The sequence below is a fragment of the Ochotona curzoniae genome, unplaced genomic scaffold (assembly GCF_017591425.1).
Source record: "Ochotona curzoniae isolate NIBS_2020 unplaced genomic scaffold, NIBS_Ocur_1.0 contig_883, whole genome shotgun sequence".
Classification (NCBI taxonomy): domain Eukaryota; kingdom Metazoa; phylum Chordata; class Mammalia; order Lagomorpha; family Ochotonidae; genus Ochotona; species Ochotona curzoniae.
In genome coordinates, this window is record NW_024466599.1 from 5,434,662 (window position 1) to 5,572,685 (window position 138,024).

The following is a 138,024-nucleotide window of genomic DNA, read 5'->3' on the forward strand; positions in this document are numbered from 1 at the left end:
CACCCTTCCAAACACAAGCCAAACCCCACCATCCTACTTTGTGTCTCACTGAGTGTGTGGTCTGCTCTTCTTAGCAGAGCCTCCTGGACATCTTTTGTAAAAGACTTACTTATTTCTATTTGAAAGTCAGATTACAGATCTTGCATTTGCTGATTCACTCTCCAAATGGTGGCAACAGCTGGAGCTGAGCCAATCTAGAGCTAGGAGCCAGGAGCTTCATCCAGGTCACTCACGTGGGTGCAGAGTCCCAAGGCTTTGGGCCGTCTCCACTGCTTTCCCAGGCCACAAGTAGGGAGCTGGATGGGAAGTGGGGCAGCCAGGACACGAACTGGTGCCCGTATGGGATCCCGGTGCATGCAAGGCGAGGAATTTAGCTGATGGACTACTACACTAGACCCCCTCCTGGACCTTCATTACAATCTGATGCCAGATCCTCTGTGACCTAAACCATGCTCCTTGCTACATAGGTGGAATAGGATTTGGTGTCCTAACTCATGCAGACATTCACACCCAGTCATGGAAACATGGTACAAACAAGGTGCAGGCTTGGACTTGAGCCTGGTGAGAGGCCCTTAAGCTGTTGGGGTTGTGCCCTTGCAACGTAGTTCTTGCCAGCTGAATTTAGCCAGTTGCTTTCTGGCTCTCTGGGGGAATCCTTCCTGTGTACGCATCACACCATCTACTATTTTTACCAGATACCAGGCCAAGGGGCCACCCCACTTTGGACTGCGAACCCAAAAAATATGAGCTGAGATAAATTTCCACCTATACCATGTGGGTGACAAGAACTTGAACCATTACCTGCTCCCAATGGTGCAGGTTTAATTTGCTGATATTCTGTGTGAAAGTTTTGCTTCTCTGCTTCCGAGACATTGGTCTTTACTACTGCCTTTTGTTGACATGTCCGTGTCAGGTCCTGGGGTCACGGCTGTCCTTGTCTCAGGGATGTTGACCAACACGCTCCTCTTCATTATTTGGAGTCTGTAGGAAGGGCCATCATTTTCCCTCTTACCGGCTTGCAGGATGTGACAGCGCTGCCACCTGAGCTGAGGGAATTCTGAGCAGGATTTTCACTTCATGGAGTCAATTGTCCAGTCCCTCTTGTTGCCTTTTGCTAATTTTTTAAAAAGGAATTTGCCCATCTTGTCTGGAGGTGTTCATGATTTTCTCTTTTATCTGTTAAAAATCTATGGGCCCAGTGGCGTGGCCTAGTGGCTAAAGACCTCGCCTTGAATGCACTAGGATCCCATATGGGCGCCGGTTCTAATCCTGGCAACTCCACTTCCCATCCAGCTCCCTGCTTGTGGCCTGGGAAAGCAGTGGAGGATGACCCAAAGCCTTGGGACCCTGCAGCCGTGTGGGAGACCCGGAAAAGTTCCTGGATCCTGGCTTCGGATCAGCATAGCATTGGCTGTTGCGCTCACTTGGGGAGTGAATCAACGGACGGAAGATCTTCTTCTCTGTCTCTCCTCCTCTCTGTATATCTGACTTTGCAATAAAAATAAAATAAATCTTAAAAAAAAACTATGATGTTTACAGAAATGCTTTTTTTTAAAAGTATTTATTTTTATTGGAAAATCAGACATACAGAGAGGAGGAGAGACAGACAGGAAGATTCTATTCCAAGCCAGGAGTCAAGAGGCAGGAACTTCTGGATCCGCCATGTGGGTACCAGAGCCCAAAGCTTTGGGCCATCCTCTACTGCTTTCACAGGTCACCAGCAGGGAGCTGGATGGGAAGTGGGCGCTGGGACATGAACCAGTGCCCATGTGGGGTCCCGGTACGTTCAAGGCGAGGACTTTAGCCACTAGGCTACTGCGCAGGGCCTGAGATACCATTTTTTTTTTTTTATTGTTGCTTACATTGTATTATGTAGTACAGTTTTATAGGCGCTGGGGATTCCCCCCACCCCTCCCATACCCCTCCCCCCATGGTGGATTCCTCCAGAGATACCAGTTTTATCCTTTGCTTTTCACCTTGCTCAATCTCTAGAGTTTATTGAATTAGTCCTTCATATATATATATATATATTTTTTTTTTTTAGTCCTTCATATATATTTTTAAAGATTTATTTTTACTTGAAATACAGATTTACGGAAAGAGGAGAGACACAGAGTGAGAGAGATCTTTCACCTGCAGGTTCAGAGCAGAGCTGATCCAAAGCCAGGGAGCCAGGAGCCTCTTCCACGTCTGCCAGCTGGCTCAGTTCCAAGGCTTTGGCCATCCTCTGCTGCTTTCTGAAGCCACAGCAGGGAGCTGGGTGGGAAGTGGAGCAGCCAGAACAAGAGCCAGGACTATATGGTATACTAGTATTAGACTGTGGAGTCTCTCCATTGAATGCCAGCTTCCTCTTTTAACTTCCTCCCTTTCACTTTAGCACGCATTGCTATTTTCTTTCTTCTTATTCTTCTTATTTTCTCTCTAAAACACAAGTTTCCACGATGGCTGGGATGTTGGTTTACTACATCCAGAGCCGAATCAGGACCAGCATTGTGGAGGACCCAAGGGTACCACCTCATGTTTCTAGAAGGAATCTCTGCCAAAGAAAGCATGAGAACCAGGAGGTGAACCCCAAGTCCAACTCCACATGCCCCGTGGCCCTTTGGTGGGGGGCAGACACGGGCGGCAGGGTCAGCGGCTTCCATCTCCAGCATCCGCAGTCTGCAGGAGCATGTGAGGCTTCCAGGGAAGGACCCTGAGGAGGTCATGACTGTATCCCTCAGCCCGGGTCGGTGTAACGGAGCCAGGCCAGGAAAGCCGCGCAGCAGCAGGGTGCCCGGAATCCAAGGCCAGAGCTGTGTGCGTTTCCGGGCGGACGTTTCCTCCCGGCGCTCCCGGAAGTTGCGCTCACTGCCTGGGTAACGGGGCGTGGCGGCGCTGGCGGTGCTGGCGGCTGCAGGATGGAGCTGGAGGAGGCGGTGAGGAGGCGGTGGGCCTGGTGGACGCTGGCCGCCACGACCCGCGGGGACGGAGGCTGAGGAGGGGCGGCCCGTGCGGGCACTAGCGCGGGCTTGCGTGGGCGGGATGGAGGTCGTCCGTTTTGAGGGGTGGCTCCTCCTCCCCGCCGGATCCCCAGGGATGCTAGGGTGCAGGGATGCTGGGGAGCTGGGGTGTAGGGTGCAGGGATGCTGGGGTGCAGGGTGAAGGGTGAAGGGGTGCTAGGGTGTAGAGTGCAGGGATGCTGGGGTGCAAGGATGCAGGGTGCAGGGGTGTAGGGTGCAGGGATGCTGGGGAGCTGGGTGCAGGGGTGTAGGGTGCAGGGATGCTGGGGTGCAGGGTGCAGGGATACTGGGGAGTTGGGGGCAGAGGGCGGGACTGCAGCCTGAATCCCGGTGCCCCCGGCTAGCCCCTGGGGATCTGCCTGAGAATTGTCACCCCGGGCTGGCGTGAGGATGCCCCACTGGCTTGCAGCCATCACTGCCCTTGCCCACACAGGGGTCCCTGGGATGTGACATGCTTCGTTTTGTTTTTATTTTTTTCTTTTCTAACACATTCCTTCAGCGCTGGGCTGTAGAATGGTTTTAGGGAGTGTCCGGTAATCCAATCAAAGGCAGTGAGGCAGGTAGGGCCACAGAATGGCCCAGTGACTGTCCCTGGAGTGACCGCCCCTCCCCCCCCAGGGTGAATGCCCAGTGCTGATGCTGGCAACCACTGACCGGGTCAGCGTCGCTCAGCTTTGTCCCCACACCTGTGGAAATTCAGCTAATGCTCCTTATGTCAAAAATGCTCATTCCTGGGTCCAGCCTTTGAAAGGCACAGCTGTTTTTTTTATTGGAAAGGCAGATATACAGAGAGGAGAGACAGAGAGGAAGATCTTCCGTCCGATGATTCACTCCCCAAGTGAGCACAACGGCCAATGCTATGCCGATCCGAAGCCAGGAGCCTCTTCCGGGTCTCCCACATGGGTGCAGGGTCCCAAAGCTTTGGGCCATCCTCGACTGCTTTCCCGGGCCACAGGCAGGGAGCTGGAAGGGAAGCCGGGCTGCCGGGATTAGAACTGACGCCCATATGGGATCCCGGGTGTGCAAGGCCAGGACCTTAACCACTGCGCCACCGCTCCGGGCCCGAAAGGCACAGCTGTTACAGCAGTGTCGGGGTGCCTGTTGGTGGGTACTCTGGGGAGGACCACAAAGTGGGAGACCCAGATAAGAGTGTAGGGAGCCTGGTCCAGGTTAACTTCTTTTGGCCATTTGGGCCCTGTTTCAATTTTGTTTCTTTTTAGAGATTGTTTTTATTGGAAAAGCAGATTTACACACAGAAGGAGAAGCAGAAAGATCTTCCATCTGCTGGTTCACTCCGGCTTCAACAGCCGGAGAGCTAAGCTGATCCAAAGCCAGGAACCCAGAGCTTCTTTCCACATCTCCCATGTGGGTGCAGAATCCCAAGGCTTTGGGCCATCCTCCACTGCTTTCCCAGGCCACAGGCAGGGAGCTGGATGGGAAGTGGAGCATCTGGGACACAAACCAGCGTGTGTGGGGAGGATTAACCAGTTGGCTAATCAACGTGCCGGATGTTGAATGTGTTTTCTCAATGACCCCCTTTCCGTCTTGTCCTGCAGAAAGAATTTAAGGAACGCTGCACGCAGTGTGACGCTGTCTCCTGGGGCCTCACGGATGAAGGCAGATACTACTGTACGTCTTGCCACAATGTCACAGAAGTAAGTAGCAGAGGTCATTGGGGAATTCGCCTGTGGATTAAGTCTTACCTTCTCAGCCTGGGGTGTAGCCTAGCTGCCTTAGAACTGATGGGGTTTTATCCCTCAAGCAGTACTCAGATTTCAAAAAGGCAAGAGCGCTGGGGCTTTGTCAGTTACATCAAAGATGAGCTTTTGAAATGATCAGTGAGTTCCAAATTCAAACCGCCGTGATCTGGGGAAGTAATTTAAATGTCCCCAGGAAGGTGGTGCGTTTCTTTCCGTTCCTCAACACCCGAGAATTCCTGTGGCGTCGTGATAGCTTAGGGACTTGAAGATGGAATGTTAGAAAGACTGAAGAGTGTTGGTAGTATTGGAAATGAGCTCTGCTGGCATTTTGTCTGTGTCTGGTGCTTCCTTATCATCTGTCTGGCTTTCTTCTTCTAACATCTGCGGGACACCTGCATGCCTGCTTGTGGATGGACCGAGTAGGGCACCTGCTGAGGGATGAGCGGAAGCATCCAGGCCTGTGTGTGGGGACAGGACCTGAGCTTGCCGCGTCTCACGCCAGTGTTTGAGCCCATGGCTGCTGCTTCTCCCTCCCCTCTTCCTCCTCTTCTGCTGTTATTTCCGGTGTATCGAGGAAGCCGCAGCGCAGGGCTTCTGACGGTCGCTCCTCAGGGCCGGGGTTGGAGCGGCTAGAGGTTCTTTTCATGTTGTGAGGTGCCAGGACACCCTTCAGCTAAGAGTCCAGGGGCATCTCTTGAACCAGACGTGACCTCCTGCTGCCGTGCTGATGTGGGCTGAGGGCGGAGTTCCCTCCTCCGTCCCAGTAGCGTGTCAGTCACGTCAGTCGATTCTCACTGCACTATGCATGTCTCATTTGATTTCTACCTGTGCCTTCCTGAGTTTGTGCCCAACCCAGTGGGGGCATTTCCCAGTCTGCATGAGCCCCACCCTGCCCAGCCTTCCCAGGGCCACCTCCTTTGAGGCATGGTGATTTCCCTTTATATTTGATCCTGGATCACTTTTTTTTTCTTTAATTAAAAATATTTTTATTGGGCCCAGTGCGGTAGCCCAGTGGCTAAAGTCCTTGCCTTGCTTGTGCCAGGATCCCATATGGGTGCCAGTTCATGTCCTGGCTGCTCCACTTCTCATCCAGCTCATGGCCTGAGAAAGCAGTGGAGAACGGCCCAGAGCCTTGGCACCCTGCACCCACATGAGAGACCTGGAAGAAGCTTCTGGCCCCTTGCTTCAGATCAGCTCAGCTCTGGCCATTGTGTCTACATGGGGAGCGTACCAGTGGACAGAAGATCTTTGTCTCTCCTCTTCTCTGTATATTTACCTTTCCAATATAAATAAATAAATCTTTAAAAATGTTGTTTGTTAAAGAGAACAGATTTCATGTGTTTCCAGTGAAGGTGGTCCTACTGAATAAGGCAACGTAGGGTCCTTTTGGGGAGCACGACTTCAGACCAGTACAGCCAAAAGAATGCAGAGCAGCCTGCCTGCTCCTGGACAGGCGGACTGGCCCCTGCTCCTGGGCAGGCGGACTGGTCCCTGCTCCTGGACAGGCGGACTGGTCCCTGCTCCTGGACAGGCGGACTGGCCCCTGCTCCTGGACAGGCGGACTGGCCCCTGCTCCTGGACAGGCGGACTGGCCCCTGCAGAGCCGGGGAGGAAGGGGACCTCCCCGCTCAGGCTCGGGAAGAAAGCTGGGCAATGTGTAGACCTCGCTGGACAAGGTGGGGTGCGGAGCAGCCTTGCCTTCGTAGTTTGGAAGCGCTCCACTTTTTCTCTCTCTCTTTTTTTTTTCAAATGTTGATGATCTTTACATAGTTGATTAGGGCTCAAAGGGTCAAGGGCTGCAGGAACGAGGGTAAGACCACTGTTTCTACATTCTCTTTTTTTACTTCCTGCGTCGGGGGGGAGAGGGAGAGACAAAGGGAGAAGCCACACCCAGCCTTCCAGCCATCCCAGGGTCCCTGGCGTGGGGCATGCTCCGAGGGCACTGCTCAGGTGGTTTCAATAGTTCAGCTGTTCTGAATTGCTGCCGATCTCGCCCTTCAAGCACGTTGAGATCTCTCTAGAAGCCGCTGGCTGACACATTTTACCTTAGCTTCTCCACTTGCCCAGATTTTCACTGCCAACACTTGGCTGTGGTAGTTGATCAATTTATTCTGTCCTTTGTTGTGGTACCAGGTGTCCTCTGCACGCTCCAATGTACTACCACATCCTCCAGGTGCACCTGGCTATGCTGTCCACTGCTCCGTCTGAGCCACTGAGGAGGCTCAGCTTTGACACATGCACTCCACAGTCAGACCATGGACCTGCACTTCTCTTCATGGTTGGGGATCTCAATCTAGCAGTTCAATTGGGGGATCCCCAAAGAAACTTCGTCTGAAGTGATCCCAGACCTGATTCTTATATGTGCTTGCAAGTACAGGATCTGGCACAGTCCATTGCCCCAGTCAGCCTATGCATATGCTGGTGGTTACAATTGCTGGGGTCAGTTCTGTTTCCAGCCCTGTCTTCTACACAAACCAGTGGGTGTTGGAGCCCATGCCAAGCCTGCCCACCACACACTCGCCCCTCACACAAACCAATGGGAGCTGCAGCCCTGTCAGAGTAATCCACAATAACTCCCACCAGGCCCGCCCCCTGTCCTGGTTCCCGTGCTTGCCAGTATGTACAGCTGGCTGGTCCTGTCTGTCCCACATCCCATTCAGCTCTCATATATGCCAGTGGGCATTGAAGCCTGGTTCAACCCAAGCAGCCCCACTTTCCAGCCCACGCACATGCTGGTGGGTACTATTCTGTCTACCCATGCCTGCCCTAGTCCTGGGTCTCATACTCTCCAGTTAGAATGGTTACCCAAGAGGGAGGTGCCCACTATTTCCCTACCGGGCCCTCTCCCACTCCCGAATCATATACTTTCTAGGTGGTTCTGCTGTTTACCTGGACAGAATTAGCCTCTAGTGCCAGCATCTGCCAGTTGATGCTGCAGCAAAGCCCAACCAGCCCTCACCCACTCTGAGTTTTGCTTACACCAGTCGGAACAGTCAGTCCAGCCTGGCTTTTCCCTGCTCTAGCTCACATGAGGCCACCAGATGTTGTAGCCCTGCCTGGTCTGGTCTGCCCCATCCCAGCTCACGCTCTCCAGTGGGAGTGGTGGTCCAGCAGGGGAGCCCTCCACTTCCCCGACCAGCTTTGTCCCCTCCCCGCCCCGATTCTCATGTGTGCTGGTTGGGTGCTGCGGCCCAGTCTGGTATGGCCCGCCTCATCTCACCTCAGCATTTGCCAGTGGGTGCTGTAGGCTGGCCCAGCCCAGTCTACCCCCAATTCCAGCTCATGCTGGTGGGGGTTACAGCCTAGCCCAGCCCAGCTGGCCCCCAGTCCTGGCCCTCATGTATATTGGTATGTGTTGTGACTGAACCCGGTCCGACCCACACGCTATTCTGGTGCTTGGATTCGCCAGCGGGTGATGTGAACTAGTTCAGCCTGGTCCGCCCCCTGACCTGTGACAAATGTATGCCGGTGGGTACCATTCCCTGTTCTCTTCTGGGCTGCTCCCTATTGTGGTTCTTGCATTCACCTGCATGGACTGTGTCCTGACAGAGGAGTTCCCCAGGCTCCTCCATCAGAATTTCTTTCAATGCCAGATCTCGCACACATTGGTGTGTTAATGGACCTAGCCAAGCCTGATCCGCACCCAGACACAGCTCACATATGGCTCAGAAGGGGCAGAGCCCTAACCTAGCCCATCCTACACCTACCTTGGTCCTCCAGAGCACCAATTGGTGCTGCAGTCTAGCTCAGTCCGGAGCACCTAGCCCCAGTCCACACTTGCAGCCATGTGCAGGCCAGAATGCAGCTCCCACTCTGGCCCCTGCACTCACCAGTGGGAGCTCCAACCCAGCCAGGGTGTCTCCTTAGCTTCCCAACCAGGCCTGTTCCTAGCCATAGGTCACGTGCGTGCCAGTGGTTGCTCTGCCCCAGCTTGGCATAGCCCCTCAGTGTCTGGCCTTTGTCTTAGATGCTGTAGCCTGGCCTGGCCCGCTCCCTCCCGACTCTCACTGATGCCTCGCTCCGCATTGGCAGGTGTGTCCGCTCACATGGAGTGACTGTCACAAAGGTGAACAGCATCGTTGTGAAGGCCAAGAGGCCAGCTCAGTGCCTGCTTCTGTACGACAGACCAGGCTGTGTGCGGAGCCGTTCAGCACTTCCCAGGTGTGCTGGTCACATCAAATGTGACAGAGCTGATGCACGCTCGGGTTGTGCAGGAGTGGAGTGGCCAGGTGGACAGCAGTTACGATTCTGAGGAGAGAACCAGGGTTCGGCTTGCCTGGTTTTTCTGTGCCTTTGCTTGCCCTCCGCCTTACTGTGTGGTTCTTCAAGCCCTTGACCTTGCCTGTAGTCTGGGAAAAGCCCTCTGAATTAGTAAAAGAAACTTATACATCTTTCCTGGTATGTTTTAACCCCCTCCTGAAAAAAAGAATTCAAAATTTTAAAACTGCTAATTTAGACAATGAACATTTTTGTTAGTGTTTTTTTGGGCATTTAATAGAAATATAGACTAGAATTGTAAGACTTTAATAGATTTGTATTACTTTAAAAACAATGTGTATCGTAGAGTATTTGAAATTGTGAAAATGAGAGCTGTCACTGGTGTTACTCAGCACGGATTTCCTCTTAGCCTCTCTGTCTCTCCCCAGCTTCCCTGTCGCCCCCTCCCCCTCTCCTCCCCTTCAACTCGCCCCCTCCCCTCCCCCCTCTCCTCCCCTTCAACTCGCCCCCTCCCCCTCTGTTTTGGTTGTGACAGAGCTATGTGTTCTGGTGTTTTCCTGTGCTGTTTGAAGTATTTGCAGTCATTTTTATGACTCAGTAAATATCCCATTTTGTAACCACTCAGCTGTTTGGTTAATTGTAGCTCTAGTTTGGATGTTTGGCATCCTCCAGTGTTTGGTTGTTTTAGATTTTGTCAAGTTCAGATTTTTACGTTTTTTCTTGGCCACTTTGCTGTGTTCTGCCTATCTATGCTGGACGAATGTGTTAGTATTTATTTTGACATGTCTGTTTCTCAACGCGGCAAACCTAGTATACCAGAATTGCTTTGAATATGATTTTTGTCACTAGAGAGATTGCATTCCGAGACTCTTCTTGTTGGCATGTATTCTGTTTTAATGAGAATTGGTAAATTCCACTCAAAATCTCCAACTTAGAGGCCCAGCAACGTAGCCTAGTGGCTAAAGTCCTTAGCTTGCAACCACTGGGATCCCATATGGGCACTGGTTTATATCCTAGGTGCTCCACTTGCCTTCCAGCTCCCTGCTTGTGGGCTAGGAAAGCAGTGGAGGACGGCCCAGAGCCTTGGGACCCTGAACCTGTGTGGGAGACCTGGAAGAAGCTCCTGGCTCCTGGCTGCAGATTGACTCAGCTGTGGCCCTTGTGACCAGTTGAGGGATGAGCCAGCAGATGGAACATCTTTCTCTCTGTCTCCTTCTCTATGTAAATATGATTTTCCAGTTAAAAAAAAAACTTAAACATCTCCAAATGTATAAAAATGTATTATGTCCTTTGTTGGTTAAAACGGTCACTTGTCCTCCAGAATTACGATTCAATGTTTTATTTTGATTGTGAGGATCTCTGCCTTCACCTGAATGTGAAGACTGGAATGAATTATAGTAGCCATTTAGTTGTTGTAAAGTTCTGTAGGTTTGATTAAAAATAAAAATTAGTGGTTTCACAGTTTCAGCATCAAAAGTCGTTTTAGCGCGTCCTTCTAGCACACAGACAGCAAAGTCGGATGAAAGTGACCTTTACGTAGGCTGAGTTACTAGATACAGCTGAGAAATTGTGATAGCAAAGTGTGTTTTACCTAGAAGAAAAAGTGAGTAAATTTGACCTCTTGTTTGGCTTAGTTTGCTTTTAAAGAGTTAGTACTTGATTTTAAAATGCATGTGTTTAATAGACGGGGGCTCCCGTGTTGCAGACACTGTTTTACTGGTACATGTGAGCTGATGGAACAAGATTAGCCAGACTGATAGAGTTTATTTAGTGTTTAGAGGCTGCCGTGGCTAGTCTTGGCACTCAGTTTGCCTGTTAGCGCTTCCCTGCGCGTGCTTAGCGGTCTGGGTGGGGAGAAGGGCAATCCTAAGGCTGTCTCTCTTACAGAGGTCCAAGGAGGTACTGAACACTGAAGCCATCCCCAATACCAAGATCAAAGCTATCAACCGGGGGCTTAAAAGAAAAAGCAAGCTGGGTAAGCTGTTTCTTTATTAACCTTCTCTGCTTGCATCTTTCGCCTTTGTAACTTGTGGTCACAGAATGGAAATTTTAATAGATTCTAGAGAAAATGTCAAGGGTGTTAGTTGCATGATCCACAGTGGAATTGAAGTTGGTAACTACTGGTGATGAAATTGGCAGCGAATGTCACGAAGTCTGCCCCCTTTTATCCTGCTTACTGTCCTTGAGCTGTCTGACCACGGAGCATGAGGCACAAGGAGCAGGAGCGAAGGGCGCTGTGGCCTTTCAGTTCTGCCTCGTGGCTTGTGTCGATGATAAAGACATTGGGAGAGTCTCCTCAGATGACTCACCTGTAGAAATGTCAGGTAAGCAGCCTGAACACTGTGTTCTCCTTTGAGCTATCCAGTTCTCATGCTGGATTCTGAACACACCTTTTAGGATGGGAAGAGTGTGTTCCTTTAAGATAGCCTCAGCATGGGTGTGCTCTGCGAGCTCACCCAGTTCCCTGATCCAGGGAGCACATAGACTGAGCCGTGATTGACAAGAGTCCGAGGTCAAGTCTACCTGGTGCTTTCTGCTTTTCTAACTAGTTATGAAGGACCAGCTTTTCAGGTTTGAAACCAGGCTAATGAGAAGAGTAGACTTGTACGTGAGATAGCTGTGAGGACGCATACGCATGAATTATACATACCTACGCATGTATGTGTACACACGTATCCTCGTGTGAAGTGTATTGATTTGAACTGAAAACTGGTAAAGTTTCTTGAGTCTATCAGGCAGTGCGTTATGGCACAGTGGGTTCGGCTTGTTGGTGCTGCCAGCATAGCGCGTCGGAGTGCTGCTTTGAATCTCGACTGCTCTGCTTCTGACCCAGCCTCTTGTTAATGCGCCTGAGGAGGCAGTGGGGGAGGAGTCAAGTGCTTGGGTCTCTGTCACACCTATAGGTTCAAGTGCCTGGCCCCTGGTTCCAGCCTGGCTGGTCCATAGAGCGTCAGCTCAGCTCAGCCTGGGCCATCACAGCATTGAAGGACAGAACAGCAGCTGAGAGCACGCGCTCTCTGATAAATAAATATAAATTAAAACTATTTTCTAAATGTGTTCTTATTTTATATAACAGTATTACTACTGTCATAAGGAAACTAACGGTCAGCGGATTGATTTTAACATACCTGCCTGGTCCTGGCACGTGGTTCAGTGATTGAATCCTCGCCTTGCAAGCACTGGATCCCATGTGGGCACCAGTTCATGTCCTGGCTGCTCCACTTCCCATCGAGCTCCCTGCTTGTGGCCTAGGAAGACAGCAGAAGATGGCCCAAAGCTTTGAGCGCCTGCACCCACGTGGGAGACCCAGGAGAAGCTCCTGGCTCTTGGATTTGGGTTGGCTCTGCTGTGGCTGTTACAGCCACTTAGGGAGTGAACCAGCCGGGACACAGCTCTTTCTTCTCTCCCTCTGTAAGTCTGCCTTTTCAATAAAAATAAGTGAGTCTTTTAACAAATCTCTAAATTTTTTTTTTATATTTATTGGAAAGGCAGATATACAGAGAGGAGGAGAGACAGAGAAGAAGGTCTTCTGTCTGATGGTTCACTCCCCAAGCGGCTGCAATAGCTGGAGCGGAGCTAATCAAGCCAGGATCCTCTTCTGGGTCTCCCACACGGGTGCAGGGTCCCAAGGCTTTGGGCCGTCCTAACTGCTTTCCCAGGCCACAGGCAGGGAGCTGGATGGGAAGCGGGGCTGCTGGGATTAGAACTGGTGCCCATATGGGATCCTGGCGCGTTCGAGGTGAGGACTTTAGCTGCTATGCTATTGTGCCGGGTCCAAAAAAATAAATCTTTAAAAGAAGTACGAACATCTGAAGTATGTTGTTTGTCATTTAGAAAAAGGCTGGGATTGGTATGTGTGCGAAGGATTCCAGCACATCCTGTGTCAGCAGGCAGAAGCTCTGAAGACCTTAGGCGTCAGCCTGGAGCTCAAGGTGAGTCTGGCTGTGATGAGGTGCCTGCTCGCACGCCTGTTGGGAGAAGCGGTGGACCTGTGGGGGTAGAGCGGGGCCAGCTGAATTAGTGACAGCGAGTTTGACTGCCAGAGCAGTCACTTTTCTCATGTCTCTGCCTGGAACCTTTTCCTAGACCCCCAATTCTCAGAACATTTTGCATAAATAAGCACTACATGCAAAAGAAAGCTTAAGAAAAGACTTATCTTTCAGGGTCCACTGGATAAAACCAGCGACCATGGAGACTGGTGGGGAGAGACGCACTAACCCGTGGCTCTCCACCTTGAGTGAGCGAGCTTGTTAGAGCGTGGGCGGCGAGGCCCCAGTCCCAGTTTCGGGGTCAGCAGGGCCAGGGTGAGGCCCAGGAAAGTTCACTTCCAACCATTTCCTGTGCGCCACTCGGTGCTGGCCCACTTTAATTTTGCTGACTCGCGGGAGTATTCCAGCAGTTGTTTGAAATTTCATATTGTCTCATTCAGCAGAAGCCGCTTTGGGAATTCCTTTTTTCTTTTGTTTTTTTATTATTAATTTTAAATTTGCAACGTAAAAATTGCGAAGGAGCACTTCAGTGAGTTCTCAAGCACTTCTTGCCCACTTTTCCCTGTAGACATTTCTTGTTGATGCATTTGTCATGCTTAATGAACCATGTGCAGCTCCTGACTTTTTGTTAAGGTTTTATGTATGTATTTGAAAGGTAGAGTTAGAGAAAGAACCTACATCCACTGGTTCACTCCCCAGATGGTCTCAGCAGGCAGGGTTGGGTCAAGCCAGTCAGGAGTCCCCTCCAGTTCTGTCACGTGGGTGCCGGGGTACAAGCACTTGGGCTATCCTTGTCACTTTCCCAGGCACATTTGCAGAAAACTGGATGGGAAGTGGAGCAGCCAGGAAACAAACCAACGTCCATTTGGGATGCTGGTGCTACAGGTGGCAGCTTGATACACTATGCCACAGTGCCAGCCTCCTGTTTTTATCGTTATTATTATTTTAATTTTTTAAATGATGTTTACCTAGTTGATCAGGGTAGGAACAATTGAGGGTTGGTGGAAAAGTGGGTGTGTTCATTGTTTCCAAGCTTCCATTTCTTATTCCTGTCTCTGGGGATGGGGAGAATCAAGGAGCTTTCTACCCACCCCAGCACCCGGGGGTGGGGTGCTCTGAGGGTTCTGCCCAAGTGGTTTTGGTAGTTCTGAAAAGTTGTCAGTCTCGCCGATCCAAGGATTAGGGAGCATTTTCAATGTCCGTTGGCTGACCTAGTCCATCTAACAGTCTCCATCCGCCCAGATGTTTGCTGTCATCATTGGGCTGGCGTAGTTGTCCACTTTGTTTTGTTCTTTCTCTGCAGGCCCCAATGGGCTGCATATCCTCTGTGTGGATCTGGGCCAGCCTTCCACTACTCTGTCTTTTCCATTGAGGAGGGCCAGTTCTTGCAGGTGGACCTAAGAGTGCGGGCCAGACAACCCAGGCCCCAACAGGGCCCCCACCCCTGGGGCTCACGGACCCAGAACCCACTGTACCTGGGCCAGGCTACCCACTCCTAGGGCTCATGGACCCGGCACCCACTGCCCCAGACTGGTGTGGCTCACCTTACCTCGGCATCAACCAGTGGGTGTTTTAGCCTGCCCTCAGTTCCAGCTCCTGCTGGTTGGTGCTGCAGTCTATCCTGGCCCTGCCAGCCCCCTCTCCTGGCCCCAGTGTGAACTGGTTGGTGTTGTAGCCCGACCCAGCCCCTCTGCATCCCTTACTGGTCCTCAGATGTGCCAGTGGGTTGTTATAAACTAGCTAAACCCAGTCTACTCCAACCTCCCCCCTCAGGACTGCCCCACATATATGCTGCTGGGTATTGTAGACTGGCCTGGATTGGGCTGTTCCTTGTCTTGGTTCTTGTACTCACCTGCAGGAAGTATGTCCTGCCAAAGGAATTATGGAGGCTCCTCCATCAGGCATCTTGCTGTGGCAGATCTTGTGCATACTGGTGGGTCCTTGGTCCAGGTTGACTTTTTCCACCTTTTGTTTTGGCAGAAACAGTGTCTTTGCCCAGTTGGCCCAAACCCGATCTGGTTTGACTGTTGTGTGTTGCAGCCCAGCCACACCTGGTCCACACACAGACACGGCCCTCATGTGGCTCAGTAGGTGATGAGACCTAACCAAGCATGTTCTATACCCACCATGGTCCTCATGAGTACCAGTGGGTGCCAGAGTCTAGCCCAGTCCATTCCAAGGAACATTGCAACCATGCCCAGTCAGGCCTGCTATCCCCATTATCGCTCTCACGCTCATCAGTGGGAACCCCAACCCAGCCTGATCATCCCCTTACCCCCCCCCCCGAACCAGGTCTGTTCCCATCCATAGATCTTGCACATGCCAGCAGAGAATGCTGTTCCACATGCTCCCCCACAGATTCTGCCCCCAGACCCATTCACTCATGTGCTGATTAGTGTCATGGAAGAGACTCTATTACCCATTCCCTGTTCTGACTTGAATGGGTGGGTTCCATAACCTCGCACTGCGAGTACAGTGGCATCATCTATGGAGGAACCTCGGAAGTTGTTCCTTAAATGGACATGAACTCTCAGTTCCCTGTATGCCCCTACCTGTGTTAGTTCCACACCCCCAAGTCTCCAGAACGAGCTGCTGGGCAGACCCAGGGCTTTCTTTTTTCTTTTTTTTTTTTTTTTATTTATTTTTAACTTGGTGCTTACATTGTCGTATGGAGTACAGTTCCACAGGTACTGGGATTCCCTCCCACCCCTCCCCCCATGGTGGATTCCTCCACCCTGTTGTGAGACCTCAGTTCAAAATCAATTGATACGACCCAGGGCTTTCATTGCACCTTTGGCACACTGGCCAGCAGGCCAGGTTTTAGCCATCCCAGTGGGCTGCAGACGTATCCACATCTGGGGACTAAGGTGGCACCTTTCCTGGTCCCACCGAGCTTTTCCACGGCCCGTTTTTAAGCAACACACCTGGCTGCAGACATGTCCATACTGGGGGACACAGATGGTACCTCTTTGGGTCTCGTGGAGTTTACCCACCGAGCTGACCCGGCCTGGTTTGTGCAGCCCATTGGGCTGCAGACATGTCCACCTTGGGGACACAGATGGTGCCTTTCCGGGTCCTGCCAAGCTTACCCACACCACAGCCCGTTTTTAAACTGCCTGGCTGGCTACAAACATGTGCACCCTCCAGGTCCCGCTGAGCTTACCCGTGGTAGGCTTTTTTTTTTTTTAAAGATTTATTTATTTTTATTTGAAAGGCAGATTATACAGAAAGGAGGAGACAGGAAAATCTTCCGTCCGATGGTTCTCTCCCCAAGCGGCTGCAACAGCCGGAGCTGAGCCAATCAGAAGCCAGGAACCTGGAGCCTCTTCTGGGTCTCCACGTGGGTGCAGGGTCTCAAGGCTTTGGACCATCCATGACTGCTTTCCCAGGCCACAAGCAGGGAGCTGAATAGGAAGCCAGGCCGTCAGGATTGGAACCTGATCCCATGTGGGATCCCGGCATTCAAGGTGAGGACTTTAGCCGGTACGCTATGGTGCTGGCCCGTGTGGCAGGCTTTTCAGCAGCTCAGCAGGCTGAGAGATGTCCACACCTGGATACCTAGATGATGCCCTCTGGGTCTCGCCGAGCTCGCTTGCATGGCTTACCTGTAGCTGGGTTTGAAGTAGGCCAGCGGGCTGTGGGCATGTGTACACCTGGGGACTCAGATCACACCCTCCTGGGCCAGTGGGCTGCAAGTGTGTCTATACCTGGGAACCCAATGACACCTTCTGGGTCCTGCCGAACTTACCAGCACAGCTTACCCATGTCCTGGTTTGAAGCAGCCCAGCAGGCTTGTCCACAGCTGTGTAGATCGCGTCTGTCTGAGTCCCTGCCTCCTATTTTTTTGATCTGAACTTTTTTTTTAAATCCTTGTCCCTGCCTCCTATTTTTTTTATCTACATTTTTTTTTATCTTTCTCACACCGCCCAACCTCTAGTAATAAATATTTTATGTTCAGATTGAGGTATTTTTTGGTTTTGTTTTTCATTCTTAGTTCCCAAATACTAGAAAGAGCATGCAGTATTTGTCTAGTCTTATTTCTGTTAATGTGGTACCTTTTCCTGATATTTTACTGCAAGTGATGAGATTTCATTCATTTTTATAGCTTCGTTGTCTATCACATTGCCCTGTCCTCTGGTGATGGGCCCCTTGGTTCAGGTACAGATGGGCCCCTTCTGTATTTGGGCTGCCATGACAGTGTCGCAGCCGGCGTCTGAAAGCGGTGCTGGCAGCTGTAGCTCCCAGGTGGTCAGAGACCTAAAACTGTGAATTTGTTAGAAGGAAATGCAGGCAAGATATTTCTAAACATTGTTGTAAGTGAGGATTTCTTGTCTAATACCCCAAAAGCACAGGCAAGAAAAACAAAATTAGATAAATGGGATTACGTCAAAGGACACAATGGAGTGAAGAGGTGTTTTAGGAATTCTGGATAAAGCCAGTTACTTAGCCATAAGCAGTTATTGTAACCTTACTTCATGTCCTCATTGGAAACTACATGTTAAGAGACCTGGTTGTACCGGGGAGCGAGCTTGCTGTGTGTGAAATGTGTGTTCTGAAGTGGCACAGTGGTCCACCCACTGTAAGGTCAGGCAGGAAAGAGAAGGGTCGGAGTGAGCTGAAATCACCAAGGGCAGGTTAGGGAGGAGCCTTGGCTCAAACCAAACCCAAGTGACTGCTGGACCAGTGGATGGCTGTGGTGGCCCTGCGGCCACCCTCCAGAGTCCTGTCGGAGTTAGTGTTTTGGGAGCTGCCTCAGACCCTTGCTGCCTTGGGTCAGTTTGCCGACACCAGGAGGCCCTCGCCTGCCTTCTGCTTGCCTGCCTCGGTTTATGTCTGTTGCTGTTTGTTTTCAGCTGTACGGGGCATGCCTCCATGTCACTGTCTACCCACCTTCCTTAGGGATTAATTGGACAGCAGTTTTTTTCTGAAATTAGCCCATGAATGGGACGGTTACAGCTGGCTAGCTGAGTGGTGTAACACTCAGGACACAGGCCCCAGACTCAGAGCTCACCCCAGAACCTGCCCAGGCTTGTCTGCTGACTGGATAAACTCAACAAGTTATTCTGTTTCTGCAGAAAAATAGAGATGACAGCTATCCTGCCATTTTTCTTTTAGAATTTATTTATTTTTATTGGAAAGACACATTTACAGAGGGGAAAAACAGAGAGAAAAATCTTCCATCCATTGGTTCAGCCCCCAAATGGCTAGAGTGGCCAGATTTGAAGCAGTCTGAAGCCAGGAGTTTCTTTCAGGTCTCCCATGTGGGCGCAGGATCCCAGTGCTTTGGGACATTCTCCCTTGCTTTTCTGGGCCATGAGCAGGGAGCTGCACGGGAAGTGGAGGGTACGAAGCAGCACCCATATGGGATCCTCGTGCTTGTAATGGGGAGGATTAGCCAATTGAGCTACCACGCTGGGCCCTATCCTGCATCTTGTATTAGAGCTAACTGGTGGATAATAGACAGTTATAAATGTGTTTTATTTCATATCAGCTTTCTCTTGGGACTGCGTGATACGCCTGACAGCAACTTTGAGCAGAAGTGTAGACCTGTATATGTCTTCTTTTTCTGATGCTTAATTTACTTACTCAAAGAAAAAGATTCAAGTAGGTAGTTTTCAATGTCCTTTCCTTCTGCAAAATCTTCATCCAAGAAGGATTTGTTCATCATTTCTTACATACTGATATTATGGACAACCTTTTACAGGGAAAGTGGCTAAGTATGTGTGCAGATGAAGGCGGTATGTCTGGGCCAAGGGTTCTGAAGTGTAGATGTGCCCATGTATTCTCCATCATAACCTGAATTATACTCACTCCTCTCCCACCCTAGAATGAAGTTTTACATAATTTCTGGAAGCGCTACCTTCAGAAGAGCAAGCAGGCATATTGTAAAAACCCAGTTTACACCAGTGGAAGGAGAGTTACAGTAAGTCTCAATTTTTTTTTTTCCTACATTAAAAAAAATTTCCTTCCTTTCTTCCCCACTCCCTCTCGCCCTTTCTCCCTCCCTCCCTTCCTTCCCTTCCTCCCTCCCTTCCTTTCTTTGAAAGGCTGACTTACAGAGAGATGGAGAGACAGAACCTCCACCTGCTGGTTCACTCCCCCCAAACTGCAGCAGTCCGAGCTGGGCCGGAGAAGAGCCAGGTGCGCCACCCAGTTCCCCGCTGGGTGCTGGAGCCCAAAGGCTCGGGATACCTGCTGCTTTCCCAGGTGCTTCAGCAGGAAGCAGGGTTGAACATAGAGAAGCTGAGACTCAAGCTTGTATCCACATGTGCTGCCAGCACTGCAGGTGACAGCCTTATGCACTACACCACAGCACCAGACCCCCTAAATCTCAGCTTTCCAAGGAGGGACTGGAAGCCGCGTCTTGAGATGTGTAGTGATGAAGACAGGCTTCATGTGCATTTAGGACAGTCCCCCCATTTGCAGACAGGCTCAACTTGAGGACACGTTGAGTGAAATAAACCAGGCCCAGAAAGACAAACACTGTGTGTGGCAGCTGAAATTGTAGAAAGCGAAGAAAAAAGGAACATGTGTCTGTATCAGTGTTGCTGCAAATGTAGGTTTGTAAAAGTTTGTTTTATAACTTTGTCAAACGCTACACCGTGGGGTTGGCATGGTGGCAGAGCAGGATGACCCTTTACCCTGTGGTGTCAGCGTCCCATCTGGGCGGTAGTTCGAGTCCTGGCTGCTCCACTTCTGATCCAGCTCTGTGGCCTGGGAAAACAGCAGAAGGTGGCTCAGGTCCCTGGGATCTTGCACTCGTGTTGGAGACCTGGAAGAAACTCTGGCTCCTGGCTTCGGATCAGCTCAGCTCCATCCATTTTGGTATTGAATCAACAGATCTAAGACCTTCTCTGTCTTCTCTCTGTAAAATCTGCATTTCAAATAAAAACATCTTTAAGAAATTTATTTAAAAAAAATTATACCCTTGTAGTTTTAATGATTGTGGTTACTTTAAAATTTGCTGTAAATGATTGAAAGGGTTGTTTTTTCAGTTTCGTTATTGTTTACAGCCATTATCTGTGTTCCGACTAAGCTAAGATCTTTTTGCTTTAAAAAAAATAGCAATTTCATTAGGACAGAAAGCAAAATAGAAATTACCAAGGGTTATGATGGAATATGGAGAATTACTGTTTAAAGATTACAGTTTCTAGTTGGGGAATGAAAATGTTTTACAAACATGAACAAACAGTGGTATTGGTTCTGTAGTAAATTGAATGCCACTGAATTATGGTGAAAAATAACTCAGATTGCGGGGGAAAAGGAAGAATCACTGTTGTAACATTGGAAAGAATTTTGACTTCTTATTAGACTGTTAGAAACCTAAAGGAATTTCGGGCCCAGCACAATGGCGCAGTGGTTAAGGTCCTCACCTTGCATGCCCGGGATCCCATATGGGTGCCGGTTCTAATCCCGGCAGCCCCGTTTCCCATCCAGCTCCCTGCCTGTGGCCCGGGAAAGCAGTCGAAGATGGGCCAAAGCCTTGGGACTCTGCACCCGCATGGGAGACCCGGAAGAGGCTCCTGGCTTCGGACTGGCTCAGCTCCAGCTGTTGCGGCCACCTGGGGAGTGAATCATCGGATAGAAGATCTTCCTCTCTGTCTCTCCTCTCTGTATATCTGCCTTTCCAATAAAAATAAAATTAAATTTAAAAAAAAACCTAAAGGAATTTGTAGTGGGTAATTTTCTAGAGAAGCTTAAGGAGCTTTTGGCATTGCACTATTAGCCTTCTTCTGCATGTTCATTCCTACCTACACGGCACCTCAAGATTCAACTCAGCTGTCTTCTCTCCTCCTAAACCTGAAGATGCAAAAAACAAAACAAAACCCTGAGGGCCCTGCCGCGCACATCCCCTGAGCAGCCGTGGGTCCTCTGGCAGCCTGTTTGAGCACAGGGACAGTTCCACTGCTGGCAAAGGCAGGTTGAACCCCCACTGAGGACCACTATGGTCCTCTCCAGGGCTGCTCGATGCAGTTTAGTTAAAGCTTGGGAACATAGCCAAGCATTTCTGTTTTGGCTGGGCCCTCCTGGCTTCCATGTGCAGAGTTCAGTGCCCAGGACTGAGAAGCCGAAATCCAGGTGAAAGGACGAGGCGACAGGTGGGCAGAGGCGACAGTGCAGTTTGTCCTGTGGCTGCGCCTAGCGCTGGGCCCTGCGGAAGTGCTCAGTGGGGCCGTCGCCTGTGGGATTTGTGTAGGAAATGACAGTATTTTGTCATTACTGAAGTGTGACTCAGGATCCTTTCTGGGCAAAGGCAGCAGGTGCCTCACGAGAAGAGAAGATGCTTTGTAATTCTTTCTTCCCCCATTAAAAACAGTTTAGTTCCAATCCTCTGTGTAAATGGGCATATACTCAACAAAAATACGTGCATTGCAAGGTGACACTTTGAGAAAGAAAGTAAGTACCCAGACTACTGAGAACTGGATCTTGAGTGTCACAGCTCGGTTATTTGCTGAGTGTATTCGCACACTGGGACTTTGCCCAGCACGTAGAACATACGAATCACAGCCTGGAATTCTCTGGGACATTTTTGTATTTTTAAAGAAAAGTTTTGCTGACTTCAGTAGATACCTGTGTAAAGTTATATTAGTATCACCATACATTATGGTGAATTAGGATTAAGTAAAAAATTTAAGCTGATACCATTGTTGGAAATCTGTTGACTGGAGATCTGCGAAGTTATTCTGTCAGTTCTCTATCTGAATCTGTCTGCTCACTGATAAGGTCTTGATGCCAGTAGCTTTGTATTTTAAACTGGAAAAGGGTGAGCCTTCCAGCCTAGTTCTTATTTTTTTTTTTAAGATTTATTTTTATTGGAAAGTCATATCTACAGAAAGAAGGATAAACAGAGAGAAAGAGAGAGAGCTCTTCTATCCACTGGTTCACTCCCCAAATGCCCTCAGTAGCCAGAGCTAAGCTGATCCAAAGCCACGAGCCTGGAGCTCCCACGCAGGTGCAGGGTCCCAAGATTTTGGGTCATCCTCAACTGCTTTCCTAGACTACAGAGAGCTGGATGGGAAGTGGAAAAGCATGAAGTGGGGTCCATATGGGATCCCTGCATGTGCACGGCAAGGATTTAGCCACTGAGCTGTTGCGCCAGGCCCTCGTTCTTTTTCAAGATATTTTGACTAGTTGGGTCCCTTGCGTGGCTATATGAATTTAGGGTCAAATAATTAATTTCTACAAAAACAGGTAGTTGGAATTTTGAATCTGGAGATTTGGAGAGTATTTCCATCCTGATAATATTAAGTTTTCAACTTGTCAACACAGATGTGTTTCTGCTTGGGCCCTCTTTAATTCAACAGTGCTTTGCAGCCACTCTTCTTTTCTTTTCTTTTCCTTCCTTCTTTCCCTTCTTGGTTTTTAAAGATTTATTTATTCAAAAGCTCGAATTACAGAATCATCTGCTGGTTTACTCCCCAAATGGCCACAACTGTGTCAAACTGAAGCCAGGAGCTTCTCTTCTGTTTTTAATATGGGTGCAGAGGCTCGAGCACTTGGGCCATCTTCTGTGATTTCCCAGACATATTACCTAGGAGCTGGAGTGGAAGTGAAGCAGCCAGGATTCCAAATTGGCACCTGTATGGGATGCTGGTGTTCCTGCACCACAATGCCAGTCTATGTGTACTTCATTTTTTAAAAAAAATAGCTTTTTTTTTTTAAGCTTAAGAATTTTTTTTTAAAGATTTATTTTTATTATTTTTTATTGGAAAGGCGGATGTACAGAGAGGAGAGACAGAGAGGAAGATCTTCCATCCGATGACTCACTCCCCAAGTGAGCGCAATGGGCCGATACTATGCCGATCCGAAGCCAGGAGCCTCTTCTGGGTCTCCCACGCGGGTGCAGGGTCCCAAAGCTTTGGGCCATCCTCGACTGCTTTCCCAGGCCACAGGCAGGGAGCTGGAAGGGAAGCGGGGCTGCTGGGATTAGAACCGGCGCCCATATGGGATCCCAGGCATGCAAGGCAAGGACCTTTAACCACTTGCGCCACCGTGCCGGGCCCAAGAATTTTTTTTAGGATTTATTTTTATTGGGAAGTCAGATATACAGAGAGGAGAGACAGAGAGGAAGATCTTCCATCTGATGGTTCACTCCCCAAGTGACCACCACAGCTGGGGCTGTGCCAGTCTCAAGCCAGGAGCCAGGAACTTCCTCCAGGTCTCCCACATGGTTGCAGGGTTCCAAGGCTTTGGGCCGTCCTCGACTGCTTTCCCAGGCCACAAGCATGGAGCTGGATGGGAATTGGGGCCATTGGGGTTAGAACCAGTGCCCATATGGGATCTTGGTGCATGCAAGGCGAGGAATTTAGCTGCTAGGCTATTGTGTTGGGCCCTGTATACTTCATTTTCAAAGGAAAAAGGAATCATCTTAATTTTAAAGCTTCATTTTTTAAAATGCCCAATAACTGTTTTCCTAGTGCTTTGGCTATAACTGATTTGGAACAGGAGTCTGAATCCTGGTCCTGTTGCTTTTGAGCTTTTCTGGTCTTGGGTGAGATAAATTACTGATGCTTATTTAGAAAAAAGGCACATAAAAAAGCAAATAAGTCAGGGTAAAGGGGGTAGAGAGTGGGATGGCTGGGAGGGGCGTGTCAGAGAGGGCCTTCCTGATGAGGGGTGAGGGGCAAGTGGAGCACCAAGGGGCAAATGCAGAATTCTGAGGCTGAATTTCCATCCTCCCAGAGCTACTAAGTTTAAACCTATATTTTGGTGGATCTCGGAGTGCTTTCTGTAGGTCCGATGGCTTAAGAAGCACTGATCCAAGGGAGAAGTAATGGGGTGACCTGGTCATGGCAGTGAAGATGATACTGGGATTCTAGTAAATTTAAGGACAAACAAACAAAACACTTTTAAAGTAAATTTGATTTCGTTTTATTGGTAAAAGAGAGAGCGAGTGAGAGGGTCTCTTCCATCTGCTGATTCATTCTTCTGATACCTGCAGCAGCCAGGACTGGGACCAGGCCAGACACTTCCGGCTGCATCTCAGTGCTGACTCCCTGGGTGTGCATTAGCAAGAACTGAACTGGAAGAGGAGGAGCTGAGGCTTGAACAGCGATAGGTGCATTTCAGGCAGAACTTGGGTGCACGCCATGCCTGCCACCACTCGCAAACCTTGGCCTGGAGTCAGCAAGGTCACCCGATGAACTGAAGCGGAAGTCAGGATGATGCCAAGGTTTCTGGCCTAACACCTGGATCAAATGACTTGCCATCAGGTGGAGCAGGCAGACTGGTAGCTGCGAATGAATTCAGGTTGAGCGGGTTGTCAGACTCTAGTAGGAAAAGTCGCATGTGCAGTCAGATGTGCACATCCAGCGTTCAGGAGAGAGGCCAGGCTGGACACAAGTACCAGGAAACCGTCACTTTACACTGTGTACATCTAATTGAAAATCTGTTGTTTGGGGCCCGGTGCAGTAGCCTAGTGACTAAAGTCCTCACCTTGAATGTGCCGGGATCCTATATAGGCACTGGTTCTAATCCCATCAGCCCCATTTCCCATCCAGCTCCCCGCTTGTAACCTAGGAAAGCAGTCAAGGAGAGCCAGAAGCCTTGGGACCCTGCACCTGCATGGGAGACCCAGAAAGAAGTTCCAGGCTCCTGGCTTCATATTGGCTCAGCTCTGGCTATTGCAGCCGCTTGGAGAGTGAATCAACGGATGGAAGATTTTTCTCTCTGTCTCTCCTCCTTCTCTGTATATCTGACTTTCCAATAAAAATAAACAAATCTTTAAGAAAAGGAGAAAAAATCTGTTATTTGAAAGACACAGCATTATTTTTTAAAAGATTTATTTTATTTTTATTGGAAAGGCGGACATACAGAGAGGAGGAGAGACAGACAGGAAGATCTTCCGTCCGTTGGTGCAGGGTCCCAAAGCTTTGGGTTGTCCTTGACTGCTTTCCCGGGCCACAAGCAGGGAGCTGGATAGGAAGTGGAGCTACCGGGATTAGAACCGGCGCCCATATGGGATCCTGGGTGTGCAAGGTGAGGACCTTAACCACTGCGCCATCGCACCGGGCCCGACACAGCATTATTTTAAGTACCATCAAGGCAGAAAAGAATACTTCAAATTAAATTGTGATTAGTCGCTGATTGCAAGATATATCCTGGTTTCAGAAATGTTAAAATATAGGAGACTAAGGTGAAGGACTGTAGAATTAAAATATAGTAGCTAGTATTTAAAATCACAAAACCATGGAATGGGTGTTGTGCAGACATGTAAGTCACTGCTTGGGACACCTGCATCAAAGTGCTGGTTCAAGTTCCGGTGCTGGCACTCAGTCCTGCTTCCTGCTAAGCTGCTGTGGCAGGCAGTCCGTGATGGCTCTAGTGCTTGGCTGGTGCGCGTTCTGGGCTCCCGGCTTTGCCCTGGCCCAGCCCCGGCTGTCGAGACCATTTAGGGAGTGAGCCAGTGTACAGAATACACTGCATACTGTACGTGTCTGACTCTGTTGCTGTGTGTTTGAAGTAGATGAAAATAAATATTTAAAGTTAAAAGCTGTGGTGACATCACCAAAGTCAGAGGGCGCTGGGCGTGGCTGAGCGCTGGGCGTGGCTGAGCGCTGGGCGTGGCTGAGTGCTGCGCCTCCCTCGGGCTGAGAAGTTTGCAGACAAGAGGAATGAATGAAGAGCTCTAGGAGCTGGGGCAGAGTGGGAGGCAGTAGAGAGTGGGGTAGCGCTCCAGGTCTGGGGGAGTCATCGACTAGAACTTGGTGTCATCCTGACTCCTACACTTGAGATCCAGTTTATCAGGTCATCTTACTTCCCCAAGGTCAAGTTAGCTGGCCTTTTTAGGGACATAACCACTGGACAGTACACGTGGAAACAAACAGGATTGTGAGCCAACCTATCCCTGTTGTAACCAGCACTGCAGGAGTTTGAGGAAATGATTGAGTGGATTGGAAGGACAGCATGACAGTAAGTAATGAGTTGGAGAGGGAGAACGGACCCTTCAGACAGGCGGCATAGAATTAGAAAAATGCAAAGTAGAAACTCTCCAGGTAGGTCAGTGGTGATGCTGTTTGTGTTGTGAAGATGCTGGTGCTCTGAGATCAGTGCTGTAGGAGAGGTGCTGGGAGAGCTTGTGGCTGTTCCCTGCCGCCGGCTGTGGCTCCTCCGTGAGGCGCATGTTCCGGAAGGGGAGGAGCCTGGGTGGGCGGTAGTGCAGCAGGTGCAGCCGCTGTGTGGGATGGGCATCCATGTTCCAGATGCAGTGCCCGTTTGAGTTCCAGCGCCTGCATTTGCAGTCCAGCACCCTGCTGCTGCAGCCAGGGAAGCAGCAGGTGCCAAGTACTCTGGCTGCTGATACCCAGGTGGCCCCTAGCTGGAAGTGGGGGCTCCCAGGTCTGGTCTGTGCAGCTCTGCTGGTGGAGATATTTGGGGAGTATGCAGTGGAGGGGATCTCTCCCTCTCTCTGTCTCTGCCACTTGGGTTAAAAAAAAACAAAGTGAAGTGAAGAGCTTTCAGGCTTAGAGACTTGGCAGGGGCTACTGTTCTCTGGAGTGGTGCTGGGGTTTTGTTTGTTTTGTCTTGTTTTTGCTGGAATTCAGGACGGTCAGGATTTATGTTCTCAGAAACTGTGTTTACACTGGCTGAATTCATTTTGCTTATATTCTTTCTCAAGCAGGCACTAGAAGACCATCTAGGTCATTCAGACTGGACCAGTGACCCTGAGCTGCTGAGTGACACTAACTGTACTTTTGTTGGAAGTGGGGCCGAGTCTCAGTCTGAGATCCCAGGTCGGAAGCCTTCGCACAGTGCCAAAGCATCACACTCAGGTAAAGCGCGAGCCGAACTGCGCGCTCTCGAAGCTGTCTGGAGGCTCTTGTTACAGCTAAAAAACTGCTTAGTTCAGTCTCCTGATAACCTAGAAAAGGAACTTGGCCCAGCAAGGACGACCACCTGCTGAATGATGCGGTTAAAAGAGAGGAAAACTAAATGGAACCTTAGCCTAATTGTTAAAAAAGCACATTTCCTCAAGGTGTGCATTTTTCTATGATTTTAAAATGGAAACAAAAAGTGAATAGATTTAGAAAAATGGCAATTAGGGGTAAGTGCCATGGCATAGTGGGCTAAGCCTGTGCCTGTGGTGTTGGCATCCTGTATAGGTGCCATTGAGTCCTGGTAACTCCACTTTTGATCCAGCTCCCTGCTAAAGGGTGGGGAAGGCAGAGGCAGCGTGTCCACGTTTTTGAGTCTCTGCACCCAGATGGAGACACAGAAGAAGCTCCTGGCTCCTGGCTTCGGACTGGCACAGCACTGGCTATTGCAGCCGCTTGGGGAGTGAATCATCGGACAGAAGATCTTCCTCTCTGTCTCTCCTCCTCTCTGTATATCTGACTTTCCAATAAAATAAAAAAGAGAGAGAAGGCTTGAACCCATGCCAGGCAAGAGTAGGCTAAGCTTGCACCTGCAGTGCCAGCATACCGTATGAGTACTGGTTTGTGTCCCAGCTACTCTACTTCCATTCCAACTTCCCACTTACAGCCTAGGAAAGCAGTAGAGGTTGTCCCAAGTCCTTGAGACCCTGGGCCCATTGGGGGAAACCTGGAAGGAGCTTCAGACTCATGGCTTAAGAATGGCCCAACTCTGGTGTGGTGACCATTTGGGTCTGAACCAGCAGATGGAAGATCTCTCTGTCTCTCCTCTCTGGAACTCTGCCTTTCCCATACAAAAGATTAATAAACCTTTAAAAGGAGAAGAAGAAGGTGGCTTGAGGAGAGTGGGCTGGGTCTGTCAACCCCCACTTTGTCTTGCTCTCATTCCCACTGGAGCCGAGACTGGCCTGCCCTGTTCTAGAGACCCTTGCTTTTGCTCTCCAGGGAGACACCTGGTTTCTGCTGGGAGTGGGTGGGGCAGCCCATTGCAGTGCGGGGTTCAGGGAGGAACCTGCCATGCCTTCATCAGCCTTCCAAGCAGCTCTCCTGGTGAGGTCTGTCCTGTCTTTGTCCCATTTCCAGGGCTGCCACGTCAACTCTTTCCTGAGTATATTTTAGGGTTCTCCACTGGAACTTACTTTTGGTTTCTGTTACTGTTAACTTTCTCAGGACTGCCAAGGCAATAACCGCCTGTTCCAACTTCTAAATTTTATTGATGGCCTCCATTTCCTATTACTTATGTGTTTTTTTTTAGGATTTATTTATTTTTATTGCAAAGTCAGATATACAGAGACAGGAAGATCTGTCCGTTGATTCACTCCCCAAGCAGCCGCAACAGCTGGATCTTCACCAATCTGAAGCCAGGAACTTGGAGCCTCTTCTGGGTCTCCCACACGGGTGCAGGGTCCTAAGGCTTTAGACCGTCCTTGACTGCTTTCCCAGGCTTCAAGCAGGGAGCTGAATGGGAAATGGGACCACTGGGATTAGAACCGGTGCCCACAGGGGATCCTGGTGTGTGTAAGGGGAGGACTTGAGCTGCTAGGTTAGCACGCCAGGCCCAGTGGGTGTTTCTAACATCTTGATTTCTAATCAAACCTGTTTGTTCTCTTCTTGTTTCAGTAAATGGCATCTCCCCTTTAAAACCAAACAAACAACTCCTAGGCCTCTGTTGCTCCTTACTGTCACATTCTTTAAAGGTTACAGTGATTATCATTTAATTTTCGGTTACATATGTTTTGAGTGTCAGTCTGTTTTCTTTTGCTGTCCTGGATATTGGCGTGTTGTAACATGTTGATGTGTATCCCCCCAGAAGCAGCTTCTGTCTGTTCGGGCTCTCTGGACGGGGTTGAATACTCGCAGCGCAAGGACAAGGGGATCGTGAAGATGACCGTACCCCGGACACTCGCCTTCTGCTGCCTGTCCCTGCTCTGGCAGAGAGAGGCCATTACTCTTTCAGACCTGTTGAGGTGGGTGGAGCCTTTTGTGTGACAGCGTTTTGGTTGAGTATCTGCATGAGCTAATGCAACCTCCTTTATGTAATTTGAATTTTAGAAGAAGGCTTAAATCAAAGAAGGGACTGGGAATGCCGAATAGCTTGGGTTCTGATTCTAAAATGTAATCATCTCTGGACAAGTCATTTTTCTCCATGGTTTTCTTTTTCCTTCTCCTTCTCCTTCCTCTTCCTCCTTCTCCTGAAATTTATGCCTTTACCTTTCTGTTTGCAATGCTTGCTGCTACCTGCAGTGAACTGAAAATGTTTGCGTATTCTTGACATTAGGACAAAAATCATGCGACACTTCACCTCCAGTTCCAAGTAAGGTATCCGCTGGGGATTGTTTTAGATATCCTGTGTCCATGTGCTTGAGGAAGTTTTCTTTTATTCCTAATTTGAAAATTTTTAACATTAGCACATGAACAGTGTTAGATTCTGTCAAGTGCTTTTTCCACATCTATTTAAATTGTCCTATAAATTTTTTCTTTTATCCTATGAATGTGGTGAATTGACTGATTTTCACATCTCATACCAACTTTGCATTACTAAGATAAAGTTCATAATATCGTTTTTTAGGGGCAGGTATTTGGCACAGGGTTGAGGCACTACTTGAACTACCCTGTCTGAGAATGGCTGGGTTCGAGTCCCAGCTGTTTCCAGTTCTGCCCTGGGAGGCAGCAGGCGACGGCGCAGGGAGCTGGGGCCCTGCCACCCGTGGAGGGCACAGGGATTCACCGGACGCAGCCCAGGCTGGTGTGACATTTAAGAAGCAGGCTAGTGCTTCCTAGAGGAAGGGTGCGCTCTAGCAACGAAAACTAAAAAGAAATATCTCCTTTAAAAGGCTGGATTTGATCTGAGGATATCTATCCTAGGGATTTTTTTGCAGTGTCTTTTTGTTGTAATTTTTTACATTTTTAATTAATTTTTAACTGATTTAATGTGTTTTGTAAATAGAGTTTTAAGAGCATAATGATATTCCCATGGTCCCTCCCTTCCTTGGTTTTCTTATTTGTAGGGAGAAATGATGCTTACCTCACATGGGACATTTGAAAAATAATTGTCAGTTGTGAATAACATGCTCTAACGAGAAAAGTCACATTTAAATATTTCAGTAGTATCATTAAGTATTTTTCATTTCTAAGAAGAGGTGAATTGGTTACCTTAACAGTTGCAAAATGCTATTAATAGTTATATAAAATCATGTATTGGAGTTCTAAAAAAATATATAGTTCATGTCTGTTTATAAGGAAAAGGTATGCATTTAGTAAGCGTTTATAATTTTAAAGTGCTCTAGGGATTATATAATTAATGAGGAATTTGTGCGTATGAAATTCTCATTAGCTGTGCCCAAATCATTAATGTGTAAAGGGTTCCCCTTTTCTGATTGCTCTAGATGAGGGTGTTTGGGGTTCATCAGTGTCAGATTTGGAGCCCCAAGTCCTGGTTGGAATGCTAGCTCTGCATTTATTGCTGTATGACCTTGAGTAAGTCATGTAATTTCTTGGCCTCTGCTTCCTCACTGTAAATGGGGCTCCTGATAATGCCCGCCTACAGGGCTGTGACTACTTTGCATAATGAAGACGGCAGGGGTGGCATGGCAGACAGCGCCTGGCCCCAGGAGGAACTTGGACTGGTTGTGCTTCTTTTTTTCTTCATCGTCGTTGCCATCATCATCATTGGCCCTGGGTCCTTTGATTAAATAAAGTGCCTTTGAATCTGGCCACATCAACCAAATAATAAGTCTTTTCTCAGGTGTGACTAACTCTGCATGCAGATAGCCTGTGATTCAATGAATTTTACTCCTGAATAAAAACCTCGTCTTCCTTTGTGCGCCCTGCCGGGTGAGCTCATCCTCTCCCAGGGCTCTAATTACCCTCTATATGCTCAGGACTCCAGCCCAGACTTGTCCACTGAGGGCCAGACGTGTATGTTCATATATGCAACTCACTTCTGGACGCGACTACTTAGATGTCTTTATGGTATCTCAAAATCAGCGTGACTAACAGGAGGTTCGTGGCTGTTCCCAGCGTCCAACTGCTTCTCCAGGTCTCCTCTCTAGGGGACGAGCCACCCAGTGCCCCTGGCCGGGTCCTGGCACTCACTCTCGGCTCTTTCTCTTCATGTGGTCCTACCAGTTATCCTGCCCTGGTTTCTCTCAGAAGCATTCTGCTCACGGTCCCATGTATCACTGTCTGCTTGCACATCCCTGCGTTACTTAATCACTCAGCTGAGCTCTGGGTCTACAATCTTTTGCATTCCTATCTGTTTTCCTCCGGATAACCAGAGGGCTCTTAGAGAAACAAATCTAATTATGTCCTGAGAGCTGGGTCAAGGGGCTAGGCATCTTAGCTGGGATGGTCTCTAAGGGGGTAACAAAGCTCTCCTAGAAATCTGGCAATATGGAGGAAATAATTACTTGAAATTTTTCCCAGAGAGAATATTATATGAAGTTAAAAGAATGGAAGCAAGAATCCAGCCCTGACCTCCCCCTCCGTTTTTGTTCTTTCTATCCTTCTCTCTTTCCTGCTCTTTGTCCATCCAGAGAAATTCTTAGATTCCTCTAAGAAGATTGGATCTAGTTGGCTGGAAGGCTGCACTTTTACGCTGTGGGGTAGATTAGTTTGGGACAGGGCTTGGTTGCTCGAGGCAGTAGGAGAAGAGGCCAGACTGCCTCTGTGGTCTGCTCGCTCTCATTTCTCCCAGGAAGAACCCGAGTCAAAGCTCCCCACGGTGGCCTCCTGGCCAGCGGCTTCAGCATCTCTGAGAACTCACTAGGAATACGCGTTCATGGGCACATTCTAGGTCTTTGGAATCAGAAACTCTGAGAGTAGGGCATGAAGTTCCCTGTTAGAGTAAGCCCTCCAGGAGACTCATAGGATACTGAAACATGAGACCTACTGGCAAACATGGAAAAAAGATGTAACCATGGGCCCGGCGGCATGGCCTAGCAGCTAAAGCCCTCGCCTTGAACGCCTGGGATCCCATATGGGCGCTAGTTCTAATCCCAGTAGCTCCACTTCCCATCCAGCTCCCTGCTTGTGGCCTGGGAAAGGCAGTCGAGGACGGCCCAAAGTTTTGGGACCCTGCACCTGTGTGGGAGACCTGGAAGAAGTTCCTGGATCCTGGCTTCGGATCAGCATAGCATCAGCCCATTGTGACCACTTGGGGAGTGAATCATCGGATGGAAGATCTTCCTCTCTGTCTCTCCTCCTGTCTGTATATCTGCCTTTCCAATAAAAACATAATAAAAAAATAAATCTTAAAAAAAAAAAAGAAAAAAGATGTAACCAATATTGATTTGGAGGGAGTATGTAATTAGCCTGGCCAGTCCACCATCTGCCTTACACTGGTTGTGCAAGTCTCTCCCCTGTCTACACCCTCTAGCACTATCCCCAGTCCTTGGGGTGAGTTAACAGCCTTCCGAATAGCCTCGGGAGGATGTGGCTTATTTAACAACAACAGTACTAAATTAAAATGGCCAAGATTTTGTCATTCCACGAATATTTATTGAGTATCTATTCAGGTGTTGTCCCAGAGTCTAGATCCCTGAAGCACAGTTGTGAACCACATAGGAGAAGTCCCTGCTCTTACCACGTTCACAACTAGAGGAAGACACACACTAGCAGATGTGTAACGGAAGGAGAAGATGCTCAACAGGGCAGTGACACAGAAGACTGAGATAGGATGGTGGGATAGAGCATGAATGACCAGGGCGATCAGGAACAATTTAAGCTACACTGTGCAAACAGACAGCCTATGAGTGTCAGAAGTGCTCGTGTTGCAGGGGTGAGGCTGCTGGAGCCGGGCCCTAAGCAAGAGCAGACAGCCAACGCAGCATGGCCAGAGGGAGAGAAGTTGCTGGAGAAGGGGGAGGATAGGGACAGGGAGCTAGGTGATCAGCAGGCGTAGATGTGCGTCTCTGGGGACCAAGTCAGGAAGGTGGAGTTCGTGAAGTGAGGTATGATTTCTGTATACACGATTTACCCTTGAAGACTGCAGTTCAAGGATCTGCAGTATATTCATGAAGTTTTCTGGCCATCACTTCTGTCCTTTTCTAGGACATGGTCATCAGTGCCAAGAGGAAATCCCATGCCCATTGGAACTTTGGGTTTATGTATGAGAGTAAATTCCTTGAGGGTCACAGCAGAGCGGCATGATGGGATTGATGCTTTTAGAAGGTCATCCAGGTGGCTCAACAGGCTAATCTTCTACCTACAAGCAACAACATCCCATACGAGTACCAGTTTGCATCCTGGCTGCTCAACTTCCCATCCAGTTGCCTGTTTTGGCCTGGGATTGCCCATGTCTTTGGGACCCTGCACTCACATGGGAGACCCAGAGGAAGCTCCTGGCTCCTAGCTTAGGATAGGCTCAGCTCCACCATTGTGGCCATTTGGGAAGTGAACCAGTGGATAGAAGATCTCTCCCTGTGTCTCCTTCTCTCTGTAAATCTGCCTTTTAAATAAAAATAAATAAATCTTTAAAAAAAAAAATCATTATCCAGGTAGCTGTGTGCCAGTGTGTTCTAGGGAGGGAAGGGGGAGCGGAGGGGCACGGGTGGCTTCAGTTACTCTTCAGGTGGGGGCGGGGGGAGGAGGGCTCAGGGTGTACCGAGTGTGGTTGGCGTGGTCCTGCCTAAGGGATGGGGGAGGCAGACTAGGCCTGCACGAATCTCCTCTGGCCTTATGGAGAGGTTCCCAGAGTTTGCTCTGCAGTAGTACGTACGTAGCAGGGATTGCAACTTCTTCTTTTTTTTAAAAACTATAGATTTGTTGAAGAGGACCATATTCCTTATATAAATGCTTTTCAGCATTTTCCAGAAGAGATGAAATTGTATGGGCGGGACAAGGGCATCTTTGCTGTAGAGGTAAGTATTTTTCCTTTGTACTTTACAGACTCTAGTAAGATGCAAGAGCAGCATGCTGATTTATATTCCTTGCCTTACTCTTTGATGTTTAAGTTTTAAAATGACATCTATCCAAACATAGGATGCAAGTCGTAATTTAATGATAAGTAGAATTGTCTTTATTTTCCTTATATGACTACTTCTAATTCTTTAGATTATCCTCACAATACACTTATAGTGTGATGTATGTGCAGTGCAGGTAAGTGTAGTGTTGAGAGTAAACTTTAGAACTTTCTTTGGGCCCTTTAGGTGGGTTCAGTTAAAGGGGCCAGCATTTGACACCACGGTGACGGAACCACAGGCTTGGAGTCCCACTTCTGCTCCCGACTCCAACCTCCTGTGAAATTCTTCCTTGATGATGATTCCAGCATTGAGTCCCTGCCCCACCCTGTGTAGGAGGCCTGGATTGAGTGCCTGGCTCCTGGCTTTGACCCATGAAACCCAGATTTGGCTCAGCTGTGGTAGGCATCTGGGGAGTTAATCAGTGGATAGGAAATCTCTTTCTTCTCTGCCTTTCCAGCTCCTAGCTCTCTCTCTGCAGCTCAATTTTTTTTTTTAATTTTGTCTTTAAAGATTTCTTTTTTTTATTTGAAAGGCAGTACAAAGCAGACACAAACAGATCTTCCATTTGCTGATTCACTCCCTAAATGGCCACAACAGCTGGAGTTGAGCTGACCCAGAGGAGCCTCAAAGGAGCCAGGAGCTTCTGGGTCTCCCACACAGGTGGCAAGGACTGAAGCCCTTGAGCATCACCTGCTGCTCTGTAGGCTCCTCAGCAGGAAGCTAGATGAGAAGCAGAGTAGCCAGGACTTGAACCAGCACTCCAATATGGATGCAGGTGTTGCAAGCCTTAGCTTAACCCACTGTGCCATAAAAGCAATTCCTTTAACAAAAGCCATTTTAAGAGATTTTGGTTGAGTCTCTGCTGGGTACTCATTTAGTAATGTTTGTAGCTGTTTAATAAGAACAGTATTTTATAATGGTAAAACTGGGGCTCAAAAAAAGTTAAGGAACTTGCCCGTGGTCATGTAATTGCCAAATCATGAAACCCAGATTTGGGCCCAAGAATTTCCACTGAGAAAAGTCCTACCGTTTCCTCTCTGATGCCAACTCCGGTCAGGAGGGGGTGGGATTCCTGCAGACGGTAAGCGGCGTGTGAATCCTCACACACATAGCCCTCCAGTCCCTGGAAACTGACCACAGGCAGGCCTGCCACCCCTTCCTCCCAACAGGGGTGGTGAGCGAAGGTGCTGCCCGGCAGCTTCAGTGCCAGAGGGGCTGCCTTGGCCAGAGTAGAGGGCATGAAAGGAAACACTGTAGGACACGGCCGAGGGAGGGCCACACCCCCCTGCTGGGGATGGAGATGCAGCCGGGGAATCCTGCAAGTCCGCGGTGACTGGAGTGGCTTTGAGGACCCAGGGCCTGTGTCCCTGCCGGTCAGCATCCACCTGGAGAGGACTGTGCTTTGTTCTCAGCAGTGACGGCTCAGAGTACACCTGTGGCAACTTACTTGTGTGTAACAACTTTGAATACTGATTGTTTTTCAGTCCCTAAAAGGGAAGCACATATTCTTCTTTAGAAATAGAGTTTCAGGATTTAAAAATACAAATAATGGGAAGGTGAGATCATCTAAAATGCCTTGTTATTCAAGCCAAGATAGTTGTCAGCTTGCTAAGTGTGCTAGAAAGTACTTGGTCTTCGCTGTCTTACAGGGGAACAAGTTGCTTACGTCGTTTGCTGCCTGACAGTACACAGTGGGTGGTTCCCTCTTTGTCAGTGTTGATATTGCTTAAAAGATTTGCTCTGCAACAGAAGTGATATGAGATACTTAACAGTGGTCTGACCTTACAGACAATTGATGTCTGTTCAAATATGGTGTGATGTTCAAGTTGATACTGATATTTATTACTTCCCAACATGTCTGAGTTAATATTGTGCTGATGTAAAGTGAAATTTCAAAGTTTTCAGGAGTTAAGGCATTTTATTAATTGTTTGAAATTAGTGTAGGAAAGCTTCTTCCAAATCTATTGTCAAAGGATCTGAAAGAATTAAAACATAATAACCCCTTATTACATTTCATTTGTTGCAGTTTCAGTTACCTATGGTCAACTGCAGTTTAAACTGTTCACTGGAAAATTCTAGAAATAGCAGTTCCTAAGTTTCAGATTAGATGCAGCTTTGAGAAGCTGATAGAAGTCGCTTAAGTTCCGTTCGGTTCCGCCTGGAACGTGAGTCATTGCTTTGTCCAGCAGATCCGTGTTGTGTGTGGGTGTCTGCCCTGTTGCTCAGTAGCTGTCCTGATCATCAGACTGACCGTGGTGATACCACAGTGCTAGGTTCAGGTCACCTTATCTTGCTGAAAAATGGCCCCAAAATACAAAAATAGTGAATCTTATTTAACAATTTAAATAAACAAAGAGTGAAGTGAAAATGTGGAGAAGTACAAGCTATTCACATCACTTTTATCACAGTGTATTATTATATATTCTATTTTGCTATTATCTACTCTCTCATTAAACCTAATTTATAATTAAACTTTATCACAGGTATTTATGTATAAGAACAAAGTAGGGTTGAGCACCCTCCCAGGCCTGCGGCCTCCTCGGGGGTCTTGGGAGCTGGCCCCTGGAGAGGGCAGAAGGGCAGGCCCGGAGCCCCTTCCTGCCGTGAGGGGAGCATTGCAGGCGCTGCAGGGCGAGTTTGGAAGGAAGTGCTGGCAGTGGCCCTGGTAAACCTGGGAGTAAAGTGATTCTCTTTGTCATTATGCTGTTAAGTCCAAAGCAATGGGAAACGTGCCATGTTGTCTTATTGTGTGATTTGGCTAGAAAATAGATACTGATAGATACTAACGATTAGTGTCTAATAGATACTAACGATTCATTCTTTGTTATGAGAACTTAGATAAAAGGTAAACTCTATGTATGTGCTTCTAATTTTGTTCCTGAAATTGAAGTTGCAATTAAAACCTTTTTCACTGTTTGCCAATCAATAAAATTTTGATCTTCTTTTAAAAATAGATTCACTTTGAAACCAGACTTACTGGTTTGAGTTATCTTTGGATAATAATGACAAGATAGGTTAAGAATACAATGTTTCTATGAAAATGGCAGTCTTATATTTTGAGATAATCTGGATGTTTCATTTAAATGAAGATGCTTTACTAAATCATTTCTATTTTTGAAATTTTACCCCCTGTTTTTATTTTTCAGGAATTTTAAATTGTTCTTTTGTCTAATTTTCTCACAGTGCAGCCTTTGTATTTATTGCTAATAAAATGCATATTGTTTATGAGGTATACTTTTGCACAGGGAGGGAACAGAGCATTCAAGTTTGTAGGGTTTGGTTTTATAGAACAGATGCTTTACTGAAAGGCCTAATGTAAATAATTGAATTATATCTTTGTTTACATTTATTATGAAATTAGAGACCTCAGTCTGTTGTAAAAATACAGTCAAGAACTAGAGTGTGATTCTGAATTATGTATTTCAGTCACTTTTTTCTTTTTAAAGATTATTATTTTTATTGAAAGATTTACAGAGAGAAGGAGAGACAGAGAAAAGAAACCTTCCATCTGCTGGTTCACTCTCCAAGTAGATGCAATGACCGGTTGACCTAAAAGTTGATCCAAAGGCGGAAGCCAAGAGCTTCTACTGGGTCTCCCACGCGGGTGCAGGGTCCCAGGGCGTTGGGCCATCCTGGACTGCTTTCCCAGGCCACAAGCAGGGAGCTGGATGGGAAATAGAGTAGCTGGGACATGAACCAGCATCCATGTGGGATCCTAGTGCTTGCATGGGGAAGATTAGTCCACTGAGCTATGGTGCTGGTCCCATGAATTTTGTTTGTTTGTTTTTAAAGATTCATTTATTTTTGTTGGAAAGTCAGACAGACTGAGAGGAGAAGAGACAGAGAGGAAGATCTTCCATCTGATGATTCACTCCCCAAGTGAGTGTAATGGCTGGTGCTGCACCAGTCTGAAGCCAGGAATCAGGAACTTTCCTGGGTCTCCCACGCGGGTGCAGGGTCCCAAGGCTTTGGGCTGTCCTTGACTGCTTTCCCAGGCCACAAGCAGGGAGCTGGATGGGAAGTGGAGCTGCCAGGATTAGAACTGGTGTCCATATGGGATCCTGGTGCATTCAAGGCGAGGACCTTAACCAATACGCTATTGCGCTGGGCCCAAAACTGGCTTCTTGTCTGTATCTCCCAGAGTAAAATTCTGGTTTGAGATTTCAAGCTCTCAGTGATTTCTCCCCAGAAACTTCATCCAGTGTGTGAACCCTTGTTGATGAGGACGTTAGTGGCACTGGACACTTGGCTTAGAGACATTTATTGAGTCTTTGATGAAGAGATCTGTTTTCCCTTGTACTGGTCCCAGCAGGTGGTCCTCACGACAGCTCCACATTGGTAACCGTCAGTGACCGTCACGGGCTTACAAAGGAGCAAATCCCCTGGGGAGACAGAGGGCGATGGTCTCACACCTGAGCGACAGTGTGTTAGAACTTTAGTTTCTTTGGCTGCTACTCTGCCCTTCTCATTTCCCTGCTTGTTCAAGACACCTAGACAGGTTCTGTGATGGGACCGGCGCTGTGGCGTAGCAGGCTAAGGGCCATCCCGTATGTGTGTTGGTTCAAGTCCTGGCGGCTCCGCTTCCAGTCCAGCTCCCTGTTAGTGGCCTAGGAAGGCAGCAAAGGAGAGCCCGAGTTCACAGTAGATCTCTTTCTCCTTTTCTCTCTGTAACTCTGCCTTCCAAAGAAAAATAAAATAAATCTTAAAAACATGGACTCTATGAGGCTGTAACAATGGAGTCTTCAAAAAGTTTGTGGAAAATTTGTGTTGTGACAGAGCTGTACATGGATTTCGAAAGTTTTTCACATTAAAGAAAAGTTGTCTTTCAATTTTGTTTTTGTTCCCTTTTAAATTTTTGATATTTTTTACGTAGTGGAAAGGGATGCACACCCATGTGGGTCTCCTGTTAGGATGGGGAGGGTCGAGATAGGAAAATGGATGGGACAAATGTTTTCCATTTTTTTTCCTCCTGTGTGGGCAGGGAGCAATGGGAGGGAGCCACTCCTTGCTGGCAAGCTACATCTGCACCCATGGAGGGGACGGTCATTTGCTGATGTCTTAGAGATCCTGATAGGGAAAGAGTGTTCTGGGGGTGTTACTTGAGTGGTTTTGATAGTGTTGAGACATTGCTGCTTCATTGCTCCAGGGTTGAGGAAATTCTTGCAAGTTCTGTTGGCTGACAAGTCTACCTTAGTGTGTCCACAGGCCCAGGGACGTCAGACTTGTCTTTTAACTCCATTTTTTTTCTGTCAACTTTTAAAGTTAGCCACGTAGGAGTTTATTACAGCATACTCTAATAAAATACTGATTTTGAAGTATTAAACTAGAAAGAAGTGGGTGAGTAGCCATGCAGTTCGAGGAGCAGGCAGTGTGCCGCGGGCATTGGTATCAGCAGTACTTCGCACCGAGTTGGTGTGTGGGTCCTGTGAGTGACTCATACAGAACGTTAGGTTTGCTAAGCAGGAATCAGCTGCATTGTCAGGATAACCCGTGAGACAGCTGTTCTGGTAGCGCTGGAAGGGAGCTGAAGGCCAGCTGGGGGAGGGGGCGAGGGGGCCCTGTCTGGAGCCTACCTGTGGGCAGCCTTTGGCCTTTCAGATTACGGTCCTGTGCTGCCTGTTGTCCAATGCCCGAAGCTGTTCTTTCACATACTTGTTGTAATTCTCTGTGGTTTGTGGTGGGAGATCAGTTCCCATAGCAGTAAATCCTCAATAGACAGAAGCAGAGGTGTTCCAGACTTTTAGGCATTTTGAAAGAATCAGTACTGAGATGCTTTTTAGGGAGGAGGTTACCTATTACCTAAGGAATTCTATGTTGAATACCTAAAGAATCTCTTTCTTCAATTTTTTAAAGATTTATTTATTTTTATTAGAAATGATTTTTTGCTCCTCAGTTGGCCACAACAGCTGGAGCTGAGCTGATCTGAAACCAGGAGCCAGGAGCCTCTTCTGGATCTCCCACATGAGTACAGAACTCGAAGGCTTTGGCCCATCCTCCATTGCTTTCCCAGTCCACAAGCAGGAGCTGGATGGGAAATGGAGTAGCCACAAGACAAACTTGTACCCATATAGAATTTCAGCACTTACAAGGGGAGGATTAGCAAATTGAGCCATTCACTGGGCCCCAACCTTTAGAGTTGTGTGTGTGTGGTGTTTTTTTTGGTTTTTTTTTTTTTTTTTGAGGTTTAGTTTATTTTTTATTGGAAAGTCAGACACAGAGAAGGAGATGCAGAGAGAAGAGTCTTCCATCTGCTGGTTTACTCCTCAAGTGACTGCAGCACCAAAGTTCAGTTGATCCAAAGCCAGGAGCCAGGAGCTTCTTCTGGATCTCCCACACGTGTTCAGAGTCCCAAAGCTTTGGGTCATCCTTGACTGCTTTCCCAGTCCACAAGCAGGGAGCTGGATGGGAAGTGGAGTAGCGAGGATGTGAACCGGTTCCCATATGGGATCCATCGGTTACAGGGTGAGGACTTTAGCCACTAGGCTACCACAATGGTCCCCAGGCTTTAGTTTTAAAAAGTATATTGTAATCTCTTCATGAATATTGTCAATAATCTGAACTTCAGTGTTCCCCCAGATGGTCTTATTGGAAGACCATGGTTTTGTTTATACAAATTGCTTGTCCTAGTTTAATCGCTTTTCTTGATTTTTTCTTTATTGATATTATTTTCAGTTATATGCCATAATTATATACAGCTATGAAATATAATATAAAACTGTATCACATAATACAATGTTAATAATAATTTTAAAAATATGATAAAAAAAAGAAATATAATGTTCTGATATGTGTGTGTGTGTGGGATGATCAATTTGCACTAACATAACCATTATTTCATTTTTATGGTAAGACATTTGGAATTTTTTTTTCCTATTTATACTATTGACCAAGAATTCAGCTTTTTTATTTTTTAATGTCAGTTGTTTAATATTTAAGGTGAGAGGATGGTGATTGTAGACCCTGCCTGCTACAGGTAGAGATGGAGGGGATGGGATGGTGCTGAGAGAGATGTATCCACACCTGGGGGGTGAGGAAGGTGCACCGTTCTTTGTTCCCGACTGCATCGGTGCTGGGGGACGGAGCTGCACTCCTGCTGCCTCAGGGGCCTCCATGGGGGAACGTGACCTGGCAGTATGGCTTGAGTGGGCATAGTATCACATGTAACATTTCTATCTGTCCTCATAGGAGCTGTTCCTTATTCTGTGTAAATTCTAAGGCCTGTTGGTTGTCCGTGTCTGCTTCAGATTGTCCATTGGGCTGGAAGCTTTCCATAGAACGTGGCCTGAAGTATTGTGCCACTTGCCATCCTTTCTATCCTTTAAAGAGATACTTGAGGGTTAGAAGATCTGGTTGTCCTGCCTTTCATGTGCATCCTTGCTCCCCGGTCAGCAGTGGTCCAGTCTTGTAGCATGTGCTCTGTGGTTGAACTGTATCTCTGGAATGTTCCCTGAAATCGGGGAGCCTGTTAGTCACCCTACCTGGCCTGCCCTCAGCCCCAGTTCTCATGCTCCTTGTTGGGTGCTATAGCCTGGTCTGGACTGCTCCCTGCCCTGTCTTTATGTATCTGACCAGGGGGCCTCTCCAGAACCCCTCTCAGGTTGGCCCTTAGACCCAGATCCTGCAAAAACAGGTGGGCTCAGTGGCCTTACCCAGCTCACCCCCAGTCCCAGCTCTCACATGCACTGGCAGGTACAGTTCAAGGAGACCCCTTGAATCCCTATTGGTCCATTCCCTGGACCTTGCTGTCATGTGCTCTGGCAGGTGTGGCAGCCTGGCCTGCTTACCCCAAACCTCCCTTTGTTGCTTTGAGATATATGTTATTATCAACTGTAGTCAGCAGGCTACATAATAGATCTGAAAGCTTATTTCTTCTGTGTGTCTGACATCCTGCGCTCTTTGACTACACATGCCCATTTCCTCCCTTGTCCAGCCTCCAGCCGCGGCGTTCTACTCTCTACTTCAAGACTCAATAGTCTTCAGTTGTGGCTTTGTATATATCCATCCACTGTTGCTGGACAGTTAGTTGGTTCCATATTTTACCTGTTGTAAATAATGCTGCAGTGAGCATGGAGTACATGTATCTTTTCAATGCATTTGTTTCGATCCCTTTGGCTACTAGCCTAGTGATGAGATTTCTGGACCGTATGGCAGTTTTGTTTTTAGTGTTGTACTAGTAGTTTACAGCCCCACTAACAATGTCTAAAAGTCCATTTTCCTCTGCTGTCTTGCCAATACTAGTTGCATCTCTTCATCTTACTCTTAAGTGAAGGGACAGGGTAAACCAGCAGAGAGATTTCTTTCGTGGGTTTTTGGTGTCACATGAGAGCATGAAGAATAACCTGAGACTGTGGCTTGATAACAGCCATAACACTTTGCTCTTTTCAGTTACATCTTAGAGGGCTTTTCCAAAAATTAACTTTTATTTCAGAATAATTTTGTATTTATAGAAAAGTTGGACAACTTCAAGTTGTAGAAAAAGCATAAATGTGGGCCTGGCGCAATAGCATAGTGGCTAAAGTCCTTTCCTTGAACACACTGGACTCCCATATGGGCGCCAGTTCTGATCCCGGCAACCCCACTTCCCATCCAGCTCCCTGCCTGTGACCTGGGAAGGCAGTTGAGGACAGCCCAAAAAGGCTCCTGGCTTCAGATTGGCTCAGCTCCAGTCATTGTGGCTGCTTGGGGAGTGAACCATCGGACAGATATTCCTCTCTGTCCCTTCTCCTCTCTGTATATCTGCCTTTCCAATAAAAATAAATAGATCTTGGGCCCGGCGGCGTGGCCTAGCAGCTAAAGTCCTTGCTTTGAATACACCAGGATCCCATATGAGCGCTGGTTCTAATCCTGGCAGCCCCACTTCCCATCCAGTTCCCTGCTTGTGGCCTGGGAAAGCAGTCGAGGACAGCCCAAAGCTTTGGGACCCTGCACCCGCATGGGAGACCCGGAAGCAGCTCCTGGCTCCTGGCTTCGGACTGGTGCAGCATCAGTCATTGTGGCCACTTGGCGAGTGAACCATCGGAGAGAAGATCTTCCTTTCTGTCTCTCCTCCTCTCTGTATACCTGCCTTTCCAATAAAAATAAATAAACCTTTTAAAAAAATGCAGGCAAGCAAAATGAAGGAAATGGTTTAAAAAAGTGTTTAAAAAAAGCATCAATGCATAAATAGCCTTTATCTAATATCAGCATGTTCACATTCTATCCCATTTGTTTCATTTTTTTTTTTCTGTTCTTCCTGTCTGTCTGTGTAGTCCTGTGATTCAGTTTCTGAGCCTCTGAGAGTATTTCATCACATCCATCATGGCTGCTGTGCCTAAGTACGCTCTTGTATTTGCTTGGAAGTAGGGGTATTCTCATACATAATGGCGATTTATTGATGTAGAATTGATGCTAGAGCTGCATAGACAGATGCCCCCGTGTTTAACTCCTTCACTATCAAGAGTTTTGTGTTCAAGAAGAAAAGATTAAAGAAGGCAGCCAGGAAGTGAAAAAAACAAAACTAGGAGTAGTCCAAAAGCCTGTGAAGTGGAACCTCGGCGACCTGTGGTACATTCGTGGAATGATTTATTAACCACATGAGAAGAATGCACTGCGGGTACAAACGCGTTATGGAGTCTAAGCACACTGGGTGTGAACGTGGGACTCGTGGGACTCTGTCTTGATGGATGTCATCGGTGGAGAGCAAGATTCCCGACCAGTGGAGGTGGGCAGAGGGTTAGGCAGGAGACGGCTGCGCCGACAGATCCAGCAATGCCATGGTAGCTGGTTCCTAAGTTGGGGAGGGTGCCCGTGGGTGTTCGCTTTGTTGTCATGTTTCATGGTTTACAAATGTATCAGTGTATTCCTTTGTGGTTTTCAAAGTTTGGAAGACAACTAGAGGATGTTGTCTAAACAGAAGCTGAGGACGAGAGGAGTGGAACGCGTCACGTGTGGCTGTGGGTCTCCACTCCTGACCAAGACGTGTACACTCACCGAGAGAGCAGCCATGTTTATTGCTTTTATTTTATAATCCATGACTTCATGTAATTTTATATACACAGTAAGGGCTCGGTTGGTATTTGCTGAATAAATGATTGAAATGCATTATTATAAAACAATATTTTAAAATATTTTCCAGAGATCTCAGATTGATCTGCTAAGACTTTCCACAAAAGAAAAAAATCTCCAGACTTTTTCTGATGTATTTGTTATATATTGGCAGCTGTTAAATAATATTTGTTTGTTTTAAAGCATTCTTTTGAATTTTAATGAGAAGTGTGTAAGGGATATAGCTTCAGCTTATCACCAGGGACATTTAAAAATGAGAGTTGTGCATATGTCCATTCCACTCGTGAACCTGCTCGTGTAATAATCCCACCAGGTGATGCGTGCTTTCCGTCAGAACACTGATCCCTGCCATGAATTACTCGGTTTAGAAACTACATCTGTGAGACCCCACTGGTATTTCTTTGAAGAGAACCATGTGCCCGGATTTGCTAAGGGAAGACCATGATTTCAGGTGGCTTATCAGGTTCAGGTTGATGCTGCCCGGGACCGAGCCCAGCACGCTCAGCCCACAGCTCTCTCCCCTGCACTTCCCAGACAAGAACGGGCACTGCTCTTACACCGCGTGGGAGGAGGGTGAGCTGCCGCTGGGACAGTCACCTTCCCAAGGCAGATGGAAACTCTGGCCGGTGTCATCTGTCCGTCTCCCTCAGCACACTGTGACGCTGTCTCACAACTGTGGGCAGAGCATTTGGGGAACACACGGGATTTAAGGGAGGCTTTCCCAGCTCTGACCCTGGGGCAGAACAAGTCCCTGACCCTGTGCAGTCTAGGCTGCAAGCAGCCTGTGTCCGCGTGAGCAGGCCAGCTGTATGTTTCTGAAAAGGCCCCAGTCATCCTCTGCGCCAGCACTGTGGTTCCCAGAATGTGACACGGTCACCACAGACTTCCGGGGACCTGGAATGTTGAGAAAAGTGTTGCCTGTATGTGGCAGACTAACAGCCTTTAAGATGATTCTAGCAGAGTGAAGATACGAGGTGGACTGTTTGACGAGTCATAAGGCATGAAGAATGCATGACACTCCTGTGTTGTTGCTTCGGATAGTTTTACTGCTAATTTTCCTTTGTAATGCAGTCTTGTAATAAGTTCGGATTAACAGGTGCATGTAGCATTAGCTTGTTCTCAGCCGAGTCTTTGCTTCACAACAATAAGAGTGAGTACGGGTGAGGCGCTGCTCCCCTTTCCACCAGCTGAGCAGGAAGTTGGCTCCGACAGGTACTGTGATCTGGGTGATCACAGGAGCCTGCTCTTGTGTAACAGAAACTCTAGCTTGTCCTTACCTGTCTCTAAGCATTGCTTCATGAAGGAAAACAAACTCCCTGGAATATTTGTGACATTCAATAAAATGCTTTCCCAAGCGCTCCGTTTGTAATGCATGCTGGGACAATTTAAGGTCTTTTGAAAAATATTAAACTTGTGACTTCTTTCTATTGTAATTAAGTGGACCTGTATCACTCCAGAAGCCCTGTGTGCCATATTTAATATCCCTTCGAGCTGAACGCAGTGTTAGTCGCCAGGCTCTCTCTCCTTCCCCCTCTTTTTTCAAGAAAAGGGGGGAGGTTTGGGATGTCTTCCAATGACTGTTTAATCGACAGGCAGCTTTTCTTCATTGTGTGTTTTGTGTTTGCTCACAAAAGTGCATTCACTATTCTATAGTATGTTGAAACTTTTAAATGGAAACGGCTTTTTGTGAACAAAGGCAGCATTTTCCTCCCCTGCCATGCCTTTGCTTTCTTTGCTAAGTCTTGGCTTCTGCAGCAGCTGTACGTCTACCAGAAATGACAAAAGGTACAATTGTGCTCCGAGATGGCCGTGAAGATAATGCCGGTGGAGTTTTGTGTGTGTGGGCTGCTGGGGACTGTTTCTCTTCTGTGTTTGGTTGGGTTTTATTTTTGTTATTCCAGAAAGTAGAAACACCTTAAAAACAAACCCCGAGAAAAGGAAGATGGCCACACAAATCCTCACCTGATGCCTGCTGCGTCCTCCCCGAGTTGTTTTAGGGGGGATTGAAGAAGGCCCCTCTGTCCCCACAGCAGCAAATCGGCCACAGGGCAGCCTCCGCAGAGGGGGTGGAAGCCCAGACGCAGCGTCCCGAGCCGGCTGCTTTCCCTATCCGAGCAGGCCAGCACACTGTCCTCCTGCCAGTGCCTGACCCAGGAGCAGAGCGAGAGGGCCGGGGGCTCACAGACCCGGGCTGCTGTTGGCATTTATCAACAGGCTCCTCTTTGTCCCAGCTGCACCCTCTCGCTGCTTCCCTTGCCTCTGGGTCTCTGAGTGGGGTGCTGAGTGGAGCGCCGGTTACTTCCAGCAGGACTCCTCCAGCTCACCTGGTAGAATAAAAGAAAGCCTAGTCCCCTCCCAGCCTTCCAGACAAGCAGTGTCGGACCCGGACGCGGGTCTCTCTGGGCGCCATTTGTTCAGCCAGCGACTTCAGGACGGCTGCTGCTTTTCTGCCATGGTCGTCTTTGACTATTTTAAAGCCCCCGGACCGGTTTGTAAGTAGGCACTGTGCAGGCTACCTGTTACTCTGCCACGCTCTTGGCAGCGCCCGTAAAGCCCATCCAGACCGTCATTTCGTCATCACTAGCTCGGGAAGAAAGGATAAAAAGGAAACTGGAAAGTCTCCCTGAGCGCGTCCGTCCCCAGTATTTTGAGTGTTGACAAACAACATTCTCGTCTTCTCTCTGAATGAGTAAAAAGAAAAGATGTAATGCTGCCTCAGCCAAACCCACTGGGTGGCACCGTGCCAGGGTGATTCATTTTGCCTGGAGCTGTCTCACGCCTTTTGTGAAACTGGGTCCCTTTTCGTTGAGGGAAGAAAGCAACTCCTCCAGAGCTGTCATCGGCTCTCGGCGCCTCCGGACGGAGATCTTCCGGATTGGGTCTTCGTACGCCCTGGGTCTCCCAACTTCACCCCAGATCACTTCACCCTCTTGCCGGGGAAGCCTTACATACCCCTTGGGATTGTTTGTGCTATCTTTGTTGGAATAATAACCTGACAGTTTAAAATCCACCCGAGGGAAATTAAGCTGAGCATCATGATAACAGGCATTCTCAGGCCCTAGCGTTCCCACTCCTCCCTGCTAGAATTCCGGGCAGACTGCATGAGGAGCTGACGGCTTCTGTACCCAGTCCCTGCCCCCCAACAATATTCTGACCATCCTTGGAATGTGTGTGCGCACCTGCCATTCCCTGCCCTGGAGTAAAGGCCTCGGCTTACTCCTTCCTTACTTCCTGCAGTCTGTGAGGAAAATCATGGGCAGAAATGACCAGCGCCTTCTGTTTTCCACTCCCCACAGCTGGCCTGTCCTGTTGAGGGACTCCCAGCCTTGGCATCTGCCTCTGCATTGTCAGACGTCCGTCTGCAGATTCTGGGGCCAGTGTTGACCAGGAAGGCTGCTGGAGAAGGTGTGCCTTAATAAGCACCTTGCAGGTGCAGTTGAATCTTCTCTGATCTGCCTCAGTCTTCCCTTGATTGTGTCGCCTTGTTCTACGGAAGACTGGAGGCAGGGTTAAAGTTGCTAGCCAGCAAGCAAAGGGCGAATGTAGAAGTGCTGTTATTCCTCAGTAAACATGTCATGTTTCACACAGGCTTTAAGTCTCTTATTCTACTTCACGCCTCAGAGACTCCACTCGCCTAGGGAAATTCAGGGCCAATATGACAGACACCTCGCAGTTACCATGAGACTCATTGGATGTGTTCTACAAATGAGCACATTTCCTCCTTTTCTTTTTTCAAGATTTATTTGCTTTCTTTGGAAGACAGTGACAGAGGAGAAGAGAGGGAGGGAGAGAGCACTCTGCATCAATTGGTTGACTCTCCAAGTGGCTGCAGTGGCAGGGATGAGCCAGGAACCCCAACTCCATCCAGCTGTCCTGGCTCGGAGCAGGGGCCGAAAGGTTTGGGCCGTTTGCTGTTGCTCCCCCAGGCACAATGGTGGAGAGCAGCAGGGACTTAAACCAGCACTCTGCTTTGGGATGCTGGTGTCACTGGCACCGGTGAACCACTGACCCACAACACCAGTGCAAGTGTGCTTTGTACAAACTGAAATAAGAAAGAGTGCTTCATTATGATACATAGTTATCCGTGTTTTAGAATTTTGTCTCCTTTTTCTGGGTCATGGACAGTGAGACACACACTGGAATGTTCCATTGCCTCTTCCTCTGCTAAGACCGTGTTGGGTTCTGCCAGATGTCAGGGGATTGGCTGAGCTAGGATGATGATGGTAATAGAAGACAGACTAAAACAATAACTGCAGTGCTATCTCTTATTGAGTGCTGCTCTAAGGGAAGCATTCTGTATTCTAGCGTTTTCCTTAGGGATACAGACGCTTACATCTCCTACCTGCATTATTTAAAATACTGGGGTTGCAGAAATGTTGTCAGAAGTGTGAAAATCATCCTAACTTGAAAAGTCAAATTCCAGGTAGAATGAAGCAGAGTTCTTTTTTTATCATTTATTTTTTTACTTTTTTTTAAAGATTTATTTATTGTGTTGGAAAGGCAGGTATACAGAGAGGAAGATCTTTCATCTGATGATTCACTCCATAAGTGGCCGCAACAGCCGGTGCTGCGCCAGTCCGAAGCCAGAAGCCAGGAGCTTCTTACCGGGTATCCCACATGGGTGCAGGGTCCCAAGGCTTTGGGCTGTCCTTGACTGCTTTCCCAGGCCACAAGCATGGAGCTGGATGGGAAGTGGAGCTGCCAGGATTAGAACCGGCACCCATATGGGATCCTGGTGTGTGCAAGACGAGGACCTTAGCCATTACGCTATTGTGCTGGGCCCAAAGCACAGTTCTAAATGAAATTATTCTATAAAGGAGAAAGATGAGGCCCCATACAATGGCTCAATGGCTAAATCCACACCTTGCAAGCATTGGGATCCCTTATGGGTACCACTCCATGTCCTGGCTGCTGCACTTCCCATCCAGCTTCTTGCTTGTGGCCTGAGAAAGTAGTAGAGGATGGCCCAAAGCCTTGGGACCCTGCATGCATGCAGGAGACCTGGAAGAAGCTCCTGGCTCCAGATTGGCTCAGCACCTGCTGTTGTGCCCATTTGGGGAGTGAATTAGCAGATGGAAGATCTTTCTGTCTTCACTTCTCCATAAAACCTGTTCTATCCTTCCAATAAAAATTAATACCTCTTTAAATAAAAGAAGAGGAGAAGGAAGACTTTTTTCTTTCTAGAAGTCACTGAAAACTTAGCTTTTCATTTTTTAAGTGTATGTATTAGGCCAGCATTTCCTTGTTCAAGTTGGATTACTGAGTGTCACCATTAGAAAAGATGTGGATGTGTGCTCCGTCCCCTGAGCCTTTGGGAAGCATTTCCTATGCCTTGCTGTTGCACGCGAGCTGCGTTGAATGGGGTGAAATTTCAGAGAATCAAACATTCTCCCGACCAATTCCCCAATGCCCTCACGTCGTACGAGGGGCAGACATGGTTGGTAAGCAGCATTCTCCTAAGGACCTCAGACTTCCGTGCGTGTGCATTGGAAGACAGGCTTCAGCATAGGTTAAGGAAAAGCTTTCTAACAAGTAGATGCCTTAAGAATAGGATGCCTGCCTTCTGGGAAGGTGTTGGATTCCTGCTACTGGAAGTTTCCAAGAAGGACCGGTCATCTTCCTGCCAGGAAGTTTGTAGGGTTGGACCATGCACTGCTTAAGGCTGTCCCGGCTCTGCCTGCGCCTGTAACCTTGTTTCCCCCGGAGCTGCTCTGTTACAGAGTAGTGTGCTTTGCTGCGATTCTCTATCCACTATTTTCTTTTTCTTTAACCTCTCATGTAGGCACATGACAGTTCAGGAGAAGTGCACATGTTGTAGTATGTACAGCAGGATGGAGTCTCACTGTGTGATGTAGCCTCGGCCCAGCTGTGTGCCGAGAGGTGTTGCCGGTCCCCTCTCATCTCCCCCATCGTTGGCATAAGTGCTGTCCTGACTTGGGCCAGTACAGATTTGGACCAACCTGGCACATTTTGTCCTTTTTTTGCACAAAGATGTTGTGGGCTGCAGTCTCTTGGAAGGTTCTGTTTCAAGGATTCACTCATACCACCACATGTGGCTCACTCATTGAAATCGGTGCATTCATTGCTGCCTGGCGTTCCATTGTGACAGTATGGAAAATTCTGTAGCTGTGCCTTATCTTTGATCGATGTTCTGGTAGCTTCCAGCTTGACGCTTATATGAATAACATTATTATGAACCTTTTAGGATGTATCTGGTATGTATAGACAGGCATACACGTTTCTGTTTCATTTATGTAGGTGGGATTAAACAGTTTGGTTGCAGAATGTGCATGTGCTCAACTTGCCCTGTGGGTCTACAACATGATTTTTTTTTTTAATTTTATTGGGCATATTTTTTTTTGAAGATTTATTTTTATGATTATTTTCTTATTGGAAAGGCGGATAGACAGAGAGGAAGATCCTCCATCCGATGATTCACTCCCCAAGTGAGCGCAACGGGTCGATACTATGCCAATCCCAAGCCAGGAGCCTCTTCTGGGTCTCCCACGCGGGTGCAGGTTCCCAAAGCTTTGGGCCGTCCTCGACTGCTTTCCCAGGCCACAGGCAGGGAGCTGGAAGGGAAGCGGGGCTGCCGGGATTAGAACCGGCGCCTATATGGGATCCCGGGCGTGCAAGGCGAGGACCTTTAACCACTGCGCCACTGCGTCGGGCCCTACAACGTGATTTTAAGGCCAGTTTTAACTGAAGCTTCTAGCACCAGGAATGGTCGTTTTACCGCAATGCCGGGCTTTTGTGCATGTCCTCCTTGTGGGGCCTCCTAGGCTGCAGCTGCTTGTCTACACCTCCTGTCAGTGTCCTCCTAGGCTGTGAGCTCCTTCGGGGATTGTCTCATTCATCTTTACATTTTCCCGAAGTACTTTGCAGAAAATAGGCTCTCAACCTAAGTGGATAAATAAATGAGGCCAAAATGCAAATACTATTAGAAATGCCTATAAATTACAGAAATATAAATAGTATATGTAAAAACACACACAAAAGCAATCTCAGTAAATTGATTGTATAAGTAAATGTATGTATGTAATTGTGTGTGTGTGTGTGTGTATTCAGTAACAACAGGCTTTTAAGAGTCTTACATCCTTGGGCCGGCACCATGGCCTGGTGGCTAAAGTCATCGCCTTGAATGCACCGGGATCCCATATGGGTACCGGTTCTAATCCTGGCAGCTCCACTTCCCATCCATCCCACTCCCTGCTAGTGGCCTGGGAGAGCAGTCGAGGATGGCCCAAAGCCTTGGGACCCTGCACCCCTGTGGGAGACTCAGAAGAGGATCTGGGCTCCTGGCTTCAGATCGGCGCAACACCAGCCATTGTGATCACTTGGGGAGTGAATCATTGGATGGAAGATATTTCTGTCTCTCCTCCTCTCTGTGTATATCTGACTTTGCAATAAAAAATAAATAAATCTTTTATAACAAAAGTCTTACATCCTTTATGAGATAAGCTGATTTTTAGTAGCCGGATTGAAAGCCTAACATTGTCTCTCATAGAGATACATGTGCTGCTGCATGCCGTGCCCTTCAGGTCATGACTGGGCACCAGGGCACCGGGGGTGGCGGGGAGGAGGGAGAAGCTGGTCAGGGGAGCAGCTGTGATGATGGTTGAAGTGTCTCAGCCTCTTCCCTTCCTCCAGATTCTTGTAAGAAATGATGAGACTGTTCTGTCTCATGGGTGAGGCCAGTAAACCTTCTGTGAGTCAAATGGAATTCTACAATTCGTTTTTGAATGAGTATTGTTACAGTTTAAAGTGGCTAAGTTATTATAGTCAGGGCATACAGATGTTTCCCCCCTTTATATTTTTCCTGCATTACAGGTTGAATATGTATTATTTGTAAAATGAGAGAAAATATTTAAAAATAACTTCGGTTGCCTGAATCATTGCCCTGATTTCATCTTTTCTTTCAGTCCTGGCCTGACTATGAAGATATCTATCAAAAAATGATCGAAATGGCCATATTTTTAGATTTGCCTCGTTTTCCGGACATTACTGAAGACTGCTTCCTCCACCCCAACATCTTGTGTATGAAATACTTGATGGAGGTCAACCTCCCCGGTGAGTGTGTGGCGCGGTGAGGACGTGTTAGCCTCCAGGACCGCAGTGGGCCACGGCCTGGCAGCGCGCACACTGTGACCAGGAGCCACCTGAAGCTTCATTTCCAAGTCCTTGCTTAAAGGAATTGAGGTGATGTTCAGAAACGCAAATCTTTAGTGAGCAAGAGCTGTTTGCTTGAGAAGGTGATTTGGTTTTTGTAGCAAATGTGCTGAGGGCAAAGAGAGTGGCAGATAGTTTGGCAGGTGCTGGCAGGCACCTCCCCACCCACCCTAAACTAAGCAGGGCTTCTTGATTTGCAATATTACTATACGATGGATTTGGAGAGAAAGAAAATCCTTGGTGCTAATCTGACCACGCTGTTGCTGTGGTGGCACCCACCGCCTTTCCAGTCCCTGAAGCCGCCGGAGAGGAAGGCCTGGTCGTGCTCCACGGTGGCAGCTCAGGTCGTCCTCCCTCTGCGTCAGGGCACAGGTAACGCCGATGGAATCTGTCGATGGAATCCAGTCCTGAATTTCTTGCTGGACTAGAAAGGTGAGAAATTCAGGACTTTTATTCTTAGGTGAAAACACAAACAAGGTATGACTGTATCATTATTTAAGCAATACCAAAAACATGATTGAATGCATTTTAACAGCAGAGGAAAGACAAACTCGTGTGGAAAAAGCAGTATACAAAATTATATATACAGTAACTATAGCAGCAAACAAATTTATAGTAACATGTAAGTAGAAATATCAAATATAATTCTCAAATAATTTTTTAAATACAACAATAATAGAATTTTCAAATCATTTAGAAAAAAAGTATGACTTTTGAGGTTCTAGAAGTCAGTAAGATTCCAAAATTTGGAAAAATTCTTCCATATTTTATGCATTGATTAGACCAGAACCAACTGTTTTACATATTTTTTAAATGTGCTGTTTTGATGGTTCTTTCGAGTGTGGGATGCCCTGTATTGTATCATCTGTGCCAAGTTGTGGAAGGAGTGCCAAGTATCGCCGCGGTGTGACTGACGGCTGATAATGAGCGGATGTGCTGTGAGGCAGGGGTGATGTCATTTTCTAGACCGTGTGTAGCAAAACATGTCGTGACATTACTGAGTGTTTCTTTCCCACTTCCATGTCAGAGGAATGAGTAGAATTAAATCTGTTATAATATAGAAGACCCTGTATTTGTTATGAGACGTTTTGGAGACAGTATTATAAAAAACCAGTGTGGAGAACTGTCACTTCTTACAATGTGTGAAGTAGAAATCATTTGAAATGTATTTGTAAATATTGTTGGTCTCTGTATTTGTAGCACTGGGAAAATCAAACAAATTTCTAACAGAAAGACAATAACTCTGCAAAGCAGTAATATGTATATTCAGTACAGTATTATGTAGCTGTTAAAACAGTATTTATGAAGAATTCATAACAACATGGAAAATACTTATTGTGAAATATGAAACAAGCGTATTATAAAATCATAGCATTACCATAGCTACATAAAAAAAGAAAATATTCATAAAAATCTTACCTAATGCTAAAGTGACTGTTTCTCAGTTATGGTAATATGTGATATTTTTCCTTTTTCCACCTTTATGTGTCTTATAAATGTCCTATATTGTGTGATTACTGATAGGGGAATGGAATAAACTTTTTTTTTTTTAACAAACTAGACTTACTAATTAAGGTGTGATCTATCTTTCCTCTTAGGATTGAGTCTTGCAAGCCGCTGGTCCCTGAGCGGTGGGAACAGGGGATCTGTGATCCAGTCCTGCTCCCGGTCCAGGGTCCTTACTGTGTTAGGCCCCTCCGGGACCCCAGCTCTCTCAGCTCCCTGCCTCCTGATTCCTCCCATTTGTTCTTTGTTACTCTGTGCCTGTGGTATAAGAGGACTTACAAAGTAGATGCTTCAAAAGAAAGGAGAAACTTTTCCAGAAATGTCATTCTTCATAATAATATAATTTTGATTTTTAAATGACCTGAAAAAGGACTATCATGACTGACCAAGTACAAGTAAGAGGGAAATTTTTTTTTAACAATTTATTTATTTTTATTGTAAAGTCAGATATGCAGAGAGGAGGAGAGACAGAAAGTAAGATCTTCCATCCAGTGATTCACTCCTCAAGTGGCCACAATGGCCAGAGCTGAGTCAATCTGAGGCTAGGAACCAGGAGCTTCTTCCAGGGTCCCATGCAGGTGCAGGATCCTAAGGCTTTGGGCCATCCTTTTCTGCTTTCCCAGACCACCAGCAGGAAGCTGGATGGAAAGTTGGACCTCCAGGATATGAACTGGCGCCCATATGGGATCCTGGTGGTTGCAGGGCGAAGACTTTAACCACTAGGCTATCGTGGCTGCCCTGTAAGAGGACATTTTGGTGAATCTATTTTACAGTTTATGTTTTCTGGTTTCCTCCATTATCAAACAGTTGGCACTTGATAAATGCTGGTTGCATGGAATTACTTTGCATCTTCTGCTATCCATGTGTTGAGTGGAGCCTGACCTGGATCAGAAGTGAAAACTGTCAGACACCCTTTAGGAAGGTTCTGACTGCCGGTTTGCATGCAGTTGGGCCATTGACATCTCCCTGAGTGTAGTCCTCAGCTTCGTGGCAAGGCTCGTCCTGGGCCTTCTTGGCTCTGTGTGGGGACACCTCGAGGATGTCTGTCATCCCAGCACAAGCCAGGCCAGTCTGCTCTGTCGCCTTGCTGGTGGGTGTGCTGCTGGAGCAGCACTTATGCCACGTTCTGCTGTCTGTACCCACAGCACCCAGAGCCGGGGAGCTGCTCAGCAAATGTTTGCTGAGGAGTGAGTCCAAGCCAGCAGAAACGCCTGCTGTCAGCAGGTGCAGGTAGACATAGGAGAGCTTGTGAGGCCAGATTTTAAGTGATCGTGGTTATATAGAGAGTGAGAAATTATTAAACATTTCAGAGAAATTCATTTTGTCCCTTTTTTGTTCTTTACTGTAAACATGTGATTTGCTGCAGTTGTGTCTGGAAGCTGTGCTAGGGAGACAAGTAGAACGAGGCTGAGATGTTCTCAGGCAAAGGGCAGTCATGGGGGGCGCACTGCCGGGACGTGGAGCTGCCGGAGCAGTCAGAGACCTGAGCCCAAGAGTGGACAGAACCAAGAAGACGTGCTTGATGGAAGCCAATCCGAGATGGGTGGCAACCAGCTCAGCAAAGCTCGAGTGAGGAAGGGAGACAGTTGGCTTTCTGGCCAGGAGTTATGTGCAAAGCAAGAAGGCAGTGAGCACCTGGCTGAGGAACTGGGTAGAGAGGTCTGCCAGGGCTGGGAGGTAAAGTTGTAGTGAGTTCAGGAGAGCATGGCAGTGAGATGATTGGCCACGGAAAGATAAGACGAGGGGATGGCGGTGGACTAGGAGTACAAGCCAGGAGCAGCCATGGACAGCGCACAGCACTGACGCCCTTGCTGTAGGCGTGGGGCTGTTGGTCCCCTTAAGATTTACAGTGTCTATCATAGAGGTAGGTGCTATTAATCTTGTTTCATACAAGATGGGAAAAGAAAAGCAAAATGGAGGTACAGAAAGGTCACCTAGCTTGTCCAACATCGCAGAACCAGTAAGTGATGCAGCAGGGGCTGCAGTCTAGGCAGTGTGGGTCCCTAGGGTGCTCCTTTTTCTTTTTTAATCATTTGTGTATTTGGAAGGCAAAGTGATGCAACACACACATACACACACGCGGTGGGGGATGAGCAGGGGTAAGAGAGAGTTGAGAGATGAAAGAAAGGCATCTCCCACTCACAGGTTCACTCGCAGTGGTCACAGGGCCATGTCCGGCTGCAGCCGCGAGCCCGGCTTCCATCTAGAGCCGCCATGAGGGCGGGTGGCAGGCGTCATTCACGCTTCCCAGGTGCATCGGGTTGGAAGCAGAGTAGCCAGTCCCTGACCTGGCACTCCAGGAAGGGCGGCAGGCATTCCCAGCTGGGGCTTAACCTGAGCCATGATGTCAGCTCCTCCGAGCCTCCTCTGACCACTGTGCTCCCTGCTCCATGGAGGGGATGGAATTGATGGAGCCTGGGGACTGAGCACATGCACTGTGTTGAGTTCGTTGGTGAGCAATGGCTGGTATTCTAGGAATTAACTAAAGATAACTAGAGGAGGATATGGTACACCTTCAATGCTTAGACGAGTGCTCAGGGATTTTACAAATGAAAGGACTGTTAAGTGACTAGAATCCAGCATCACAAAGCTACTGACTGGGAAGCCTAAGTCCAAGCTGAGACTGCCAGTTCCAAGGCCCCTGGCACTTGTGCAGTCTGAGCATGGTGTTTCCTCAGGAAAGCATTTCCTGCTCAGGCCACTGGTCAGGATGCCAGCAAGGTGTGTGCTTCCAGGAAAGCCAGTGTCAGGCCTGGGGACCCTAGCACGCGTGGCTCTCGGTTAGGGACTGAGGCATGGCATGTTAACTGCAGGTGTTTTGAGGTCAAAATCAGAATAAGTATGCTGTGCCAATATCGTACCATTAGTTTTCCTGAGAAGACATCATTTGGAGGTTTATTTATTCACAAATATATGCTTCCACTTTCTATAGTATGGTACAGTGTTGTGGTTCAGGATAAAAGTTACAATGTGCACATTAGTGTGATCTAAGTAGCCAAAGGTTTTTAAGTCATATTTTACTGTTTGGTTCTTCAACAGATGAAATGCATGCTTTAACCTGTCAAGTGGTAAAGGTGACTGGCATAGGAGAAGTGGATTTTTTGACATTTGATCCTATTGCTAAAATGGCAAAAACCGTGAGATATGACGTGCAGGCTATGGCTGTCATTGTAGTGGCATTGAAGCTGCTCTTTTTGTTGGATGACAATGTAGAATGGTAAGTACTAAATTTATAACAGGTAATACTTTTCTGTGCTGATATTAACGTTTAATTAAAAAAAAGTAACGAAAAGATGCTGCTTTTACCCAATGATTTAGACCCATGGAAAGCATCTGTTGTCCCATTAGAATGTGGAGCCATTCCATAGTCACAGGACGTTGACCAGGCCTGTGTGGCAACAATTCCTTCTTGCATAATTGTTGACTCAGCTCATGAGTTGTTTGATCCTATTTTATTCCTTAGGTAGCAATATTTCTCATTGCTCCACTGATTTCTGAGCTTTCAAATATTGCTGCAAATTCATTTAGCACTTTATATTACATGCCTGTAGACTTCAAGCACTAAGTGTTTCTCAAGGATCATAGAAAAAAAAAAGGGGGCAATCAGAATGCTACCCCTCCCTGGTGTCACCAAAGAGGAATGATGATATTATGATCTTCAGCAATTGCTTCTTTAAAATTTGACATTGGTTTCGGGTACTATCTATACCTGTCTTGCAGAATAACTCAAATTTTAACTACCCAAATTCATGATTTCCAAACAGATTGATGTACCTCTTGTTATCTTCAGGTCTTTGTCTGATCTTGCTGAAGACTACAATGAAGACCACCAAGGTACTTTACTGTTTCGTCAATCAGATTCAAAGTGATTGTAAAGGATACAGTAAGTGTAGGGAGACGCTGCAAACGTGCATGTCCACGCACACAGCATGGGCCTGCCTTGTACCGGGGTCATCTCCTTGCTTTTCTGGAGAAACTACTGGGACACTCTGAAGTCCCCAACTGTGTGAAGACAAGCTTGCTTTTCATTCCTGGCTGCTGCTTGAACCAGACTGTACTAGACCTTGAACAGGTGATATTGGTGATAGCTTGGTGATCATCCTGTCTGTTGTGATGCTCCAGCACTCGCTCATGCTCGTCCCTGTCTTTGAAATGCCCCTTCCTGCTTTCCTTCTCCAAGAGACAGAATGCATACCACTCTTCTGAAGCCTGTTCACGCCCACCCACTTCACCCTGCTTCCCCTTCCTAAATCGGAACGAATATCTCCAGCCACCATCACTCCTGTCCAGACATCTAGTGGATGCCAGTACATTGATTTGTAAGCAGTGGCCTTGGTGTAACTGTACCAGGAGACTGCTGGTATTTACCAAGTGCTTAGAAGAACCCTGAGGTACCACAAATACCTGGCCAGTGATCGGTGGGAGGAACTAGAGGGAAAGGCTGTGTCTTACTTTCTTTTTTCTTTTTTAATTAATTGATTTATTTATCTATTTCTTTTTCTTTTCCCAGGCCCCAACTCCCCACCGAATTCTCCTGTATTATTACTATAGCATAGCTCTTCATAAACAGTCACATTTTCATCATTGCATGGACAATGGCAGAGAGTCCAGCCTCCCATTGTCAAGATACAGCTAATAGTTTCATTAGGAGCCCATCTTTGATCTGGAGGTAGAGATGCACACTGCACTGCATCCTCACATGTGGACATGTTAGTCTCCATTACACAGTCACCACACATCCCTCTTAAATGAAAAGCCACAATACAAAATCAACAACAGGAAGAAAAATAGAAATGTACAACACCATGAATTTCTCAAGAGATTTTGATAGTTCAACAGTTGTAAATTGCTGGCGAACCTGCCACTCTAATCACAATGAGATCTCTCCCAAATCCACTGGCTGTTATAGTCCACCTTAGTGTCTCCATCTGCCCAAATCTTCACTGCCAATGATTGGCTGGGGTAATTGATCAATTTGTTCTGGCCTCTATCCTTTGCCATGGTACCAGGTGTCCTCTGGAGGCTCCGATGAACTGCCATATCCTCCATGTACATTTGGATATGCTGGCCTCTGTTCTGTTTGAGCCACTGAGGAGGCCCAGCTCTGTGTCTCTTGCTTTCTTTCAAATGTGTCCCTGGTGCCTGAAATAGTAACTGGCCTAGGAACAGGTGAAGTGTGACAAATAAGTGAATTCTTACATTCAATTCCAGTTTCTTCATTAGGATTTTATGTGCATTGGGTTTAATGGTAATAATCAGTTTGCTTGTTCTTTGCAATGCCTACAAAATGCAATGCTTCTCTGAACAGATTGCTCCTGGTGGCCTCTGTGGGAAGGCCAGCCAGATGCACTCCAGCCTCCCTAATGCTGAAGGGTCAGCCTGCTGAGCAGAGTCCGCCAAGTACAGCCGTGCTGTCGGCAGGGCAGGCGTAGTCCCCATTCTCTGTCCCCACCCCCTGTCCCCAGCCCCCAGGGAGAGTCAGCCTTAGAGAAGTTGAGGCTTGGTCAGGCTGAAGAGCCTTGAGCTGCTGTTCTTGCCATTTTCCTCTGTCCTCCTCATTCTTTGGTAGGTTCCTCCCTCCTGGGGCTCTGCTCCATAGGCCTGGATCTGGGTTAGCTGATTATGTTGACCACTTGAAAGCATTGTTAGTTAGGTATTGAAGGAGACTGTGTGAGATTATAATGGAGAGTGATTCACTTTGCACTTGGTTGTCTCTAACCTCTGTGTCTTGCACACATGCACACCAACTATCCAGCATAACATAATACACTTTTTCCTCGTCTTTGAGTTAGGACCAAACTGCACAGGAACAGGAGCTGATAAAACTGGAAGAATGGAGTCAGCTATTAGAGTACCATCTTACACATCCATGTATTCATCAGTAATTCATGTATCTGCCAGACACATTGGCACACCACCATAGGCAAGGCCATGCGTACTGAGCGTAGGGGGAGGAGGCATGATTGTATATTAACAAATTTTGTGTTTTTTCTTAAGGAAGTAATCAAAGTGTGGGAGAAACATATTCCTAGGATTAAAAAGATGACTTCAGTGTAGGTGGGGCCACAGTGTAAGTAGGAAGCTTAGACAAGGGAGTGTGACAGGTGCTTGGGAGAGCCCAGAGTAAGGCGACAGTGACACCGCCAGTAGTCTCCAGGAGCTGTTTTGGAAGCATTAACATTGTTAATGAATGAAAATTCAAATAAATCGTGTGTAATTTTTGTGGTTTATTGGCTAATAATCACAGATTCCATTTCTTTCAGATAAGCCATGGTTTGATTTCAGAAAGTGGTACCAAGTTATGAAGAAAGCTGTTGACGAGAAAAAACAAAAACGGGAAGAAGCAAGGGCAAAGTATGTTAACTCTGCTACGTCTAGCTTCATCCCCTGTATTTCTTTGTTCCCTTCACACTGGAAAGCTGAAATTGCATCAGTATAGACTCACCACTGTTATGGCATTGTTTTCCTATGAATATCAGCCCTACATTCTAATTCTGATGCAGTTTTTCTTTTGTATGTTAGTATTAGCTATTAAGCAGCCTCTGCACTTGCTTTGTATTCGGCCAGTATCTTTCTGTTCCAGAGTCCAGTCCAGGTCCCACCTGGGACCAAGTTCTATCTGCATTTCTGATACTCCTCCCCCTTCCCCTTTCACTGAGTTATTTGGTCATTTCCCATTATACAAATGTCACATACGTGGTCTTTGGAATATATGTCATTGAAATGTTAGAATGTTTCCCACCCTCCCCCCAAACAAAGGTCCTGTGAGTGTTGAAACAGAGGAAAGCAGACAAATAAGTCTATTTGGTTGCAGCTGGTCCTACCAACTTCCTCTGTCATGTGGGTCCCTTGCAGTGGCGTGGAAAGACCATGGCTTCAGGGACAGTGCTGGGCTTGAATCCTGTTTCTTAGCTGTTCAGTGTCATCTCTTAGCCTAGTGGACTGAAATTGAGTTGACTTGAAATTTTTTTTAAAGATTTATTTTTATTGGGAAGTCAGATATACAGAGAAAAGGAAAAACAGAGAGGAAGATTTTCGATCCGCTGACTCACTTTCCAAGTGGCCACAATGGCAGAGCTGAGGCTGATCTGAAGCCAAGAGACAGGAGCTTCTTCCAGGTCTCCCATGCAGGTGCAGGATCACAAGGCTTTGGGCCATCCTCTACTGCTTTGCCAGACCACAAGCAGGGAGCTGGATGGAAACTAGGGCTGCCGATACACGAACCAGCCACCCGTATGGGTTCCAGGCGTGTACAAGGGGAGGATTTAAGCCACTAGGCTGCCATACCAGGCCCTGACTTGAAGTTTTTAAGCATCTTATCTTGCATAATACAGAATATATGTCCATTGATTTCTCTTTAGAACAATTTTGTTCTTAGACTTTTGAGTCCTTTACACAGCTTTGACCAAAAAAGTTGACAACTTTGTATTTTATGTGGATTTATTAATTTAGTAATATTTTTTTAAAGATTTATTTTATTTTTATTGGAAAGGCGGATATACAGAGAGGAGAGACAGAGAGGAAGATCTTCCATCCAATAATTCACTCCCCAAGTGAGCGCAACGGCCGATGCTATGCCGATCCGAAGCCAGGAGCCTCTTCCAGGTCTCCCACGCGGTGCAGGATCCCAAAGCTTTGGACCGTCCTCGACTGCTTTCCCAGGCCACAGGCAGGGAGCTGGAAGGGAAGCGGGGCTGCTGGAATTAGAACCGGCGCCCATATGGGATCCCGGACATACAAGACGAGGACCTTAACCACTGTGCCATCGCGCCGGGCCCTATTTAGTAATAATTTTTAAGTAATTTTATATCCTTTGAGGAGGAAAAAATCAAGACTTCTCAAATTAGTTGAAACGGTAATTTGTTGAGCTCCAATTTCCTTATCAATAAAGTAGGAATAATAATACTTATTTATCTATTAATTAACATCCAGATATAACTAGATTATTTTTCTTCTAATTCTCAGAGTTTGTGAATGGGGACGCTGACACTCAGAGGGGAGGAGTCTGGCCACTGGGCAGAAGGAAAGGGGGCGGGTTCCCTGCTTTGGTGTCTGAAGCGCTCAGGAGACAGATGGGTCCTGCCTCTACCACGTCAGAGAGGCCCTGCAGTCAGAGGCCCCGGATGGGTGCAAAGAGCGTTGGTGCTGCTGTCTTGGGCCAGCTTGGGGTTGGTCCTGACCCCTGAAGGCCCCCATTCCCAGGCATCAGTGGCACAGGGTACTCCTTAGCCAACTTGGACAGCACCTGCACCTAGAGCATGGCAATTGGAGACCCATTTCAGTTTGCAGTGTTGCAATCAGGTATCATTGACTGCTGACTTCTAGCTAGTAAACAGTAACAAGCTTTACTAACTTACTGACTTCTAAAGTGCAGGAGAATATAGTGACCAAAGCAAGTGAGTCTAGTTATCAAGGAAGCCTGCTGCAGACTGATGCACAGGCTCAGAGGGAGGCACTGCTGGCCCTGAAGGGCAGCCCCACCAGGTGCACCCACCTACTGCTTCACCTTGCCCCACCCCCATTTCACCACCAGTTTCTTGTTTTTCTCTCTGGACATCTTCCATGCTGTGGATAAAAACCATTGAGACATTTTTGTGTAGTTAAGCATCGTTTAACTGTGCCTGAGATTAGGGGAAATCACTAATAACCAAAAGCTGAAACTAAAACTGAACTCTCAGAGGCTAATGATGGCTTTCATTTGTCACTGAAGATGCTGAGAACATGGAAGAAAATTAAGCAGTGTACACAGGAAGTTCCTGTAACCTTCTGGCTTAGGCAGCAGCTTTGACACCAAAGCATTATCAACCAAAGTAAATCGATAACCTGGACTTGGTGAGATATAGGAAACTTTTGCTCCTCATGAGACGTTTAAGAAAGAGAGAAGCCACAGGCGGAGTGGGGAGAGACTGTGCAAGTCACATGTCTGATATGAGATTTGTATTAAGAGGATGTAAAGAATCCTCAAACAGTGAGAATTCAGTTTTGTCCAATGGATGTGAATAGACTCAAGAAGATACATAGATGACACACAGAAGTTGCTTAACATTGCTAGTAGGGAAATGCAGATAAAACCACAGTGAGGCATCATTGCACACCAACTAATAAGGCTCAAAACCCAAAAAGCAAGACATAGGCCTCACCAGGAGTGGGGATGAAAATGGCACAGTCATTTTGGAAAGTTGGGGGAATTTCTCATAAAATTAAGCATGTGCTTATTATGTTCACTAATATCCCCTTAGATATTTACACAAGTGGAATGAAACCTCCATACACATAAAATCCATCTAGGGAAGTTTATAGTGACATCATTTCTAATTCCCTGAAACAAGCAGCAGCCTCAGCATCCTCAAGCTAGTAAATGAAGAAGCAAACTCTCGTCCATCGCTCAAGTAGAATAGCATTCAGCAACACAGAGGACCGCCTGTGGATCCATCAACAGTGAGCATGGATCTTAAATACATTCCTAAGGGAAAGGCTCAGAAGGTTACAGAAGGTTTCATTTTATTGATGTTGTATGCTGGAAAAGGCTAGATTTGGAGCGACCGAAAAGCAATAGTGGTTGTCTGAGATGGAAGCATGAAAGGGGTTGACTTCAGCGTGCATGGGAGGTGTTTCAGAATAATGGGGCTGTTCTGTGTGTTAGTCATGCTGCTGATTACACGCCTGGATGTGTTGTGAGTGCTGGCAGGGCCACTGGGCAGGGTGAATTTACTGGATGTAAATTATGCCTCAAAAAAAATATGTATTTATCTATTTATTTCAAAGGCAGAGTTAGAGAAAGAGACAAAGAGTTCTTGCATCCTCTGGTCCAATCCACAAATGACCGCATTGACCAAATTGGGTCAAGCCAAAGCCACAAACTTTTTGTAGGTCTCCCACGTGGGTGACAGGGACTCAAGCACTTGGACCATCTATGCTGCCTTCCCAGGTGTACTAACAAGGGAGCTGGATTAGAAATGGACTGAAGGACTAAATCACAGAAAGATAAGGAAAGTTTACAGATAACTTGAAGCCAGGTAGCAAGGTGTGTTGGTTTGTCTTTGTAGCTTTCTGTAGTTGGAAGACATTGGCCAATTAAAGCAACTTTTAAAAGAAGTTTTCATTTTAGATGATATTCTGCCAGCTCTTCTTTCAGACCAGAGATAGTCTCCCAATGAATCTGTTGAATTTATCTGGACAATAAGATGCTGGACTCTATGCATGGTACAAGAGTACAGGCTCACAATGAAGGAATCATGACTGGTTATGCACTGTACTACTGCAACAATGTAGAGGAATCCAACATGGGGAGAGGGGTTGGGGAGGGGTTGGGGAAATCCCAGAGCCTATGAAACTATGTCATAAAAAAAATGGTATCTAAACAGAGTGTTGTTATTTTATATGACCTTTCGCATTCTCTGGGCAGGTGACCTTAAGGAAGTAGTACTGACACCTCTGGTCAGGGCACCATTTCCACCTGCCTGGGTGTCAGGTGCTTATCAAGGATGCCTGAGGTAGGCATGCCCAGAGACCGGTGCTAGACTGCTTTAGGGAAATGCTTGGTTTCTGAGCTTGTTATTGTAAGTATTTGAGAAAATAACATCACAGATATTTAAAAATTTGCAGACTCATTTACTGCAGAATTAGATGATAACTTTCCGATACATTTTAAATGTGGTATGGTTCATTAAGATTTTATTTGTACCTGTCAGTAAGACCATCTCCTCCCAACACTCATTTCTTCTCTCCTGCTCCCTGATTGCAGATCACGTCATCTCTGTGCTTAGCCTTTTACATCGATGTCAGAATTCAAAGTAAAACTTTAGTGTTTGTTCTGTGTGTAGCCATGATTGTATTAAGTATTCTTAAAATTCTTGAGAAAAATCTCAGTCCTTGACTAAAATGCAAAATGTCTTCTTTTACATACATTTTCTGCCTCCGCATGAAAAAAATGATGAAAAATGACCAATAAGAGAACATTATAAGTTTAAAAATGTAATTCTGACTTCCTGTTCCTTCTCATCTTCCTTTTGGGAAAATCCACAGATAACTGAGTGTCTGCTGCCAGGTACTGTGCTAAGTGCTAGATAGTAACTAGTCATCACACAGGAGCTGAAGCTATGCATACTTTATCTTAATTACTGCTCGCAGCAACCTTGTGAAGGTGGACAGCAAGGTTAGCGATTGACTCTTTACTGGTCAGCGAGTTCCTTCCAGTACTGGAGGCACAGAAAGCACAGGGTCCGTTTGTGACATGGAGCCCCTCTGGGTGGTCACTCTGGGTGGTCCCTCAGCAGAGGGGGAGCCACACCTCTGACTCAGTGCTCTTGCCCATTGCCAGTATCTCCTAACCCCAGAAAAAGGCCTAGAGTCAAGAAGGTAGATTTCATGTTAACTGCCAGTTAGGAGCATCTGCAGGGAGCTCAGAAGTAGTGAAAGGAGATCGCGGGAACATTGGCATTTTGTTCCTAGCAGCAGTGACTGTCTGGCAAAGTTCAGCAAGAGCCACTAGAGCCAGAAGCAGCAGTCTAGGACTAGCCACCCCTAATCTGTAGAATCTCAGATGACTTACTCCTTGCCCTGGAGGAGCCCCAAGGGCCAGATGACTCCAAGATCCCAATTTTCCAGTGCGCCTTCCTGGCTGGCTATCCCTAGGCCAGAACAGGTTGGGGCGGTACAGACTTCAGAACACTGTCATGCAGGAACCCTTCCCTCTTCATTGCCACCAGGACTAGAGTAGATTTCCCAGAGTTTGGTGTGGAGACCCTGGTACTTAGGGGCCCTTTGTGTGTGTGAGCAGGATGGGAAGTGCCCCTGACCTACTCCACTCAGGGCAATTAAAGCAAAGGAAAGGAGGGACACTTGCTTGTTGGTGGCTTCTGGGAAGATACATAGCAAGGGAATTTTGTGGTGAGGGAAATGTGTCGATTTCCTTTGCTATAATCCAAAGCTTCCAGACCCTACAAGCTTGTGGGAGGCATCCGGAGCAAGCACACCCTTCTGTTGGACGCCTCTCACGCAGAGCTTCCTGGGGCTGTAGGCAGTGCTGACCTGTGTCGGTCAGCCATGCTCAGCCAGTGTCTGCAGTGTGTCTCAGGCCGTATTTTCTCCAGCCTGCTGCAACTGTCTGTCTGCCTTGCACAGGTACCTGTGGAAAAGTGAAAGACCACTCTACCACTCGCACATTGACAAGCCGGTGGTGTACAAGAGAAGAGGTAAGTTCAGGTTTCTGGTGTTGGTGCCAACTAGCAACAGAGTCGTAGAAAAGCTAAGTGTCCTGACTTGAAACAAGGATTGCATATATCAGTTTTTGCTTTTTTAAAACAAATGTCCCAGGCCACATGTGTGTCTCCACAAATACCAGCCCCTGCAAGGAATCGCCATGAGGGTCTGCTTCTGGAACTTGAGTTTACTCAGGACAGAGCTTGACTTGCTGCCAGAAGCTTCTGTTCCTGTCACTTTAAAAGTCCTCAATTGATGCAGCTTTTAGCATTCTTTAGAGAATTACGTTTTGATGGTCTTGTACATTCTTTTTCTCAGTTGTAGGATTAACATAAAAGTTGCCATTTTGCTCATCTTAGGTAGTGTCCCATACTCCTCTTGTGGTTGTTGCCCTGTCGTTGCCCCCATTACGTCCAGGGATGTGCTGGTCCCTGCTAGCCCAGCAGCGCTGGGCACTCCTGCTCGTGGCCCACGTCACCTTGTGTGTTGAAAGTGGCTTCAGTGTGACTGCTTTCCCTTTTCCTCCCATTCCAGAAATGGTTGTGAGTCTCCAGAAACAGTTCAGTGCGCTGGTTGATCCAACACCAACTCCTGGGGGGAAAAAACCTTCAAGCTTTCAGTTCAACTGGACTGAAGAAGATACCAATAGGACGTGTTTCCATGGACACAGCCTCCAGGGGGTCCTGAGCAAGAAAGGCCAGTCGCTGCTCATCAAGAACTCCTTGTACTGGCTCAGTACACAGAAGTTCTGCAGAAGGTATGTGATGCTTTGGGAAGTCAGACCAGACAGGCTGGCATCTCCAGTTTGACCCAAAGCGGTATTAACCTCTAATTTTCCTAAAAAGTCACATGTATGATAAGAGCCAGATAGGTTATTTATCAGAATTAGCAAATAGCATATAGTCAAGAAAATAGAAATGTGCCTGATGTTGTGTGTAGAGTTGGAGGAAGGCAGACAGGGTAGCTGGTCACTGTTCCCAGCAGCTGCCTTCAGAGGGCCCGCTGCCCACGAAGCAGCGGTTCCAGACATCCTGTGCTTTCGTTTCCCAGGCTTCCTTAGATGTCTCAGGCAAGCAAAGCTCCACCCCTAAGTACCCACAGTCCAGTGAACCAGAGCCTGGCCCCGAGAGAAGCTCACTGAGGATTAGTAACTGAATGAGTGGAAAATGAAGGCATGCCAAGTTTTTGTAAGAATTCATTGAGATACTTGGAGTCAGCCAGTATTCAGTAAATGATGACTGTGATCGTTATTATTTTAAACAAAACTGATTTTTATGAAAGAGTTTTACTTCTGGAGTTGGCATAATCAGAGGTAAATGAAATATAAAAAATACAATAGGAGATGGTAAAATGAAGTTATCCCAGTTGAGTTTTGCTGCTTGAAAAAGTACAGCTTTAGCTGCATCATTGGTGACTAAGGAGCCACACTTTCCCGATGGGACCATAGCCCGGGTCATGCTGCTCTGAGGTGAGCCTTCCTGGGCAGGGCATGGGGCGTTGGCTTGGTGAGCTTTAAGCTTTCACCAAGAGGAGGAGAGAAGGTGACAGTGCTGGTGGGTAAGAACCCACATCAACTTCGGGCAGTGGGTTGCTGGTGTGGCTGCAGCCGCGGCCTGCATGGTCAGTACTGGGGGGGGGGGTCCTGGCCCATCAACCTCGGGGCTCCTGTCCACAGGGCAGCTGGTGGGAGGTTCATGGATGTTCTTAGACTGAAATGTGTCACATTAGGTGTGACTAGACCTCGTGCAATTGGATGCAACAGCCATTTCTCTGTACATGACCTTAGCTAAAGAAACTATAAGGTGTTCGGGGAGGGCTGGGGAGAATCCCAGTGCCTATAACACTGTGTCACATAATGCAATGCAATTAATTAAAAAAAAATCTGTAAGGTGAGATTCTGTCATGCCTCCATTTTATGCCAAAGTTAGCCATCAGCCTTGCCTATTTTATTTTACTTATTTCAAAGACAGAGACAGAAAAGTCTTGTATCCACTAATTCATTCTCCAAAAGCATGCTGGGCCAGACAGAAGTCAGAAGCCGCAAACTCCGCCTAGACTCCCCATGTGAATAACGGAGACCTAGCTCCTGGAGCCATCCCCACTGCCTCCTGGGCTGCAGCAGAGCAGGAAGCTGGAGCTGGAAGCAGAGGCCAGCTTGAACCAAAGCTGATGTTGAATACAGTGCTCCAAGCCACATCTTAACCACTGCCACGAATGTCCCATTCTTGCATGTTTTAGAACACAGCCTGGCACCACAGAAACAAGTTAAGCCACAGAGCCGTGTCCTGGGAGCCTGAAGTTCACTCGCAACACAGCTCCTCGCTCCACACCACTGACCATGGGGACTGCTTTAACATGGGCCGTGTCCTTAAGTGATGTGTGTATTCCCTGTTCACTCCGGGCTGGTTTTGTTTTAGCCACATTTCAGAAATTTCTTCCACAAAAATGGACAGCTTGTTGTGATACAGTCACAAAGATTAAAAACTGTATTATGCTGAGTGTACTCTGTTTAAGACAACCAAGTAACATATAACTAAATTTTCAAGATTTCTATCCAAAAATTATTTAAATGAAATGTTTTTCAATGCTTGAGAGCAGATATTCAGTTGTAGCGACCATGTTCTTATGGTAGAGGATTCAATTTCAAGAATTCAATAGAGACAGTTATGAAGGAATTACAAGGAGGCCCGACACAGTAACTCAACAGGCTTATCCTCCAGTTGCAAGCACTAGCATCCATCTGTGTGGGGTTCCTGTCCTGGCTGCAGCTGGGTTCATTCCATCCCGGCCCCACTCAGTCCCTCATGCCTGCACCAAACAGATGCCAAACACCAAAATCTCATTTTTAAAATACAACCATATTACATCTAGTCAAACACTAAAATAACACAATTCCATATTATTATCAGCTATATAGTTGGTGCTTGGCGTTTCAAAATTGTCATGTGGTCTTCTAAAGGAGTTCGTGTCCGTGTTCCTATAAGGCCCGTCTTGTGGGCGGTTGACTGTCCTTGGAGTGTTTGTTTGGCTATGTTGCCTGCCTCCTCACCTCAGCCTTTCCCCTATAGTCTACTTGTTATCTAGGTCATGTGTCCTGGACAGTTTTCCTTAATCTGGACCTTGCCAATTGCAGCCCTGTGATGCCGTTTGACATGCTTTTCTGTCCCCTAGGTCAACTGAACTTTGATGTGGTTGGAGATTGGGGATTAGCATTAGCTGGAGGTTTGGTGATACTGACCAGATTTGATCACATTCAGGTTCTACTATTTTTAAATAGGTGAAAATTCTCACTCAGTATGTCTGTAATGCATACAGGATTTCAGGGTACATTGGAAAGTGGTGTGCTACTTGGGGGAGGGTGAGGGATCCGGCCAGCTTAGCCAGCTAGAAATCTCCCAAGGTGCTCCTCTCTGCCTTGACCATGTTGGAGAACGAGGCGAGGCCTGGCGGGGCAAGAGGAGCTCTGAGCAAGAGCTGGGGGGCCTCCCGGCTCCCCCCACGCCACATCCCCTCATGTGATCTCCATTGGCAGGGCTGACATGTTTTCCTGTGTATGTTGGGAGTTTTCTCAAGTTCTGAGTCTTCTTCTGGTTTGGAATGTTACCATAAACCTCTCTAAACCTGTCTAGGAGATGTGCTGGGGTGGACACAGGCATTTCCAAATGACCACACAGTGTAACCTCCTCGTTTCTCTCCCCTTCCAGCTATTGCAGACATGTGACAACCTACGAAGAAACGAATTTTTCCCTGAGTTACCGGTTTGTACTGAATCTCTTCTCCTTCCTGCTGAGAATAAAGAGCTCCTTACTCCATGAAGAAGTGAGCTTAATTGAAAAGAAACTTTTTAAAAGGAAATACATTAAACCAAACCAACCTGCAAGATCCAAAAGAGTGAGAAGACGTTAAGAACACTTTATTGAAAAAATGTTTTGATGATGATAGCAATGCCTAGTTGTAATATAACTTTCAAGAGAATTGTGAAAAGTATATTTTACTATGTGACACATATGCATATACATACATATCTATGTATGTATCAGATGTGTTCATAAAAATGTTTACTGCAGTAGGTTAAGCCACCAACGGTTAAACCAGCATTCCATCTTGGACTGCCAATTCAAGACCTGGCTTCTCCACTTCCCATCCAGCTTCCTGCTTGTGGCCTGGGAAAGCAGCAGAGGATGGTCCTCTGCTTGGGGCCCTGCGCCCACATGGAGACCTGATGGAGTGCTGGGTTCCGGCTTCAGCCTGGCTGTGGGACCATGCAGGGAGTGTGTCAGAGAACAGTCTCTTCAACCCCCTAAACACACACAGGGCCTTCCAAAGAAGTCATTCTAAAACTGTGTGCTATAAAACAGGTAAACTTTGATTTTTTTTTTACTATGAATATTCTTTAAGAAAGATAAAACAATAAATTATATAAGTAACATCTAGAAATTTTTACTTATTGGGTGTTTTTTGTTGTTAAATTTTTATTTTGAATTTTATGGTACAATTTCATAGAGACTGGGATTCCCCCCCGACAAACTCCCACCCCCCGACAGATTTTCCCCACATTGCTACGATACTGTAGTTCTTCATAAGGAGTCATCACTCCATCAGTCGGTTGTTTAAGTGTGCCTCGACATTGCTGGTACAGTGTCAGACAGTCCACCATCCCACTGTCCACACATGCTAACAAGACAAGTTACACACTGGGAAAATACAGCTCTGGGGCCTGTGCACGTGTGGCTGTGTGACACTCCCGGGGGAGACGAGGTCGAGCTCCTGTCCCTTGGCTGCAGCCTGGCCCAACTCTGGTTTGTTGCTGAAATTTGGAGAATGAACCAGAGGATGGAAGATTTTTCTCTCACTGTCTGTGCCTCTCTCCCTTTCAAATGTAAGCAAAACTTGCAGAATGAGGCAGGAGTGGGTGAAGTGCCATAATGATGGACAAACGGAGCTCCAGAGAGTGGCAGGGGGCGGTGGGGATGGTCAGTGGGGTACTCAGAGTGTCCCCAGAAGGAGGCCAGGAGCCACATCATGTTCTAAGCCCCCTTTCAGGGATGTGGTCGGTGAAGAGCACCACAGTGACTTCTCTGTCAAATGAACAAATTTTGCCTTTAAATCAGAGTCCTTTCCACTATCATGCAGCATAATCTTATGATTTCAGCTGCCACTCAAGGGAAATGAAATCCAGTGAGACTGGCCGAGGCCTGAGTGACTACCACACTCATGTGAAATTGGAGACTTGCAGAGAGGAAAAGCAGAAAGCAGCCGATACCTGTGGGAAAGGCCTGTAAGAGCTCTCTCTCTCTCTCCTTCTCTCAGTCTGCACACTCAGCCATATGAAGACAGCGTGCACTAGCTGAAACTGAGTGAAACATGAATTGAGGACCAGCAGTGTAGTGCCACAGGTTAAGCCACTGCCTGCAGGGCTAGTACCCTGAAGCAGCAGTTCAAGTCCCACCTGCTCCACTTCCAGTCCACCTCCCTGGTAATCACCTGGAAGGCAGAGGAAGATGGCCCTGCACAGTGTCCATGGCACTTTATTCATTGCCTGCACTGGCACAAAGTCCCTCGGAAAGAACACGGGGTTTAAGTCAATGCTGTCTACAAGGAGGGCAGGAGAGGCAGCCCACCTGAACCCCAGGAAGACAGTGCAAGGTGCCTCCATGGCAGGCTCCCAAGAATATGATGCAGTGTACATGCTCACAGTGCATATTTATTTTTTTAAAGATTTGTGTATGTATTTGAAAGGTGGGATTACAAAGAGAAAGATCTTCCACCTGCCGATTCACTTCCCAAATGGGTGTGACAGTAGGCAGGCTGAAGCTAACAGCCAAGAAATCCACCCTGGCCTCCTATGTGGCAGACAGGAGCCCAAGCAGCTGCTTCTGCTTTCCTAGGCACATCAGCGGGGAGCTGATACAGGATGTCACAACGGGCAGTACAGTGCCCTGCCCTGCATCTTCACGTAGAAATTCCCTTCAGAGGACTACGTCTTCCTTCAGTCGGCCCTCCAGTCAGTCCCTTGCCCCTAGGCAGTCTGCTCCAGCCCCTGGAGCTCCAGCACCCAGGAGGGGATGGGGCCGCAGTCCAACTGCTGAAGCCTGGGCTGCTCCCATGGTTCTGGCTGCTTTCACTCACCCCTTCTGCTTGGTCCACAGTGTTTCCCTGACATGCTGATGGGGAGTGGAGAGGGAGAGGCCTTCGGGCTGCCCATGCCCCCAGGGGAGGAATGGGGACCCCAAGATCAACACAGTGTCACCCCTGCCAGACCCCTGCAGCCAGCTGAGCTGGACGTCCAGTCAGCCTCACTAGCCAGGGACCCCCAGACAGGACCCCCTCCCCCAGCCTCTGGAGGGACCCTACATGTTGGAGATGTGAAGGGAGACGTTTAAGGCTTGACGACAAAGCCGCCCTCACCCCACAGGTCACTGCAGGGTGGTTTTCAAATGTTGGATGGGTCTGGTCCAGGTGTGGGTCTTGAAAGATACTGAAAACTTGCAAAAACAGCAGGAAAGCAAAAATTAGCCCAACTTGGGGCCTACCCAGGGTCCCATGGCCACATCTCATATCCAAATGTACCCTCGCAGGAAGCCACACAGTGCTACATGGGATCGCAGGCTCACACAGTGTGGTCAAGGTCAGAGTGTAGAGACCTCAGCCTCTGGGATAGACCCCCAACCCTCCTGTTCCCTCCATGCTGAACCAGGGCTGCCTGAAAGAAGGAATCCTGGGCACGACCTCTCCCCGGGCCCTGCCCCCAGCCTCCTCCTCCTCGCTGGCCATCACACCACTTCCCTCATGGCCGAGCCCTAACCCGCCAACCCCTCCCCAACACAGCCTGATTCTGCATGGGCCTCACACAGATCTCACCTCTCACCGGCCGGGGGTTGCAACACCTCCCGGCTCAACAGGCATTTATCATTCCTCAGCTAGCTATTTTCCAAGAATAGATTTAACAGCTCCAGGAGGCTCACACAGCTCCGCTGGCTCCTTGCTGTCTCGAGCCTGGTGACGGAGCCCCTGAGGTCACCAGCGTGTCTCCCACACACCATCACCCCTCTGCTGCCCTCGGACAAGCCGTGGCAGCTCCCGCCCCAGGGCCTTTGCGTGTGCTGGAGCCTCCAGCAGACGTGTGTTTCCTCCCCTTCTCGGAAGAATGTCTGTGATTTCCTTGGTCCCCTGCTCCGGTGCCTGCCTCTCGGTCCTCTCCTCCCCACCTCCCCCAGGGCAGAGTCGGCCACTCCTGGAGCGCAGAGAACACCTGGGCCTCCACGCAGAGCCGTGGGAGTTGGCTGCGTGTAAGCCATCTTCCCAAGCCTGGGGACTAAGAACCGTGGGTCCTGATGCCACAGTTCACCAGGAGCCCTGGGCAGCAGGCCAGATCAGGCCACTGGACACACCCCATTTCTAAAGCCAATTTCTGACTCCCATCTCTGCCTCCTACATAACCCAACAAGAGCTGTAGGGCCACCCCTCCAGGCATCTTTTGTAAGAGACTGGCAGTGGGGTTCATGCCCTGAAGAAGGCACGCTTGCAAAGCATCACTTTGTGGGGGGAGGAGTCCTCTGGAAAGGGGGAAGAGCCCATCATTTTCTGCCTCAGTCAACGCCCCCTGAGCAGAGGAGCCTACACCTGGTGAGCACCCCAGAACCCCAGCAGCAGCAGGATCCAGACAGGCCCTGCCCCCCACCCAGGAGCCCTGCTGTCTCCTGCAAGGCTGACTCCTGCTTTGATGTCTCTTGGCAAATTCTCCGAGGTGCTCTGTTCGCTGTTGCCAACAGGCAGAACTCACAATCCCAGCTACCAGAGTCGATGGACTAGGGGTTAAGTCCACATGTACATGAATTTTTAAGGGAAGAAACTCTGGGCCACTTGGGGTTGTCTCTGAAAACCCTCACTCATGGGCCCGGCGGGGTGGCGCAAGTGGTTAAAGTCCTCGCCTTGCACGCCCGGGATCCCATATGGGCGCCGGTTCTAATCCCGGCAGCCCCGCTTCCCTTCCAGCTCCCTGCCTGTGGCCTGGGAAAGCAGTCGAGGACAGCCCAAAGCTTTGGGAACCTGCACCCGTGTGGGAGACCCGGAAGAGGCTCCTGGCTTCGGATCGGCATAGTATCGGCCCGTTGCGCTCACTTGGGGAGTGAATCATCGGACGGAAGATCTTCCTCTCTGTCTCTCCTCTCTGTATATCTGCCTTTCCAATGAAAAAATAATAAAAATAAATCTTTAAAAAAAAAAAAAAAGAAAACCCTCACTCATGCACCATCCACTGCAGCCTCGCTCTCTGAAGCGGGAGAGCAGCATCCATGGGCTCTGATGATTTTAAATGGACACTACCTAAAATAAGGAAACTATGACTCACTGGCTAAATCCTCGCCTTGCAAGCACTGGGATTCCATATGGGTGCTGGTTCATGTACCAGCTGTCCCACTTCCCATCCAGCTCCCTGCTTGTGGCCTGAGAAAGCAGTTGAGGATGGCCCAAAACCTTGGGACCCTGCACACACATAGGTGACCCAGTAGAAGCTCCTGGTTTCGGATTAGCTCAGCTCTGGCCGTTGCAGCCACTTGGGGAGTGAACCAGCAGACAGAAGATCTTTCTCTGTCTCTCCTCTCTGTAACTCTACCTTTCCAATAAAAATCAATGAATCGTTTTTTTAAAACTGAGATTTGGCCTAACCCTGTCTTCCATGTCAACTCAAGTTTGACATTGAAATGAGACGTTTCAGACTTCATACCAGACTTGCAGCTTGGCACCCTGGTCAGAATCCTGCCCTCTGCTTTCCCCCAGCAGCAGTACTGCCTTCGATACCGAGGGAGAGCCTGCCCCCTACCCCTCGCCTGCAGCAGCAGCCTGATGGGCTCCACCCTGCCATAAGCAAGATGGGCTCTGGGAACCTTCCTGGGTGCACAGGATTCAGTGAAACCAAAGGGGAAAATGCAAGAACATCTGGGTTCCTGGAGCTGCCAGCAAGTATGTGACCTCAACTCACATGGCACCACAGGCTCCTATTCCTTCACAAATGGGGTAGTGGCTGGCTTCTGGGATCTAGGTCCAGGTAACTGACAAGATGGAGAGCAGCTGGGCAGCAGGTAGACATACAGACGGGAAAGAGGCCCGGCCTTCACAAGAATGCCCATAAGCCAGGTCACGTGTATGTGTGAAAACGCAGCATCTGGGTACCCCAAACAAGCTGTCAGTTCCAGGAGGCCCTTGAGTTTCAGAATCAACTTAGGGAGCTCAGACGCCACGTCCCAGGCGGTGTCACCTGCAGGGAGCAGCCACCACCCTGCCACAGTTCATGTGTCCAGGGTGCTGTGCAGCAGGGGCCCAGGCTAACCTGGGCTCACACCCAGGCCTATTCGCTGGGGTTAGGAAGAACTGGGGGATTTTGGAACAAGGTCTGGCCTAGAGCTTGGAACCAGCATCTACTCTCCACAGACCCCACTTCTCCATCCACAAGGTGGGCATGACCTTGCTTGTGTCAACAGCTAGATGAGCTTGGGCATATGGGTATCTCAAACACAGGGTACTGCTCAGAAAAGGCCCTGCCACGACCTCCCATGACAGCCCAGGGATGCTGGCTGTGAGACTTTATATCTGTTTGTTTGTTTAAGACTTATTTTTATTGGAAAAGCAGATTTACAGAGAGAAGGAAAGGCAGAGAAATATCTTCTGTCCACTAGTTCACTCCCCAAATGCCCTTGGGACACTTCTCTTTAAAATAAATAAATAAGGGCCCAACACGGAAGCCTCGTGGCTAAAGTTCTCACCTTGCACGCTCCAGGATCTCATATGGGAACCAGTTTGTTTCCCAGCAGCCCCACTTCCAGCTCCCTACTTGTGTCCTGGGAAAGCAGCAGAGAATGGCCCAGAGCCTTGGGACCCTGCACCCGTGTAGGAGACCCAGAAGAGGATCAGGGTTTCAGATTGGTTCAGCTCCAGCCATTGCGGTCACATTGGGAGTGAATTAGCAGATGGAAGAGCTTTCGCTGTCTCTCCTCCTCTTTGTATATCTGACTTTCCAATAAAAATAAACCTTCATAAATAGATAAACAGCAACAGGAACCATCACTTTAGAAGGTTAAGTCTCCACCGGCAGAGCTTTTGGCTTCCCCATATTGATGCCATTTTGAGTCCTGGCTGCTCCGCTTCCATCCAGCTCCCTGCTAATGCACCTGAGAAAACAGTGGAGGATGGGCCAAGTGCTGGGGCTCCTGCACCCACATAGGTGACCTGGAAGAAACTCCCGGCTCCTGGCTTCACTCTAGCCCAGCTCTGGCCATGGTGGCCATCTGGGACATGAACCAGCAGTGGAGGATCTCTCTCACTCTGTCTCCTTCTCTGTTATTCTGCCTGCCAGTGTCGTGATGTAGTAGGTTGTTGTTGCCTGTGCTGCCAGCATCCCATACGATCACTTATTCATGTCCTTGCTGCTCCACTTATAATCCAGCTCCCTGCTAACATGGCCTGAGGAAGTAGCAGAGGATGGCCCAGTCCTGGGGTCCCTATACCAGTGTGGGCGATCTAGAAGAAGTTCCTGGCTTCAGACTCAGCTGTGGCCACTAAAACCATTTGGAAAGTAAACAAGCAATACGAGATTTCTCTCATCTCTCCTTCTCTTTCTGCAATGCCTTTCAATCAAATAAATATATCTTTAAAATGAAGAAAGCCCTGTGATAGGTGTGACTGGCATAGCCCACAGTCGGGGAAGCTGAGGCTCAGCACTTAGTGAACTCCTGGGTGGAGTTCACTAAGTTCATTAACTTTGGAGTTCACTAACTCCTCCACCCATCTTCCCTCCTGCTGCGCAGACTCCCAGGGCAGGCTGGGGTGGGGGAAGGTGGGGCAAGCATCAGGGAGATGGCCAAAGCGTGGCCAGCACCTTTCCACCCCACAAGAAGTCACTTCCCTGCAAGCTGATTCATCAGGCCGGAACACCCCGTATGTAGTGAACTCTACTACTTAGAGGTAGTGAGGTCATACCCCAGCCAGCAAGCCCCCAGACAAGGGAGCCTGCCCTTTATTCTTCAAAGGACATAGCAGTCACCCAGGAAGGTTCCCCACACCCGGCCCTGAATGGGGATCCTCCAGGGTGTGAGCCTGGGGAGCCCCAGCTCACACAGGCTGTTGTCCTTGGTTTGACCATCTTCTGCTGTTTTCTTCAGGTTATCATCAAGGAACTGGAGCAGAAGTGGAGCAGCTGGGACTCAAACCAGCATCCGTAGGGCATGCTGGTGCCAAGGAGGATGCTTAGCCTGATATGCCATGGTGCTGGTCCCAAGATCCTTTTTCTTTAAAAAAATAAATAAATAAAACTACTTCCTCCTTGAGCTTAAAGGGTTGTGGTCCAAAAGATCAAGACGTTAAACCTCGCAGCATCAGAAAAACTGATCAAGCCAATGGAATACCGCTTTCCCTCACAGGTCAGCTTTGCTCGCCCTTGGCTGGCAAGGGGTGGTCCTCACTAACGGGGTCTCCACGGGGCCTTAGGGGAACAACAGGGAGAGGTCTGCACAGTTTTCCCCAATTCTAGGAATTTACCCTATGGTTAAATGAGGGCACTTCAAAGACTTTGTGTAAAACTGGAATTAAAAGATAAACTTATTTTGGTGAAAAACAATTTTTGAAACTGTACCAAGTTTTCACATGGTTTGTGGAAAGCATACATTATAAGGAAACTACACATGGGTTCCAAAAATTTTACACTACATTTCATTATTTTTTACTGTCCCCTCACACTTTATTTCAAAGGTAGAAAGAGAAGGAGACAGAGAGATCTTGCATCTGCTGGTTCACTCCCCACAACAGTCAGGGCTAGACGGGCTGAAGCCAGAAGCCTGAACTCAGCCGCAGGCCTCCATGTGGCAGGCAGGGTCCCCAGAGCCTGAACCCCTACCTGCCTCTCAGGGCTTGTGTTAGCTGGAGCTGGATCGCAGCAGACACAGGACACAAACCCAGCCACATGGGATGGGTGAGGCGTCCCAAGGCACAACTTCCCTGCTCTGCCACACACCTGCTCCGAGCTTGCCTTTTAATCCCATCTCTAGCAAACTTCCTCAGGCTGACTTACATCTGACCAACCATGCCAGAATGTTGTCAGGCTTGAATGTGCTAGTGGAAAACTGAGGGCACAAGACTGACATCTTGCCACAGCCCTGCCTCCCAGACTTGTCTTCTTTTTTCCTCTAAGATTTATTTATTTATTTATTTATTTGGAAGGGCAGATTAACAGAGAAGGAGAGAAAGGGAGAAAGATCTTCCATCTGCTGGTTTACTCCCAGACGGCCGCCAATGGCCAGAGCTGAGTCGACCAAAGCCAGAAGCCAGGAATCTCCTCCAAGTCTTGCACGTGGGTGCAGGGTCCTATTGCTCTCCCAGGCCACAAGCAGGGAGCTGGATGGGAAGTGGACATAAACCAAACCAGTGCCCAGATGGGATCCCGGTGCTTGGAGGTCGAGGATTAGCCAAGTGAGCCACTGTGTTGGAAAGGCAGACATACAGAGAGGAGGAGAGACAGAGAAGAAGACCTTCCGTTTGATGATTCACTTTCTAAGCAACTGCAATGGCCAGATACGAAGCCAGGAGCCCACATCTTCTTCTGGGTCTCCCATGGGGGTGCAGGGTTCCAAAACTTTAGGCCATCCTTGACTGATTTCCAGGCCAGAAGCAGAGAGCTGGATGGGAAGCAGGGCCACTGGGATTAGAACCAGAGTCTATATGGGATCCAGGCATGTTCAAGGCGAGGACTTTTAGCCACTAGACTATTGATCTGGGCCCCCGTGTTTGTTTCAATCAGTACATCCACTTTGTGGTGGCTTTGGCTTTTGGCTTTCTGCTTTGTTGTTCCTTCATTGTTTCTCTAGTTTCTTTCATGTCTGCCATGGACCAGGCCCTGAGACATGCACCTGGGGAAAGTGCCAAACATCAGGGCCCTGCTGACGGGCACTGGACATTCCCCATGTCTGCTAGGCCCCGGGGAGGTTGGCCTGTGGGCAGTGCCATCCCCGTACTCCATATGTACAGTGCTTGCGCACTGGTGGGCAGAGGCACCAACAGTCACGTGACCGGGCCCAGGCAAGGGATCCCCCAAGGTGCAGTGTGTCCTGTGGGCCTGGGCAAGCCCAGGACAGGCAGGGAACGGGGTGCTGGGGGTCACTAATAGGCATGAGTGGGACAGGAAAGTGCAGGGTTGATAGGAGGGCGCTGAGCTGAGGCGCCTGGGACAGGACACAGTATGGGCAGGTGAAGGGGCCTTTATTCCCACGTCTGTCACCTCAGCTGCTGTTGGATGCTTTGCACCAAAGCCATGCATCACTCTCCTCCCCCACCCCCCCTTACTTTTACTGACTTTCTCTCAGACTAGCTCCCGTGTAAGTGTGGTTTCTAGAAACAGCAGACACACCAGGGGGAAGTGAAAAGTCATTGTGCTCTGGTGTGGTACCCAGGGCTGGAAGACAGGAGCAACTTGGGGACTCTGAGCTAGAACCCCAGGGGCCTGGACAACCAGGAGCAAGATGGCCACAGGAGAGGCATGTCCACAGGCAGCAGCCAACAGTGCTGAGGACCTCGTGTGCTCTCTCTGGGGACCAGGCAACCAGTGGATGGTCCCTTGCTCAGCTTCGACACTGGCTTTGGCTTGGTACCTCTTGTCACCTGCTCCATGCTGGCCCCCAGTCCTCCTCACGGCCCTGCAGAGTTGGCCCTTGTCGCAGCTTTAACAGCTCCCCAGGTGCGGCTGCACTGTGCAGGTTAAGCCACCTGTGTGCCCTGCTGGAGTGCCCAGGGCCAGTAGCTGGCATGTGCCTGTTTCAGCTGACCCTAGCAGGAGGCAGTGATGGCGGCAGTGGTGGTAGCTTCCCGCCATGCCCATGGGAGAATGAACCAGAAGATGGGAATTCTGTCTCTAAAATAAATAAATAAATAAGGATTCAAGAAAATACATGAGCCTATGCTTTACAATTTTTTATTTGAAAGGCAGAGTTAGGCAGAGAGCAGGAAAGAGATGCATAGAGGGCTTTGATCTGCTGGTTCACCTCCCAATGGCTGCAGCAGCTGGGGCTGGGACAGCAGTGTCCCAGGTCGGCCGGGTCCTGGGTCATCTCCCACAGTGTCCCAGGCAAGCGAGCAGGCAGCTGGGTCCAAAGTGGGCCAGCCAGGGCTCGGTCCCAGACAGCTGAGTAAGCTAGTCCCACTTCTGTTTTTGCAAAACACCACGGGGACACTGCCGGTGCAGATGCCAGCTCTGGTCTCAGGCAGGTCCACCTGGGCCCAGCACTCATCTGCAAGACACACCAGTTTGGACAGGACTCCCTGAATGGTCTACACTGCCTCTTGTCAGCTCGCCTCCGCAGAACACGCTGGGGTCCTCCTTTGCCTCGGTTACAGCCCCATATCTCCTTCCCAGGGCATTCCCAGGCCGCGCCTGGACGACCACTGTCGCCTCCTGATTAGCACAGCAGCCAGATTAAACCTTTGCAAACCTGAGTGAGCTGTGCCAGCACCGCCCCCGCCTCCTCAGAGCAAAGCGCACACTCCTGACAGAATCCGCTCCCGTTCCTCTCCAGCCACACGGCTGTCCCGCGGCGCACCCCGGGGATCTACCTGACCCATTGCTTCAGCCCCACGCCACAGTCCCCATCGCCGGCTCTGCCCTCCACCTCACAGCCTACCGCAGTACGTGTCTAACACTGTCTGGGAGCACTGCCCGGAGCGGTCCGGGAGCCGCTCTCCCCGCACCTCGGAGGCGCGCCAGGTCCCGGCCGCGCCTCCGCCGTCCCGGCCGCGCCTCCGCCCACTCCCGCCCAGCGCCGCCGGGCCCGAAGGCCCCGCCCCGGCGCCCAGCGCGCCGGCCAATCAGAAGGCGCGGCCGGCCTGCCGGCCCCCCGAGGCCCCGCCCCGGGCAGGCGCGCCGCCAGCCAATGAGCGGCCGAGCGCGGCGCCCAGTGCGCGCGGCCCGCGCGGAGCCGGCTCAGAGCGAGAAAAGCGAACCCAACCCGTCGGGGCCGCCGCTCCGGACCTGCCAGCCGCCGCCGCCGCCGCCTCCCCCGGCTCGGCTCTACTGTCCCAACCCGAAAGTCCAGTTCTGCGGCCCGGCCGCGGCGAGCGAGCGCGATGACACAGGAGTACGACAAGTGAGTGAGGCGCGGGCGCGGGAGTCCCGCCGCCGCCGCCGCCGCCGCCGAGGGGCCCTGCCCGGGGCAGGGGGCACGGCCGCCGCTGCCCGCGCCCGCCCGACCGTCCGCCTGCCCGGGCGAGCGAGCGGGAGCCGGCGCGGCGGGGACCGGGCCGGGCCTGACGGGGTGGGCGCCGGCCCTTCCCGCCTCTTTGTTGGGTCGGAGCGGAGCCCCGCCGCCGGAGCCCCCCGGCCAGGCCCGGCCCGGGGCCGCGCGCGGGGTGTGCGGGGTGTGCGGGGGACCCGCGGCGTCGCCCGGCCAGGCGGGCCAGGCGGGCGGAGCGCTGGGGGCCGCGGGGCGGCGGCGGCACAGGTGAGGTCGTCGCGGGCGGGAACTGAGGGGGAAGAGGCGCCGGCGGCCCCGGGCGAGCTGGAAGGCTGGCAGTGCGAGTGGGAAAGCGGCTGTGGGAGTGCGCGTGCCACTTGCATCACTGCGGGTAATTAGCGATGGCTGCGCCGATTAGCGCGGGGAAGAGGGAGAAGGGGGCGCAGGCCCGGAGGGGTCGTGCCTGAGGCAGCTTTTCTGTGTGAAAATCGGCTATTCCCTGTCCCCCGCCCCAGATCTGTGGACGATAGTAGGAAAAGGCCTCGGAGCCGAGCCAGGGGACACCCGTGTGGGCTTTAGGAAAAGTTGGTGGAGAAATGGGATGGGAAGGTGCCGAGGACCCCCGTGGGGTTTGTGGAGGCCGGGTGGGTCGCGCATGGCCTTTGCTGAGCGAGGATCCTGGCGGTTTGGGTGTGGGGTGATGCCTTGTGCATGGGGCCGGGAGCGGGCCGGGAGCTTCGGGACTACACGAGGAAGTAGTCTCGAAGCCACAGGCTGTGTGTGTTGGTGACTTGACCAAGAGTTGAGATAAGGCTGTATTTCCAAAGCTCTCATTTTGGCCCGAGGCAGGCTTTGGGAAATATAAAACACCTTCTGGGTGATCGCACACATAAGCCATCTGAAAAATATTTTCAGTTGCTTGTACAAATTTGGGATGGGGGTGATGGGAGCAGGCTGGAGGCTGGATCCGGAGCATTGAAGGGAACTGGCCAAGCCCGGAGGCACTGTGGTGTGGACTTCTGGCAGTAGCTTGGCCAGGACACCCACAGGGGTCCATCCCCGCCTCCCCACAAACCCACGCACAGTCACAGCCTGGCACTCCGTGGTCCTCATGGGTCAGAGGTGAGAACACTTGTTGGTGACCTAACCCCTCCTGTTGACCACGTGCAGGTGTGTGCGGGCGAGTTCGGTTCTGAGTCTGCGGCCCTCCTCCTCTTTGGCCCCCCCCTCACCTTTTGAAGATGTTCTCCTTTATAAAAATCGGCCTCTATTGTAAGAGCCTGCCAAGCTCTACTGCCAATAGTTGGAGAGTTAATCAGGGTCTCTGCCTTCTCCGGGGAGTGGGGAGGTCACCTTCAGGCCGTTCCATATTTCATCTGGATGTTGCAATGAGAACTGATGGTTAAGTTTGCTCATTACAATAGTGATAAATTCAAAGTTGTCCCAAACATTTCTTTCTTTTTTTTTTTTTATTTTAAAGGGCTTAATTTTGCTGGACTCTGTGTTCAATTTTCTTTCTCTCTATTGACTTACTGAATAGTTCCAAGTGAACGGTTACTGCGGCTGTTTGCATTTCAGGCTTCTGGAATCACTGATGTTTGCTTTAATCTCTTAAGTGACATCTTCGTTGAAGACACCGTGCTCATGGCCTTCGGCTTCTTGAGTTTGTCGCACCAGGGTCCCCATTAGAGGAAAGAGTCTTTTCAAGTCTCTTTTTTGCTCATTTATTGTTGTAAGATTCTTAAATGTTTATCTCCCAGATAAACAGGCAACTCCCAGGCCAGAAAGTGATGTCTCTTTATTGACTTACGGCCCCCTGGCCACATTCCATGCTCAGTCGCTGGCATGGGCTGCTGGCCACCTGTGTTCGAGTCTACCTTTCTCATCTTCCCCGTGCATTAACTGTACATCCCTTTACTCTGTGCCTGTCCTGGCTGCTTGGGACATTTGCCAGTGCTAGCAGGACACACAGGGGGAGGAATGAGGGGCACCGCATCCTGGGAGATCCCTGTGTTGAATGTGGGTTCCAAGGAAGGCTGCTTTGCCTTTCTTTGTCCTGGTGTTTGTTTATGTTAAGTGTTTGAATAGCCTGGCATTTTCTTAGTTTTTTTTTTTTTTTTTTTGGCCAGGGAGTATATGCTGGGTTCCACGAGTAGGTTAACTCCAGGTGTCCCGGCTGCATAAATACCTTGTGTCACTAGAGGGCTCATGGACATGCTGTGCCACCTTCTTCATTTGATGTACTTGGGCATCGGTGAAACTTGTTATCAGAATGTAAAGGAATTCTTGGTTTGGGTCTTTAAAATCCAGCCTGTGGGCGTGCGGTACAGCCAGTTAGCCTTCTGCCTGCGAGCCTGGCATCCTGTATCAGAGCAGTTGCTCCTTCCCATCCAGCTTCCTGCCAGTGTGCATGGGAAACAGCAGAAGACGGCTCAAGGGCTTGGGCCCTGCCATTCGCGTGGGAGATCCGGATATCCAGATGGGGATCCAGCCCAGCCCTTGTGGTTATTTGGGAAATGAACCAGTGAAAAGAAGATCTCTCTTCCTCCTTTTGCTTTTCAGACAAACAACGTAATCTTTTTAAAGGCATAGCTTATGATGTCTTGCTCATTTTTTTCTTTGTAATGTCTTCCAAGCAAGCGCCCAGTGTTGGTTCTTCAGAATGAGGCCCTTTACCCACAGCGGCGCTCCTACACCAGCGAGGACGAGGCGTGGAAGTCGTTCCTGGAAAACCCGCTCACCGCGGCCACCAAAGCCATGATGAGCATCAACGGGGACGAAGACAGCGCCGCGGCGCTGGGCCTGCTGTATGACTACTACAAGGTAGGTTGCTGGCCACCACGGGCCACAGCGCAGCCTGCCTGTGTCGGCACTATAAAGAACTTAATGAGTACCTTGGTGTGGCTCAAAGCCCGAAAGTCCGATCACAGAAATCAAAGGGCCATGTTAAGGTCGGATGCAGGAGCCAGCTGCTGTGGCTCTGGGTGGGAACGTGTATGGGGCCTATCTGTTGGTGCACACACCTTCCCCACCCAACCCCCACATGGTGTCCAGGTCGAGGCCTCCTGGAGCAGGGTGTGGCTTATTGCTGTTATAGCAGCCTTCCTGAGCTGGATCCTTCAAGGTGACGGGGCTTGCCTGACCTGCCCTCCTGCTGCCCTGGGGCCCTGAGCTGTCACTGAACTAGCTTGTGTGTCCCCTGGTCCCACATCACACAGCTGGGACGCGTACATCTTCTTGGGTCTGTTCACCTGACATGCTTCTCTTTGGCCAAGAACAGATTAAGTGCAGACAGCCACAAAGAGCTTGAAGCCAATAAAACTGGACTGTGTGGGAGCGCGGCTTTGCCACAGGGTCCTCATCTCCCTCAGTGGCCACGTGCGACTATTCTGTGCCTTCTTGGCACTGCCTCGGCTGCCCTTTACTAACACAGGAGCTTTGCAAGAATCTCAGGAATGGCTTTTTTCAAAATCTTGTTTGGGGGCCAGCATGGTGGCACATTATGCTACGCCTCTGCCTATAACATCAGAATCCCATATGGGTACAAGCTCGAGGCCTGGCTAATCCTTTCCCCATAGAGCTCCCTGCTGATGGCACCTGGAAAAGCCATGGAAGATGGCCAAAGTGCTTGGGCCCCTGTACACACATGGAAGAAGTTCTGGCTCCTGGCTTTGGCTTAACTTCTTAAAATCTTTTAAGATTTGTTTTGTTTTTTTATTTGTTTGAAAACAGAGTTACATAGAAATGAAGAGAAAGTAAGGGAGAGAGAGAATATTCATCCAAAGCCAGGAACCAGGAGCACCATGCAGGACTCGCGTGAGGGTAGCTCTGTGTGCTCTAGTCAACATCTGCTGGCTTGGCAGGATCTGGAACTGCAATGATCAGGGCAACTGAGCCAGCGAGGACACGCCCACCCATCTCAGAAACTCTTAACAACAGTGACTCCTTACGTGAATATCTACATGTGTGTGTGCGCGCACACACAGACAGACACACACACACAGAGGTGAAGATCTACATACATACGCACACACACGTGTGCACAACGGTGATTCCTTAGGTGAATACACATATACACAGGTGAACATCTGCAGGCACACGCACACACACACGTGTGCACAACGGTGATTCCTTAGATGAATACACATATACACAGGTGAACATCTGCAGGCACACACACACACACACACGTGTGCACAACGGTGATTCCTTAGATGAATACACATATACACAGGTGAACATCTGCAGGCACACGCACACACACACACGTGTGCACAACGGTGATTCCTTAGGTGAATACACATATACACATATACACAGGTGAACATCTGCAGGCACACGCACACACACACGTGTGCACAACGGTGATTCCTTAGGTGAATACACATATACACATATACACAGGTGAACATCTGCACGCACACGCACACACACACTTGTGCACAACAGTTTGTTTTTGCCCTTTTGTATTGATAGCTCAAGTTTACAGGAAACTTAAAATAATGAACAATCACTTCCCGAGCAGCTTTTCTGGGCCTCCCCACTGGGCTGCCTTTATGGTGTTCTCACACTGTGTGAAGAAGAGAGCGCCCTAGGGGAGAGGCAGGCAGGACAGTGCAGTATCAGAATCAGAGTGGGAGCAGAGTAGACCAGCTGCTTCCTGGTAGCAACCATGGACCCAGCCTGTGTGTAAGGTTTCAGTGTCTTTGAACATGAACATGGACTTGCCTCAGAGTGAAGGGAGCTGGAAGAACCCTTGTCTGGGATGCCTAGCCACCAAGGTTGCTTTACAAGTCAGCATTATAAAGGCTAGTTAGAGAAGCTCAGAAAAACAGATTTTTATTTTGGTGCAAAAGAAGTTTAAATTCATGTTTTATATACTTTGTGAAGACTCCTGGTATGTATGGATTTCAAACTTTTTTGCGACGAAACAAACTTTAAATTTCATTTTCTATGAAAATTTTTAGAGGCTTTAACTTATTTTTATTTGAAATGCGGAGCTAGAGCAGGAAAGATACAGAGAGAGAGAGAGAGAGATCTTCCATCCATTTGTTCATTCCCAAAATAGCCACAATGTTTGGAACTAAGCTGATCCAAAGCTAGGAATCAGGAACTTCTTCAGAGTGCGAGGCCCAAGGACTTGAGCCATCTTCCACTGCTTTCCCAGGACATGGGCAGAGAGCTAGATCAGAAGTGAAGCAGCTGGGACTCAAACTGGCACCCATAAGGGATGCCGATAATAGGTGGTCATTTACCCTACTGTGCTGTGGTATCAACCCCATGAACTTCATTGGTTTATTTATTTAGGACTTATGGGCCAGTGCAGAAGCCTAGTGGCTAAAGTCCTCGTCTTGCACACGCCAGGATCCCATATGGGTGCTGGTTCATATCCTAGCTGCCCCACGTCCCTTCCAGCTCCCTGCTTGTGGCCTGGGAAAGCAGTGGAGGACAGCCCAAAGCCCTGGGATCCTGCATGAGTGGGAGATTTGGAAGAAGCTCCTGTCTCCTGATTTCTGGCTTCAGATTGGCTCAGTTGCTGCTACTTGGGGAGTGAACTGTCATATGGAAGACTTTTCTTTCTCCCTCTCCTTCTTTCTGTAAATCTGACTTCCCAATAAAAATAAACGAATCTTTAAAAAAAAGATTTGTTGATTTTCTGAAAGTCACAATGACAGAGAAGGAGAAGATCTTTCATCTGCTCTTTCGTTCTCCACCACAAGAACTAGGGCTGGGCTGAGCTGGGCTGGGCCGGGCCGGGCCTGGCCAAGCGCCGAGCCCAGAGTTATCCAGGTTTCCCACGTGCATGACAGGGACACAATGCCTGGGCCATCTTCTGCTGCCTTCTCCAGCAGTTAGCTGCGAGGAGAATTGGGAGTGACGCAGCTGGGTTATGATCTGGCGCCCATGTGGATGGATGCATGTGGGATGCCAGTATCACAGGCGGCAGCTTTACCTGCTATGCCACAATGCTGGTTCCTCCAAAAGATTTTGAGGTACATCTGTGTATCTGTCTTGTGATTTGTTTTAGTTCAATTCATTTTTTAAGTTCCTAAGGTATTATGAAGTTACTTTTCAAAAAATGTATTTATTTGGGAGGCAGAGAGAATGAGAGTGCTTCCCTCTGCTGGTTCACTGCCCGGATGCCTAGCACGGCCAGGGCTGGACACTGCTCAAGCAGGGAGCTGGTAGCCCACGGTAGCAGGGACACAACTACCTGAGCAGACGTCGCTGCCTCCCAGGTCTGTGTGGACAGGAAGCTGGGGCCACATCCCAGGCCAAGAAACAGATGCAGGCCCTGTCTGTGGGAAACAGACTTTCTTTTTTGGACAGGATTTATTTATTTATATTGGAAGGTCAGATTTACAAAGAGAAGGAGAGACACAGAGAAAGATCGTCCATCTACTGGTTCTCTCCCAAGCGGCCACAACAGCCAGAGCTGATCTGATCTGAAGCTAGGAGCCAGGAGTTTCTTCTGGGTCTCCCACACAAATGCAAGGTCCCAAGTCTTTGGGCTGTCCTCCACTACTTTCCCAGGCCACAAACAGGGAGCTGGAAGGGAAGTGGGGCAGCCGGGACATGAACCGGCACCCACATGGGATCCTGGCACATGCAAGGTGAGGACTTTTAGCCACTAGGCTACTTACTATGCCAGACCCAAAGCAGGCCTCCTACCTGCCCAATCAAACTTCTACCCCTGGAGTGGCTCTGTTCTAATTAAAACTTTGTAGGAAGGGAGATCAGCAGGTTTAGAGGCATTGAAAAAAAAAAAAAATACACGCCCAGCTAATGTTTTCTGAGTGTTTCCATAGTCTGAAGTGTGGACCCCATGTGAGAAAAGCTCTGTAAATCTACCTTTCCAATATAAATAAATAAAGAGATCTTTTTATAAAAGGGCTTCCAAAGCTTTACTGGTTATGATGTATTAATAAACACAGAAAGGAGACAAGTTAATGATTCCTTTGAAAGAGTGACCTCCAGGAGGCCTGCCACATGAACACTCCGGTGCGGCTGGCACACTCCGCCCTACGATGTAACTGCATCTGCACAGTTCAGACATTTTTTTTTTAAGATTATTTCTTCTTATTGGATAGGAGATTTACAGAGTAGAGACAGAAAAAGATCTTCTGTCCGCTGATTCACTCCCCATGTGGCTGCAATGGCTAGAGCTGAACCTATCCAAAGCCATGAGCCTAGAGCTTCTTCCAGATCTCCCACTCAGGTGCAGGGTCCCAAGGCTTTGGGCCATCCTCCACTGCTTTCCCAGGCCACAAGCAGGGAGCTGGATGGGTAGTGGGGCTGCCAGGAACGAACTGGCATGCATATGGGATTCCCACGCGTCCAAGGCGGGGCGGCTCTTAGCCACTAGGTTAATTTGTCAGGCCTTTGAAAATAATGAAAGTGGGCAGGGAGCGGGAGCGGGGAGCTTGTGTTTGGGAGAACCTTCCTGCCTGGGGTGGGACCTGATCCTTTCTGTGTTAACTCCCAGGTTCCCAGAGAGAGGAGGTCTTCCACGGCGAAGCCCGAGCCAGAGCACACAGAGCAAGATCACAGCAAGAGGTAAGGCTGGCTGGCCCCGGGGGAGGGTGGGCCCCACGCGCGGTCCAGCGGCCCAGTGGAGGCCACAGGCCGGCCTCTGGTGGCTGCACTCGGATCTGCTCTGCTGCTGGTCGGTGCGTTTCTTCAGACTGGGCTTTGTCGGCTGCAGAGAGCACACGTGCTGTCGCTGCCCCTCCCGCTGCTCCTCCCGGGCTGTCTCAGCACTGGCTGAGATGCAGGGTTTGTTTGGCTTTATTCTTATTTCAAAGACAAATTTTCAGATAGAGATCTTCCATCTGCTGGGTCCTGCCCCAAATGGCTGCAATGGCCAGAACTAGGCTGGTCCATAGCCAGGAGGCAGGAGCGTCTTGCAGGTCTCCTACATGGGAGCAGGACCATCTTCCACAACTTTTCCAGACACATTATCAGGGAACTGGATTGGAAGTAGAGCAGCTGGGACTTGAACCAATGCCTGTATGGGATACCAGCAGCATAGGCAGAGGCTTAACTTCCTACACCACAGCAACAGACCCAATGGGATTCTTTGTCTTTGAGGGTTTTTTTTTTTTTAGGAGGATGTTGTAGTGGAGGGGAAGGTGTATACACTTTAAAAAAAAAAAAAAAAAAAAAAAAAACAGGAGATGGCTTCCATGGCATAATCATCAAAGCTTCCACTTCAGCACCAGCATCTCATGTGGGCACCGGTTTTTCTCCCGGTTGCCCCATTTATGATCTAGCTCTCTGCTTAAGGCCTGAGAAAGCAGCAGAGGATGGTTCAAATCCTTGGGCCCCTGCACACTTGTGGGAAACTTGGAAGAAGCTCCAGGCTTCAGCTCTGGCCGTTGCAGCCAATTAGGGAGTTAAGCAGTGAATGGGAGACCTCTCCTTGTCTGGCTCTGTCTCTCTGCCCTATGTAACTTGGGCTTTCAAATAAGAATAAAATAGATCTTTTTTTAAATTAGATACAAATGACCTAAAAAATCTGCCTGAGTAAAGCTTAAGAAAATAAATTGTGTCTATGTTCTTGTTGAAATGATTTTTTGATGTTTTAGGTTCAAACTTCCCAGAAAATGAAGGTTTGCCTTTGCAGCTTGGCAAGCTCCTCTCCAAGCGCGTCTTAAGCTCCTCGTCCCTGCAGGAGGCAGGAAGGAAGGCTGCGGAGCTTGGGTGTGCACGCAGGCACGGGCTGTGGCCACGGGGTTCCCACAGGGTTACAGCACTTTGCTCAAGTATTCTTTGTGTTGTCATTTTCATCGTAAGCATTGTGTTTTGAGGAAGAGCTTGGGCTTTTATTCTTTACAGTCTACCATGAGAGTTTTCAAATGTCACAAAGTAGAAATAGCTGAGCCCACAGGAACCCAGGAGCTGCACAGACAGCAGCACGAGGCGGGATTCCCCGTGGGAGCTTTTTCTTGCCCCGCCCAGTCTTCTGTTTTGTTGGCATTTTGACGCAAACTGACTGTCCTTACCATTGTGGTTGTAACTTTTTTTTCACTAATGTCAACCCTTTAATGAACAACATTCTAGATAACCTTCCCATCTTTTCCCCTTTCTTTAGTGTAAATTCCTGGGAATAAATTTATGGTTCAAGATTCAAAGTTTTGTTGATCTGAAAACATGTAGTCTTGCCAATTTGCTTTTTTCCTTAAAATTTTAGGCCCCTGTAATTTTAAAGGACTTTGAAAAATTCCTGTTACCTGCTAAAAATCATCGTACAGTATTCAGAAAACTTAATTTGTTTTTATGCATGTGCTGGTACAGGGTAGGGTTAGAGAAAGCCAGACTGGGAAATGACGTGGCATTTGGCACAGCGGTTACTGTATTGCTGCGGCTCCCCACAGCCTATCCCCGAGTGCCTGGTTTGAGTCCCAACCCAGCTCTGACTCCAGCTGCCCACAGTGCACACCCTTCGGCCAGCAGTGGATGCCTGCAGGAGTTAGGCCCCTGCCTGCTCAGGACAGACCTGCACTGGACTCCTGGCTGCCCGCCTGTGGGCAGTGAGCCCTCAGAGGGAACTCTGTCTCTTTCCTCTTTCCTCCTCTACTGCTAAGGAGAAGTAATTTTAAAGAATAAACAGTCTAACTTAGACCTGTTTTAAAGAGAGAAGGGGAGAGAAAACTGCCGTAGTTGGTGACCAGATGGCAGCAACTCGCCCTTGTTGCACAGCTGTGTGCTGGTCTGGCCATGTGACTGTTAGCGCACCTACTCTGGGACAGCCCAGTGGGGACCCACTGCCCCACCCCTGTTCTGGGTGAAGACTTGGTTCCTCAGAGAGGAAGTGCTGTGTCAGGGTGACACAGGGTCTGGATGGAGCAGTCTGACCCCAGCGCCTGCACTTTAGCCAGCTAATCGGATTACCTTTGCAGCTTCAGGCTTCCAGAACACAAACGTTTTCATTAGGATCAGTGGAAGCAAAGCCTCTTAGCAGAGAGCTGTGAGACTTGGTGTTGCCAGAAGGCTTTTCTGCAGCACTTGGGGTGTGCATGGCCTTCCACGGCAACGTCCTCCGTGCTCCAGCCAGGTGCTGCCATGCCATGCCTCTGCTGACCACCCGGGACCCACCAGCGCCGGGCCAGAAGGAAGAGAAACTGTCCAGTGTAGCTGTGGGGCTGGCCGGCAGCACTCTCTTCTCTTCCCTGGCAGGAACAGCATGCCCAGCGTGGCTGAGCAGTCCCTACTTCCCGCCGGCGAGAGCAGGGTGCAGGTGCTAAAGAACGTGCCCTTCAACATCGTCCTGCCCCACGGCAGCCAGCTGACTGGCGACAAGCGAGGCCACCTCGCCGCTCCTGACACCACAGTCACCGTCTCCATTGCAACGATGCCCACCCACTCGATCAAGACGGAGATCCAGCCACACGGCTTTGCTGTGGGCATTCCCCCAGCCGTGTACCACCCCGAGCCCACAGAGCGTGTGGTGGTTTTTGACCGCAACCTTAACTCAGACCAGTTTAGCTCTGCAGCCCAGCCCCCGAATGCACAACGGCGCACCCCAGACTCCACCTTCTCGGAGCCCTTCAAGGAGGGTGTGCAGGAGGTACGGGGAGCAGGCGCTACCACAGTTGTGGGTTTGGGACAGTGTTGGGTTCCTCCCTCTCCTGATTACGGAAGTCTGAGGCTCAGTCTGAGAGCAGCGGATTAGGAATAGACAATTTTTAGTAGGAAAGGCCCATGGCTGTAATTTGTAAATGAATCCCACAAAGCCAGAAAGTATTATCAGGTGCAGTGGCTAATCTTACCAGCAGCTGGGTTAGCAATCATCTCAGGTCCAGGGCTACTAGGTGTTAGAGCTCCGTGCGTGGCCTGCTCTGACAGGTGCCCTCGCTCGGGCCAGCCCAGACCCGCTCCAGGAGGCCTCAGCATGAAGTGACATCTACAGTTGTGACTTGGTGCTTTGGGGCTGCAGGACCACGAGCAGGTCAGATTGGCACAGAAGGGGCTTGAGGCTCTGTTCCCGCAGCGGGAAAGCCAATGCTCTCCCTGCTGTGCAGTAGGGGAAGCCACAGCAGCCTGTCTTTGGGAAACACAGCTAGCCCCGGCACCTGGGTGGCTTCTAGAAGGTTCCAGAGTTGGAACAGAAATGGAATTATGGGAAGGGCAGGCCGGGGGCCATGGGTCCCAGGTGCCTTGTGGGAGACAACATGCATCCCACACTGTCTTGTTCAGTTTCCGTGTGATGTCAAAGCAGGTGTTTGCTTTCTTCCATCACTGTTTGGAGTGTTGTGTGAAGAGACAGGTTGCGGTGGCAGAGACCGGGTGCCGAGGAGCCGGATAAATGGCGTGGCCGTGACCTTGATGTTTCAGGTGTTCTTCCCCTCGGAGCTCAGCCTGCGGATGCCCGGCGTGAATTCAGAGGACTATGTTTTTGACAGTGTGGCTGGGTAATAGCTGTCTTTCAGTTTGAACCTGCACTTCCAGCTTGCGTGGCTCCTTCCTTTGTGTGCCTGGATGTGGATTCCCCTGGTGGCTTCGCGGCCCCACTTCCCCTCGCTGCCCCTGTGGGCGTCCCGCCGGTGGAGGACCCTTGCTTCGGCCTGTTGAGCTGAATGCGCTGGGGAGCGCTGCCACATGCCCTGGTTCCTGGTGTCGGTGCTTCCTCTCGGGTTGCTTCTGCGACAGTGGGATGGGGCGTCGGGGAGAGCTGGGGGTTGAAGCCAGAACGCCCTTTTGTTTCTGCAAGTGTCACGGGAAGAATTCTGGAGCATCGTTGGGTACATAAAGGCTTTTATTAATTTTTTCAAATTATTTGTTTCAAAAGATTTATTTGAAAGGGAGAGTTACGTATGGGCTGAGAGGTAGATCTTCCAGCTTCTGGTCTGCTACCCAATTGGCCACAGTGACTGGGCCGGACCAGTAACTCAAGGTCTCCATCCGAGTCTTCACGTGGGTGCAGGGGCCCAAGGCCTGCTGCTTTCCCACGCACATTAGAAGAGAACTGGACCCGAAGCGGAGGCCCTGAGTGTGGAACCAGGGCTTCTGGTGGCCTGCGGGTATTACTGCTCCCACAAGGCATTTATTTTTGATGGACTTTATTCATGCTAAACTATTGCTTAAATTAAAGCTAAAATACATGAAATCGGGCTTTTTCTGGCCCCACAGCTTCTCTTTGCCTCATGGTAGGATTTATAAACCTGGGGACAGGAATGGTGTCCAAGTGAATGCGGAACTTAGAAGCACTATTAGATCTGTTTAAAAAAAAAAAGAAAAAAGTAGTGTGGAGTTTCATTTGATCACTGTTTCGTGTGTCCTTTAATGTGTTAACTCTGCAGGAACGTGTTGTATTTTTTGTTCTGAAAGACTAGGACTTCGCTGGGAGTTGAATGCACTTCCCTGACAGCACTGCCTAAGGACGCGGGGTTGTGCCCCGGGGAGGGGAGAGGTGTGGGCACTCTGTAGAGATCCGAGAGTGGACATATGCAGCTCTGCGGCCCATGTGGCCTCGGTGTGTATTTGCCAGTATGCAGCTCTGGTGCCGATGCAGCCATGAATGACATGAGAACACATGGTGTGGTCATTTTCTAACAGCTTCACTCTCAAAGGGGGGGTATGGCTTGCTGCCCCTTGGCTCGGGCAGGTTATGGTGAAACTTGGGCGAATGTGAGTGGCCGTGTGGGTTGCAGGGAAGTGGAGCGTGGTGAGGGCCCATGAAGATGATGCTAATGAGCAGAGACGCAGGACCCTGTGGCTGGAGGGCTGCGGCCACCTGCCCACAGCCTGCGCGAGCTCCCTGCGGCTTCTCCTGTAAAGGCCTCCTCACTCGTGGGGATCGTCCATATCCTCAGCCGCCAATGTCTAATTGTGAACATCACAGCGTAGGGTTCCTAGGTGAGCATTTTCTAGTTCCAGATCTGGTTGCTGAGGAAGGTAGCAAGTGCTGTGGGCTGTTAGCTGCCCGCATGTCCACAATGAAGCACTTCGGGTTTGGACTGGCACTGGTGTAACGGCCCCCAGGGAGTGGGTGAGAGAGCAGGCTGTCTGTTCTGCAGGAACAACTTTGAGTATACCCTGGAGGCCTCCAAGTCCCTGAGGCAGAAGCCGGGGGACAGCACCATGACGTACCTCAACAAAGGCCAGTTCTACCCCATCACCCTGAAGGAGGTGAGCAGCAGCGACGGCATCCAGCACCCCATCAACAAAGTCCGGGTAAGTGCTGCTCTGGGTCCTGTTCTTTGGGGGTGCAGCCAGGGACCCGACTGCGAGGCCTGAGGCAGGCCTCCTTGAGGGCTCTCAGATCCAGCCCGGGGCGTGATTACAGGTGTGCTGGCACTGTCCTGTCAGCTGATGATGCCCTCTCGTCCACAGAGCGTGATCATGGTTGTGTTTGCCGAGGACAAGAGCAGAGAGGAGCAGCTAAGGCACTGGAAGTACTGGCACTCGCGGCAGCACACGGCCAAGCAGAGGTGCATCGACATTGGTGCGTGGGCCCCGTCCGGCTGCCGCTCCGTCGGCCGCGGACAGCTTTCCGAGCCAGTTGGTTTGGGCCGTGCTCAGCTTCCTCCCAAAAGCGTTTGGGTCTTTCTGCCAGCTGCTGAACTCTTCCTGATGCCATCCTGAGTCTCCTGGAACCTGGGCCCGCACACAGCTTCCTTCAAGAAGACTTGGGCCTGGGTGACAGCTGTCTCTGTGCCTGCCAAGACACCAGGAGCTTCAGCAGCTGGCAGAGCAGTGTCCCACCTGGCAGCCCGCAGGTGTTTTTGGGGTGAGGGGTGATGGCTTCTGTAAGAGGCTCTGGCTGGCGTTTAGAAATGCAAGGTGGAGGTGAGGGGGAATCTAGGAAGCACACCACTGGCCAGCTGCCCCGGTGCCTCCGGATGGTGTTGCTGCCTGGGACCTCGCACAGCTGTGACAGCCACACACAGCCCTGTTTCCTGAAGGACCCCCTGGCACACTGCTCATGGCTAGTCATCCTCACGTAGGCTTTCTGCGTTACTGTTTGTAATGCTCGCCTTCTCTAATCAGAAGAACTCAAAGAGAACAGAGTTCCAGTTTGGGTTCGTTGGACTAGTTTTGAGACCTGGGGATCATTATTTAAATATTTTAGACCTACGCTGTCCCAATTTTGATACACTGAGGTTTAAACTAGATGTGGCCTAGCCTGCCTCCGTTTAAAAGCTTCAGAGATTTCATTTCATTTCTTTTTCTTTTTTTTTTAAAGACTTATCTATTTATTTTTATTGGAAAGTGAGATATACTGAAAGGAGGAGAGACAGAGAGGAAGACCTTCCATTCAGTGGTTCACTCCCCAAGTGACTGCAACAGCCGAAGCTGAAGTGATCCGAAGCCAGGAGCCTATAGCTCTTCTCGGTCTCCCATGTGGGTACAGAATCCCAAGACCTTGGGCTGTCCTCCACTGCTTTCCCAGGCCACAAGCAGGGAGCTGGATGGGAAGCAGGACTGCCGGGATTAGAACCGGTGCCCATATGGGATCCTGGAACATTTAAGGTGAGGACTTTAGCCACTAGGTTACCGTGCCAGGCTCCCATTTCATTTCTTGAACTTGCATCCAAACACATTACTCAGTTATCCAGAAGTGAGGGCATAAATAGCTGAATCTCACTTTGCATATGATCCCAGGTGAAGCCACAGATTTCTCTCTTTTGTCTCTGTGCAGCTGACTACAAAGAAAGCTTCAACACCATCAGTAACATTGAGGAGATCGCCTACAACGCCATCTCCTTCACATGGGACATCAATGATGAGGCCAAGGTGGGTCACGCCGGGCCCCTTGTGTGTGGAGCAGGAGGGCTTTGCTGCTGGGACAGCGGGTTGGTGTTTGCAGTTTGCCGTGTTTTTTGCCAGGTGTCCCAGGCCTGTCTTCCTTTCCCTTCTGTCCCCTCTTCCTCCTGCGAGAGGAGGCATTCTGGTTGACTCTCAGACTGGCGCCTGGTGCCCCGTGCTGCCTGTCCTGGTTTGTAAAGCCAGTGGCTGCCTGTCCTCCCTCCTCTCTGTGGTGAAGTCAGGGTGGGTTGAGCTAAGGAAGGTTCAAGAAGGGGGCTGTGTACTTGGCATTTTCATCTACTGCACTTATTGTGCTCTGGTGGAAGATGGTGTCCTTAGGGTCAGGGCGGCCGGCCAGTGGGGCACCCCTTGCTTGTATCTGAGTGGCAGTGGCTGCTCAGTCAGAGGTCTGTCCTGAGCAGATGCAGGGTCTCAGGGGACATCACAGCAAGGACTCAGCGCCCAGTGCCCAGTGGCCACCTAAAGGAGGATTCACCTGTGCCCGTGGGTCTCTGCTCCTGAGAATGCTTCCTTGGCTGCCAAAGGCGAGGCAGGGAGGGGTGTGCTCGTCCTGACTTCCTGTTCTGAGTCAGGCCCCCAGTCCTTTCAGGCTTGCTTCGTTTTTGTCCCCTGCCCAGAACCATGAAGAGGCTACAGTGACAGCTCTCTCCTCTCTTGGGGTGTTGTCAGCATTAATAAGCGCCTGTCACAGGCCGCAAGGCCCCACGACCGGGCGGGGCACCTGGCTGGTGGGATGTGTCACCATGGGGTGGGAGGGGAGATAATGGCTGGTGTCATTCTGAGCCTTCAGCGTGTTTGTGTGCGAGGGAGGGAAGGCTGAGGAGTGTCCTAAGTAGGGTTAATCGCCACTAATTGATGTGGGGATGGTCAGTTTCACTTCCCTCCTAGCCCCTGCCCCAGTGTGGGTTCCAGAACCTTGTGGCCACGGACAAGACACTGCAGTATTGTGGCCCGGGCCACTGACTCCTGGCACAGGCAGTGGGCATCAGCCTCCTGTGGGTGTTGGGATCCTGCATCTCTGGCTGGGCGGCGCTTTCTGGTTTTAAACCTCCAACAGTGGAGTGCCTCCAGGCAGCTGGGGTGGGCTGAAGGACTAACAGAATCTTGCGTGTGTGTGTTTTGTTCTCACAACTCTTTCTCTTGCCCCTGACTTGTTCTCATTTCGGAGACCTTTGCCAACGCTTGCAGTTCTTTCCCTCTACTCCACCGACTATTTACTGGACTCGGTCCCTCCATGATGCCCAGGTCGTGACATCCCCAGTTCCCCCTTGGCCAGGGTTTTGTCCCGGTGTCAGCAGCAGCTCTGAGCTGCCCATCCTGCCTTCGCTTTGGAGGCAGTTGTTATGAGGGTGTGACTGGTGGAACCATGGGTGTTTCAGCTCATGTTCTACATGGGGCAAAGCAGTGCCCACACCAGGTCTCGCCCTCCACTGCCACGCATGCAACGAAACACCAGCCAAGTTCCTTAAGGCAGAGGTTTAGCCAGTGTGATACTCGTAGGCAGCACCAGTTTTCATGGTGGTGAGCAAAAAGAAGTGTCCCAGTCAGTCCCTGGGGCAGCACATCTGGTGCTGAGCCGTCCTGACCATCCACTCTGTTGTGCCCCTCACTCCACTTCCCCCACAGCATCAGGTGGCTATGTTTGTACAGTCACAGAGCTGGGGTCCCTGGGGAGGTGACTGAGCAAGGTGGCTTCCCTCCATGTGGACAGTGCAGGTCCCTGCAGCAGGCAGAGCCCAGTGAGGGCTATGGTTCCCTCAGGGGTGAAGGGCAGTCATGGAGCACCGTCACCAGGAGAAAAGCAGAGAGGCATGAGGAGAGTCTCATGGGAACATCAGAGACACAGTGCAGCTCACTTGGTGCTCCCCAGCGCCTCCCGTGGGGACTGCCTACCTGCTATGTCCAAGGTATCTTACTGGCTCCTGACCCCTGGCACCAATGCTGTAGCCCAAGGTGGGCTTTGGGGCAGCCTGGGGTCCTAACCACGGCATTTTGGTGTCCATGCGGCTGTGTAACAAGCTCTAGGGACACGCAGGTGACTTGGAGGCTGGGGCTGTCCATCCCCTTTGTCTGCTGCAGCCAGTCACTCCCCGCTTGGCCTGGAGCCTCATGCTAGGCTGCAGGCCCTCCGAGTTGACGGCAACATTGAGACAGGGGTCATAACAAGAAGACAGAAAGGGGTTGGGGAAGAGGAGCCGCTGCAAGTGCTCACTGTGTGCCAGGCACTGTGGCCATCCCGGGAGAAGCCTCTCACGCTCCAGACCCCTAGGCCCTCGCTGTGGTCCTCGGAGGCGACCTCCAAGGCCCATGCCGCAGAGCCCGGACCACGCAGAAAGACGAGCTGCATGTGGATGCTCAGACAAACCCTGCGGAGCATGTGGCTGCTCTGACAAACCCTGCGGAGCAGGGCACTTTACTGGTGGGATAGTCTCTGTGCTTGCTGGGTCAGTGCTGAGTGGATGTCATAAATCCAGCTGTACAGGGACCCAGGGAAAGCGGGGACAACAGCTGACACCCAGGGAACCCTGGAGAAGGGGGCCTGCACAGTGTGGCCGTGGGCACCATCAGGCCTGGCTGGTAGCTGTGAGCAAAGCCGGGCCCAGAGCTTTGCAGGCCATCTGTGTGCTGACAGGGTCTTCGTGACAGGGAAGCAGAGCTCTTACAGGTGGGTAAAGTCGCATGTGGTAACATGTAGGTCCTTACGTTGGAAGGATAGTGTGTGGTCACCACCATTCGTGTGCTTCATTTGGAAGATACTAGGCAGCGAAGAACTCACTGTTGGCTGTGTGCCAGGCTGCTGCCCAAGCCGTGGGCAGACAGAGAGCCCAGCCCGTCATGATCGGCGTGTCCCGTGGCTGTGAGGACAAGGACTGTGCCCTTCTAGTGGTCTGGTCCCATCCCTGATGCGACATGTGACCCTCTCCTGCCAGCTCAGGCCTGCCCCGTCTGGGCCAGGGGAACTGGCCGTCAGGGATCCGACCAGATCTCGGTCTTCCATTCTTGCAGCTCTTCCCATCTGGTTGGCCAGCTTTGTGACCGTGCCACGGGAAGGCTCCTGTCGCTGAAGACATGGGGTCACATAGACTCAGGAACCTGGGTGCCAGACGCTTCACACAGGCATGTGTGTCCTGCTGGGTTCCCCGTCCCAGCAGAGGCCACAAGGTTCCTGCTGGGGAGGATGGGCTGTCAGAGAGGGGTGTAGCTACTTGGCAACTTGAACTTCAGACTCGGTGTGCACTTGTGGGATGCAGGTTTATGAGTTTAATCCCAGTTGTTGTTTTGGCTCAGCATAATGCTTAGGCCTCATTGTGCGAGTCATTTTTCATTTGTTGGCCTGCACATAGCACCTGCGTTTGCAGGATTCCAGTCTGGTGAGGCATCGCTGGGCACAGTGAGGCAAGGTGTGGCCGGGCTTGGTTGCAGAGAGCAAGGACAGGTTTGGTTGGTTTCACAGCTTCAGTTTCCAGAGTGAATGGGAGTGATGAGTCAGGGGCCTGACTTGCAGTTGCACTTGAATGAGATGGGAGATTTAAAAATGGAGTGCGGGTTCCCTGGCCTACGTAGAGAAAAGCCAGCAGGTACAGTCACTTGTTAAGTGAAGGTCCAGTGATCCCAGCGTCCAGGCAGGCTCTGGGCTGGCTCTGTTGGACTGGGTTGTCCACAGGTTTCTCTCACAGATCCAGGAAAACTCAAGGACAAGCAGGTTTCTGAAACAAGATTCATTCATGCCCAGGAACTTTTATTTTTGCATGCATTTGACAATGCATAGCTGTGAAAACAAGACATCTGTGAGTGCCAGAGCAAGTCCTGTTTTCTTACAGAGGGCAAGTTATAGTTGGATCAGCATTGAAAATGAAATTGTTTTGATTGGAAATGTATGAAGAAGGCATCAGTCCGCAGACAGAAAAAACACGGTTACTCGGCAGCTGGAGCCTCTGCTCTGGGGTGCCACTCCAGTGCGGGGTGCCAGGGGCTGTGGGATGGTTCTTTTTGTTTGAGTGGAGTCTGTTGGACCCTCTCAGAGGCTTGGAGGTGCTTGTTCTGTGCTGTGTAAGCTCCAGGCTACACCACCAGGGACCCAGCAACAGTGGCACACATTGATACAGGTGGTGCCCAGGAGAGAGCCCAAGCTGGCTGGCGAAACCTACAGCTTGTGAAACTGCTTACAGCCTGTCCGTGTGGCTGCCATTTGTGCCGTCACCCGAGTCCATTTTTCACTCGTTCACTTGCTCTCTGTTCTGTTTTGCTTTCTTGGTCAATTCTTCTCCCTGCCCCCACCCTGCCGCTGTCAGGGCACAATAAGCTTCTCTGTGGAACTTTTTTTTGACAGCTTGTCATGTTAACCCGCCTTCTCCTAGGTACTTCCAGGAACTTCCATCTGTGGTGGCTTTTTCAGTATGTCCTCTCAGCCACTTTTGTGACTTACACCAGAGAGCTCAGACCTGGCTGATGCTGGGCCAAGCTGGAGTTGCCAGAGCAGAGATACCAAAGCAGCTTTGGACCCTGCAGTTCAGGTCATCTCACATAGCAGCCCTTCTACAAGCAGGACCCTGGGCCTTTGGTGTGCACTGCAAAGTATTTGTGTTCACCCTGGGGCGGCCCCTGGGCACCCCTGTGCTCCCTGCCCGACGCTGTCCCACGGAGGTGGACTATGCTTTGGGTGTGCACCTCTCATGGTTGCATCAGCCGCACCGACTTCGGAGTAAACTTGCTACTTGCTTGGGACGGCAGGTGTCACACTGCCCCATCTAAGTGACCCAGAGTTCAGCAGGTGCTGGCTGTTGATGTAAAGGAAGGCAGGTCCACTGTTGCCTCTATGGCGCTTGTGTCCCTGCCTCTCCTTTCATCCTGCTGCCTTCCCCGCACCCTGCAGATACTGCATGGTGGTGTGGGCGGCGTGGGCAGGTGGCGTGTGGCAACAGCCGGGCTGCTGACCAGGCCTTGTTTTCTCTCCAAGGAAACGCCCCAGTGAGACACGGGAAGATTGCAGGCTGGTGCCTCACTCTTCCCACGGCCCTTCGCCCACACCCTACCCTCCTCTCCTCTCGCCTGATGGCTGAGTGGTCGAGCAGTCACATGCTGGCTATGTGTGGAAGTCCATTAGCTCCCGGTGTGGGTTACCCCTCAATCCGTGCTAGAACTGGATCCTGCCACTGAACCTGTGACCCAGCCTAGGCCACCTCGGTGTTGTGGGCAATTTGGCCTGCACCTGTGAAGTGAGGCAGGGTGTGGTGAGGTCTCACAGAGCAGTTTGTGTTGAGAGCAGGGAACCTGGGTTTGGTGACACATCTTCCAGGGGACGTCCACTTAGTGTTCCTAGCCAGTTACATTTCAGCTGGGAACTGAAGCTTGATTTTTTAGTTTCTGGTGATTTTTGAAAATTTTTGAAGATTTATTTATTTATTTATTCATTTATTTAAAAGGCAGAGTTAAGAGTGAGTGCAGGGGCAGCTAAAGTCCTAGCCTTGAACATGCTGGCATCCCATATGGGCGCCGGTTCTAGTCCCGGCAACCCCACTTCCCATCCAGCTCCCTACCTCTGGCCTGGGAGAGCAGTCGAGGACGAACCAAAGCCTTGGGACCCTGCACCTGGGTGGGAGACCTGGAGGAAGTTCCTGGCTCCTGGCTTCAGATCAGCGCAGCACCGACCGTTGCGGTCACTTAGGGAGTGAGTCATCAGATGGAAGATCTTTCTCTCTGTCTCTCCTCCTCTCTGTATATCTGACTTTGCAATAAAAAATAAATCTTAAAGAAAAAAAAAAAGAGTGAGTGCGGGAGATAGAGAGCTCTTCTATCTACTGTTTCACTGCCCCAAATGACTGCCACAGCCATGGGCAACCCGCGCCAGGAGCCAGGAGCTTCATCGGATCCCTAAAGGTGCAGGGCCCAGAGACATGGGCCACCTTCCGCTGCTTTCCCAGGCACATTAGCAGGGAGCTGGATCTCACACAGCTGGGACTCCAGCTGACACCCACATGGCAGCTTACCCTGCTGTAGCCCTGGTCTTCTTGTCTTTAATGAGCACAGTGGGACTTGAGGTGGGAACAGACTACACTGTTGACCTCGCATCTTCCTGCTGGTTCCAGAAGCTCTCCCTGCGGGCCATGTGCAGTGTTGTACCATATTTTTGCCAGACCTGGAAGGGACTTGAATGACAGTTTGCTCTTGGTTCCAGCTTGCAGCCTAATAGACAAATGGCACCCCAGGTGTCACAGGACTTGTTTCTGTATCTGGCTTGGCTGGATTTGAGTACAAGAAGGGGTTACATGCTGGCGCCCTCTTGCACTGCCCCGTGACTTCTGCGAAGCCAGTAGGAAGTTTGGCACTCCCTTGCTGTTTGGTTTGAAGTGGGGAGCCTTCCTGGTGTACCTGGCAGTCAGATCAAGCCTGCCCAGCCCACGTGGGGGTCGCTTTGCCCAGAAGTGACCCAGCAGGTTTTCCCTGTGGTTGGTGTGGTTTCTACAAAAGAGCATGGAGATTGGTGCTGGGGGGTGTGGGCAGGCTGGGCCCTGCCACCCCAGACTCTGGGTGTCTTTCAGCCGGAGCCACAGCTTGATGCTGCCTGTCGTGATGGCAAGGCACAGAAAACCAGGGGCTGTGGACTGTGCACGTCCCACGAAGGCGAAGGTTTCAAGGCTGACTACAGGGCGAGCACATTCTTGGGACTTCCTTAACCCTCTCTGCAGTTCCGTCAGCCCTGCTTCTCTTCTTTCTCTTCTGCCTGTGGTTGGTTTTCGCTTCTCTGATTTAGCCGGCAGTTAGCACTCACATGAGCGTCCTAGCTGTGGCACATAACACAGTGACAGCGTGTCCTTCTGCCCGGGAGAGCAGAGGTGCCATGGGCTCTGCAGATACTTTCCTGAAAGGCTGTGTGTGATCCAGCTCACGGGCACCAGACTCTGCTCTTCCTTAAACTCGGCTTTCTCTGTGGACCCGTTCAACTCATTCTGACATCCTTCTAGGAAATTCTGGGCAGGGCAGTTGGTCTGTAGCTACCATGTGGAAAAACTGGCTTTGGAGTTCTTGCTCTGCAGCGTCAGGTTCCCTAACGTGCAGCCACTCAGTCCCCAGGAAGCACTGTGCTGGGATTAGAGCAGGCTTCTGCTCCCCAGGGTTTTAGCAGCCAACGGGTTAATGGCTGATGGGCTAGGGATACAGGCTTGATCCAGTTACAGGCCTGAAGACGGGGCCCTTAGGAAGTGCTGGGTTGGACTGGGTGTTGGGGAAGTAGGCTGCAAGTGGCAGTGGTATTCCTCAGCCTGGGATCTGGTTGTATTTTAAGGGCTCAGAGCTTCCGGCCTCTTTCAAAGGCAGCATGCACAGCGCCCCCACCTGGCCCACAGCCTGCATTGCCCTTAGTCAGCTGCAGCTTGTGTTGCTGAACGCCAGCATCTTCCCATGAGCTTGGGAATACAGCATGGTGGTGGTGTTCCATTTCCTTATTAGTTGGTGATTTCTTGCTGTGCCTGACACGTGAGCCCTGTCCTGGGTGTGTGGGGCTGCATGTAGTAACAAGCACCTGTCAGCCTCGGGAGTCTCAGGATGAACCCCCGAGGGTCTGGGAGCTGACTGCTGTGCTGGTGGATGCTCCACAGGGTCACACAGCAGCATCTTGGATGTTCCAGCTGACAGGTCACCCCACTGTGAGTGAAGCAACAGTTGTGTAGTGAAGTCAGGATGTGTCAGTTGCCTGCCAGTAGGTTCGCACTCTCCACTTTGCTGCCTGACTGCTGGCAATCCTGTTGTTCAGAGGATCCTCTACAAAGGAAGGGCACATTTGTGTAACTGTTTTAGCTCCTCTTTAAGAAAAAGCTAGCTTTTCTGTTTTTGTTTTTTTGAGATTTACTTGTTTGGAAGGCAGAGTGAAAGGAGAGTAAAGAGAACTCCTGGATGCTGGTTCACCCCTAAATGGCCGTGACACCCAGGAATGAGCCAGGCCAAGCAGGAGCCAGGAACGCCCCTGGAGTGCCCTGCAGGTGGCAGGGACGCAGCTCCTACCTCCGGCACAGGAGCAGGGGGAGCACCGCATCTGGTGGAACTGGAAGCCAGCAGCCCCTGCTTTTGTTTATCTGTGTAGAGTTTTCCAAGGATTTGAGATTTGTCAAAGCAAGATTTGGATACAGTATGTAGGTTTCTGTAAATCTGCTTTTTCTGACTCTTAAGAGCAGTACTTAAAAAGTACTGTAGCAGCAATAGACATGGGGGAAATACCAAACGTGCGCTAAACTCCGGAAGAATTCAAAACAAAAAGTAAATAACATTACCCCAGCCGTCGAGGAACATGGAGTGCTCCCTCACTAGAGTGACAGTGAAAGAAGTGGCGTGTTCAGGGGCTCACCTGGTCCACAGCCTCAACCAGGCCTTAACCCAGTCCTCAACCAGTTGACCTTGACCTAGATGGTGGATGACCTTGACCTCTGTGTGTACAGAAGCAGCTGTTTCCCTGAGGACCTTCGTAGTCTGGCCTCGTAGAGTTGGCTGCTGGAAGGCAGAGCGACTTGGTGCTGCTTGACAGGACAGGGAGGGCCGAGGCCGTGTCCTGGTCATCAGGGCAGCATCCTGGCTGGTGCTGCTCTTCACTGTGGAGAGGGCCGTCAGCAGCTCTCCAGTCGTCTGGGCCCAGGCACTGTGGTGCCACCATATGGACCAGAAGGACGTGCCCCCTCGACTTCAAAGCTCTTAGGGTGGGACGCTTGTTATTTAGTTTGTGTTTCAAATTCAAGAACACCTCATTTAGAAAGAGCCTTGGGGCCAGCATTGTACAGCACATTAAGCTGCCTCCAGCAGCACCAGCGTCCTGTATAAGTGCAGTTTGTGTCCTGGCTACTGCATTTCCTGTCCAGCTCCCTGCTAGTGTACCTGGGAAAGCAGCAGCTGATGGCCAGTGCTTGGGCCTTTGTCATCTGGGCAGTGAACTAGCAGATGAAAGATCTCTCTCTCTCTCTCTCTCTCTCTCTCTCTCTCTCTCTCTCTCTCTGACCCTCTGCATTGCAGACCTCTCTGCTCTGCTGTTTTCCAGTCTAGGGATTGAAGGGAAAACCAAGCTTTTGCCGTGTGTTTTGTGTCAGGTTCTTGCCAAGGCTGAGGTGCTGCCATAGTCACAAGCTAGGCATTCACTAGGGGTCCTGCTCGGGCCTGCCTGGTGCTTTGTCACTGTGCTTCCGATTTTTCTAGTAACTGAGAGAGGACATAAGACTCTTCCGAGGTTGGAAATGGTCAGGCAGTGTGAGACCAGGAAGGCTGACTTCTGAGTTCTGACGGTTCTGTGTCCAAGGCCCTCGGGGTCCTCTGTCATCCCAGAGGGGGCTGCTGGCGTCAGGTACACGGAGCAGGGCTCAGGTGCACAGCGGGGATACCTGCCTGTGTCTGTAAAGGAGGGGTGGTGGTGACCGCTTCCTCGCACACTTCAGCATGTCCACCCTGAGAACGCTTCTGAACATCATGTGGCACTAAGGACAGGACCGTGTCTGAGTGAGACACACGTAGATAGGCAGCCTTGTGTACGCGTCCTGGTGTGGTGTCACCAGGCGCTGCAGCATTGCGAGTGCATGTGCTCTGCCTGGCACAGACACATTGGTGTCCTGACTGTGCCTGAACTTGTGCTTCTAGTTGGGGGTGCTGAGTCCAGTGTCTGCTCCTTCAGTGTCACCTATCGGATGAAAGCGAGGAAGGGAACCTGCTGCCTTGTTGCTTCTCAGGACACAGGGGCAGCTCTGATTGGTCTTCACATCTGCCGGCTAGGGATGCTGCTGACAAAGCTGCCCCCTTCCCGAAGATGGCCATGAGCTGAGCTGCCCCCAGAGCTACCCCCATCCCCTCCAGTCAGGCTGTGTTGGCGGGGCAGCCCCACCAGCTGACGGCCTGTGGGGGTCCCTCCACAGAGCAGGGGATCGAGTCCTGGTCTGGATAAACATGTGATGGGGCAGCTGGTTGCCATCTCCATTCACCATTGCACTTCTCTCGTGGCATGTGCGTGCTGCAGATACCACAGCCTGGGCACCCCATTGTAGAGAGATGGGGGTGCGCTGGCTCTTCAGGAGGCTGGGCCAGCAGGAAAGGTGGCAAGGACACACACACTCATGCCCACCAGGGATAACTGGAGGTGGCACATCGTGAGGCCGTAAACGGAGTGCAGGCTGCATGGCCCATGAGGCCTCACATGACCTCACTGCACAGCAAGGTTAGGCAGAACCCTGTGCTTCTGTCACTTTGCTAGGTCTGTGGATCAGTGCTGTTTTCTTGGAGTTGAAAGGATGACGTGTACGCATATCTCTGAGGAAAGAAGTTGCGTCCTGGCCTTTGTCTAGTAACCCTGGCATTGGAGTCCGAGCGGCTGGCGGGCGGAGAGGGTCCCGTCCCAGCCGGGGTGGCTGTGCTGGCCCAGCCCTCACTCACCGTTTTACACAGGGAGTCTGCTGCTTAGTGGCGCTCTCACAGACTCCCCTCTAAATACCAGGACTTAGAAAATGGCAGTTGGCCAAGAGACTACATCACGTCGTAAGACTGTCAGAGTAACTACTCAGTAGGGCTCCTTTTATTATAATTAATTTACTTGACGAACAAAGCATGGAGCTAGCACGCACAAGCCCATCCCTGGGTTCCCTCCCTGAGGACCAGGACTGGGCCGGGTCAGCTGATAACCAGCACACTTCTGTTTGGTGGCAGGCAAGCCCCTGCCCGAGTTGGGCTGCAGCTGGGGGCCTGGGCACCCCATAGGGGCTGTGGGCATCGTAGCCACCAGGCTCCTCCCAGTTATTTGAACACATAGTCCTGGGAGGCTCTAGCTAGAATGATGCTGGGGTCTTGTGCTCACTCTGTCACCTGTTGGTATTAGTGCTGCTTAACCACAGCTGGGACCAAATAGATGTGCCAGTTTTTAAGACCAAAGCCACCCAGGTTGAGCTGGCACCTGACTGGCTTCGTGCTCCCTCCCATCTGTGGGTGCAGTGTGTGGATGTCCCTAGGCACTGTGGGTCTCTGTGCTGGCCCCTGTGTCTGCCTGGGGTCCTGCTGTAGCAGGCCTCCCTCGCACCGTCCTGTCTGTCCCACTGTCCTTCCCTGTGTTTAATGCCTCCGAGCGCTGCAGCCCCACCTGTGTGTGGCTCTGCTGCACAGGCAGGGGGGCCTTGTATGCTGAGCTGGGAGTGCTTTGTGCTGTCATGGAGAGCATGCTTTAATAGCAGGGGAGAAATACGAAGGAGAGGAGTGCCCAAAAGAGCCTTCCCACGGCGCACGCAGGTCCTGGCCTGGCATTTGGCTCCTGCTGCTCTGCTTTGAGTTGAAACTTGAACCTGGGAAGCACGGGAGTCACAGGTCTGGGGTTAATTACCACAAAATCCTCTTGTACATGGCCTATCGCTGGGGACGAGGCTCCCTGGAGTGGTTAAGGGTGAAAGGTAGTGTTCCCAGGCGGTAGTTTGGGGGTTGGGAATTGAGTCCCAAGGCCTGGGAGGACTAGGAAAGGCTCAGATTTCCCCAAGTTGTGAAGTAGGGCTCGCAGCCTTGGGTTCCCTGAGGAGCTCAGCCCACTGGACACTGGAGACCGCCTTGCTGCTGTTCGTCCCAGCGCGTGGCTGTGCCTGGGTCCTGTGGGAAAAAGTGCCCAGCACCAGTTAGCTGTGGTGCGTGGCTCTGAGCCTGTGTCCAGCATTCCAGCAGTTTGCTTATTTATTCCAGATGCCATGTTGGGAAGGGGTGGGGCTGGAGTCCAAACCAGAATACCGCCCAGCACCAGGCAGGTTGTCCCAGGAATGGGCGAGAGCCAGGCTTGGTGGAGTGAGGAACGGCTGAGCTGGAAGTGAGAGTGGCCAGGGCCAGGGAGAGACATCCTTGGCGTGCATCCCACCCAGGTCATCTGCTTGCTGCCTGGGGACAGCTTCTCCATCCCTGGCTCCATCTGTCAGAGGGCAGTACCACCATGCAGGGTGAAGTGAATGGCAGGGCCCTATATGGTTCCTGGTACACTGTGAGCAGTGTGCAGGACAGAAGCTGGGCTGGGCTGGGGATGCCAGGACTGCCCTGACAGACCACTGGGGAAGCCAGGAGTGGCAGGGCCAGAGGTGAGGCAGGCCGTGGGTTCACGAGGTCCTAGAGATGGTGGACACCTGTCTCGGGGGAGGGTTTGTGGGGGCACAGGATAAGAGGTAAGTGAACCGAGCCATGTTCTCAGGACGTTTTGGTCTCTTCCTGCTTACAAACAGCCCCCAGAGCAGGCAAGGGTAAAATCCCCCTTCCAGCCCTAGTGTCCAGGACAGAAGTGTTTATGGTCCTGTGGTTCCCATCCTTTCTCCCTGACTGCTCCCACAAGCCCCTTTCTTCTCTCAGCTTAACATCCTCATAGTTTTCCCCAGTCCTAACTCAAACCCGTCCCTCTCTGTGCCCTAGGCCAGTGACACTGGTGCTGCTGGTGACCTGGTTAGGATTGAGCCTGTGGCTGATGGGGCCCGCAAGGAACAGGATCTGCCCCTCTGGAAAGTGTCCAAGGCTGCAGTGCCCTTGCTGTCCACTGGGTGGTGCTCCTATACCAGAAATGAATTGTACAACTAGCAGAGAGAGCCCCTCATTATGGTGACTCTGGGGGGAGAGTCATAGAGATGTTGGAAGTGATCTGGCCTGCTCATCTTCTGTGTAAACAAGTGGCACCATCCAGCTTCATATCGGGGTGTGTCTGGCAGGGAATTTTCTGGAAGCCAGGAACAAAGAGGTATGGCCATCTTGACTTCTGGTTGAAAGAAAAGAGCCCTGGCTGCCCAACTCTGGCCCACTGTTGTCCAGAGGGACACAGCACAGCGATGAGGCTTGGCTGCGTGAATGGGCGCTCAGGCCCCAAGAAGGGAAGCTGGGCCAGCGCCCTCCACAGCTGGCTTAGGCCGTTTTCCCCGCCACCCCACAGACTGCGATTTTCCGTGGTTTGCTCAACAGTTGGCATCTTCTGGGCTGTTCTCTGGGACCCTTTCAGCTTCCTTGTGTGAAGAATGAGTTGGACTTTTGTGTCATCAAGGGCTTAGTCTGTTCGTAAGTGGCAGGCATTCTGCTGTGTTTGAACCAGGTTGTATATATCTGACGCAAGTTGGACCCCTGGGCTGGGGGCTCTCCTGAGAGATGTGAAAAGTACTGCCTCGGGGAGCCCGCCTGAAGAGGGACTCTGATAATCAAGAGTCCAGTGAGAGCAGATCGGAAGAGGCCGAGACTTGGCTGAGCTTCCCTGGAATCTCCCAAAGCCTGTGCTTCCAGAGCTGCCCCCAGGGCAGTGGGTCCTGGGCGGGCCAGCAGGGGGACGCCCAGGGACCGTGGCTGAGCCGTAGCAGCTGCAGAGACACTGCCTGTGAACCTGGACGTGACAGCAGTGGGGACTGTAGGACGTGGCCCCTCGTCCCCGCTGGTCCCTGCTAGTGCCCTTGGGGAAGCAGTGGAGAATGGCCCAAGTGCTTGGGCCCCTGCATCTGTGTGGGAGACTCCAGAGCTAGCCTCGGGCTCCTGGCTGCAGCCATTTGGGAAGCAAACCAGTCCATCTCCAACTGCCTTTTGAATGACTAAGCAGCTTGAGGTCGGCTGTCCCCGTGTGTGCCCTCGGAGCTGGGAAGCTGAGCTGTGGCTTCCTCCCGGGCCCCTGGCACACGGGGGCTCCGGCGGCCACCTCACAGTCCTCCTGCCTGCAGGTGTTCATCTCCGTGAACTGCCTCAGCACCGACTTCTCCTCGCAGAAGGGCGTGAAGGGCTTGCCGCTCAACCTCCAGATCGACACCTACAGCTACAACAACCGCAGCAACAAGCCCGTACACCGCGCTTACTGCCAGATCAAAGTCTTCTGTGACAAGGTCAGTGGGCAGGGAGGGTGGAGGGGGTCTTGAGCTGCTCCCATCAGGTGGCTGGGCCCCACGAGGGCACTCAGGTCGATGGGGACAGCCGCAGGGCCTGCCTGGTGAAGCAGCATGGTGTCCGTGAGCACTCTCGCCAGGGGTGAGAAACGTGGGATGTCCTGGAGAAGGGGGGCAGTGGCCGAGGCTGGCCCTTCCTGTGGAGACCCTCTGTTTATGCCCGAGGCAGGGGCAGGGCTAAGGGTGGAGCTCTTCTGTGTCAGGGGCCTGCTGTGTCCATGAGGTGACCCGGGAGGGAGGGAGGTACGCCCTGCAGCCGACCCGGACTGCTTCCTGGACCCCCAGTGGCATCCCACGTGGCTGAGTGCCTGCCATACATTCGCTGGCCAACAGAATGACACAGGTCCAAGCGTGACTCAGGCCACACTGGACTCGGTATGGTCTCTTGCCCTCAGGACAGCTGTTGGCAGCTGGGCCTCTGAGAGGAAACCAGTTTTCCGGTCCAGTTAGACACCGCCGTCCGGTGTGCTGTCCCTCACACCCTCGCTGACGCTGCCCATCATGTCCTTCCGAGTGCTCACATGTGGTGGAGTGTGAAGCTGCTGCTGGCTCCTGCTAGCATCAAGTGGTGGCTCTGGGCCCCCTCCCCCCCCCGTGTCCTTTCCCTGCCACCAACTGAGGTAGCTCTGTCCACAGTCACCTGGAGGAGGTGCAGCTGGCCACCTCGCTGGGGGTGTGACCCTGGGGCCCACTTGTCGTCTGCAGGGACTGCTGGGAAAGTGATGTGGCACAGCCCAGGATTGTACTGTTACCAATTGTTACTAATACTGTTATCTCTATTATTTTGTGTTGCATGCTTCAGCAGGCGTAAAGTCCTGCTGGGTTTCTGATGTCTTTCCCGAGCCACACAGCCGTGGCCTGAATCCGCAGGGGTGGTGATGAACTGGGGCTAGAAATTGTGAATGCAGAGTACACTCACTGCTGAGACTGGAATGAAACGCTGGCGAGGTTTGGGGGCTTGGGCAGAGTGACTTGATTCATCAGCGGGTATGCAGATCCAGCGGCACCAGGTCTCTTTGCGGTGTAAGAACTACAAGGCTGCCTGTTGGTGTTATGCATGAGGAGGTGGTGGGGACATCCCTGGGTGGGTACCTGCCGCCTGCATGTCTGTGTGTCTGCTCACCGTTCCTGGGAGCACGCACATTCCCAAGTGTGGATGCTGTGCCCCAGGGCAGGCCAGACGCACTGTACGGAGGGGACAGACTGTCACACAAAGCCTCAGCCAGGCTCCAGGCTTTGTGGCACCAGTCTCTGCAGACACCCCAGGCCCTTGGTGAGAGGCTCACCCATGCTCATTAAGCTTCCCCTTCTTGGTGGAGTCTATAATCCTGAGATGTACCAGGAGATGAAAGTGCGCCCTGGCTCCGGCTCCACTGGCACAGCCCACGGGGGCGGCAGTAGGTGCTAATAGCAGGGCACTTAAGGAAATTACAGTCCCAGTTTCTCTTCTTGGGCCCATTATGGTTGATAGAAAGTCTTCAGTAGGAAGAGATAGCATGCTTGTGCTAGAGTCATTAATTTTCAAAGCCCTTGAGCCTTTCAACTCAGGAAGCCCTGCATGACCTCACGCCCACACTTGGCACCCATGGGTCAGGGTGCAACTTTCCCAGAACCACTTCCAGCTGCCACTGTTGCTGCTGCCCATCTGGATTTGCCCTGTGCCCCTCCTCTCTGGAAAGCTACCTGCCGCTGACTTCTGCCCTGCCTCAAACTGGCCTCTTCCCTCTGCTGGTCCTCAGCGTGCTCCCTGCTGTTCATCTGGGTATGCTGGCACTGAGACCCCGGGAACAGTGCATCTTCCCCTGTCGTGCCACATCCTAGCAAGAGCCACCTTGAGCAAGATCGCCTCCGCCACCCTCCCGCAAGCCAGGGAGGACCCGTGGCGTGGCCCAGATCGGTTTCTGGTTGTGCGTGGGGAGCCAGAGCGGCTTGGCTGAAGTGGTCCTCCAGAGGGCAGGGCCCCCGGGCAGGCCTGCGTGTCTCCTGGGGCTGTGCTTGCTGGGCTCCCGAGTGAGACACCCCGCGCATCTGCAGAGGGCTACGGCGCCTCGCCCGAGGCCCTCCACACAGAATGGGCTTTGGGCTTGGCCTGCCGTCAGCGTGTGCCACGTCTCGCTGGTGTGGTTTGGTCACACCAGGGCTCAACTTGTTTCCTGTGCGTGGAGCTGGCGGAGGCCCCACAGGCAGACCGTTTTCACCCGTGCTCTGCTGCTTGTCCAGCTGATGTTTGCAAATGTGTTTCCTCCTTCCCCATCTTAGGAGACTGCACACGCACCTGTGTGGGGTGCTGCGGTTGTGCCCACCTGGCACATCCCTTTCCTGTGCTTCGCTTGGGCATGGTCCTCTCCAGCGTGCCCTGGCACACACTGACCCACCCACTCATTGAAGCTTGAATCACTAGAGGCTCAACCTGACCTGTCTTCATGTTTAGTCTTTCCTACTAGTTTAGCTTTCTTTTTTGCATTGAAGACTTACTAATTTATTTGAAAGACAAATTTACGGAGAAAAGGAGAAACAGGGAAATCTCGCATCTTCTGGTTCATTCCCCACACAGTCACAGTGGCTAGAGCTGAGAAAGTCCAAAGCCAGGGCCAGAGTGTCCTGCCTGGATCAGGGCTCCGAGCGCTGGAGGCTTCCTTTGCTGCTTCCCCCCAGGCACGTTAGTGGGAAGCTGGATCTGAAGTGCAGCAGCCAGGACTTGGACCAGTACCCACAGGAGTGCTGGCACTGCAGATGGCAGCTTTACCACAGTGCCAGCTTAGCTTTTTAAACATATGCAGTGTAGTCACAATAGCATTCTTTTTTGTTTTTTAAGATTTATTCATTTTTATCGGAAAGGCAAACATACAGAGAAGAGGAGAGACAGAGAAAAAGATCTTCCATCTGATGATTCACTCCCCAAGTGACTGCAACAGCCAGTACTGCGCCGATCTGAAGCCAGGAGCCAGGAGCTCTTCCGGGTCTCCCACACAGGTGCAGGGTCCCAAGGCTTTAGGCTGTCCTCAACTGCTTTCCCAGGCCACAAGCAGGGAGCTGAATGGGAAGTGGAGCTGCCAGGATAAGAACCAGCTCTCATATGGGATCCTGGTACATGTAAGGCAAGGATTTTAACCACTACGCTATCGCGCTGGGCCCCACAATAGCATTCTAAAATACATTTTTGAAAATGTACATTTTATTTGTGAAGCAGAGAGATAACTTCCATCCACTGGTTCTCCCCAAATGCCTGTGATTGTTAGGAGTGGGTCATGCCAGAGCCAGGAAGCTAGAATTCAGTGCAGTCCTCTACATGGTTGGCTGGGCCCTGAGCCCTTGCGCCTTCCCCTGCCGCCTGTGGAGTGCACATGAGCTGGAGGCTGGGAGTGGATGGGCAGCCGGAAGGTGAAGCCAGGCCCTGGAGTGTGAGCTGGGCATTCTTTGTGGCGTCCCTGCCTTTTTGGTTGTTTGTTTGTTTGTTTTTTGTTTTTTGGGGTTTTTTTTAAGATTTTTTTTTTTTAAAAGCATGAGGATTTTTTTTTTTTTTTTTTTTTTTTTCATTGGAAAGGCAGATATACAGAGAGGAGAGACAGAGAGGAAGATCTTCCATCCGATGATTCACTCCCCAAGTGAGCGCAACGGTCAATGCTATGCCGATCCGAAGCCAGGAGCCTCTTCCGGGTCTCCCACGTGGGTGCAGGGTCCCAAAGCTTTGGGCCGTCCTCGACTGCTTTCCCGGGCCACAGGCAGGGAGCTGGAAGGGAAGCGGGGCTGCCGGGATTAGAACCGGCGCCCATATGGGATCCCGGGCATGCAAGGCGAGGACCTTAACCGCTTGCGCCACCGCGCCGGGCCCTAAAGATTTATTTTTATTATTATTTTTTTTATTGGAAAGGCGGATATACAGAGTGGAAAGACAGAGAGGAAGATCTTCCGTCTGATGATTCACTCCCCAAGTGAGCGCAACAGACTGATGCTATGCCGATCCAAAGCCAGGAGCCTCTTCTGGGTCTCCCACATGGGTGCAGGGTCCCAAAGCTTTGGGCCGTCCTCGACTGCTTTCCCGGGCCACAGGCAGGGAGCTGGAAGGGAAGCGGGGCTGCCGGGATTAGAACCGGCGCCCATATGGGATCCCGGGCGTGCAAGGCGAGGACCTTAACCGCTTGCGCCACCGCGCCGGGCCCCGTCCCTGCCTTTTGAGAGTTTTGTTTTTTGTTTTTCAAGATGTATTGGTTTGAAAGAGCAATAGAGAGCAGTCCACTATTGCATCTCCTATGCAGCCCCCACAGCAGGTGGAGCCAGGACCTGTCCCGCCTTCCCTCTGCAGACAGCATCAGGACGCTGGGTCAGAGTGGGGCAAGAATGGCAGTTTGACTCACTGCACTGCAGTGCCGGCCCTGAATTCTGCTTTTAAAATGTAGTCCTTACAGGGTCACAGTGCTGAGTGAGTGGCTGAATTGTATTTCTCTGCTGTCAGGGAATGTATTTCCAAGAAAAGTAAGCCACGAACTCCTGTTTCACTGGTGGCTCCGTAGAGAAGTCAGTGCCAGGAGCAGCCCAGGGGTGTGGTTCTCTCTGCATTGAGGAGAGTCATTCTGGGGGTGGCACCACTGCACACTGTTGGCAGTGCCCATGGCGTGGACGTCCTTGATCTCTGAGTGACAGTGCAGGTGTCTCGTCAGGTCTTGGTTCTTGGGAATTGCATTAAGGTGTGTGTGTTGCTCATCTGATGCTGACTGCTTGGGCAGAACCACAGCTTTCAGAAAGAACACAGCCTACCTCAGTAAATGTGCCCACAAGTGGGGGCCCCTGGTGACTCACCCCTGTTTTCCTGCTGGACGGAGCGAGACATGCATGTCCTTGCGGCCCAGAACTATTGTGGCAGGCTTTCCCCCATTCAGTTCCCCTGGCCACATCTGCCCCCAAGAAGGCCTCTGCTTTGGTGTTCTTGGTGATGGTGCCCAGTTCACCCTGAGAGGCGGTGCCTCCCAGGGACTCCGCAGGGCCACAGGTTGTACGGAGGGTAGAGTTTGGCCACGCAGCAGTCAGGGCAGTGGACCGTCAGCCTGGTGTCCTCTTACCCTGCAGGGAGCTGAGCGAAAAATCAGGGATGAAGAACGGAAGCAGAGCAAAAGAAAAGGCAAGTGCCCCGACCCCAGCCAGGGCAGCGCCTGTAAGTAGAGCCGTGCGCTCCTCGGGTTCCCTCCTCCCGGGCACCGTGGGCCGGGCACCGTGGGCTGGGCTCCGGGGGCGGCTGGTGGCATGGCTTCCTGCCGGGCCGGGGCAGGAGTTCTGGGCTTGGCCTCTCGTTGCTGGCTCTGCCAAGCTAACAGGGCACTCCAGGAACACAGGATTTGCTTATCTTTTCTGTCCTGTTGGAGCTGAAGGGTGGGTCCCTGGGAGAGTTTCCTGCCTGTTCTGGCGTGAGCAGCAGGCCTGTTCACCAGATGCTGTGAGAAAAGGTGAAAGGATGGGAATCCTGCCCTATGGGGGCCTTCCAGCAGGTTCTCCCACCATCTACACAGTGCAGCACATCAGTCAGGAGCCGGCTGGTGTCAGGCACCTATCCCCAGTGTCTGCTCAGAGTCGCTGATGGCCGGGGAGCCCTCACAGGGCCAGACAAGGGGAAGCCTTCACACTCTGATTTAATGATTTAAAACTTGGGCAGACAGGCATGTGGCATGGCAGTTAGGATGCCATGTGTTGGATTGCCTTGGCTATAATCCAGCTTCCTGCTCCTGTCTACCCTGGGAGGGTAGCTCACTCAGGCCCCTGTCCTCCAGGTAGGAGACCTGGGGTGCATTCTAGGATCGTGCTTCAGCCTGGCCTGGCCCCTGGCCTGGCTCTTGCAGGCATGTGGAGAGTGAATCGGCAGATGGATGGCCTCTGTTCCTCTGCCTTTCAAATGAAATAAAATTAATGAAATTTTAAAAATATTTAGACAGTTGTGCATACCAACTTCCCCCAACTGTTGGGCTTCTAAATATAGTATAAAGTCGAAGGCATGTTGCTGTTAGAATAGAGACACTGAGGTGAAATTATTTTCTGATTATACTCCTTCAATTGCAATTTTAGCTTTAGTCACACGTGCCTTGCCTCATGTGTGAGTTTAAAGCTGCCTTTTCTGGCTCGACTTGTTAAGAGCCAGCAGGCTTCATGTGCCTGCACCCGCACACTCCCTGCACGTCCCGCGATGCTCTTGTCTTGAGTTGCCCTGGCCTGTGGCTTGCCGGGGCCTGAGCTTGCGTGTCCAGGGCGCAGAGGCCATGTCGCACCTGCACCCGTCGGTCATTCAGTCTGTTCTCTTGGCTGTTGGCAGTCGCAGACGTGAAGGGACCACTGCTGCCCTCGCACAAGCGGACAGACAGCACAGTGTTCAAGCCTTTCCTGGACCTCGACACACAACCCGTACTCTTCATCCCTGACGTGCACTTCACCAGCCTGCAGCGGGGCACACACGTGGGTACCCTCCTCCTGGGGCATGGCCCCGCCTATAGGAACCCTGGGCGTGACTCAGCATACACCCCAGTCCCCCATTGATCAGCTGTATGGAATATGCCATTCACTCAGTAACCCATGTTTAAGATTGTGGCCTGGGGAATACAGTGCCAGGCCTGTGAGCTCAGTCCTGTTTGTATTCACTTGTTCAAGCCTTGGCTTTTCTAGAACATTCTAGAATAGTAGTGTGACTCGGAGTTTGTATTGTGGATTGGACCTGGTCATGCCTGTGGAGGGGTCCATAAAGGCACGCACAGCACAGCCCTGTCACGAGTGCTAGTACTGGGTCCTCACGGTGCTCACCGTGCTCAGTGAGGCACAGGCCTCCAGCAGGCATCGCTGCAGGACCCAGCCTAAGGACAGACGCCAGGGCAGCTGTGTCAGGACTTCGGACATCACAGTCCCCAGGGAAGCCCTGGCCAGAGGTCAGTTTCTGCCAGGGGGCTTCCTGAGAGGAAGGGCCAGCAGATGTCTCCCAGAAGCCACCAAATAGAAGTGAGTAGCCTGGGCTGTCTGGCCACGAGGTCCTCGTAGGGTGTCTCTTGGGTGAGGGCAAAGAAGGGCACACCTTGTCTCAGTGAGCGCATGTGAGGCGTGAGGCCCGACACCAGAGCTGGTCCAGGCTGCAAGCTGCCAGCATGCACCTTGGAGAAGTTCAAGGTGTTGCTAAGAACCTGGCTCATGAAGAATAAGGCTGGAGGGCATTTTATGTGGTTGGTCGCATTTGAAATTGCTCCCCTATTATGAGTAACGGGGCTATGGTCTGAAGTGGTTTGCGCATGTGCATGAAAATCTTTATCTGGTTGTAGGTGCTTCCTATGGGCCCAGAAGAGCTGGAGGCTGAAGGGTAAGATTCGTGTTTTGTTTTGATTTTCTTCGTTTGTTTCATTGGAACAAGTTCACACTTAGAGGGTCACAGAACAGCTCAAAGTATTCACTTCTGCCAATAGCATCCTATCATCCCGGATGCCCTGCAGGCCAGAGCTCTGTCCGTATCACCAAGTCCTAGCGTCAGTGCCAGCCTTTCCTCTGTGGCCACCTTCATTCCCAGCAGCCTCGTGTCCCGCATGACTGGGTTGGGGTGCTAGATCTGGACAGGAACATCATGGAGGGGTCATTTTCCCTTCTACACACACAGTCAGGACGCTGGACCAAATAAACAAGGAGCAGCCTTTGTGTTCGGCAACAACCCCGCAGCTTTCCTTGCCCACACTGTCACTTTAAGATAATGTCGCTCTCCATGTGTTTGGGTTGTCTGCAGCTCTGCCTTGAAGAGGGGACCGTATGGCGCCGAAGATGACTTTGGTGTCCCACCTTCTGCCAAACTGACCCGAGTAGAAGAGCCCAAGAGAGGTGAGCTGGCATCCATGTTGTGGTCGGTGTTCAAAGTCAGGAGTGAGCCAGGGCCATGTCCCTGGCAGCTGCTGCTTGGGTGCACCTGTCCACTTTCACTTCTGTTAGACCGGCGTCTCACGAGGGCTCGGTGCCATTGGTGGGAGCCAGTGCTTGTGGCATGTGTTCATTGTGCTCGTGTTAACTAACAGCAGCCTCCCTCTCTCCTTCCTCCTTGTTGCTGGCTGGGACAGTCCTGCTGTATGTCCGGAAGGAGTCAGAAGAAGTCTTCGATGCACTCATGCTCAAGACCCCGTCTCTGAAGGGACTGATGGAGGCTGTAAGTGGACACCCCAGGTGTCGCTTTGAAACAGTGGGTGCCATTGCCAGTGATGTGGCAGAACGGGTTAAGCTACCACCTAGGACTCCAGCATTCCATATGAGTGCCAGTTTGAATCCTACTGCTCCACTGCCAGCACAGCTGCCCGCTAACGCTGCTGGGAAACCAGCAGTAGATGCCCGAGTGTGTGGGCTCCTGCCCCCACACAGGACACCCGGATGGCACTCCGAGCTCCTTCCTGGCTGTTGCAACGGTTTGGGGAGTGAAGCAGTAGCCAAAGACCCAGTATTTCCCTCTCTATCATTGCCCTGCGAGTGAATAATTTTTTTTCTTAAGATTTATTGTATTTTATTGAAAAGGCAGATTTACAGGGAGAAAGCGCTTCCGTCTGCTGATTCACTCCCCAAGTGGCCACAGTGGCCAGACCTGAGCCGATCCGAAGCCAGCAACCAAGAGCTTCTTCCAGGTCTCCCACGGGGTTGCAGGGTCCCAAGGCTTCAAGCCATCTCAGTTGTTTTCCCAGGCCGCAAGCAGGGAGCTTGATGGAAAGTAGAACAGCTAGGACTAGAACCGGTGTCCATATGGGATCCCAGTGCATGCAAGGCAAGGATTTAACTACTGAGCCGTTGCGCCAGGCCCAAAAATACTCTTCTTTTAAAACATGGATGCCAAATTAGAAACCCATTGGTGGTGTCTAGCACACCAAGCTCCAGCCTCAGATCTGTTGAGCATCTGCTATACTCAGCACTGAGTTACTGGGCAGTAGTGCTGGCCCGGCTGTGCCGCTGGCCTGCAGGCTTGGGGAGGGCCTGGGAGTGCTTTAATGTTGATATTCTTGATTAAAGAGAAGCATGTAACAAACTGTCAGAAGTTAACAGATTTTTTTTTAAGTTTTATTTGAAAGGCAGAGTAACAAAGCTTATATTTCATCTGCTGTTTCACTTGCCAAATGCCAGCCATGGCCCAGGTTGGACCAGGCAAGGAGCCAAAGCCACAAGCCTGGAGCTCCACCCAGGTCTGCCTGCCGTCGGCAGGGGCCCCAGCACTTGGGTCAGCTTCCAGTGAGGAGCGTTGACAGGAAGCGGGATCAGCGGCCAAGCCTAGTGCTGACATGTGCAGTGAGTGGGGTGGGGACCTTGGGGAGAAGCTGCACTGTCTCGGGGTGCCCCTCGGTTGTCCTTCCCACCCCCACCAGCATCGCACTCCTCTCTGCCGTTTCCTGTGGTTTCTGTTGGGGTTCCCTGTGCCGCTTCCTTTGATGACCCCCATTGTTTGTTTTCTTTTTAAAAAAATGTATTCATTTTCATTGGAAAGTCAGATTTCCTGAGGAGTGACAGAGAGGAGGATCTTCTATCTGCTGGTTTACTATCCAACTGGCCACTGTGGCCAATGCTGAGCCGATCTGAAGCCAGGAGCTTCTTCTGGTCTCCCACGCAGGTGCAGGGTCCCAAAGCTTTGGGCCGTCCTCGACTGCTTTCCCAGGCCTCAGGGAGCTGGATGGGAAGTGGGGCTGTCAGGATATAAACTGGCACCCATATGGGATCCTGGCACATGCGAGGTAAAGACTAGCCACTAGGCTACTGTGCCAGACCCAAGCCCCATTCTTTTCTCTTTTCTTTTTTTATTTTATTTTATTTTTTTTTAAGATTTATCTATTTTTAATGGAAAAGCAGACATACAGAGAGGAGGAGAGACAGAGAGGAAGATCTTCCATCCAATGGTTCACTCCCCAATCTGAAGCCAGGAGCCTCTTCTGGGTCTCCCACGTGGGTGCAGGGTCCCAAGGCTTTTTGGCCATCCTTGACTGTTTGCCCAGGCCACAAGCAAGGAACTAGATGGGAAGCAGGGGCACCGGCATTAAATCGGTGCCTGTATGGGATCCCGGCACGTTCAGGGCGAGGACTTTTAGCCTCTAGGCTATTGTGCCAAGCCCTATTTTATTGTTTTGTTTTGTTTTTTATTGGAAAGTCAGATATATAGAGAGGAGGAGAGGAAGATCTTCCATCTGTTGATTCACTCCCCAAGTGGCTGCAACAGCCAGAACTGAGCCATTCTGAAGCTAGGAGCCAGGAGCTTCTTCAGGTCTCCCATGTGGGAGCAAGGTCCCAAGGCTTTAGGCTGTCTTTCCCAGGAGCTGGATGTGAAGTAGGGCTACCAGCATATGAACTGAAGCTGGGAACCACTTCCAGGTCTCCCATGCAGGTGCAGGGTCCCAAAGCTTTGAGCCGTCCTCAACTCAAAATGGAACCACCTGGACCAGAACTGGCGCCCATATGGGATCCCGGCGCATCCAAGGCGAGGACTTTAGCCTCTAGGTCACGCCACCAGGCCCGCTCCCATTATTTCTTAAGAGCTGTGGGAGCCCTTGAGCGAGAGAGGAGAGAGTGGGAAAGGCAGGATTCTGTCCCATGCACCTGCTCACAGTTCCCATTCCCTGGGAGTGCTCTCACCGCTGAAACTGGAATCTGCATCACCCAGGGGTCAGCACACTGTGTGAGCACAGAGCTGGTGTTTTCTCTGACTGGGCTTGCCCGGGCTCTGCAGCACTCGTGCAGCAGGTGCAGCCAGCTGCATGTCGGACATACTGGAAAGCAGGAGTCCCAGCGTCTGCAGAGCACTCCCGCTGTGCCAGGCTGTGAGGAAGTGAGGCAGTTCCAAGTGGGAGGATATCGATCATGTGCACACCACCCCGTGCTCCATAGAGTCCTTGCGTGGCCATGGTAGCCTTATGTGCTACAGAATATGTCTTATTTAGTTTAAAAATATAAAAAATAATAAATTTTAGTTGAGAAGTGGACATTTGGCATTGGTTAGGACATGGCTTGGGACAGGACACCAAGCTCTCATGTTAGAATACCCGGGTTCAAATCCTGGCTACACTTCCCACTCCAGGTCCTGGCTGAGTGTCCCCTGGGAGCTAGCAGGTGGTAGCCTGTGTGCTTGGGGCTGTGTAGTCCACATGGGAGACTCTGATGGGGTTCTGGCTCCTGGCTTTGGCGTCAGCCCGGCTCTGTTAGGAGCACGGGCTAGTGGACTAGCAGGTGTGAGGTCTCTTCTGTCCCCCTCTCTTCAGCCCCCTCCCTCTCTGTCTCACTTTTCCTTTTAAAAAACTTGCAGCAGAGCGCAACCTCCCCAGCAGGCCGCTCTCCCCTGGTGCCTGCTGTGCCAGGCCAAAGGGGAAGCTGGGCACTCAGGCCAGGGCTGCCACACGTGGGTGGCACGGCCAGTGGAGAGCTAGCCTTGGAAGCCCAGTGGGCATCAAGCTCGGAACACTCAGCTTCCTGGGGCCGTCAGCTTCCTGACCAATGTTTAGGGTCTGAAGTGCCGGCGGGAGGCTGCCCCTGGCTTCTGGGGGAGTAGACGCCGGCTTGCTGCAGCACTGCAGCTGATGGGCTAGCACCGCCTGGTAGCAGGCACATTGATCTGCACCAAAGTGCTGGGATGCAAGACCAGTGACCAGGAAGGGGCCCTGCCAAGCAGGGGACTGAAGTGATTGACAAGTCTCCAAAGCAAATGGCTGTGTCCCTGAGAACACATGTCATCCTGCGTGTGCCTACCCAGGGCACACATGTGTCACGAAGTGTGTGACCCCTGGTCAGTGGGAGCTCACTGGGTGTGACCAGCCCAGCGCTGGTGGCAGCTGTGACAGGTGGGGTGGTGGTCCTCCTGCTCTTTTAACTAAAGCTGCTGCGTGCAGGGTCTACCCATGAGGAAAGCCATCTGGACCCTCGAACGCACTCACCCTGTCGCCGTTAGGGCCATCTCCCAGCTGTCAGCATGCTGATGGCTGCCCAGCTGGGTGTGTCTCGGGTGGGGTTTGGGAGAGCAGGCCGCCGGGAGGGGCGGCTTGGCTGCTGTGCTCTCAAGCCATGGAGCCACCTGCTGTAGTTGTCTCTCTGTGTCTCTTAGATCTCAGACAAGTACGACATCCCATATGACAAGATCGGGAAAATCTTCAAGAAGTGCAAGAAGGGGTGAGCAGAAGAGGGCACCAGGTGGGGGTGTGATGGGGCAGTGCATGTGGCTTGTTACAGGGCACTCATGGGGGGCCAAGGCCAAGCACCCCGGTACAGGGAGCTCGGCAGGGGGCCATCCAGGAGGCCCAGGCACCCTGACATGGCATAGAGCAGCAGGAGTTCCTTCCTCCTGTGAGGACACCGGGCTGGACAGTGGCCCCCCCCGGCAGCGTGTGTCCTCATGGGGTCCCGGGAGGGTCCCAGGTGTAGAGCCATTGGGGTGCCCTCTGCAGGCTGCTGAGTGTCCTGCATCCCCAGGTGGCGTTTCAGACACACTGTCCCCAGAGCTGTTCAGATGGATGGGGCAGGCCCGGCTAGAGAGTTTGGACAGAAGGCTGAGCCCCCAGCGGGATTTTCTCACTAGGCTGAGGAGCCATCTTCCACCGAGGGCTTTTGGGACGTTTCTGACGTTCGGGCCATGCCCAGGGGTCAGCGTGGGAACTGACCTGCTGGTGCCATACTCAATACCAGTCTCTCCTGCCTCAGACCTGCCTGGGGCTTTGCATGGCTGTCCCCGCTCCTGCCTCAAACCTGGGGGCACGTGATTCCCAGCCCACTTGCCGCCCCCCTGCCCCTGGGCTGGCCCTGACAGAGGGGACAGGTAGCTGTCTAGTGGCCACTGCTTCAGCCGCCTGCGTTTCCCCCCCAGCATCCTGGTGAACATGGACGACAACATCGTGAAGCACTACTCCAACGAAGACACCTTCCAGCTGCAGATGGAGGAAACCAGTGGCTCCTATAAGCTCACGCTGACCGAGATCTGAGCCGCGGGCCTACAGCAGGACCCTCGCGGCTCCCTCACGTGATACGGCAAGGAAATACTGCTCCAAGATTGAGCAAACTCGGGGAACCTTAGCATGTCTGGCAGAGGCCCGAGGCCTGCCGGCCGCCCCAGCCTTGGCAGTGGCTCTCCCACGCAGCCTTGGGGACAGGCCAGCCCGAGGCGGGGTGAGCCATCTCCCACTTCCCCAGCTCACTGTTTACTGATGCAGGCTCAGTCCCAGTCCTTGGCCGCGGTCCCTCTTCTCGTGAAGAAGGCGGACAGCGTGTGCTGCCAAGTCAGTAGACATAAAGCTGCCTTGTATATACGTGCAATATGTGTCAGAAGGTCCATGTAAATGTGTACATATGTGTCTTATAGAAATACGTAATATATACACGCGCGGCTGCACTAGGCGGAGCAGCTGGCGAGACACCCCCAAGGTCCACACACTGCTGGCTTGTGCGGGACACCCCAGGAGGGGTCCACACGGTGCTGACCTCGTACGGGATTCCTCCACAGGGCCAGGCCGGAGCAGGAGGAGCTGTCATCTCAGCCAGTGGGGACATTCTGTCTACAGACACGGGAACAGTGTGTGCGGGGCCTGGGGCTACAGGTGGGGACATGGGAACATTGTGTGCGGGCCCTGGGCTGCAGGGGGCACGTTCTGTCTGCAGACACAGGAGCAGTGTGTGCGGGCCCTGGCCTGCAGGTGTCTGGCTTGGGCTGGCGGTTGATCTCTTAGGCTGAAGTATTGCGAGCTGAATCGGTGACTTTCAAGATATCATGGGACACGGGTCATGGAACAATATTTTATATCCTGTTTTGTGAAATCGATTATTTCTGTCATTTTGATTATATCATTGAAAATGTATTTTAAGCCAGCCAAAGGAATTAAATTTTATATGTCCATTTCATAATATGTCATTTTTGTTGTTCACTCTCACTTCATCCTCCCATTGGTCAAATGAAATTTAGGACCTTAGGCCAAAGACCTTCTCCTGTGAGCACTTGGTGTTTCTTGGCCAGAACCTGCAGGGCTGCTCCCTGTGGCTGGCCTGGGGTGACCCAAGTGATTGTAGGGTATCTAAGGTTTAGTTGTTTATGTATTTCAAAGTCATGGGGAAGGAGGTCTTCCCACTGGTTCGCTCCCCCTCAGCTGCAGTATCCAGGGCTGGACCAGGCTGCAGCTAGGAGCCTGGAGCTGCATCTGGCTTTCGCACTTAGGTGACAGGGGCCCAAGCACTGGAGCCATCCTCTGCTCTCCCAGGCGCATCAGCTGGGAGCTGGTTGGGAAGCAGAGCAGTGAGGACTCAAATGCATGCGCTGTGGGGTGCCAGCGTTGCAGGCAGAGGCTCAGCCTGTGCCAGATAACTGCCAAAAACCCTAGTGCTCCTGGTTTCTAAAAGTCCAGCGAAAATACTCTCAAAATCTATCAGTAATAGGGTTCTTTGCTGCGGGTTCTAACACCTTAGCAAATTTAAGGAATCCCAGGCCACCGTGAGGGACCTCCCACAGGCTCACGGACACGTGGCGGAGTGTGTGCCAGTCTGCCCGCTCTGGGCCAGCAGCCCGGACTCCCAACCTCGGCCATGGCCGTAGCGCTGCCCTGCTGGGCATCATCCAGCTCCAGATGATGCTTACGCACCTGCAGGTCCTCCTGCCCGGCCCACGCAACCCATTCCCTGAGGATGGAGCAACTTGTCAGCATAGCCCAGCCAGCCCAAGGATAGTAGCAGGGAGTTCTCAGAAGTGACCAGCTCAGGAGCTAGCCCGGGTGGCACCTGGAGCAAAGTGGCAATCCACAGAGCAGGCTGTGAGTGGCAGCAATCTGACCAGTGGTACTGGAAGTCCCTCCGGGATGGCACATGTCGAGGGCACAGCGGGCACATAGGAGAGGCTGCAAGGAGTCCTCTGTATGGGAAGTATGCTGGCTGCCCCTCGGGGCAGGGGTGTGTGTGAGTTCATATTCCCCTTCCCCAGGCCGCCCAGCCTGGCGGGGAGCCCCTTTCTCCTGCTGTGCCCCTCGCCCCAGCATGGCGTCCCGTCATAGCTGCACACCCCCCTTGGTTGTGAGCCCCCGCACCAGCCATCACCCGTGCGGATCTTGGAACTCAACTGTGTCTCATTCATTCTCTCCCAACCATCCCAAGACTCAGAACGTCCCATCTTCCTTCCACTCTGCGCGAAGGGGGCCCAGGAGCAGATTTTCCAATAAAGCTTCCGTTACAACTATGGACAACTTGCTGAAATTCCACCAGCGGGCAGGTGGTCAGTGGTCATCATCCAACAAATATATGCGTAGATTTGAGTAGATTTGCGAGAGGTGGAAAGCTCCTGCCTGCCCATGCACTCCCAGAATTCCCACCGTGGCAGGGTCTGCACTGGGAAGTGGTTTGCCAGCATCATGCCCTTTGTGTACCTGCAAGCCTGGAGCTTGGCATTATAATGGTCTGTGTTGCTGTTTACCCATCCCCACCTGCAGGAGCCTGGGAATCATGTGCCCAGTCTCCACCTCTGGAGCCCTGTGCCCGGCCTGGCCAGAGACACAAAGGACCCTAGCAAAGGGCTGTCCCACTGCCGCACTCTCCCCCGCCCCCGCTCATCAGCTTTCACATCCAATCACTCAGAAAACCTGGTCATCCGGTCTTCAAAGTACACCTAAAACTCAGCCTTTCTCTTGGTGTTCAGACATGTGCAGTGACCTAACTGGACTTCTCCCGGCTCCCTCTCACCCCGCCCCCGCCCAAGGGCCTCATTTTATTCCCAGTCTGGCAGCCAGGAACGTGCTTCACAAATGCGGGACTCCACTCAAAACCCTGCTGTGACTCCCTCTGACTCCAGGGGGCGCTCTTTCCAAGACTCCGCAGGTGCCTGACCTGGCAGACAGACCCGAACCCCTAAAAGACCTGTTCTTTCGGGCCCGGCGCGGTAGCGCAGTGGTTAAGGTCCTCGCTTTGCATGCCCGGGATCCCGTATGGGTGCCGGTTCTATCCCGGCAGCCCCGCTTCCCTTCCAGCTCCCTGCCTGTGGCCCGGGAAAGCAGTCGAGGACGGCCCAAAGCTTTGGGACCCTGCACCCGCGTGAGGCTCCTGGCTTCGGATCGGCATAGCATCAGCCGTTGCACTCACTTGGGGAGTGAATCATCGGACGGAAGATCTTCCCCTCTGTCTCTGCTCTCTGTATATCTGCCTTTCCAATAAAAATAAAATAAATCTTAAAAAAAAAAAAAGACCTGTTCTTTCCTATTCACCCCTGCCTGTGACAAAGGCCTAGCTGGAGCCTGGTGACAGTGACGGCCAGTACAACAGAATGGCTACCACACCGTACTACAATAAAAATTAGGTGATATCTTGTAGGTTTAGCTTCTCATGTGGAGGAGACACAGCTTCTCCCACGCACATCCGATCTCCAGCCATGGCTGCCACTGTGGTTGGGTGACAAGGGCTGTGACCATGAGGCACACCTGATACCTGAGTGAGTGGCAGGCAGAGAGCATTCGCAGTGGGAACGCTCCGTGGACTGGTGCTGTGAGGTCTCACCCCTTCAAAAGGGCTCCTGGCTTGCAACTGGTGAACTGCACAGGTCTAGAACGTTCCATGTAATCTGATCCAACCACTGTTGACCAAGTGTAACTAAAGGGTGGGGTGAAGCAGCATATTAGGAGGGACCACAGCCCACGGGGTCTGCGCCCTTTTCTTTCTGGCCCCCTGCCAGTCTTGGGATTTGGTGACAAGCATTCTCACACTGTAGGCTCAGTGTCCAGCCTGGCCTGCGGCCTCCCCAGCAGGTGGACCAATGCTGCTCGGTTTTCCCAGTCCCTTCTGTGGCCAGAGCCAGGGGCACAAAGCAGGTGACAGACTGGTGCTACTGGCCACTCCCCTGCCCCTTCCCTTACCCCTGTCCTGCACCTCTTTAACCTGCTCTGGTTTTCTCTTGGCAGTTAAAAGTTCTAACCAGCTACATATCCACGTGATCGCTACATTCACTGTCCCTCACTTGCCTCCCTTAGCTTGAACATTCCCTCCACCAAAACAAAGGGTTGTTGTGGCTGACCCCATTCACTGGTGAGTGCCAGATGCCTTCCAGGACAGTCGTGGCCTCTGTAGACCCACCCTGGGGCTCAGCTATGAAGGTGGCATCACCTGCAGGGCAGCGGGACTACCTTCTGCTGCTTTTCCCAAACAATGAGCAGGGGGCTGGTTTGGAAGAGTCGGACTTGAACCTGCACCCAAGCAGGATGCTGGCGTCATATGCGGTGGCTTTCCCTGCTATGCCACAATGTGGCCCTGTGATGATCCATCTTACAGTTCACCTTGACCGAGCTCAGGCACAATTGAATCCTGGTGTCCGTACAAGGGGGAGGAGCCGTACAGCAGCACATGCACGTCCCTTGTCCCTTGCCACGTGATGCCTTGTGCCACCTCAGCAATTCACCAGCAAGAAAGCCAACACCACATGTGCCCATCCCCATCTCCGACACATCCAGAACTCAAGCCAAAACCAACCTTTTTTCTTTCCAAGGTAGTTTGTCTTGAGCAATTACAGTGACACAGCAGATACATTCCCACACAAAGGCAGGTGGCAGGTGGCCTTGGTGCCACCCAGGTGGCCTTGCAGGGCTGAGGCAAGGCTGGCCAGAGGGCTGGCCAGGCTCTGAGTCCAAGTCCAGGAAACGGTGCTGTCTGTTCACTAGCCCAGACACCGAGAGGTAAACAGGAAGGTGAGATGCCAGCCAGCCACTTTGGGAAAGCAGAGAGCTGCTGCGTTCCCCGAGGTGGGATGGCCCCACGGTCGAGGCAGGGACGACCACAGCTGGAAGGCAGCGGATCCCTTCGGGCGTCTCTTGGCATTACCATACCTCCATGATTAAGGTCGTCAGGAGATCCCAAGGAGTATTAGAGTCAGACCCCCTTCAGGAGTGAAGCTTGGGGTCACCCTGCCAGCTCGAAGGCCAAGGAGCAGCCCGTGTGGGCAGTGAGAGTGGCTGCGAATGCTCCGTGGCCAGTGGCTGCCGCGGTCACCAGCGGTCCACCTGGATTCTCTCCTGATCTCATTTGGCTGTTGAAGTCTGTACACACACACACACACACACACACACACACACACACTGCGTTGACAGCCTGGCTCTTCCCGCTCTTATTCTGGCCACGTGACACTGGCTGTGTTGGCTTGGCATCAGCGTTAAGCATTGTTGGTTTCACGGCCTGGTGTTTAAGTGCCTGTCAGTGTCTGGGGAGGAGGATCACCGGGGTCAGCCATGAGTATGTGTGTGTACATGTGTGCACATGTGTGATCACACCCTAGCACCCTGCGGTAGTGGTCAGTGTGTTGTCTGTCTGCATGTAGAGATGCAAAGTGATCTAGGAGGTGGGCGTTGGTGAGAAGGGCTCAGGGCCACCCACACAGCTTCATCTCCTCACTGCAGGTGGACCACCACCACCCAGAGGACCTGAAGACAGAGGACAGAAGCCCACCCACTCCTCCAGACTGGAAACTCCTCCCCTCTGGCCCCAGGCCTCTGACTTGGGCGTGGTCCCACCCTGGACCACCCCTTCCCCACTGGCAGCTCTGGCTGAATTAGCTTCCTGGGTCTCTAGTTTGCAGGTGGGAGGCCACGGGTTTCCCTGCCTCCATCATTACAGGAGCACGTTCCTGGATTCCTCTCTCCCCTGCCTCCTATCTATCCATCCATCATCACTTTCTGTATCCACCATCTCTTAAGTGTCCATAGAGAACCTTATCTAATACTCGGCCAAGGTCAAGGGGTGCTCTTCTAGGGCTAAACGACCCCTGACCCCAGGAATCACCCTGTTTTCCAGGGTGGACACGGTAAGCTGGCTTTTGGCCCAGACTTGGGCTCAGCTGTCAACCATGGAGGGAGGTGGCCCCAGTGGGCACCCTGCCTCCAACAACTCTGACCTGGTCTCTCAGGACCCCAGGCCCAGTCTGTGCCACCAGCCTGCTGCGTCCTCCTGCTCCCAGCAGGCCAGTGTCACCTCTGGCCTCTCATGGCCGAATGTTGTGGGAACCAGGCAGGCAGTGGGCACCTACTCAAAGGAAGAGCAGAGCAAGGCCAGGCAGCATGGTGATCTGCTTTGGAGAGGCAGTGCAGCCTCGGGGACTCAGGAACTTATGGCACAGCCACAGAGTTGCCCTCCCCCAACCATGTCCGGTGGCCACTGTGTGAGGGCACAGTGCCCTGTGTAGTGCCCACAGCCCTCCTAGCAGCTGATGCCCTTGGCGCATTGTTCTTTTGGAGTCAGATCTCCACGCCAGGTGCAGAGTAGGTTAGCTCAACAGGGGCCACCCTGGCCAGCCTCCATGTGACCAACAATGCTGCTGCCCAGAGGCCAAGCCAGTGGCTGCTCCAGCATCCCTGGAGCTGGCTGGGCACAGGGAGGGGTGGCTCCCGGGGCAGCCACGGCTCCTGATTCTGACAGCCTGTCCCGGGCAGCTGGTGCCAAGTGGCCCTGGAGCTCCTGGCCTGCATACTTGCCAGTGGAAACAAACCCAGCCAAATTGGGCCCAGTAGGATGGCCCAATCAGCTAGAATCTGTCCCTTGCAGGTGCTGGAAGCCCATCAGGGTGACAGTTTGTGTTCTGGCTGTTCCACTTCCCATCCAGCTCCCTACTTGTAGCCTGGGAAAGCAGCAGAGGATGGTCCACACGGGAGACATGGAAGAAGCTCCTTACTCTTGGCTTCGGATCGGCTCAGCTCCTACCAATGTGGCTTTTGGGGAGCGAACCAGCAGATGGAAGATCCTTCTCTCTGTCTCTTCTTCACTCCATAAAATCTGATCTAGCTTTCCAATAAAAAAAAAAACAGAATACATTTTTTAAAAAAGAAAACTTCTGAAAAACCATCCAAATCTTGTTAGCAGCTCGGTTGTGCGCCTGCCAGGCCTGATGCAAGCAGCCATGGGACTCACAGTGGTGCACCCATGTGGAGGCTCTGGGGAGTTACGGAGCTGGATGCCTGGGCAGAGGCTGGGCTGCAGTGGGTCACAGCATCCACTTTTCAGGTGTCCTGTCTCCAGGTTAGCTGTGCCTAGCAGACACCCTGACATCCTGGCTGCCATCTGTCATGGGCAGGCCTCACACAGCGGAAACACCTGTAACTACGGCCCTTGTGCCCTGACCACCCAGGAGGGTTATAGGCGTCTTTGGGGAGGCCAACCCCCAGGTCCCCAGGCCAGTCAACTCTCCCTTCCAGCTCTCTGCACCCAGCCATGACCCAAAAAAGTCCCCGCTATGAAAGTCCCATCTCCCCACAGCGCTCCCCATCGGCCAGCTGGGGACCAGGTGGCCTGGCCAAGAGGCTGGCGGGCCTGTGGGGTGTGGCCCAGCTGGCCAACAGCCCACCTCATTCCTGCCTGGCCTGGCCTGGCCTACAGCCTTGCAGCTGGCAGGACACCACAACCTTTCCCCCACTTGCAGCCCTGGCCTCCGGTACTGCCAGGCCCTGTCGGCGCCAGGGGTCTCGTGTTGCAGGCACAGACGCCTCCCCATGCTGGGCTCCCAGGCTACCCCGGAGAGCGGGCTGGAGCTCCAGGCTGAGTCCCCCAGGGCTGGACTGGGATGAAGCTAGGTGCAGAGTCCACCTGCCAAGGCGAGGGCCCCAGGACTTCCACAGACCCAGCAGCTGCCTGCTCCCCCCAACCCCCGGAAGCAAAGAGGAGACACTGTCCCCTGCTGTGTGTCGAAGGACCACAGATTCAGGTCCCACAGGCTGCTTGGCGATGCAGGTGGAGAACGTGGCACAGTTCTGAGGCACTTGCTGTGTTTGAGGACATGGAGCACATCAAGACAAGCATGTGGCTCACCCAGGACCATCGCGTGCACCTTCCCCGTGGCATTCGTCAGGGCTAACAGCTGCTGGGGCCAGCACTCGGCACAGCAGCTCGGGAGAACCACAATCTCAGGACACCTGCGCTCAGGCCTGGGCCTCCTGCTGACCCTGCTGAGAGAGCCGCAGCTGAAGGCTCCAGCGGCATCCCTGCTACTCATGCGGAGAGCCAGACCTCCCAGCTGCAGCCGGGACCCGCTGTGGCCATTGCATGCACTGGGGCTCACTCCATGTCTCGGTGCCTTTCAGATGAATAAAAATGAAGTTGTTCTTTTCAACAGAAAGAAGGAAGGCATGGCAGCTCCTGTCCTCTTTCCAAACAATTTGATCCAGAGCTGTCAGGGGAGGCCCTCAGGTTAGGGGACCTGCCAAACTGGGAGGGGGTCCGCAGGGAGGCAGAAATACACCCAGATTACAGAACGTGGATCCCTCCTTCCCAGAGAAGGTAGCTGTGAACAGGGCACGGGAGCAAGCCAGGAGGGACAGCATTGGAGGAAGCTTCAGGGACAGCAATGTTCAGGGTTTACAGGAAACAGGTGTGCATGATGCTGTGCTGGGTGTATGTGTTACAGCTGTGTTCCTGAGGGCAGTGTGTGCAACCTGTGTGTGCACGCCTGCGCCTTCGGGGTGCCTTCACGCCATGTGCTCCCGGGTTGCGGCAGGGTGTGAGTGGGCATCACTGTTGCAGGGTCCACGACCACGGGACAGAGTGAGCAGTGTTTCTAACGGCTGCTTTCATCCGTGTCTGTAGCAGGGTCATCTCCACGGTTGGGCGTGCAGGTTTTTCTCTAGTTCGAATCGACTGCAATAACCCAGCATGTTCTCGTGCTGCCTCTTTCTCACCCCAGGCCTGGAATGACTGGGCCCCCCGACTCATCCCGTGAGCCATCTTCAGCCCTCCCACACTTGTCCTGCTATGTGATGGCATGCACTTCCACGACTTCTATCCCACAAGTTGTGTCCTGCCAAGGCAGGAGCCCTGCACGGCTTGCACCATCCGTGGCCACACTTTCGCAAAGGAGAGGATTGCCCAGGGTCAAGGACAAAGGCCTCAAGAGGCACTCCAGGAACCAGACGTGGCCCAACACCAGCGGGCATGACCCTTTCCAGAACAGGGACGTCACCGACCTCCAGGCCACCAGGGGGCAGCCTTCCTGTGGTTGCCTCTCTCAGCCTCATTCCCAACCAGGAGCCCCAATACACTGAGTGGTTATCCAAAGTACCTCTTTTTATAATAGCTGTGTCTGTTTATTATTTTAGCTCATTTTGGGGAAAAAAATGATGTATTTATTTATTTGAGTCAAAGGTGTGCTGGTGTTGCTGTGTAGTGGGTAAAGCCGCCACCTGCGATGTGGAATCCATATGAGCACAGTTCACATCCCAGCTTTTGATCCAGCTCCCTGACAATACGCCTGGAAAAGCAGTGGAGGATGACCCAAGAGTTTGGGTCTCTGAACCCACATGAGAGACCCGGGAGAAGCCCCTGGTAGACAGACTTCTTATGGGCAAACTTTGAAGCTCTTGCCCACCTGCAGAAACCTCGCCTCCTGGGTGTGGGCAAGACCTGTGACTTTCTTCCAGCCAATAGGATACCTCAGAGGTCACCTCACTCCAAGGGCAGGGCTGAAGGAGTGGTCTGGGCCTAGGGCAGGCAGCGAGCTATAGCAGGAGGAAGCCCTGGTCCAGGTCACACCCACAGGAAAGGACAAACTCCTCCCACAGATGAGAATGCACGTTCCGACCCTACACTCCAGGTCGTGAGAGTCCAGCAATGCCCAGCCACGCCAGCTGCCCACCACTCACTCTTATAAGCAGCACATCGCACAGGTGTTCTGCCGGGAGTGCCCGCCAGCCTCAGCCTGGCCCCTGTGCCCAGCACCCTGGTCCTGAAGTGCTTGCCTCCTCCCTGTCCCTGGGGGCAAGTGCACTGCATCTGTGGGGGCCCCTCTGGTCCTGGCCTGGTGAGGCACTGGAAGGCTGCCTGCCCCCCAGCACACTCCCCTTCCTGTTTGCTGCAAGGCCCAGCCTGGCAGGTTCTGCCGCCTTCCTCCCACCTCTCAGTCCCAGAGAGCGACTGGACTTACTGTCAGAGACCACGCCCCTCTGCGCCGGGGTGTGGGAAAGCAGAGGCCACGCCCCTCTGCGCCAGGGTCTGGGAAGGCAGAGACCACGCCCCTCTGCGCCGGGGTGGGGGAAGGCCTCTGAGACCACGCCCCTCTGCGCCGGGGTGGGGGAAGGCAGAGGCCACGCCCCTCTGCGCCGGGGTCTGGGAACGCAATCGGAAGGGCTGAGCTGCTTTCCAGGTGGGGTAGGAGGCCACTTTCCCTCAGCAGGCCTCTGCAGGGGCAGTGGGTGAGGGCAGTGGCCAGCAAGGCACTCCTTGCCCCGATCCCAGTCGGTGCCGCCTCAGTGCAGCTGCTGCATGTGCCAGGCGGCAGACAGGCTGGCTGCCACTCCACGGGCTGCTTTTTCTGCCTCTCTTTCACCTGGCTGGCTGCTGGCTCACCTCCAGGGCATCCCCAAAGCAGGAGCCGGATAGAGCCCTCTGGAGCCTCGGCTGAACAGGGCCCCCCTCCAGCTGCGCCCCCAGCCCATCCCAAAGGTTGTGAGCTGGAAGCATCTTCCAGCCCTGCTCTGTCAGCTGAGCAGCCAAGCTGTGGGACCGTGTTCTCCTGGCACCCAGCCAGACCCACGGTGCAACCAGGCAGGTTCGTCCAGATGAGCCCCCACCTGTGTCCCTGGGGGATTCCAGACCTGGCCCTGCTGAGGTCCCCTAGGTGGGGGTGGAGAACATGCCTGGTGTCTGTGGCCACCCCACAGGCGTGAGGCACCCCAGCTTCTGCCTTTCTCTTCTACACACAAAGCAGAAACTCCCCAACAGCAAGCGCCCTGCACTAGGGTGAGGTGGGGCCCAGCTCAGCCAGGGGGACCTCCTAGAACTGCCCTGTTTTATGGAACACTGTCTCTCTCTCTTTTTTAAGATTTATTTATTCGGCCCCAGTGCGATAGCATAACAGTTAAGGTCCTCGCCTTAAACGCGCCAGAATTCCATATGGGCACTGGTTCTAATCCCGGCAGCTCCACTTCCCATCTAGCTCCCTGCTTGTGGCCTGGGAAAGCAGCAGAGGATGGCCCAAAGCCTTGGTACCCTGCACCTGCATGGTAGACCCAGGAAGAAGTTCTTAGCTCCTGGCTTTGGGTCTGCTCAGTATCACCGTTGTGGCCACTTATGGAGTGAATCATTGGACAGAAGATGTTCCTGTCTCTCCTGCTTTCTGTACATCTGCCTTTCCAATAAAAATAAATAAATCTTTTTTTGAAGATCCATTTATTTTTTTTTATTGGAAAGGCAGATGTACAGAGAGGAGGAGAGACAGGAAGATCTTCTTTTTTTTTAGATTTTTTTTTTATTACAAAGTCAGATATACAGAGAGGAGGATCTTCCGTCCGATGATTCACTCCCAAGTGAGTGCAACGGCTGATGCTATGCCGAAACCAGGAGTCAGGAGCTTCTTCTGAGTCTCCCACACGGGTGCAAGATCCCAAGGCTTTGGGCCGTCCTCAACTGCTTTCCCAGGCCACAAGCAGGGAGCTGGATGGGAAGTGGAGCTGCTGGGATTAGAACCGGTGTCCATATGGGATCCTGGTGCGTTCAAGGCGGGGACTTTAGCTGCTAGGCCACGCCGCCGGGCCCAAAAAGTTACTTTCTTTTGCTGTACTTTTCTACCTTTCTGTTTTGTATAAATGAGAATGAATGACTTGTGTAATAACAATCATTTATACTGTTCTATAAAATAATTGAAATAAACTCAACTGTAACAACCGCACAGTGTTTATAAGTCTAAATAAGGATCTTCTGACCAGACATGGCAGAGCTGCCCACACCCCTTAAGTCGGCAGGACGGGGGTAGAGCTGGCACCCAAGAGCCCCTTTGCCCTCTGCCATCCTTCAGCTAGGGCTGTCCTGTGTGAGGCGTTGGGGGTTGGGATGTGTGTGGGGCAGGAGTGGCTGAGCAGCTCACTGCTCCGTCTGCCCGAGGGTCTTGGGTGTGATCAGAAAGCATCTGGTCGCAAGTCGCCTGGCTTCGTCCCCTTCACAGGCAAGCTGACCCTTCACATGCCATCACAGCTTGTCCACCTGGCACCTACGCTGTGGACAGTTGGCTGAGGCAACCTGTATTGCCAGCGGGAGCAGGTGGCCCCAGTACATGTGGCCCACGTAGGCATCCTGGCTCTGTAGGCCCTGTGGCGTGTCCACCCGGACAGCTCCGTCTACACAGCCCTCTGTTCCCACTGGACCTCTGCAGCTGAGTCTTTCCATGCTGTGGAAGGTGGGCACACAGTGTCATTTGGGACACACTGAATTTTATTGTGGCCACTGCTGCTGCTGGGAACTGGGCAGGAGCCTGGACTCCTCAATGAGGGCCTCCTACCCTCCTGCCCAGTACCCGAAGCAGATAGGGGGTCACTGCTCCCGTGGGGCAGGCCCCCACTTTTTCAAATCCCTGCCAGTGTAGGTAAACCAGAAGCCATGCAGGGAGACATGGTGAAAGACGCTCCTGCTCCCAGACATGCTGACCCACCTCTTCCGGGCCCCCCATGCAGGTGCAGAGCAGCCCACAGGGATCCTAGGGGCCCTATCCCACACCTGGGGGTGACTCTGACAGCACAGTGCATCCTGCTGAGATCATCCTGGCCCAGGGGCTTGCCTGCCCCCAAGCGACAAGCCAGCCCAGCGACAGCAGCCTGCTCCCCGTGTATGCTGTGGCTAGGAAGGAAGTGGGTCAGTAATACTCACTGATGGGGCAGCCCAAGAGAAGCCTGCAAGGGACCCCTAGTGGGCACAGACTGCCACATATAGTTGAGTCTTCATGAAGATGGAGGAGTTTGGGGTGATCAGGGGTTGTCTGGTGGCAGAGAGGTGAAGCTGCCAGCAGGAGGCCTTGAGCGGGCACGGGAGATCCATTTTTCACGATGAGCCAGAAGGCTGGCCAGCCAGGGGTCTTCCCCTCCTAAGGCTTTGTGGCTTCCAGAGACAGGCCCACATTGCCAGTCTGCTCTGGCAGAGGCCACAGGGTATGTGGTAGGCTGAGCCTGGCAGTCCCCATGTGGGGGAAAGCGGCGGGGGCAGGGGTGGGCAGGTGACACACAATGTTCCCCCGTGAGGAGTCTGCTCACTGCCAGTGCCTGGAGCTCCTGCCCAGCTGGCCTGCTGCCCGGTCTGGGCTGGCACCCAGGCCACACTGGGTCACTGGGGAAGCCAGGCTGGCAGCACACCCAGTGGCAAGTGGCTGGCTGGCTATCTGAGCACCACTGCCCTCCCAGGCTGGGCGGTCCTCGGTGCTCTGGCCAAGGCCACACTGCCACCCAGGCCTAGGTCTAGGATTGTTGTCGGGACAGTGGCCACCACACGCCAGCAGGGCAACATGAAGTCTCACTCTTCTCTGCTCACCCTGACAGGGAAGAGGACAAACTGCCCTGCTCCCAGGGCTCTGTCCACCTCCCCCTGAAGATTTATCTATTTTTATTTAAAGGCAGAGTTACAGAAAGGAAGAGAGTGAGCGCTGAGCGAAATCTGAAGCCAGGAGCTTCTTCAAGGTCTCCCATGTGGGTACAGGGACCCAAGGACTTGGGGCATCTTCTGCTGCTTTCCTAGGCCTAAAGCAGGGAGTTGGATGGGAAGTGGAGCAGCTGGGACTCAACCAGTGCCCATTATGGGATTCTGGTATCACAGGCAGAGGCTTAGCTGGCTGTGCCACAGCGCCAGCTGGCTGCATTTTCTACAAAACGCAGGGGTTGGACCAGATCCATGGCTCCAACAGAGGCATGAACCCTAGATTCACATCCTTGGCTCCCCAGAGAGCCACTGCCCCGCTCTGTGGGACACACACATACACCTGCTCATGTGGAACACCATGGGCCTGCAAATGTGGAGGGTTTCTTCCTGGTTGCATAGTGAGATGCAGGGTGCCCACAGGAAAACATAAAGTGGGCAAGCAGTGGGTTAGTAGAGAAAGGTCTCCACCCCCTGGGCAGCTGCCTCCCCTTCGCTTCACACCCAGCCAAGAGGAGCTCTCCTGGGGGAGCTGGTCCCTTCCAGCCTCCAGCCAGCTGCTGGGACAGAAGTCCTGGGGTCCCCTCTGTTTGCCACTGCGCTTGGGCCAGCGTGGTTCTAGTGGATGGTCCAGCCAGCTGGCTGGCTGTGGGCCAGTCTCTGTTGCCAGGTGCTGGGGAGAGGAAGAACAGAAGGGCTCCTGGGCCTCTGCTCTCTCACCCACAGGCTGTGCTTGCGCGGCCCTCAAAGGCCCAGAGAGCCGTCCAGGGGCCCACCCACACCCCCAGTCCCATGGGCCAGCAAGTCCCCACTCAGGAGGGGGAGGCCTGCAGGCCCCGTGCACACAGAGGCTGTGCTCAGGCTTGGAGACCCACAGCAAGCAGGCAGTGTCTAGCAGTCCCTAGGCAGGTGGCTGGAGGCAGCACGTGTGTCGGGCTGGGCTGCAGGCACTGAGGCTGCCAGCAGCGCAAAGTGCTTCCTCCCCCTCCCTAGGATGTGTGCTGAGTGCCCCATTCCCAACCCGGCGCAGTCCACTGCCCAGTTGACAGCAGGCAGGACATGGTGGGTGAGCTGCACCAGGGCCAGGGCCCTTTGAACCCCTCTACTGTCCCATCACAGGCCCCTTGGGCCATCGGGAGAATGGGCATTCATGTCCAGGCAGCAAGGAGGTGACAACTCCACCCGTTCAGCTGCTCATTTAGCAGGTCACTCAGCCCACCAGCGACAGGCTTATCTGCTCACAGCAAGTTCTGGTCCCGGTCCAGAGATTCCAACCATAAACAATGACAGCAGGACAGGGTGACAGGATATATCTGTGTACATGCCACACGGCGAGAGGAGCAAACAGGCAGCTCGTTTGCTGGGAGCCTCTCTGTCCCTTCCCCGCTCCCCAGCTGCCTTGGGACCAAGGCTGAAGCAGGGCTGCAGAGGCTGGGGCCAGCGTGACGGTCAGGCGCAGAAAGGGGTCTGCCCAGCATGGGCCCAGAACCCTGCGAGTGTGTACTGTGGAAAGTGGATCATCCCTGGGGAGACCCCAGGCCTGGGGGGCCTCAAAACACAGTCCAGATTCTCAGAGTTGGGGGTCTCTTTGATCAGGAGATTTCAGAGTGAGGGGAGGCTACCGTGTTGTTGTTTTCCCAAGTGAGAGCTGACACTGCCCGGGGTGACCGGCAGTTACAGAGCAAACAAGAATTCCCAGACCTCAGCCGCGTGGCAGTCCATTTCATGCGCCCCGGAACCAAAAATCAACCCCCCAGGCTGGGTGATCCCACACAACAGAAATGCACACCTTGGCCCTCAGGCCTGCAGGCTGCGAGGGCTCCCCACCCTCAGGGGCTGGCTCCAGTGCCAAAACTCTTCCGCCAGGCCCTAGGGAAGGGGAGAGGGCTGCAAAACATACACACCACACAGATGCCTAAGTAAAACCCATCAAAGGAACATAAACAGGAAGTAGTAAGTTAAGCTCCCACCTGTGGCACCAGCATCCCATAGGGGTGCTGGTCCAATCCCAGCAGCACCTTCTTCCGTTAGTGTGGCTGGGGAAGCAGCAGGCGGCCCGACGTGGGTCAGCTCAGCTCCAGCTGTTACAGCCACCTGTGCAGTGAACCAGCAGAGCAGTCTGTCTCTCCTCTGACTCTGCCTTTGGAACAAAAATAAATCTTAAAAGTTTTTTTTTTAC

The 138,024-nt window shown here is 51.2% G+C and overlaps 2 protein-coding genes across 4 annotated transcripts; both read left to right on the forward strand.

Moving 5' to 3' along the window:
* The first annotated feature begins 2,867 nt into the window (after nt 1-2,867).
* TAF1B (TATA-box binding protein associated factor, RNA polymerase I subunit B) lies at nt 2,868-70,095 on the forward strand. Of its 3 annotated transcripts, none has more exons than XM_040992814.1 (15): nt 2,868-2,918; nt 4,559-4,657; nt 10,808-10,895; nt 12,755-12,852; nt 18,737-18,832; nt 26,531-26,681; nt 28,591-28,747; nt 33,541-33,640; nt 51,709-51,856; nt 56,501-56,678; nt 57,252-57,295; nt 59,725-59,815; nt 65,585-65,655; nt 66,197-66,419; nt 69,367-70,095. In XM_040992814.1, the coding sequence occupies exons 1-15, from the start codon at nt 2,901-2,903 to the stop codon at nt 69,566-69,568; spliced, it is 1,764 nt and encodes a 587-aa protein (XP_040848748.1). In that variant the 5' UTR covers nt 2,868-2,900; the 3' UTR covers nt 69,569-70,095. The 3 variants fall into 3 exon arrangements, with proteins under 3 accessions (XP_040848748.1, XP_040848749.1, XP_040848750.1); XM_040992815.1 differs by having other exon boundaries at nt 28,594-28,747; XM_040992816.1 differs by lacking the exons at nt 2,868-2,918; nt 4,559-4,657; nt 10,808-10,895; ... (3 more) ...; nt 28,591-28,747; nt 33,541-33,640 and adding an exon at nt 49,790-50,001.
* A 10,669-nt stretch (nt 70,096-80,764) lies between these two features.
* Nucleotides 80,765-122,466, forward strand: GRHL1 (grainyhead like transcription factor 1). Its single transcript, XM_040993920.1, has 16 exons — nt 80,765-80,784; nt 83,508-83,694; nt 88,358-88,428; nt 91,051-91,441; nt 92,209-92,285; nt 93,891-94,047; nt 94,207-94,318; nt 95,516-95,610; nt 109,302-109,460; nt 114,585-114,636; nt 115,816-115,955; nt 116,804-116,841; nt 117,256-117,347; nt 117,581-117,666; nt 121,576-121,640; nt 122,332-122,466. The coding sequence occupies exons 1-16, from the start codon at nt 80,765-80,767 to the stop codon at nt 122,444-122,446; spliced, it is 1,857 nt and encodes a 618-aa protein (XP_040849854.1). The 3' UTR covers nt 122,447-122,466.
* The last annotated feature ends 15,558 nt before the right edge of the window (nt 122,467-138,024 follow it).

Bases quoted from the DNA above. Each gene is read 5' to 3' on its own strand.
- TAF1B (XM_040992814.1), top strand. The intron at 4,658-10,807 runs GTAAGTAGCAGA...TCTCTCTTACAG, and splicing joins CTTGCCACAATGTCACAGAA to AGGTCCAAGGAGGTACTGAA. The intron at 51,857-56,500 runs GTGAGTGTGTGG...GTTCTTCAACAG, and splicing joins GATGGAGGTCAACCTCCCCG to ATGAAATGCATGCTTTAACC.
- GRHL1 (XM_040993920.1), top strand. From the start codon at position 80,765: ATGACACAGGAGTACGACAA. The intron at 109,461-114,584 runs GTCAGTGGGCAG...CTTACCCTGCAG, and splicing joins TCAAAGTCTTCTGTGACAAG to GGAGCTGAGCGAAAAATCAG. The intron at 114,637-115,815 runs GCAAGTGCCCCG...GGCTGTTGGCAG, and splicing joins GAAGCAGAGCAAAAGAAAAG to TCGCAGACGTGAAGGGACCA.